Source organism: Balaenoptera musculus, chromosome 6, assembly GCF_009873245.2.
Source record: "Balaenoptera musculus isolate JJ_BM4_2016_0621 chromosome 6, mBalMus1.pri.v3, whole genome shotgun sequence".
In the NCBI taxonomy this organism is placed as follows: Eukaryota; Metazoa; Chordata; class Mammalia; order Artiodactyla; family Balaenopteridae; genus Balaenoptera; species Balaenoptera musculus.
This window is the reverse complement of record NC_045790.1, coordinates 78,624,630-78,768,808: the sequence shown is the minus strand read 5'-3', so window position 1 is coordinate 78,768,808 and position 144,179 is coordinate 78,624,630. Positions and strand designations below refer to the sequence as shown.

The 144,179-nt window shown below is 40.3% G+C and overlaps 1 protein-coding gene and 1 pseudogene across 1 annotated transcript; both read left to right on the top strand.

Moving 5' to 3' along the window:
* Window positions 1–28,822: 28,822 nt before the first annotated feature.
* Window positions 28,823–34,999, top strand: LOC118896385 (protein FAM205A-like). Its single transcript, XM_036854159.1, has 4 exons — window positions 28,823–28,966; window positions 29,635–29,680; window positions 30,223–30,283; window positions 31,243–34,999. The coding sequence occupies exons 1-4, from the start codon at window positions 28,823–28,825 to the stop codon at window positions 34,997–34,999; spliced, it is 4,008 nt and encodes a 1,335-aa protein (XP_036710054.1).
* A 14,555-nt stretch (window positions 35,000–49,554) lies between these two features.
* On the top strand, window positions 49,555–135,365 carry LOC118896384 (annotated as a pseudogene).
* Window positions 135,366–144,179: the final 8,814 nt, after the last annotated feature.

The window sequence follows — 144,179 nt, the reverse complement described above, 5'->3', positions numbered from 1 at the left end:
GTGTAGGAGGGTTCCCTTTTTCTCCACAGCCGCTCCAGCATTTATTGTTTGTAGGCTTTTTGATGATGGCCATTTTGACTGGTATGAGGTGGTATCTCGTAGTTTTGATTTCCATTTCTCTAATAATTAGTAATGTTGAGCATCTTTTCATGTGTCTCTTGGCCATCTGTATGTTTTCTTTGGAGAAATGTCTGTTGAGGTCTTCTACCCATTTTTTGATTGGGTTGTTTGTTTTTTTTGCTATTGAGCTGCATGAGCTGTTTGTAAATTTTGGAGATTAATCCCTTGTTGGTCGCATCATTTGCAAATATTATCCCCCATTCTGTGGGCTGTCTTTTCATTTTGTTTATGGTTTCTTTTGTTGTTCAAAAGCTTTTGAGTTTAATTAGGTCCCATTTGTTAATATTTGTCCTTCTGTGTCTGGCTTATTTCACTTAGCATAGTGCGGTCAAGGTTCATCCATGTTGTAGCAGGTATCAGAATTCAATTACTTTTTAGGCTAAATAATAGTCTGTTGTATGTATATATTGCATTTTGTTTATCTATTTATCCATTGATGGACACCTGTGTTGGTTCCACGTTTTGGCTGTTGCAAAAAATGCTGCTGTTGAACATTGGTGACCAGGTATCTGAGCCCCTGTTTTCAGTTCCTTTAGGTATATGCCTAGGAGTGGAATTGCTGGATCATATGGTAATTCTATGTTTAACTTTCAGAGGAACCGCTGCCAAATTATTTTCCACAGCAGCTGCACCATTTTACATTCCCACCTGCAGTACACAGGGGTTCCAGATTTTCCACATCCTCACCAACAGTTATTTTCTGTTTTTGTTTTTTTTTGATAGTAGCCATCATCATGGGTTTGGAATGGTATCTCATTGTGGTTTGGATTTGCATTTCTCTAATGACTAATGATGTTGAGCATCTTTTCATGTGCTGAATATCTATTTGCATATCTTCTTTGGAGAATTGTCTATTCAAGTCCATTGCCCATTTTTGAATTTTTGTTTGTTGTTTGTTGACCACTGATATTTTTATTGTCTCCATAGTTTTGCCTTTTCCAGACATTATATAGTTGTAGTCATAGTATGTAGCCTTTTCATTTTGCTTCTCTCACTTAGCAATATGTATTTCCTCCACGTCTTAAATGGCTTGATAGCTCATTTCTTTTTAAGGCTGAGTAATATTTCATTGTATAGATTTACCACAGTTTGATTATCCATTCACTTATTGAAGGATATATTTGTTGCTTCTAAGTTTGTGTTGTAAACCTGCTATAAATATTTGTGTGTAGGTTTTTGTATGTACATAAGTTTTCAATTAATTTGGGTAAATAGCAAGAAACACAATTACTGGATCATATGGTAAGAGTATGTTTAGTTTTGCAAGAAACTGCCAAACCGTCTTCCAAACTGGCAGTACCATTTTGCATTCCTACCAGCAATGAACAAGAGTTCCTGTTGCTCTACATCCTCACAAGCATTTGGTGTTGTCAGTGTTCTGGAATTTGGATATTCTAATAGGTGTATAGTGGTATCTTACAGCTGTTTTAATTTTCAGTTCTCTAATGACATATGATATTGAACATTTTTTGATATGCTTACTTGCCATCTGTATATCTTCTTTGGTGAGGTGTTCAGGTCTTGCCTGTTTTAAAATTGGGTTGTTCATTTTCTTTTTAGAATTTATTTATTTTATTTATTTATTTTTGGCTGTATTGGGTCTTCGTTGCTGCACGTGGGCTTTCTCTAGTTGCAGCGAGCAGGGGCCACTCCTCGTTGCGGTGCGCAGGCTTCTCACTGTGGTGGCTTCTCTTGTTGCGGAGCACGGGCTCCAGGTGCACGGGCTTCAGTAGTTGCAGCACGCAGGCTCAGTAGTTGTGGCTTGCGGGCTCTAGAGCACAGGCTTAGCAGTTGTGGCGCACCGGCTTAGTTGCTCCGCGGCATGTGGGATCTTCCCGGACCAGGGAAGTGTCCCCTGCATTGGCAGGCAGATTCTCAACCACTGTGCCACCAGGGAAGCCTGGGTTGTTCATTTTCTTATTGTTGAGTTTTAAGAGTTCTTTGTGTATTTTGGATACCAGTCCTTTACCAGATAATGTGTTTTGCAAAGATTTTCTCCAACTGTGACCTGTATTTTCATTCTGTTAACAGTGTCTTCTGGAGAGCAAATATTTTTAATTTTAAAGAAGTCTAACTTAATTTTTTTTCATGAATTGTGCTTTTGGTGGTATATCTAAAAAGTCACTACCAAACCCAAAGTCATATACATTTCCTCATAATCTCATTTTTGAAAGAACAAAATGTGTATATGTTTTTCATCTTTTTAGTAATCTGTACCTTCTAATTTTCCTACATTGCAAATTAATTATATACTTCATTATATAATTTTTAAAAATCCCAGGGTTGGCAACATAGTGGCTTCTTTTAGTTTTACATATAACATTCTGTGACTCAGAAAACATAGCTTTTATTGCTCTGGGTTCAGTTTCCCTGTCTATCAATGAGTATTGGAACAGAGTCACTGAGTTCCCTTTCTGTCATAAACATCTAGAATGATCATGTTTATTTTCAAATTCTTTTAAAAGTCCACGGACCTAATTGCAGCATCTAGTCATGGGGTATCCAGCCATGGGGCAGGGGAGGAGTCTGTGTGTATGTGTAAACATTTTTTAGACTATTCACCTAGGAATTTCTTGAAGCGAGAGTCTGGGCCTGTAGTCTGCAGACACTGCCCCCATGCCTCATGCACACTGGCTGTGAAAGCCCCCAACTTACAGCGAGAGGAACAGGCACACCACACCAAGAAGGAGAATGCAAAACTAACACCCAGCCCTTCACTGCAAACCTTCCGCAGGATCAATTACTATTTCCAAGGTCACAGTGTTTTCCTCAGAAACCTTCTGAGGTATATTTTTCACATTTTTTTGACTGCGACCCATAGTAAGAAATGTAGTTTATGATGTGATCCTGTACACACATAGTTATAAACACATGTTCATAGATCTATCACTGACCCCAAATTTTATGAAACAATACTAATTTTACTGCACATGATTCTCCCTGATATTTTCTATCCTCTCTAACCTAGTTCATTAAAACAATCCTGATAGTGACTCTCTAAAATGATTTCATGACTTCCTCATGGGTCTGGACTTTCAATTTGAAAAACATAGCCTTAGGATCATTATATATTTTTGATTAGTGAACTATGCTTTTGTCTTTTGATTTAAACATGGTTACGTCTAAAAGACAAGGGCAACATTGTGGGGTATAAGGTAAGCTTTCCCCTTGACTGGAGTGATGCAAGAACAGAATTCTCAAGCTTGTCTTTAGAGTCTGTGTGATTAGAAGGTCTAGCAGATCTGAACTGATACTGATATACCTTTGACTGAAGAAAACTACTGTATACGAGAGGCTGATCCTGTGACCTGTGGACATATGTAAAGGAATACTTATTGGAGCATAGTTTATGGTGATTTAAAGGTAGAAACAACCTCAACAGGAATAGGAAGTGTAGAGCTAAGCTTATTAAATGGTGAACTGGCTGGATCCTAGGCAGGTGGGAAGTGTATGTAAGAAACTCCAAGAGTGGGGGGAAGGGAGGGGAAAATGAGTGGACTGAAAAAGCATATCCATTATAATATACATATTTATGTTTGGAAAACAAATATTAAAAAGCTATTACCTGCTTTTTTCTTTTTTCTTTTTGGTAACAGACTACAAAACAGCAAAGGTTTACAGTATCTTCTTGGTATTTGGGGATACACAGAAGGTACTAGCTCTCTAAATAGTTTGGGAAAGCCCCTTCCCAGAGTTATATCAAAAGTTTTAGGGAGCAGCCAAAAGATTTTTATGTTGAAAAACTGAGAAACACTGTTCAAAGACCTGTAATAAACATACTTGGAAAATTAATTTTTTAAGAATGATTCCTTAGAGGAAAATCAATAAAATATGCATTTGGTCCTTATTGACTTTTTCAGGCAAGACAGTAAGAGTTATTGAACAGCATCCAACTGATTAGGAGGGTTACTCTATAAGTGAACTGACTCATTAATAGTGTATCAGCAAACTAACCACAGGCATCCCCTAATACACCGCAGTCTTGCTACAACAGTTATTCTCTAAGGATAACAAGAATCACTATTAAGCTACTCAATTGTTAATTGGTGGCTTCAGGAGTCTGTCTTTAGAGGAATTTCAGTGAACTAAAGCTGACATCCACCAGTAAAATAAACTACCCTCACACACAAACACACACCCCAAAAAACACCGCAACACTTTCCAGCCTTGACCACAGGCTCTAAGAATACTTCTGTTCCTTTTACTTAAGATGGCTCCATTTTCTTGGCCAATTTTTTTTCCCTCTAAAGGCAGAAAATGTAAAATAGAACCTTAAAAAGAGTACATCAAAATCCAAATAAGAATCCCAAGTCATTTTAAATTGACGTGGCTTTGATTTTGAGAGTAAACTGTGAGGGCACAACAGAATTAGGCTTAATGAATAAGGCCAAAGACTTTAGTGGTTAATGGAGGAGACAAACCTATGTACAAAAGACACCTTGATTAAGGCGTGTGTTCCCAGATATCAGTGCGCATGGAGTGTTTGAGAAATTGACAGAATCAGCTCTAATTTCCAGAGAAAAAAGTGGTAGTGGTAACGGGTAAAAACAAGTGTCTGGGAAGTCTGAGCTAGTGTAATGAGGCACAAAAAGGAAATAAAAGGTTTAAAGACTGGGAGAGAAGATATCAAACTGTCTTTGTTCACAGATGACATGGTTGTCTATGTAGAAAATCCAAAACGACTGACAAACTGGAACCAATAAGTGATTATAGCAAGATTGCAGGATATAAGGTTAATATACAAAAGTTCATTGCTTTCCTGTATACCAGTAATGAACAAGTGGAATTTGAAATTAAAAACTCATTCCCATTTACATTAGCACCTCCCAAAATTACTTAGATATAAATCTAACAGAATATGTATAAGATATATATGAGGAAAACGACAAAACTCTGATGAACGATACCAAATAAAAACCTAATAAATGGAGAGATATTCCATATTCAAGGAAAGGAAGACTCAGTATATCAAGATGTCAGTTCTTGCCAGTTCTATAGATTCAATGCAGTCCCAATCAAAATCCCAGCAAGTTATTTGGTAGAGATCAACAAACTGATTCTAAAGTTTATATGGAGAGACAGAAGACCTAGAATAGCTAACTCAATTTTGAAGGAGAACAAAGTCAGAGAGGCAAAAAGTGGGACAAAAGGTATAATAGGGCCATCTATCTGGCTGTTATGACCTAGAGGAAATCAGATGACTGGCTGTCTAGATGTGTTTGTAAGGTAGTAAGATATATGTGGCAACTTGGGCTGTGTGTCTGTGTATGTGAAAAACATATATTCTCTGCAGAGAACTTGCTTATTTATAAGGGCAAATTGCGGGGGAGGGGGCGGTACTCTGCAGCAGGAAAGGGAAAGAGGGAATCAGAATGCAGTTTAGGAACAGCTCTTTGTAAGGAAAAATTGCTGAGAAAGTCTGAGGAGCAGCCTCCTAATCAGCAGCAACCAAAGGTGTCTCATCCTGCTATGTTAAATGCAATTGTGAAAGATGAGCTTTTGCTTTCATTTGATTCTTGACATGAGAGTGACAACTGTTTGGAAAAGACTCAGAAGTAAGTAACAGTGATCTGAAAAATGAGAAGCCTTCATTAGGCAAAAACAAAGCAAAAGAAACCTCTGAAAGGGAATATGGGTGGAAGCAACCGAAGAGTGTTCCAAAGGTGGGAAAAGAAGCCCTAACTTTTCATTGAGGTCAGGAGGGAGGAAAGCAAATCTAGACAGCTGTCACTGCCTTCTACAGAGCACGTGTTCTGTATACCTTTGTTGAATGAATGCTGCATCAGTGACTCAGCAACAGAAAAGTTTGAGATCATGGCATCAGTGCCTTTTCTTTTCCTCAAAAATGGGCCAGAAGGACTGATCAGACCAAGTCTTCAAAACTCACTTCTAGAAAGTACACAGTCACCAGCTCATCACAGCCACTTTGCTTCCCCAGAGGTAGAGCCTGGATGGTGAGTCAGGCTAGCAGAGAAGGGGCAACACATACAGTAGCTACAGGTGATTTCTCTCACCACAGGGGAGAGCTACAAAATTCTGGAATTTAGCCAGTTACCACAAACCACAATGATAAGAAAAGACCAAAATTACCAAAGTCAAAAGTTTCCTGCATTTATCCTAAGTTCTGGGCATTGTGGCCTGGCCCCCAGGAGGGCAGCTTCCCTAAAGGCATGTGCAGGAAGCTTAAAAAATGCATCTCCTCTGTCCTGGGTTTGAGCTGGGGAAATTTAGCATGAGCACCATCTGCACATAAGGGTGAAAAATTTCAAGGTGGTTGATAATTGGCTCCTGGAAGCATGTGCCTGAAAGATTGTGTGAGAGCCTCAGGGAGAGCCACATACCTAACACAGAGAGTGGAAAACCAGCAGAATTAGGATCTGTAAGAAATGCAGAATGCACATACCAACACCACTGCACGTCTGGGTGTTATCAACCCAGAAGAGACTCTAAGCAAAACCAAAAGAACAAAAGTCTTTTTAACCCCTCGATGAGACTCCAGCTCTTTGAGGAAATCCAAGCCCTAAGTGATCTGCCTATTCTCTAGTGACTGACTGTTGTTTGAGGAATCAAGTGCCTCACCACAGTGCTTTTGGAGCCTATTTCTAGCCAGAGTCATTTGGCAGTAGCCTATGTGCTCCTTTTAGTTTCCACCTCTGTAGGTACAGTGTCTCTCCATTCACTCCTGTTTATATAGTACAGCAGAACTGGCTTCAGTCAGCCCAGGAAAACACGGCCACCCTAAATTAGCTGAATTATTTTGGGGTTTCCAAGGACTGAAACTGAGTCTTCCTGGACTCAGCTCAAGACAATGAGGCGTGAGGGAGGTGCTGCTGTTGTTTAATATTTACTGAAAGTCCGAAAGCTCTAATAAACGTGAGGACAAAATTATGGCATGATCTTTAGCCCCAGGAGGCCTGGGAGGAGTCGTCATGAAAAGCTGTAGGGCTGGCTTCCCACCAAAGCAGAGCAACAGTTAAGGAACATCACACTATCGATGACTGACTGCTATGATTGCACTTAGCAAGCAAAACTTTTCAGCAAGATGGAGAGACACTCCTTGTTCTCTAGTCTGGTCCCCTGAAGCACAGATTCAGCCCCATTTAAGGCACTCATTACACCCCGTTTATCACCATTCACTAGTTTGTTGGTTCTACAGATACTTGCTGAGTGCAGACTAGTATGTGACAGGCACAGATTAGCCTCTCAATAAATGTTGGTAAAAGGAATAAATGCAACCTCACTCAGCCTGTAGAATGCAGTGTGAGTATGTGTGTGTAGGGGGCATTAGTGGAGGGTTTTTTTAAAAAGGTATTGTTGCATAAGTTAAATCTTAAAAGTCAATAAGAGTTCCTACAATGTATAAAGGAAGAGTTATTCCAGAAGGAGGTAAAAGCACAGACAAAGGCAGGCACATAGATCTACAGAGACCCTATTGTGACTCAGAATGAAATCAGACTGAGTGCTGGATAGGAATAGGCAAGGAAACCTCGTTCCACATAGAATTATCAGCCCAAAGAATTGATTGGAAATAATATGCTTAAAGTGAGTAGAAGGAAATATGTCCTTGGATTTCAAGAATTAAAAATAAACTGACCCGGACCTCGCGAAGGACGGCGGGAGCGCCAGAGGTATGGTGTCGCCGGCGCCGTCCTGGAGCCGTCTGGACCGAAGGCAAGAACGCGACGTGCGCGAGCTCGTCCGCCTTGTGGCCGGCGTCCAGGACGAGGCGGACCCCAACTTCCGGCTCGCCTTGCACTTCGGCTGGTCCAACTTCAGATTTCATCATTTCTTAGATGTCAACAGCCACAAAGTAGCAAAGACAATAGAAAGGATTTATGAAAAATTCATCATTCATTCTGATCTCAGCAAAGCTGCTAGTTGGAAGAGATTAACTGAGGAATTTCTAAATGCATCACTTCCAAGCATAAAGGAAATCAAGTACTGTCCACTGACTAGAACCAGAATCTCCTGGAAATTGACTTGTGTTGCCATCAAATCCCGTGTCTCTCAAGCTTGTGATGAAAGAAGTATGTTCTTGTTTAATCATCTTAGCCCCAACCTACTGTGGAAATTGAGATCCGAGATTGGCAGAAATAATAGCACTATCTTGCTATCCTTAAACTTTTAAATGACTTCTCTGCACTTGGCAATAATAATTATCCATATATTGTTCACTAGATGCCAGGTGCTGTTCTAAGGACTTCCATATTCCATCACAGGTCCCCAAGACCACCCTTAGGCTCAGTGATTCACTGGAAGGATTCACAGAACTCCAAAAAAGAAAAAATTGCTATCCTTACTGCTATGGTTTATTACAGTGAAAGGATACAGATTTAAAATGAGCAAAGGGAAAAGGCATGGGGTGAAGTCCAGGAGAAACCAGGCACAAGCTTCCAGATGTTCCTTCCCAGCGAAGTTGCATGGGGATACACTTAACTCTCCCAGTGACAAAATGTTGCAAACCAGGGAAACTCTCCTGAGTCTTGGTGTCCAGGGTTTTCTTGGGGGTCAGTCACATGGATATGCAATGCCCATGTGGCTGATCTTAGCTACTCAATCTCCAGCACTCCCAGAGGTCAAACCAAGGACTTCAGGCCTACAGAATCATTCACTGTAAGTCACATTGTTAGCATAAACTGTCTGGTCAGGCTGATACAGTGTGGCCCAAAGAATGGCATACAAATATACTGTACTAGCAGGATATTCCAAGGGCTCAGAGGATATCTCAGGAGCCAGTCAAGGGCCAGTCCTGAAGATCTCTGAGATGTTCAGGGTTTGGGCATCCCAGGCTTCCTGAATTAACCCTTTAGTGCATACACATATTAGCTCACTTAATCTTCACAATAACCTCTGTGGAGTATTCTGTTACTGATAGGCTTTCCCTTTGTCTGCACTGAGTTGGTGGCCTAAGAAAGAAAGATTTAGGTAATTTTTAAAACTGTCCATAAATTCAAGGAAGGGCTATAAAGGTATTTCTGGAAGAGAGAACTGCAGTCGTATGAACCCATGCCCTAAGGATTAGAAATACACTTCTGTGTATTGTTTCTGCAAGGATCATTTTGAAAGAGATCATTTTCAAATCTTTTTTTATATCTCTTCTTGATTCATTTTGTATAGCTTTCTGGGTAGACAATAGAACTTAATAATTTAGGCACTATGACACCATAATATTAATAATAAACATAATGGCAAGCATTTTTAGAGCATTTACTACATGCCAGGCACTGTTAGTCCAATAAAGACCATCTTCAGTACATACTGCTACTATCATTTTGCCAGGCAAATGCCCTAATCTCAGTTTCATCTGTACCAATGAAAATATCTATGTGGTGCAGAATAATTAAATGAAACAGTGAGTGTCACTTTTGATTCCTACTTTGACCTTTTTGTTGCCATCTTTGGTTATTTTTCTGTACACCCCCAGTCATAGGGCTCACTGAACACAGTGGAACCACATACCCTAGTTCTTCAGTGGCACATCCTACGTCCTGTACCTGCCCTTCCCCTTGTGCCTGAGGAATCTCGTCATTTAATATTAAATTCAAATATTGTCTATACATACTATGCATTTAACTTGTTTATTATATTTGTTATTGTTTATTTCCTATCTCCCCTTTAGCATAGGAGTTTTACAGGTGTAGGCTTTGCTCCTGATTTGTTCTCAGGCACCTAGAACAGAGTAGACAATAGATATTTGTTGAGGAAATAAATTTGTGTATTCCTTTCTGCCTTGCCGTCCCTCTCTGTCCTTGGCTTCTGCCCCACTTACACAGGCAAAGTTGGTTGGTTGCCCTTTTCTCCTTTGCTGTGGCGTCCTTGACACATCTGTTGTAGTACAGCAGTAACTTCACATTTTTTTCAGCTTTATTGATATATAACTTACCATAAAATTCCTCCATTCTGAGTGTACAGTTCACTGATTTTTAGTAGATATGTAGTTATGCAACCACAGTCCAGTTTTAAAACATTTCCGTCACCCCAGAAATTCTCCTCAAGCCCAGTTTTTTTGCAATCAATGCCTGCTCCCACCCCAACCCCAGACAACTACTGATCTACTTAACTGTATGTATAAATTTGCCTTTCTGGACATTTCATATAAATGAGATTATACAATAAAAATAAATAAATAAATAAACTGACCCAGAGAACTGCATTTTCTGAGGCCAGTGTGGTGGGCAGCCTCTGAGATGACTCCCACTGAGCTCTGCCTCCTGATACTCATGGCATCGTATAACCTCCTCCTCTTCAGTACCTTGCTTTTGGCCAATAGATTATGGCAACACTGAGGGGTATCACCTTCCATGATTAGGTTACTTCTATCTTGTTAGCCAACTCTCTATTGCCTTCTTGGTGTGCATGCTTTTATGAAGTAAGCTGCCATGTTGGAGAGGCCCACATGGCAAGGCACTGAGGGTGGCTTGTGACAGACAACCAGTGAGGAAAAGAAGCTCTCAGTCCAGAAGAGTCTGAGGAACTGAATTATGCCAACAACCACTGAGTGAACTTGGAAGCAGATCCCCACTTGAAACTTTGGATGAGATTGCAGAACCTGGGCTGACACTTTGATTTTGGCCATGAAGCAGAAGATCCAGGTAAGCTGTGTCTGGATTCTTGACCCACAGATACCATGAGATGATAAATATGTATTATTGTAACTGGCTAAGTTTTGGGTTAATTTGTTATGAAGCAATTTAATAGAGACAGGAAGTGGGGAAGCTCTGATAAATTCCAGGGCTCTTGATGTATGCACTGCAGTTATGGCAAAGGCCTTGGACACAGCATTCCTGTGCCTCACCAATTCTGTGGTGAAGTGTGTTCACATTTTTTCCTCTTTTTAAAATTGGGTTGTTTGCTTTCTTATTGTTGAGTCTTGAGAGTTCTTTATATATTCTGGATATGAGTCATTTCCCAGGTATATGATATGCAAATATTTTTCTCCCGCTATATAACTTACATTCTCATTCTCTTAACATTGTCCTTCAGAGGGCAGCCGTTTTAAATTTTTGATGAAGTACAGTTTATCCATTTTGTCTTGTATGGGTCATACTTTTGGAGTTATGTCTAAGAAATCTTTGCTTAACTCATGTTCATGGGTTTTCTTCTATAGATTTTATACTTTTAGGCTTTGCATTCAATCTATGATCAATTTTGAATATGTTTTTGTATATATTGTGAAGTGGGGATTGAAATTCATTTTCTTGGATATTGATAACCAATTATTCCAGCACCATTTGTTGAAAAGACTTTACTCCTTTGTTGAAAATCATCTGTCTGTACATGAGTTAGTCTATGTTTAGATTCTCTATTCTGTTCCATTGATCTGTTTGTCTATATTTATGCCAATACCACACTGTCTTGATTGCTGTAGATTTATAATAGGTGACTTAGTATATAATACTTAGTATTAATCCTCAAACTTTGTTCTTTTGTAAAGTTGTTTTGACTATTCTGAGTTCTGTGTATTTCCACATGAATTTTAGAATGAGCTTGTCAATTTCTCAAAAAAAATTGCTGGGATTTTTATTGGGACTGACTTTTATATCTAAATCAATTAGAGAGAGGTGACATCATAATAATATTGAGTCTTATGACTCATGGACAAGTTATATCTATATTTTGAGTTCTTTAATTTCTCTCAGCAGTGTTTTAAAGATGCAGTGCATTGTTCTTACATTTTTGCTAGATTTATCCCTATTTCATGTTTTTATGATATTTTCAATGGTATTGATTTTTTCAAATTTCAATTTCTATCTGTTCATTACCAGTATACAGAAATACAGTTGAATCTGTATATCAGCTTTATATCATACAACCTTGCTAAATTCACTTGTAGTTCTAATAGCTTTTTTTTTTTCAGATTCCACAGGATTTTCTATGTAGACGATCATGTCATTTGTGAATAAAGGCAGTTTTCCTTTTTTCTTTCCAACCTGGATGCCTTTCATTTCTTTCCCTTACTTCATAGCATTTGCTAGGACCTTCAGTACAATGTTGAATAGAAGTTCTAAAAGTAGATATCCTTGTATTGTTACTAATCTTAGAGGATAAGCATCTAGTCCAGGGGAACTGGGAACTGGGCTGTACAGCAGGAGGCGAGCGGTGGGCGAGTGAGCGAAGCTTCATCTGCCGCTCTCCATCGCTCCGCATTGCTCTCATTACCACCTGAACCATTCCCCCCTCCACCCCGTCCGTGGAAAAATTATCTTCCACGAAACCGGTCCCTGCTGCCCAAAAGGTTGGGGACCACTGATCTAGTCTGTCACCATTAAGTATGACCTTAGCAGTGGGATTTTCATAGATGCCCTTTATCAGGTGGAGGAATTCCTTTCCTAGTTTGCTGAGATTTAAAAAATTAGGAATGCATGTTGGATTTTGTCAAACTTTTTTTCTACACTGTTGAAATGATCATATTGTTTCTTTTTAGTTTGTTAATATGATGAATTATATCAGTATGATGGTTTTCAAATGTTAAACCAACCTTGCATTCCTGTGATAACCCCACTTGGTCATGGTTTATTATCTTCTTCATAATTTTTTGTTTCAATTTGCTAAAATTTTGCTTAGAAGTTTTGCATCTATGCTTATGAGGAATATTTGTCTGTACTTTTTTTTTTTTTTCCTTGTAATGTCTCTGTCTGGTTTTGGCATCAAGGTAGTGCTGGCCTTATGGAACAGGTTGGGAAATAGTCCCTCCTCTTCAGTTTTACAAAAGAGTTTGTGGAGAATTGGTATTATTTCTTCCTTAAATGTTTGGTAGAAATAACCAATAAAGACACCTGCGGGGACTTCTCTAGTGGTGCAGTGGTTAGGAATCCACCTGCCAGTGCAGGGGACACGGGTTCAAGCCCTGGTCCAGGGAGATCCCACATGCTGTGGAGCAACTAAGCCCGTGCGCCACAGCTACTGAGCCTGCGTGCCACAAATACTGAAACCCGCACGCCTAGAGCCCGTGCTCCACAACGAGAGAAGCCACCGCAATGAGAAGCCCGCGCACCGCAAGGAAGAGTAGCCCCTGCTTGCCGCAACTAGAGAAAGCCCATGCGCAGCAATGAAGACCCAAAGCAGCCAAAAAATAAATAAATAAAATTAGTTAATTAATTAAAAAAAAAAGACACCTGGGCCTGGATTTTTCTTTGTGGGAAGGTCTTTGACAAAAATTCAATTTTCTTTATAGATATAGGGCTACTAAGGTTGTCTATTTCTTCTTGAATGAGCCTTGGTAGTTTGTGTTTTCAAGGAATTTGTTATTTTCATCTAAGTTGTTGAATTTATTGGCATAAAGTTGTTTATTATAGTCTCTTATTATTCTTTCATTATCTCTAGGGTTGGTGGTGACGTCATCTCTCTCATTCCTTGTATTGGTAATTTCAGTCCTTTCTTTTTTCTGATCAACCTGGCTAGAATTTATCAATTTTATTGATAATCTCAAAGAAACAGCTTTAGAAATTCTGTTTTCTCTGTTCTGTTTTCTATTTCATAGATTTCCCTTCTCATATTTATTATTTCCTTTTTTCTCCTTGCTTTGAAATTTACTTGCTCTTTTTTTCTTGTTTCTTAAGATGGAAACTGAAATTGTTGATTCGAGATTTTTCTTCTTTTTTGAATATACCTGATTAGTACTATATATTTCTCTCTCCCTGCACCCCACAAATTTTATTCTAATTTTCATTCAAAATATATTTTAAAACTCAGTTTAAAATACTTTTAATTTCCTTTTGAGTTTTTCTTTTACTGATGACTTATTTAGAAATGTGTTATTTGGTTTCCAAATACTTGGTGATTTCCAGATGTATTTCTGTAATTGATTTCTAATTTAATTCCACTGTGGTCAGAAGACATATTTTGTATAACTTGAATTATTTTAAATTCATTGAGATTTGTGTTATGATCTAGAATATTTTCTATCTTGGTTAATGTTCCACATGCTCTTGAAAAAGGTGTATTCTGCTGTTATTGGGTGGAATAAAATGTCCTCTAAAATATCATTTATTGGTAGTATTGTTCAAGCTTTTTATATATATATATATTTTTTAAAATAAATTTATTTATTTATTTATTTATTTTTGGCTGTGTTGGGTCTTCGTTTCTGTGCGAGGGCTTTCTCTAGTTGTGGTGAGCGGGGGCCACTCTTCATCGCGGTGCGCGGGCCTCTCACTGTCACAGCCTCCCTTGTTGCGGAGCACAGGCTCCAGACGCGCAGGCTCAGTAGTTGTGGCTCATGGGCCTAGTTGCTCTGCGGCATGTGGGATCTTCCCAGACCAGGGCTCGAACCCGTGTCCCCTGCATTGGCAGGCAGATTCTCAACCACTGCACCACCAGGGAAGCCCCAAGCTTTTTATATTTTACTGATTTTCTTTTACTTGGTCTATCAGTTATTGAGAAAGGGGTTTTGAAACCTCTGAATGCAGTTGTAGATTTATTTCTCCTTCAATCCTATAAGTTATCATTTCATTTATTTTGAAGCTCTGTTATTAAGAGCATAAATGTTTAGGATTGTTGCGTCCTCTTGATTAATTGAAATTTATTATTATGAAATGGTAATAATAATAACCTTTATCGCTGGTCATACTCTTTCCTTTGATATCTTTGTCTGATGTTAATATGGCCCCTGCAGCTTTCTTTTTATTTGGATTAGCATGGTATATATATTTCTATTCTTTTAACCAGTTAGCGTCTATATATTTAAAGTGTGTTTCTTATAGGCAGCATACTGCTGGGTTTTGCTTTTTCAATCAGACAACCTCTGCCTTTTTATTGGGATGTTTAAATCATTTACTTTAATATTATTAATATGGTTGGATTTAAGTCTGTCATCTTGCTATTCATTTTCTGTGTTATTTGTACCATTTTCCTCTTTTTCTGCCTTCTTTTGGATTGACTGTTTCCTATGATTCCATTTTATCTTATTTGTTGGTTTGCTATAAATATTTCTTTTGTTATTTTGATGGTCATGTTAGGGTTTACAGTTTAACTCTTTAACTTATTACCAACTTCAAGTGATTACCTTCAAGTGATACTATACCACTTCATGTATAGTAAGAGAACTTAACAATAGTATATTTCTATTTCTCCATTCCGTGCCTTTATGATATTGTCTTACATTTTGCTTATACATATATTTAAAAACACACAATATGTTATTGTTATTTCTGTTCAGTCAATTATTTTTAAAGAGATATAAATAATAGGAAAAATATATGTTTACCCATGTTCTTACCATTTGTAGTTCATTCCTTTATATAATTCTTATTTCCACCTGGCATCATTTTCCTTCTGCCTAAATGATTTCCTTTAAAATTTTTTGTGATCCCTGATGATGAATTCTTCCAACTTTTGTATGTCTAAAGTCTTTACTTCACATTAAAAAAATAACTTCATTGAGATCTAATTCATATACCATACAATTCACCCATTTAAAATTTATAATTAAATGCTTTTTAGTATATTCAAAGTTGTGTAACCATCACCATATCAATTTCAGAATTTTTTTTATTGCTAGAGTAAGAAACCCTGTAACCATCAGCATACCCCATCCCCATTTCCTGCTTCCCTTCACTGCCTTTAGGCTTAGGAAACTAATACTGTTTATGTATATTTGCCTTTTCTGGACATTTTATATAAATAGAATAATACAATATGTGGTCTTTTGCGACTGGCTTCTTTCACTTAGCATAATGTTTTCATGGTTCATCCATGTTGTAGCATATATTAGTACTTCATTTCTTTTTATTGTCAAATAATATTCCTACTTATAGATACAGCATATTTTATTTATCCATTCATCAATTGATAGACAGCTGGGTTGTTTCCAGTTTTCGTTATTATGACTTCCAGTTCAATGACTAAACTCTTTCACTATCCTACACCTTCATCATATGTTCACTTCCCTTCCTAGCCAGGCTAGAGGCCATGGAGTAGCACTAAAAATGGTCTTTTTTAAACACCTAACCCCTGTTGCTCCTCTTTTTTGTCCATAACTCTTGCTTGGTAAAACTCACACTCTGGCTAACCTAAATCATCTGTTTAGTTCACACAGCTGCTGAACCTTACAGGAGAAAATCATTTAACAGTGCTGACTGGACTCAGCAGTTATTACTGTAATTCTCAAATGGGCACTTGTACTAACAGACATTTTTTCATGCCCAAGCCAGCCATTTCACACCCCCATTTTATTTATAGCTTCACTACCCTCCTCTCTAACACTCAGGTGAGGAACAACTACAATTTTGTATAGAAAATAAGTACAATTGGAAAAGAAATGTTCTCATTTTCCCATCAAATGCTGCCAATATTTCTCCTTCTGTATTCACATAGTATACCTTTTCTCTGAACTAAACTGCATTAAGTATTCCCTCCCTCTTTCCATCAATTTCTTCATATCTAGATCACTCTTACCAACATAGAAACATGTGGTAGTACTACCAAATTTAACACACACACACACACACACACAACCTTGATCCTGTATTCTTTCTAGTTACCAAACAAGTCTTTTGTTCTCCTACACAGCAAAATTTCTTGAAAATGTATATTTATACTCATTTGCCCTATTTTTTCACTTTCCATTTTTTGGTGAACCTCCTCTAACCAGGCTTTTTTCCCACGGCTCCACTGAAACGGACCTTTGTCAGCATCTACAAATGACTCATATCTCACCAGAGCCAACGGTCATTTTCCATCTTCACTTTAATAGACCTTTTATTAGCATTTGACACAGTTGACCATTTCCATTTTCTTGAAACACTTACTTCTTGAAGAACACCACACTCTCCTTTCTCTTCAAACTCACCGTTCATCCCTTCTGATTTCCTTTGCTGGCTCTTCCTCCTCTACCAGACCTCTAAATGTTGGCGTAACCCTGGATTTGATCCTTGGCCTGCTTAATTTTCTTTTCTTCTCTAATTATACTCTCTTAAAGATTTTAACTGGCCACATAGCTTCAATTTTGTGTAGCTAGTGACTCCCAAGTTTGTATTTCTGGCCAAGACCTACACCCTGACGTGTACATCCAACTCCTTATATGATATTTTTGCTCAAAAGTGTAATAGGTACCTCAAACATAATATAGCCAAATACGAAGTATTCATCCCCTACCTCCCCAAGTCCATATTCCCCAAGTCTTCACCTTATCATTAACAGTGCCATCCATCCAATTCCTCAGGCCAATAGTAAATCAGGGATTTTCTTTAATTCTTTATTTTACCTTCACACCCAACATTTATCCACCAGTGGATGTGTTTCCAAATATATCCTAAATTGCACAACTTCTTAACAAATCCACTGTTAAAAACCCAGTCTAACCCCCAACTATGTCTAGCCCGAGCTAGGTATAGCATCCTAATACTCTTGAGCTAGACAATGTCATCCTAATGGTCTCTTTTCTATTCCTGCTCCCCTAAAGTCTGTCCCCCATAAAGCAGCTAAAGTGATCTTTCTAAAGAGTAGAAACTGACAATGTTACTCCTCTAATGTCCTTTTTAGCTAATTTTCCTTCATGCATTTAGTTGTCTTGTCTCTTATTGTTGGAAGAGTATAGGCCAGTTACTTTATAGATTATCCCTCTATTTGTTCAGTGTTTCTTCATGACTAGATTCAAGTCATGCATTTTTGACAGTTATGCAACCAAAGTGATATTGTATTCTTCTCAGGGCATTATATCAGGAGGCAAATGACTTGATTTGTCCCAATATTAATGATGTTAAATTTGATTAAGGTGGTGCCTTAACTTATGTCAAGATACTCTGAGTCTGTGAAAATATTCTGTTCCTCATCAAACTTTCACCCACTAGTTGAAGCATTCATTATAGACTTTCTATCATTATTCCTCCTATATTTATAAGTTGCCGTTCTTCTGGAAGGAAGAGCTTTCCCTCCTTTCATATTTATTTATATCAGTATGGACTAATTGATTCTTAACTTATTCAGTATGTTATAAGCCATTATTATCACTATTGATGCTCAAACTGTCCTATGTTTGGCCAGTGGTAGCTCCGTTAAGTTGTCTGCTGTGTCCTTTTGATACCTCTTCATGATTTTCTGAGAACTTCTATACTTTTTGGCACAAGATGTCTAGGCTAATCTTATACTTTGTCTCAGCCTCACGTTTAGAGAGTATTGATATTTATTCTGGCAGACAGTTAATTTACTGTCAGTAAATCTTTTTTCAAGGGTTTTTCTAACCTTTGTTAGGGTGGGATTAGAGTGGCCTTATCAAGGTCTAGAGTAGTTTACCCTACAGTGTGGACTTTTTGGAAGGCTGTTTGAGTGTCGATGATATTCAGTAAATTCCCTTCGTTTTGACCCATTGGATTCCATTATCTAACAGTACTGTGAAATCTCCAGAAATTCCATTCAGCTCATGGCTCCAGGAGCTGTCCTAAACTAGATCTTACAGAGTCTCATTCTGTACATGTGCAGATTATCATTTGGCCAGAGAATTAATGGGCACACTCTACATATTTCCAGTGCTCCTTTTCTGCACGGCTGCAGAAAGGCTCAAAAACCAGAAATGATGATCCATACTTCAGAAACACAGCAACATAACTGTGCTGTGCCTGGGCCTCACCTTCCTGCGCTATAGTCTGAAATTTGCCCCCAGGCGGAAAGCTGGGGCAATTGTGCAGCTTTCCTCTTGTGTTTCTCCTGTGTAAAGGATCACAGTCCATTGTTGTCCACTGTCCAAACAATTTGTGCATGTATTTTGTCTAATTTTGAGTTTCTTTACAACAGGAGGGCTAATGCAGTTCAATTACTCCATTATTATCTGAAGTGGTTTCAACATCTATTCTTTATAGAAATTGTATATAAAATAGAATCCTTAACATGATAATACACACACATACACACACACACACACACACACACCCCACACACATACATATGCCTATACATAATTTTTAAAAATATCATTGCAAAAGCCATCAATATATATACATTCTCATTGAAGTCAGGAGCATGTCAACTCTGTAGTATCCAATACAAGTAGACAGGAAAACAAATAGGAATAAAAATTAGAAGGAAAGATATAAAAAATTACTATGTTCCAATGATAGAAACCAAAAGAAACTGAAAAATTTAATCCTGTTTATGAAGTTAATAAACAGAATTGAGTAGCATTTATTTCCAATAGCAAAAAATAAAATACATAGGAATAAACCCTAATTAAAATAAAGCAGGAATGATAAAAAGAAAACTTTACAATTCTGTTGAGACTCCCACTTTCAGTCAAGACGGAGCAACAGGGCTGACATTTATCCTACTGTTTATAACAAGTATAGAACTAGACAAAATATACAGTGAATCTTAAGACATTAGACATCAAGTAACAAATGACAGTGATCAGTGAGAGATGGGAAATCAATGAAGTAGTCCTACAATAGTGTCAGCTTACAGCCTAGACAAAGTTCCTAGGCCATGGTATAGGGAGGAAACCCACGTAGAGCTTAGCAGTCTGTGAGTTGAGAAGATGGACCTGGGAGTCAGAGGAGGCCAAGGCAGCTAGAATTCACAGGGCAGATTATCTGAGGAGAGAGGGCTGGACACACAACTCTTGAGATCTGAAGAGGGTTCCCTTCAAATGTTCAGCAGAGGATTGGTCAGAACATGCACCAGAGGTGGGGTTTAAAAAGACACCTGAAAAGATACAAGGGCATAGTATCAGAGGTCACACACAGAGGCAGATAGAGGCCCTATTCTAATAGTCAAAGTAGAAAATCTCTTAATAAATGGGACATTGGGTAGAGTAACAAGAAAGGCTCTGCCTCAGTAGTAAGTAAAAAATTAATCCTGGACTAGAGACTTCTCTGGTGGCACAGTGGTTAAGAATCTGCCTGCTAGTGCAGGGGACATGGGTTCGAGCCCTGGTCCTGGAAGATCCCAGCTGCTGCAGAGCAACTAAGCCCATGCGCAACAACTACTGAGCCCACGTGCCACGACTACTGAAGCCTGCGTGTCTAGAGCCCATGCTCTGCAACAAAGAGAAGCCACCTCAATGAGAAGCCCACACACCACAATGAAGAGTAGCCCTCGCTCGTTGCAACTAGAGAAAGCCCGCATACAGCAACAAAGACCCAATGCAGCCAAAAAAAAATTTGTAAAAAAAAAAAAAAAATCCTGGACTAAATTTTGATGGGATCTGCCTAATAAGGCTTGTAAGGAATACCTGAATCAAACTGTTTCCAAGTAACTTAACTGAATCACAAAACAAAGCTCAAGAATATTTATAGAGAAAAATGGTGGACTAGGAAGCTCCAAGCCCTTGTTCTCCCATGGAAACAGCAAAAAACAAGCAGAAACTGACAGCTTTAATAACCTTATAAAAGCTCTGGAAAATAGTCAAAGGGCTATAGCAACCAAGCAAATATTCAATCAAGAAAAGTCACATTCAAAATGGTAGAATATTTCATGATGTTTTTACTTGCTGCCCCACCTCCCTCCCCAGTGTAGTGTAGTTTTGGTGTAGAGGAAGTGGCAGCCCAATTCCCAGTTCCCTCCCTTGAGACAAAGGGAGAAGAGCAGACCTTATTTGAATGTTCTAACCATCTTGGGGCTGCCTAAGGAGTGGTCTCTGTATCCCCTAATTCAGATCTCAGGCAGAGAGAAGTGGTGGATGCTGCTCATGAAAGCTACAAGGGGACTACAGACCTCCTGGGTAAGAGATTATGGGTGGAGATATAAAATAGACCATAGAAGGCCCAAAGGAGAAACTGAGGTGAGATTCTTTGGGAGACTGAGACATTCAAAAGCTGCCATTGTATATGGGGGAATTGAAAAGGTCCAGCCAAGACAGCTGTTTAGAAGAGACCTGAGAAGACTTTAAACTTTTTCCTTGAGCTGATCCCTAGGCTTAGAGCATGCCCAGATAATTAGAGGACTGCCCCAGCACAGAGCCAGTCTGCAAAGACTGAGAGAGGTGGCTGTTTTTACAAATGCCCAACTTTCAACAAAAAATCACAAGGGATACCAATAAACAGGAGATCATGGCCCATTTAAAGGAAGAAAATAAACTGTCACAAACTGTCCCTGAAGAAGCACAGGCATTAAACTTACTAAATAAAGACCTTAAAACAACTCTCTGAAATATGCAAAAGAAAAACTAAAGGAAAATACAGAACTAAAGGAAATAAGAAATATGTATGAATAAATGAGAATATCAACAAAGAGAAATTATAAGAAGAAACTAAATAGAAATTCTGGAGCTGAAAAATACAGTAAGTGAATGGAAAGATTCACTAGAGGGGTTTAACAGATTTGTGCAGGCAGAAGAAAGGAACAGCAGACTTAAAGATAGGACTTTGAAATGATCAAGTTTGAGGAGCAAAAAAAAGGGAATGCTTTCCCTCTAAGATCAGTAACAAGGCAAATATGTCTGCTCTCACCACTTCTGTTGAGCATTATACTGAATGTTCTAGTCAGTGCAATAATATACAAGAAATAAAAGGCATTCAAACTGGAAAAGAAGACGTAAAATTGTCAGACAACATTATCATCAATTTGGAAAATACTAAAGAATTTACAAAAAATAGCCACTACAACTAATAAGTGAATTTGGCAAGATTGCAGCATAGAAGATAAATATTCAATTTCTGTTTCTGTATACTAGCAACAAATATTAGAAACTGAAATAAAAAATGGTATCATTTACAATAGCATCATAAAATTTGACAGGGATAAATTCACAAAATATGTACAAGACTTGTACAAAAAAACTGTAAAACATTTCTGAGAAAGATACCCTAAAAAAATGGAGAGATGTACTGCATCTGTGGATCAAAGGACAATATTGTTAAGATGTCAGTTCACTCATAGGAATTTTTCTTACATATATACCCATGTGTACAAGGATTTATATATATGAGGTTTTATTCAGTGCAAAAGACTGTACATAACTAAATATCCATGAATAGAGAATTTAAAATGAGTTGTGTTATAGTCATATCAAGGAAGACATGACAGCCATTTTATTATTTATTTATTTAATTTAAAATTATTTATTTTATCTTTGGCTGAATTGGGTCTTCATTGCTGTTCATGGGCTTTCTCCAGTTGCGGTGAGCGGGGGCCATTCTTCGTTGCAGTGCGCGGGCTTCTCACTGCAGTGGCTTCTCTTGCTGTGGAGCACTGGCTCTAGGTGCACGGGCTTCAGTAGTTGTGGCTCATGGGCTCTAGAGCACAGGCTCAGTAGTTGTGGCTTGTGGGCTCTAGAGCGCAGGGTCAGTAGTTGTGGTGCACAGGCTTAGTTGCTCCACGGCATGTGGGATCTTCCCGAACCAGGGCTCAAACCCACGTCCCCTGCATTGGCAGGGGGATTCTCAACCACTGTGCCACCAGGGAAGCCCAACAGCCATTTTATAAAATGACATGCATAAGATATATTTAATTATTAAATGAAATAAGAGAGAGAAAACTGCCTATACTACCATTTGTGAAGAAAGACATAAAATTCCACTTGTTTCTGGCTATGTTAGACTAGTTCGGAAAGATACACAGGAATCTGATAGAAATGACTGTTTCAAGGGAAGAAAAATGAGAGATGAGAGGTTGAGAAGGAGACATATTTACTACATACCTTATTATGCCTGTTGAATTCTGCACTATATATACGTATGTATCTCTGTTAGCAGACAGAATTCTGTAACATGGTTAAAAACAGCTCTAGAAAACCAACCCTTAAAAGAGCTCTGGCTGTGGAACAAAAACCACATTCACAGAAAGATAGACAAGATGAAAAGGCAGAGGGCTATGTACCAGATGAAGGAACAAGATAAAACCCCAGAAAAACAACTAAATGAAGTGGAGATAGACAACCTTCCAGAAAAAGAATTCAGAATAATGATAGTGAAGATGATCCAGGACCTCAGAAAAAGAATGGAGGCAAAGATCGAGAACATGCAAGAAATGTTTAACAAAGTCTTAGAAGAATTAAAGAACAAACAAACAGAGATGAACAATACAATAACTGAAATGAAAACTACATTAGAAGGAATCAGTAGCAGAATAACTGAGGCAGAAGAACGGATAAGTGACCTGGAAGACAGAATGGTGGAATTCACTGCTGCGGAACAGACTAAAGAAAAAAGAATGAAAAGAAATGAAGACAGCCTAAGAGACCTCTGGGACAACATTAAACGCAACAACATTCGCATTATAGGGGTCCCAGAAGGAGAAGAGAGAGAGAAAGGACCAGAGAAAATATTTGAAGAGATTATAGTCGAAAACTTCCCTAACATGGGAAGGGAAATAGCCACCCAAATCCAGGAAGCGCAGTGTGTCCCATATAGGACAAACCCAAGGAGAAACACGCCGAGACACATAGTAATCAAAGTGGCAAAAATTAAAGACAAAGAAAAATTATTGAAAGCAGCAAAGGAAAAACGAAAAATAACATACAAGGGAACTCCCATAAGGTTAACAGCTGATTTCTCAGCAGAACTCTAGAAGCCAGAAGGGAGTGGCATGATATACTTAAAGTGATGAAAGGGAAGAACCTACAACCAAGATTACTCTACCCGGCAAGGATCTCATTCAGATTTGATGGAGAAATCAAAAGCTTTACAGACAAGCAAAAGCTAAGAGAATTCAGCACCACCAAACCAGCTCTACAACAAATGCTAAAGGAACGTCTCTAAGTGGGAAACACAAGAGAAGAAAAGGACCTAAAAAACAAACCCAAAACAATTGAGAAAATGGTCATAGGAACATACATATCGATAATTACCTTAAACGTGAATGGATTAAATGCTGCAACCAAAAGACACAGGCTTGCTGAATGGATACAAAAACAAGACCCATCTATATACTGTCTACAAGAGACCCACTTCAGACCTAGGGACACATACAGACTGAAAGTGAGGGGATGGAAAAAGATATTCCATGCAAATGGAAACCAAAAGAAAGCTGGAGTAACAATACTCATATCAGATAAAATAGACTTTAAAATAAAGAATGTTAAAAGAGACAAGGAAGGATACTACATAATGATAAGGGATCCATCCAAGAAGAAGATATAACAATTATAAATATATATGCACCCAATATAGGAGCACCTCAATACATAAGGCAACTGCTAACAGCTATAAAAGAGGAAATCGACAGTAACACAATAATAGTGGGGGACTTTAACACCTCACTTACACCAATGGACACATCATCCAAAATGAAAATAAATAAGGAAACAGAAGATTTAAATGACACAATAGACCAGATAGATTTAATTGATATTTATAGGACATTCCATCCAAAAACAGCAGATTACACTTTCTTCTCAAGTGCGCATGGAACACTCTCCAGGATAGATCACATCTTGGGTCACAAATCAAGCCTCAGTACATTTAAGAAAATTGAAATCATATCAAGCATCTTTTCTGACCACAACGCTATGAGATTAGAAATGAATTACAGGGAAAAAAACGTAAAATAGACAAACACATGGAGGCTAAACAATACGTTACTAAATAACCAAGAGATCACTGAAGAAATCAAAGAGGAAATCAAAAAATACCTAGAGAGAAATGACAATGAAAACACGATGATCCAAAACCTATGGGATGCAGCAAAAGCAGTTCTAAGAGGGAAGTTTATAGCTATACAAGCCTACCTCAAGAAACAAGAAAAATCTCAAGTAAACAATCTAACCTTACACCTAAAGGAACTAGAGAAAGAAGAACAAACAAAACCCAAATCTAGTAGATGGAAAGATATCATAAAGATCAGAGCAGAAATAAATGAAATAGAAACAAAGAAAACAATAGCAAAGATCAATAAAACTAAAAGCTGGTTCTTTGAGAAGATAAACAAAATTGATAAACCATTAACCAGATTTATCAAGAAAAAGAGGGAGAGGACTCAAATCAATAAAATTAGAAATGAAAAAGGAGAAGTTACAACAGACGCCGCAGAAATACAAAGCATCCTAAGAGACTACTACAAGCAACTCTATGCCAATAAAATGGACAACCTGGAAGAAATGGACAAATTCTTAGAAAGGTATAACCTTCCAAGACTGAACCAGGAAGAAGTAGAAAATATGAACAGACCAATCACAAGTAATGAAATTGAAACTGTGATTAAAAATCTTCCAACAAACAAAAGTCCAGGAGCAGATGGCTTCACAGGTGACTTCTACCAAACATTTAGAGAAGAGCTAACACCCATCCTTCTCAAACTCTTCCAAAAAATTGCAGAGGAAGGAACACTCCCAAACTCATTCTATGAGGCCACCATCACCCTGATACCAAACCCAGACAAAGATACTACAAAAAAAGAAAATTACAGACCAATATCACTGATGAATATAGATGCAAAAATCCTCAACAAAATACTAGCAAACAGAATCCAGCAACACATTAAAAGGATCATACAGCATGATCAAGTGGGATTTATCCCAGGGATGCAAGGATTCTTCAATATACTCAAATCAATCAATGTGATACACCATATTAACAAACTGAAGGAGAAAACCATATGATCATCTCAATAGATGCAGAAAAAGCTTTTGACAAAGTTCAACACCCGTTTATGATAAAAACTCTCCAGAAAGTGGGCATAGAGGGAACCTACCTCAACATAATAAAGGCCATATACGAAAAACCCACAGTCAACATCATTCTCCATGGTGAAAAACTGAAAGCATTTCCTCTAAGGTCAAGAACAAGACAAGGATGTCCGCTCTCGCCACTATTATTCAACATAGTTTTGGAAGTCCTAGCCATGGCAATCAGAGAAGAAAAAGAAATAAAAGGAATACAAATTGGAAAAGAAGTAAAACTGTCACTGTTTGCAGATGACATGATACTATACATAGAGAACCCTAAAGATGCCACCAGAAAACTACTAGAGCTAATCAATGAATTTGGTAAAGTTGCAGGATACAAAATTAATGCACAGAAATCTCTTGCATTCCTATACATTAATGATGAAAAATCTGAAAGAGAAATTAAGGAAACACTCCCATTTACCATTGCAGCAAAAAGAATAAAATACCTAGGAATAAACCTACCTAGGGAGACAAAAGACCTGTATGCAGAAAACTGTAAGACACTGATGAAAGAAATTAAAGATAATACCAACAGATGGAGAGATATACCATGTTCTTGGATTGGAAGAATCAACATTGTGAAAATGACTATACTACCCAAAGCAATCCACAGATTCAATGCAATCCCTAATAAATTACCAATGGCATTTTTTATGGAACTAGAAGAAAAAATCTTAAAATTTGTATGGAAACACAAAAGACCTCGAATAGCCAAAGCAGTCTTGAGGGAAAAAAACGGAGCTGGAGGAATCAGACTCCCTGACTTCAGACTATACTACAAAGCTACACTAATCAAGACAATATGGTACTGGCACAAAAACAGAAACATAGATCAATGGAACAGGATAGAAAGCCCAGAGATAAACCCACATACAAATATGGTCAACTAATCTATGACAAAGGAGGCAAGAATATACAATGGAGAAAGCCAGTCTCTTCAATAAGTGGTGCTGGGAAAACTGGGCAGCTACATGTAAAAGAATGAAATTAGAACATTCCCTAACACCATACACAAAAATAAACTCAAAATGGATTAGAGACCTAAATGTAAGACTGGTCACTGTAAAACTCTTAGAGGAAAACATAGGAAAAACACTCTTTGACATAAATCACAGCAGGATCTTTATTGATCCACCTCCTAGAGTAATGGAAATAAAAACAAAAATAAACAAATGGGACCTAATGAAACTTCAAAGCTTTTGCACAACAAAGGAAACCATAAACAAGACAAAAAGACAACCTTCAGGATGGGAGAAAATATTTGCAAATGAATCAACGGACAAAGGATTAATCTCCAAAATATATAAACAGCTCATGCAACTCAATAGTAAAAAAACAAACAACCCAATCCAAAAATGGGCAGAAGACCTAAATAGACATTTCTCCAAAGAAGACATACAGATGGCCAAGAAACACATGAAAAGCTGCTCAACATCACTAATTATTAGAGAAATGCAAATCAAAACTACAATGAGGTATCACCTCACACCAGTTAGAATGGGCATCATCAGAAAATCTACAAACAACAAATGCTGGAGAGGGTGTGGAGAAAAGGGAACCCTCCTGCACTGTTGGTGGGAATGTAAGTTGATATAGCCACTATGGAGAACAGTATGGAGGTTCCTTAAAAAACTAAAAATAGAATTATCATATGATCCAGCAATCCCACTACTGGGCATATTCCCAGCGAAAACCATAATTCAAAAAGACATATGCACCCCAATGTTCATTGCAGCTCTCTTTACAATAGCCAGGTCATGGAATCAACCTAAATGCCCATCGACAGACGAATGGATAAAGAAGTTGTGGTACATATATACAATGGAATATTACTCAGCCATAAAAAGGAACGAAATTGAGTCATTTGTTGAGATGTGGATGGATCTAGAGACTGTCATACAGAGTGAAGTAATTCAGAAAGAGAAAAACAAATATCGTGTATTAACGCATATATGTGGAACCTAGAAAAATGGTACAGATGAACCGGTTTGCAGGGCAGAAATTGAAACACAGATGTAGAGAACAAATGTATGGACACCAAGGGGGGAAAGCTGCCGGGGTGTGGGGGTGATGGTGGTGTGATGAATTGGGCGATTGGGATTGACATGTATACACTGATGTGTATAAAATTGATGACTAATAAATATCTGCTGGACTTCCCTGGTGGCACAGTGGTTAAGAATCTGCCTGCCATTGCAGGGGACATGGGTTCGAGCCCTGGTCCGGGAAGATCCCACATGCCACGGAGCAACTAAGCCCGTGCGCCACAACTACTGAGCCTGCGCTCTAGAGCCCATGAGGCACAACTACTGAGCCTGCGTGCCACAACTACTGAAGCCTGTGCGCCTAGAGCCCGTGCTCTGCAACAAGAGAAGGCACTGCAATGAGAAGCCTGCGCACCGCAACGAAGAGTAGCCCCTGCTTGCCGCAACTAGAGAAAGCCCGCGAGCATCAATGAAGACCCAATGTAGCCAAAAATAAATATAAATAAATAAATTAAAAAACAAAAAAAGGAATCTGCTGTATAAAAAAATAAATAAAATAAAATTCAAAATAAATAAATAAATAAATTAATTAAAGCCTAAGAAAAAAAGAAAAGAACTCTGTAAGGAAGTCTCATTAGTGTGCCTCAATGGAAGGCAGTGTTTACAGTCTCTTTTCACTCATCTGCAAGCTTGAGGCCACACAGTCTGGGAGGCATTCCTTTCTGACTCCTACAACGTCATTTAAAGATGCTACCACCGTGGCCTTGCCATGGTCCCTTCATGCACCTCTGATTTCCCATTATCCACTGCCTGTAAGATCAAAGCTCTCCATTTCCACGCTATAACCAGACTCTGGCCATCAGGCTGGTGGAGGGTGTGGAGAGTGGAGACAAAGTGGGAGAACAGACACTGACTGTGAGCGGCACCTTCAGTCCTTACAGACAACCAGACACCCGTATCTACAAACGGAATCACCACATTTGCTTCTCTAGACAGGTAAAGGTCTTTGACACCACAGCTGTCTTGTGAAACAGGAGAGCTTTGTGATGCAGTCTGGTGGCCTGGTTCCGTTGTCTGTGAGGCGGAGACGACAAAGTGTAGCATTGGAAGTCACTAGGTGCCAGGACTCTGAATGCCTACATATAGGAATGGTTGGTCTCCTCACGCTAATGAGGTTTAGACCATGTTGAGCCCGACTTTTTTTCTGTGGGATTTGGGGTTTCCCTTATATACCTATGGCTCCATCTTCATTGTTATCCTAATTGTCTGGCAAGTGAAAAAGAGTTACCATGGATTAACATTGGAACATAAAAGGAGCTGCTGCCAGGTAGGGAAACACTATGACCACGACTGAACTGATTAAGCCTCAGATAAGAAGCTTCTAAGCTCTCAGTATCTCTCCTTTTATCCTTCCTTTTCCCCTCCCTCCCCTTGATTTTTGTTTGTTTGTTTGTTTACCATCCATTAGTTACTCTTACAAGGTATTTCCCTTCTCAGAGCCTACAAATAATTTCTTACCAGGCTATCCCTGCAGTGTATTCTAATTGAAAAATCAAAAACGTCTCTATCTGACTTGGGTTGAGACTTGGATGAAATGGAATGTGCCTCACTGGATCTTAGAAGACCTCCCATTATGGGAGATTTTTCTAGTTTGTGGTCCATTAAGGCATTTGTAAATTGAACTCCTTTGGTTATTAGACCTACACACCTTTTATTCTGTTCCACCCTTTCTCTTGTTCCGTCATAAGCCTGATACACAGCTTCTCTTAGGAAAAAAATGGGAGGTATTGAGGATGAAAGAACCTCAAAATGAATCAGAAGTAAGAAGAGAAGGGAAATATTGGGGTGAAAAAATAGAGTATGGAAAGTTAGGAAAGTAAATAAAATACAGATAAATTACAAGGGATTGGGAACTCTATATTAGCTTTGTCTCAGTCTGGACATGAAAAAGAAAATGGTGTCCCAACTTCATACTCAAACTCTTTTGTCTTTAAGCGTCACCGAAAAGTCAGACAAAGGGCTAGAGATGCAACATCAAGAGGTAAAGTCCCAGTCTCTGCTCTGACTTCTCTCTACTGTGGGTGAGGCTCCCATGAACCCTGTCCCTCAATGACCCCTGGTGCCAGGCACCAGGTGCTCTAACCACTGAAGGCCCAATTCCCCAAGTTGACAAATTCTCCCAGAAGACTTTTTTGGGTGGGAAATCAGAGCCTGGGAATGTTCTAGAATTCTCCACCTTATCCCTGGGAGTGAAGAGGAAGTAGGGGAGTGAGGAAGTAAGGGCTCTGTCCTTAACTGTGTCATTTACTAGTTTTATGACCCAGTGGAAGTCATTTCAGCTCTTAGTCTTGTTATCCATAAAATGGGCATGATGATGCTGTCTCACTCACAGTGTGGTTGAGAAGGTCAAAGGAGATTAGGTCCAGGAGAGCACATCATACCTGGTTAAGTTGTAGTCAGACGTGCCTCAGAGCACTGGCTGTTAGGGTTTGCAGTCTCCTGTCATTCAAAGGCCTCCAGCTTCCTGTAGGATGTCCCTGGATCCTCTCCCGTTCCATGTAACACTGTCTCCTGGTTTCTCAGCTAGGAGACTTTCCCGGGAAGAAGCTGAGAAGCCGTGGGAGCTGCTCTCTGTCATGAGAAGGTGATCTCTTGCTTTTTGCCGTCTTGCAACTCCCAGCCTGGCCTGTGATCATTTCTCCGCTTGGCCTGGGGCAGGGTTGGGGAGGAGCATAACGGCTGGGAGGTAGCCAGACACAGTGGAGCCTGGACTGGTTGAGGGTTCCCAGAGGAGAGGGTGGGATCAGACGTCTCAGGAGAGAGGAGTCCTGCAGTTCTGCTCTGGGCTAGGCTCACAAAGGTCCTGGAATTCAGGATTTGACTAGTGCAGGATTTAAAACTACATGGGTTTTCACTCAACCACAAGACAAGTTAGGAGGATGGATAATTAAGTGCATAGATCAGTCATCATTTTCATATTCTCTTTACAGCTAGACCCTTTCAAGGGCAGACCCCTGGACCCTGCTGACATACCTCCTCTGGTTTTGTCTTCAGGGAGGCCAGATCCTGGGACAGCCCTCAGGCAGGAGCTTGTCATATTATCCCCCTCTTAAGATGTCTAGAGAATAGGGATTGGCTTCCAAGAGATGTTGTGTATGCCCTCTAATCCCCAGAATGCAGACTTCCCACAAGGACCTCCGTAGCCCCAAACGAGGCTGACTCCAGCTTCTATCTGGTGATGTTCCTGGTGCTGCGCCATCAGCTAACCATTGGCTCTCCCATCTGCCTGGTTGCCTTCTCCTAGTTCAGCTTCTCAGCACAGGTCAGCAGAGAACTCATCCACCTCCCAGGCTCTCAAGGCCCTGCGTTCCCTTCAATTGCCTGAGACCTTGCCCAACAAGCCCCAGGCTCTCAGCCCAGCACACCATAACTTGCCAAATGACATTTCCCTAGGAAGAAAAGTAGATGAGTAAACACCCAGTGGGTGCAGGCCTCAGAGTTTACAGGGCTAGCGGGGGCAGTGTCAATCTCCAGGCCACACACTTGAAAAGAGGCAGATGTCATTCCATCAGTAACAAACGGTTGCCATGTTTCCCTTCCCAGCCAGGGCTGGCTTCCTCAGGAGGGGAGCGTGCGGCGGCTCCTGTGTGCAGATCCCTGCTGCCAAACCTGCAACGCTGTGGCTCTGGAGATTCAGCAGGTGGTGGTGGGTGAGAACACTCTGATCTCCCCCACTTCAAGGGAGCCATCGCAGGGCTCCTCTTGCCTAGAGGTTTTGTCCACGTCTACTGTGTCTTTTGAACAGACTCTGGAGCATGGCCCACACTCCAAAGACCTTTCACTTCCATCTGCAACCCTCACAGTGTCACAGAAATCCTTAACCCAGTCAGCTGCCCAGTCAACTGGTGCAGCCAGCATCCATGATTTCTGGGCTGAACACCTCATGCTAATGCAGGGATTTCAAGTGCCAGAGGTGCCCAGGGGCCCAGAGACTATGTTTTCTTCAAGGATTGAGGAACCTAGGGTTTCAGTGAAGCTGCAGGAGATGATGCAGAGCCAACTCAACCTTGTCTGTGGGAACCAAGGCCAGCAGCCCTTAAATTCCCAGGTCTCTCTGCTGACGCTGAACCGAGAAATTACTACCCTGACACATCCTGTGGCCTTGCAGATGGTCAGTGTCCTCCCTGCCCACCTGCCGTTCCTGAGTCCTGAAGTCCTGAGGCTTCTTGAGCTACATGTAAAAAAATGGATGCACTTCCAGAGGTGGGGGCTCCCCAGACGTGTGGAAGAGTCTCTGAGGCAGCTTATGCCAAATCCACCATTATTTTACCAACCTGTATATAACCAACCAGTTTCTTTCATTCAGAATGATACTTCTCAGTTCTCTGTTGAGAGATTTGCGACCATTTCATACCAGAACTGGGGTCCATGTATGGCTGGCCAGCCTACCCAGGCCTTCTGGGTTTCTGAATGGTCCATTATGGACCCAGAACAAATACACTGCTACCAGCAAACCCTAAACCATATGGCTCTTGCCTTGCCCTCTTCAGCCCCTAAAGAATTAAGTGGCCTTTATCAAATGCCTGGGCAACAGGCTAATGACTCAGTGGGCCATGTGCAGCCGAAATATAGCCAGCTATTCTGTGGTCTTCCTTCTCTGCACAGTGAGTCCCTGGTTGACGCCTTCTTGGGTTCTCAAGGCCTCTCCATGAATGAGAGCATGTCCAAGCCCCGCTTGAAGGATCCTTTTCTCTTCAAGGAACTCTCCTTCCTCCCTCTGCTGCCTAAAACTCCACCCCAGTCAGCTCCACCCTCTTTTCTGTCTTCTCAAAATTGGGTTGCTCCATCTGACCACCAACAAGCTCAGATCAGTGTCCCATTTCTGACCCTGGATGAGTGTGAAGCCTTGGAGTGGCACCTGCTGCAGAGGCAGCTCCAGCTTCAGTGGGACTGGCCAGATGTTTCCCAGAGAGATCAGCACACCCAGAGCCCCATGCAGTATAAGCCCTGTGACAAAGCCCAGTCGTCTGAGACTGTGAAAACTTCCTGGCCAGGGCATCCCATCTCAGTCCTCAAAAGAGAACTACTCTTCCCGCAGCAGCATGCCAGGAGGCAGCTGGAATTCCACCTCCAGAGACAGTTGATTCACCACCGCTGGGGCCTGCCGCAGAAGATCCAACAGTCCATTCAATTGCTCCTGTCCTCCACTAACCAGCAGACTATGTCCCGGAGCAGCACATCCCTAGACAGTGTGAATGGCCCCTGGCCTACATCTCTAGAGGCCGCTGGGGCTGATGACCCATTCTCACCCATTGTGGACCCAGTGACAGTCCCCATGCCACACTTGTTTGACCAGGCCAAGGCAATATTGCAGAGCCATATCGACTCCAAATGGGGGCAGATTCACCAGGGCAACGTCCCTACCTGTGTATATAGCTCTTGGGAGTGCATAATTCCTGGGGGCCTGGAAGTGGTTCCCTTCACCTGCATCCCAGAAAGCAAGCCCCTGGAACTACAGGCAGCAAGTGACCCGGACCTACAACAGAAAATTATACCCTGGATGCCAACGGCCCTTGATCAGCAGCAACAAACCTCACCAGATGCTGTCATTGAACATCCTAAGCTGCCCCGAGCCCTGTCCAAGGGAGCCATTGAGAAACTGGAGACAACTTTACGGCACAAGTATCTGACCTTCTTGTCAGGGCTGCCGGCTCTTTATTATGTGGCTCTCTCTAGGGTCATGGCCCCAGCAATCACTTCCCAAGCTGTGATCACAGAGAGGGTACCTGGGCCTGTCAAATTCCCAACAGAACCTCTGACTCAGATGACCTCACCTGAAGAGCAGGGTCTAAGTCCTGGGTCAGGCTTTCAAGATGCCAAAAAGGCTTGTGCAGACATTGCAGATGAGTTCCAGGCTGAAGTGCAGGTGGAAGAAGTAGTTGAGATGGTGCCTCTAGAAAGTCAGACAGAGCCTGCGAGGCCCTCCTCACTTGGAGAACACATGTTGGCCAAACTAAATTTCCATCTGAGAAAGAAGATGCTAGAGATACAACTGGGAATTCCCATAAAGGCAAGGAAGTCCAGGAAACAAATTGTAGAAACCTCAGAGAACATACGCACACAGGAGTCTCTTGGGACTCTAAACAACCAAGGAAACACACTGCTCGAGGAACTCCCCATCCCACAAGATATGCCACGTGCCCCAGATCCAGAATGCCTCTACCTCAGAGAACAGCTGGCCACTGAGTTGAAGGCAATGTATCAGAAACAGAAGCAACCCAGTTCCAGGGCAGTATCCCACGGTTCTGTCCACTGGGCCTCCAATATCTCGCAACCCAGTGGGGACCTGACAGAGGCCCAGGAGCTTTGTGGTCAGCTGGAGGCCAGTGTGAACAACCGCAGCCTGGAGGAGCCCTGGAGCCCTGCGCCCCAAAGCCCTGACAGGAGCAAGGACTCAGCCCAAGTACCCACACTGGCAGAAAAGAGAGAGGAGCCAGGCAAACCCAAATTGGCCGGGGACCACGGAGAAGGGGATGCCGGGTTTGCAGTCTCCTCCACAAGAGAGAAAAGCCACCCTGCTGAAGCCCAGAGGCCAGAAGGAATGCTTCTGAATGGGACACCCTGCAGCCCCTGGCGACGGAGACGTCGCTTTCACCCTCATGCTCCCTGTCAGCACAGTCCCCAGCATTGCCCTCAGCTGAAACTCCCAGAACTACCTCGTGGAGTCCCTGGGGGGAAAGACTCTGAGAAGAATGACCTGCAGGACAGTCAGGCCAAGCTCAATGTCATCCTCAAACCAGCAAGGGTTCCTGAGAATGCCCAGCCTGTGGTGCCCCAGGTGTCACAGGGCCAGCCTTTCCTGGGCCAACTCACTCCGGGTAAGCCGTTGCAGGGCCAAACTTTACAAGGTCAGGTTTTTCAGGGGCAGGTGATGCAAGGCCGTACTCACAAGAGGCCCAGCTTTCCAGAATCTGGCTGGAGAAATAAGATGAAATCTTTTCTGGACTTTATTAACCCCAAGACAAAAGGCAAAGGGCATGAAGAATCCATGTCCTCCACATCTGAGAAAGTGGCCAACACCAGAAAAAAAAATGTGGAAAAGAGCCTGGCTTCAGCCAAAAGTCCCAAGGGGCAAACTAAGATGGAGAAGACAAGAGGGCACCGTAAGGCCCAATTTCCGCCCACTGAGAAGCAGGTGGGCTTGGCGTTCTCGGATGTGCCCCACTCCCCAGACAGTAAGCTCCGGCACCGCTCCCGCTCCCATCAACTCCACTCTGCCTCAGTCCTGGGCATCCCCCGCCACTGCCCTCAGCACTGTCCTCGAGTGGCTTGTGTCACCCAACCAGGGAACCCACCCTAATTCCCAACTCTCACCTCGGAGGGAAACACTGGTCTGCTCAAGAAGACCCAGCTCAGTCAAGAGACTTTGTAGTCTCTCCAACGTCTGCATCCCTTGAAGAGGACTGCTACTGTCATTTTCATTGATGTGCAGGTGGACAGAGTGCCACCCAAAATACACTGTATATCTCTAAGTAGAGAGGTGTGCGCCTGCTCCTTCTCTCCACTGCGGTGTGTTCAGGGAAGGCATAAGGGAGGTAAATGTCCTGCCTATCTAGGGAAGGGGCTTTAACCCACACTTAAGCTGGGTAGCATTCCACCCCACCCCCACCCCGGACTACGGATAAAGGGACTTGAACAGAGAAGGAAGGCCCTTGTCTAAGGTACATTGAAGGTAAAGGTCAGGCTTGAATTTTATCATGGTGTCCTTCGGCCCAGAGGAGCAATGTGGACATGAGGCTAGAACTGTCAAGGAGGAGCGGCCAGGAATCTCACAGGCAAAATTCACTGATGACTTCTATATGTGCCCACGCTCCGGAAGGGAGGTTTTTAGGAGAGTGCCAGTGTTCCAACCTTGAGGAGGTGCTTTGTGTTTATCAACAGCATATAGGTAATACGACAACAGTCAAAAGCAAATGATAGACTCTCCCCTCTCTGCTCCCTGTTGGTTATTGGTTAGATCTTTCTGGAGAACTCACTTGGGAGGCTGCTGTAGCTCGCTTGCCTCTATCCCACCTCCACTGTCTATCAGCTGCATGGACTGAATGACACTGGGAATGAAGATCACAGTAGAACATGGAGAGGGGCTGGTCCCCACTCCCAAGTGTAGGCAGGGAGAGAGGCAGGGAGGGAGAGCATGTAGATGGAGGTCTGAATACCTGGGGTAGAAGTTGACATGTTCCTGAAGAGGGCATAAAAAGAGAAAAGGCTGGTTAGCTATGCACTCTAAAGAACCCTGAGCCAGGAAGCCAGCCCAATACCCAAGTGCTTTCAGGGGATGGAGATGAATAAACTGAGTTTTGGTCTGTTGTCCATAGTGTGATGAAGAGCAGTGAGTTGAGCCTTGTTTTCAAAGGCAATGCATGTTAATTTAAAATTTCTGAACACTCACCCTCAATCCCACAAAACTGTTTTCCAGTGTCAGGGATTAGTATAACTATAAATCTGTGTTTTTGCTCAGCTCAAACATGAAGTCAGTGACTGTGTTCTAATCTTGATATATCTCAACTTTGCCCCCTTTTTTCTGTGTTTACTGCCTCTGCTTGTTAGATTACTCATCCATTCTTGCCTAAATAATACAATAGTGTCTCATATCCCCAGGGCTTAGGATAGTGGCGGCATAGTAATACCTTAATAGTACTTGAATTGAAAGTCTGGGCTTGGGAGGCAGACAAATCATTACATTAGTATGATGAGCGCTATGGAATAGGGAATGCTGACACACGATTACTGGGGTACTCAGCTCATGAGGACCTCAGACAGGTCACAATAAAAATAACCTTGATTATGCTGTACACCTTAAACTTATACAGTGCTGTATGTCAATTATATCTCAAAACTGGACAAAAAAAACTTAAAAAATAATTTTGAGAAATATCTTACACTCAGTTAAAATATTTACTTACTATATGCAAGGGACCATAGCTAATATGACAAAGACACAGGGCTTGCACAATGGAGCTCATGATTGCATGGGATAGTCTCACATGCCCAAATTGTCTAATCAACACATATACTTGAATGTCCAATATTCACCTTGAACTATAGAACAATGAACTCCTGATTCCCTGCTCCAAGCCATCATCTAATTACACATATGAAACATTCTCCAGTCACAGTATTCACAACATAACTTAATGGCAGCTCCATCTTTCTAGTTGTTCAGGACAAAAACATTGGTGTCATCCTTGACATTGTTTCCCTAAGTGTCCATATCCAGTCCATCCTGTTGTCTCTACCTTCTGAAATGAATTCGGAACATGACAACGTCTCTCACTCACTCTGCTGCTATGATTACTGTGGTAGCATCATAACTAATCTCCCAGCTTCTGCCTGAGACCATACTTCCAACAGTCTATTCTCAGCACAGAAGTTTGATGGTCCTCAGGGAAGGTCCTGGCTGTAGAAGACTAGATAGAAAGATAGATTAAGACTGAATGATGATGATGATGATGATGACGATGAAGATGAATATGAAGGAGGAAGAGGAGGAGAAGAAAGAATGAAAGAAAGGAAGAAAGAAGGAAAGAAAAAGAAAAAGGAAGGAAGAAAGGAAGGAAGGAAGAAAGAGAAAGAAAGAGGGAGGGAGGGAAGGAAGGAAGGAAGGGAGAAAGATACGTAAAACCATGAGACTGGATAAGATCACCAAGGCAATGATTGTAAATAAAGGGAAGATCTAAAGACAGGCTCTGGGACACCCCAACATTAAGAATTTGGAGGAAAAAGTAGGAACCAATAAGCAGAGACTGAGAAGTAGCAGCCAGTGAGGTAGGAGGAAAACCAGGAGAGTGTGGCATACTGGAAGGCAAGAGAGGAAAGTATTTCAAGGAGAAAGTGATCAACTGCATGAAAAGTTGCCAATCCACCAAGTAAGATGAGGACTCAGAGCTGATCATTAGATTTAACAACACAGAGATCATTCATGGCCTTGAGAAGAACAGACTCAGGTGAGAAGTGGAGGTAAAAGCATGACGGGAGTGGATTTGAGAGAGGGGAAGAGCAACTGGTGATAGCAAGTGTAATCAACTGCTTTAGGGAGCTTTGTTCCACAGAGGTGCAGAAAAATGAGATAGCATCAAGAGGGCTTTTTAAAGGTAGGAGATATAGCATGTTGAATGTTGATGGAAAAGATCCAGTCAAGAGGAATAAACTGATGATGGAGGAGAGAAAGGGAGAACTGCTAGAGCAATGTTATGGTGCAGAAGTAACATAATAGGAGTGAGTCACAGGTTGAGGGGTTGGCCTTGGCTAAAAGCACAGACGTTTCACTGGTGGTAAGTAGAGACAAGGTGACAGTAATGAGGAGGGACTCTGTGTATCATGAGAAGAATGGTTTTTCTACAATTAAGAGAGCAGGGCAGATACCTAAGGGAGTGAATGAGGAACTGGGAAGGATCATGGCTGGGGGGAGGGGCTGATACATAGAGCCAAAGCCGGAGATGAAAAGGAATTCTGGAAGTTGCCATGGCAAGGTTTTTTATTAGGACCTAAGGAGTTGGTAGCAGCATGTGAGCCCAGGTGGGCAGAAAAAAAAGTTGAAGTTGGTGATCACCTGGTAACAGGTATGGCATCCTAGTGTTCAGCCAGGGACCAGGGAGTTTTGGGGTTTGGAGGAGAGAACTGGGAAGCAGAAAGACCAAGAGGCTGCCCTGAGTGGATGGGAGGGAGCTCTGTTTTGGGCACCTCATTTCTCCCAGAAGTTGGCACTTCTGTAGTCCCACTTTCTGACTTACCACAGAGGAGAGAGTAAGGGCAGGAAGTGCTGTGGCTTCCTCATGGTGTGGTATGGGGGACTGTGGGATGGCCCCGCCTCACTGTTTCCTAAGGAAACCCAAGATGGCTCAACATACCATCAAACCAGGAGGTGGGGGTAGGAATCTCTTCCTATGATAGGACTCAGCACTTAGCACAATGTGTCCACTGCTAGCAGGGTGCAGAAAAGCCAGATGGGAAGAAGCATGAATTTGTCCCTCCTCTGAATGGTGATTCTGTGCCTAAGGGTTGGGGGCCCAGCCCCTGGGGGTAGAGAGATGAGCTGGAACCAAGACGTTCAGGATTCTCAAGTCTCAGCAAAGTTAAGAGCTGAGAGAAGACAGGGTCAGAGCCTATGATTCATGCAGGATGTTGTAGAGGGATGAAGACTTGCTCATTCCATCCTATAACCCTAGCACAAGCCCCACCTTCTAGCTCCCCCTAGGCTCAAGAGGTAAAATCAGAATGAAAACTCTCATGGCAGGGCACAAACTCAGGTATTTACTCTTCCAGAATTGGTGGTAGATGCTAGGAGTACATCAATGCTTGCTTGGGAACTTTGGAGTTTCCTCTGCCCTCGGAGATACCATATTGTCATGGCGAAAGGTTTAGACCTTCTGGAGCCCTTCTCCTGGTCTCTGAAGAAAGCATTTCAGAATTCTATAGAGAGAATTTAAGGCAGCTGACTTCCTGCAGTGGAGGAGAATGGCATCTCCACAAAATCACTTCTGTTAAACACTAAGTCCTAGCGGACAGGGAGCGTGGCTGCTTCGTTTTTGTACCTCCTCACTGCAGCCCACACAGAGAGGGCAACGAACGCAGGACGGCACAGGAATAAACCCCACGGAGATGCTGCATCCTGCACCGTGTGAGAGAACAATAAGGATAATCTTATTTTAATAAGCCAAATCCTCTTAAATTTTATAAATATTTATAACACAAAAGTGTACAGATTTTTACACAAAATATCATGGGTTTGATTCTCATCAACATTTCTAGTCTTAATTTCTAGGATTAAAATCTATTAACTGAAAAAGAAAACAATTTAAAATAACAGATTATCCTTGTGATTCTAACTTAAAGTATATAATTATATAAATGTTTTATTCATGTAAGCTAGGATTTACATCCTCACCACTCTGAGGCCTGTTTTTTCTCCTCCTCCATGCAAATACGGTAAGAAAACGACTGATTAGTATAACTCAATTACCAGTAAACAGGTGAATGCCTAATTTCTGGGTGCTGTTTCCTTTTGTGTACCAGCTATCTCACTTTCCCTGGAGTTACTATGTACTTTCACACCTATATGTGTTTCTTCAGGCTTTTCTAGACACCCATTTCTGCTTGGAAAAACTTAACCCATCCTTTAAGGCACAGTGGAAATGTGCCCTTGGCTGACGTCTTCCCCCTCCTCCTCTAGAAGCAGGGTTTTCTATGTCCTCTGTGGTGTTCTGCTTTCCCTGCCCTGAAATAGGTATGTATGACTGCCAATGGTGGGATCATGCATCCATAAAGGCACAGTGTCCGGTCCATAATAATCACTTAATACATGTTAAATTGAGCTAACCTAATGAGGTAAATTGGCATGAGGTAAATATGATGACCAGCTAGATAACAGATTACTTGGCCAACTCTTATTTAGGATCCCATAGAATCATAGATAATTGAAAGATAATCTAGCTCTGGTTCATATTATTGTGTTTTATGGAGAATTTAATTTGAAGAAAGGTTTCTATGGTGTAAAACAGCATGAAAGCCACTGATTCTGGACAAACTATTTTCAGATGAGTAAATTGAAGATTTTTTAATATAAAATCTAGGTAATCTGATTTCTTTAGAAAACTTAAAAGACCCAGCAATTAGGTTTTGTTTTTTCATTCTTGAAAAGTGTCAATCTTCTGGAACTCACTCCAGTTTGCCACAGTCCTCACCATTCCCTAAAGTGTCCCTGATGCAGAAGCTAAGTATGGAGAGTAGCACTAAACTCCCAAAATGATGAGTCTGGCGTACCATGGAAATACACCTGACTTTCTCCCTGCATTTGTGTTACTTGCCTGTCACTGAAGGCAATTGAACTTGAGTCCTCAGATTTGCAATAGATGTGTTTCTATGAAGTATTGGGGAAAAATATTGTTTACAAATTAAACTTCATCTGAAATGTATGCAGTTTGCTATTCAGAGGAATCAACTGTAACTAAAAACTAACTCTTTTGTACATCAAATGAGCACACTTGATTATATTTCTATTCCCTTGACAAGAGCTACATCTTAGCCTGGCATGTAATTCTGAGAGCTCAGTTTGTCCTATTAAAATTCTGTAAAAATTTCTTTCCTTTATTATCATGACATTTACTTTTGCACAGGAGAAGCTTGGGTTCAGTGTGATTATTCTTCCTTTGCAAGTAATCTTTTTGTTTGGCTTTCTTTTCCTGCATGGATAAGATCATAGTTCTTATACAGTTTTTATCACGAAAATAAAACTGTTGCCAAGACAAGTTGAAGACTGAACAACATTAAATTAATTTTTGCCAGGGGCATGGTGAGCTCATTAGAGCTGTAGATTTGGACTTTTTTTTTCACCCTAGCAAGTTTTCCTTTGTATATATAGTTTTAAAAAACTTTTACTGGTGTATCAATTTCGTATGAAGTTTACACATGCTAAGTGGTAAACAGTTCAATGATTTTTGGTTTCAGAACATTTTCATCATCCCCCAAAGTCCCTTTGTCCTCATTTGCAGTTAATCACTGCTCCCACCCACCCCAGCCCTAGCCAAGCCTGAGCCAGAAATATACTTGCCCCAGTTATGACCTCAGCCTTGGGCAGGTAGTGGCCCTCCTTAATCACTCATCACTGAGGTCATCACCTCCACCAGCAACGCCTTTGGACATAGGTGTTGCCAACCACTCCACATGGAGTGAACTCCCTTCCACCAAAGCACAGCCTGCCTGCTGCCCTGGCAGAACCTTACTGAGCTGAAGGGGGTGGGGAGTGATTGGAGCTAGTTCAGAGAGAGTGCTTCAGACTCCCACTGTTGCTACTTAAAGTTCAGCTGTTTTTTAAGCACAAATGTTTCACAGATGATTGTTTGCACCTGTTTTGGGGAAAAGGATTTGCTGACCTCCTCACTCAGCCATTAGCCAGGAGGCTCACTTTTATGTTGTTTTTCTCAATGATAGGAATTGCCAACTGATTGGAACTTTTTAATCTATTGCTATCTCTTTTTTTTTTTTAATTAATTTATTTATTTAATTTTATTTTTGGCTGTGTTGGGTCTTCGTTTCTGTGTGAGGGCTTTCTCTAGTTGCGGCAAGTGGGGGCCACTCTTCATCGCGGTGCACGGGCCTCTCACTATCGCGGCCTCTCTTGTTGCAGAGCACAAGCTCCAGACGCGCAGGCTCAGTAGTTGCGGCTCACGGGCCTAGCCGCTCCGTGGCATGTGGGATCCTCCCAGACCAGGGCTCGAACCCGTGTCCCCTGCGTTGGCAGGCAGACTCTCAACCACTGCGCCACCAGGGAAGCCCTATTGCTATCTCTTTTTATCATATCATCTTTATCTCTGTTCCTTCTGCTCTGCAGTGCCTTTGAGATGGGCTTTAGTTAGCTACTGCAATGTTAGATTTCTTTAAGTTTGTGTTGTGTCCTTGCTTTCTACCTTTTTACATCACTCCGGCATCTCAGTTCTATTTTTATTGTTTTTTTTAAAATTAATTTTATAAAGTTACTTTCTTCTGTGTTTTTGCAAATGTGCTTTAAAATTTTTTATCTGATTTCATAGTATTAATAAGAATAATTTTTCTCTGTATTTTTGGAGCAAGAATATTCTTCTTTGATTTTCAAATGCTGCATGTTATATAATTTTCCTGATTACTCAACTTTGAACAAAGAAGATATATTCTGGTCTGATATTTGCCAGCTGATAGGACCCATATTCTATTTGGATTTTCTCACCATCCACCAATGTACCGTCAGAATTCTCTTTCAGGAAATAAGCTAGAGGCCAAGCAGATGCACACATCCCTAGCATTTAAGTTTTAATATCTAGAAGACATTTATCCAGTTCAACATTACTTTATTGAGGCATGACTTTGTTCCCATTACCTGGTTTTCTAACTATGAGATAGTGTATTTGTTACTGAAAACTTTGAATCAGCATGAAGCTCTTGCTTTGTTGGAAGTAAAGCATGGGGAATCCAGTCTCCAAAGTGGATTGCTTCCTTTTTCTGCCCCCACCTACTCATGCCTTGACACCACAGGGTACGATATTGATGGGCCCTTGAGCTCATGGCCAAGTTCAGTCACTGGGCGTTATAGGACTCCAGAGTGAATCTAGGAATGAAACACTGAAGAATCCTCAGGGAAGACTTTCCTTAGGGAGGAAGATTCCCCTCAGGAACTAGGTCTCTAATATAATGGTTCATGTTTGTGGTTGTGTTGCTGTCTTTCAAAGACACTTATATGAGCTCACTGGCCCAACCACATTACAGTTAGAACTAATTCCTCCCAATGACTAAAAAACATCATTGATATCATTGATTTATATATCTTTAGTTTCCTCTGCTATTGTGTTTTCCTACCACATTGGTATTAAGTCGGAGGGGAAAATTAGCAACCTGCTACCATACACTAAAAATATCCAAATATTGGCTAACTAATGAAATGTTTTCATGTTCGGAGGGAATATTTTTCTATGACCCTTAAGATTTTTAGCTTAAATCCCTGAAAAATACGTTTTCTGCTCTAGTTTATATACCCGGAAATATCTTGGAGGAGTGTGTGCTAGAGCAGCGAATATCAAGTTTTAATATACAGTGCTTCTAAAACTTTAATGTGTGTGTGAATCCCCTGGGGATGCTGTTAAAATGCAGATTCTGCAGTTCTCACAAGCTCCCTGGTGATGTGGATACCGCTCTTAAGAGCACTATGGTGCTAGAAGAGCTGGCATGCGATGTCCATGATTTGGAGCCCAAATCACTCATATTTGAATTACCATTCAGGAAGACACAAACAGGGAAAATTCTGCAACATCTCCATTTCCAGACTCACCAAGGGCCTAGTGCTCTGTGACCCCTGCCTCCAAAGCAGAGACTGTCACCAAAGAATTACTCCATCAGTACTCGTGTGCCATTTCACATTCAGATATGGCCTTTTTATCTGGGAGGAGACAGAGTAAGGAGGTGGCAACTACAGATATGACACATCATTTTCATGACACCAATAATATGTGTTTATTTGTTTATTTTATTAGTTGCACTGGGTCTTAGATGTGGCTCGTGGGCTCCTTAGTTGGGGCTCGCCAGCTCCTTAGTTGTGGCACATAGGCTCCTTAGTTGTGGCATGCAAACTCTTAGTTGCAGCATGCATGTGGGATCTAGTTCCCTGAGCAGGGATTGAGCCCAGGGCCCCTGAATTGGGAGCACAGAGTCTTAACCACAGTGCCACCAGGGAAGTCCCTTGTTTGTTTATTTTAAAAAAGCTTCTAAAAGTTTGCATTTGTTGTATAGCAGGTGATGTCATAAAAATTCAGACAGTCCTTTGAGGCCATGGATACAAGAGGAGGAGATTACAGAGCTCCAAAAAGGATTTCTGAAAAGAATGCAAAAATAGCCAAGGATGTATTTGGAGCCATGGGAAAAGAAACTATGGTTAAAAAGGTTGGCTCTGCTCTAGAAGAGCTGAATTGTTGATGTTTTAACGTTCAATAAAAATAAATACCCTTACTGATTTGGAAGATTTAACAGTCAATAAAAATAAATGCCCCAGGACTTCCCTGGTGGTGTGGTGGTTAAGAATCCACCTGCCAATGCAGGGGACACGGGTTCGAGCCCTGGTCCGGGAAGATCCCACATGCCACGGAGCAACTAAGCCCATGCACCAAAACTACTGAAGCCTGCGCGCCTAGAGCCCATGCTCCGCAACAAGAGAAGCCACCGCAATGAGAAGCCCGCGCACCGCAACAAAGAGTAGTCCTGCCCGCCGCAACTAGAGAAAGCCCGCGTGCAGCAATGAAAACCCAACGCAGCCAAAAACAAATAAATAAATAAATTTTAAATAAATAAATAAATAAATACCCCTATTGATTTGGACAATATGTTGTAGAAGACCCCTCAAAATAGATCCCACTGTAGTCTTTTGTTTGCCAGTTTGGGCATTTGCATGGTGTTAAACTTAAATCAGAGTTAATTTTCAGGATAAGACCGCTTTTATTCCCCTGCCTGCTTGTCATCCACTATTTTCTACACCTCTCCTCCAGCATAATTACTTTCTTAGTCTAATATTTTCTTTGGAGAATCTTCTTCATGATCGACAATTTCAGTTTATGGGTTATGCTGTAGCTCAGAATTACAAGGCATTTAGCTAGAAATGCCTGAAGAGTAAACTTGAGCCCTCACGTAAAACAAAGATAATGGTGTCATTTTCAGGGATAGCACCATCTGAAACTAGCCTGCTGGGATTATTTGGCCAGTGGGTACAGGTAGGAAAGCAACGTGCCCAGGAAGCTTTAAAGGCCTTAGATGTTTGGAAAAAGCAGATTAACACAAGTACCACTGACACCAATTCTATAGCCTTGGACAAATCATTGTAGTTGTTTTGTTTGTTTTTTATTGGAGTATAATTGCTTTACAATGTTGTGTTAGTTTCTGCTGTGTTAGTTTCTTCACGATGAAGTGAATCAGCTATATGTATACATATATCCCTTCCCTCTTGGACCTCCCTTCCCCCCATCTAGATCATCATCTAGATCATCACAGAGCACCGAGCTGAGCTCCCTGTGCTATACAGCAGGTTCCCACTAGCTATTTTACACATGGTAGTGTATTCACGTTAAACCTAATCTCCCAATTCATCCCACCCTCCCGTTTCCCCCCTGTGTCCACATGTCCGTTCTCTACATCTGCATTTCTATTCCTGCCCTACAAATAGGTTCATCTGTATCATTTTTCTAGATTCCACATATATGCGTTAATATACGATATTTTTCTCTTTCTGACTTACTTCACTCTGTATGACAGACTCTAGATCCATCCATATCTCTACAAATGACCCAATTTCATTTCTTTTTATGGCTGAGTAATATTCCATTATATATATGTACCACATCTTTATCCATTCATCTGTCGATGGACATTTAAGTTGCTTCCATGGCTATTGTAAACAGTGCTGCAATGAAATTGGGGTGCATGTGTCTTTTTGAATTATGGTTTTCTCAGGGTATTTGCCCAGTAGTGGGATTGCTGGGTTATATGGTAGTTCTATATTTAGTTTTTTAAGGAAACTCCATACTGTTCTCCATAACTAAAAATTAGATTGCATTTATATCTTAAAATAGGTCAGCTCCTTAGGATAATGTTCAAGTTTTGTATATCCTCTACCAAAACAACAATCTTTTAAGTATCTTTTGTCTTGCTTTTGTCTTACTTCTGTATCATTCTGATAAAGCATCATCCAGTGGACCTTGCCCCAGCTGATCCAACTTCTGACTTCAGTCAGCAAGCTTTTTTTGCTTTTTCTTAAATATTTATTTATTTATTTGGCTGCGTTGGGTCTTGGTTGCGGCATGTGGGATCTTTCATTGTGGTGTAAGTTTCAGCGTGGGCTCTTTGTTGTGGCGCACGGGCTTCTCTCTAGTTGTGGAGCGTGGGTTTTCTCTTCTCTAGTTGTGGCACGGGTTCCAGAGCGCATGGGCTCTGTAGTTTGTGGCATGCAGGCTCTCTAGTTGAGGCACGCAAGATCAGTAGTTGTGGCACGAGGGCTTAGTTGCCCCGCAGCACGTGGGATCTTAGTTCCCTGACCAGGGATTGAACCCTTTGCATTGGGAGTCGGATTCTTTACCACTGGACCACCAGGGAAGTCCTAGTCCGCAAGCTTTTGAATATTTATTTGTACCACTCTCTTTTTCTTATTCCCAGCATGAACCCATCTGTTACTATCATGCTGTCTCTAGCTCTTTGTCCTTCTTTCTCAACATTCATAATTGTCCTTTTTTCTATCTACTAAATTGTGTTCCACTATTATAGGAAACCTTACTATAAGACAGACCTAGCAATACATTTTTCAAGATTAACTTTTAGTACAAATATTTCACAACTCTTAGCTCCCTACTCCAACTTACTCAGTTTTTATGATTATTATTTTTTATTGCATACTTACTAACTTACTCATTTTGCATCTAGTGACTGTGTTCTTTTTTAATGTGTACTATCAGGGTTAGTCCATAAACCTACAATTCCCCAAATAGTATTTGCTACAATAAGGAATACCAATTAATACAACAGACTAGAGAGTACCAACATAGACAATTATATGTATGCAAAACTCTGTATGTATGTTTAAAGAGGTTAAGGAAGTGTTGTTTAAGATAGGGTATTATAGAAACAGGATAACATTTCAGTAATTTAAGGTGAATCCCTGCTTTATCATGTTTCAAAGTCAATCTATATGGAATAAAAATATAAACATTGAATCAAATTATAATAAAAATTGACAAAGATTAAAGCATTTATTCAATATATAGAAGGAGGATAACGTCTTCATTTTAGAAGAAATTAAAAATTGTAAATGGATGATTGATAGCTTCAAGAATATACGTATATAAAATTTCTATACCGTTAAAAAACCCCAAAGGGGCTGATATATACAATATTTTTAAAAATTCATGTTTATAAAGAAGACATTCAAACTTGGAAGGATGAACGAAAAAGAGGGTATCAGTGCATTTCACTAGACTGTAAGCTCTGAGAGGACAGGGACATTTCCTTGTACTTCACACATAATAGGTATGTAATAAATATTCAATAAATAAATGATAATAAATAAATGAAATAAAAGCCAACTTCTAAAAGCTTATTACTGCAAGAATAAATATGTGGAATAAACAACTCTGGACAACTAAAATATGCCAGCTAAAATAGTTTAAAAAATTATACAGTATCAGCAATGTTGTAGTAGAATTGGTACACATTCCTTGTAGTGGCTCTATAAATTGGTTATCTTTTGGAGGTAATATGATAATTTGTAATAAGGGTGCATCATCCCCCATGCAGAAATTTATCCTAATGAAGTAGCCAAGGTTAGATATTTCATCAGATTTGCATCACTGGTGGTGTTTATGTCAGCAAGACAAGGATTACAGATCTACATTTCAATTTTAAGGGTCACCCGAGTTGAAGAACCTTGTAAAATAGTTCTGCAATTTTTTGGATTATCTGCAGGGTTCTACTTGCAGAAGCATTTCCTTTAGTGATAGAAGGCCGGCATAGGCCTTGTATCAGTGAGGAAAAGCTAGATTATGTTGTGGTAACAAACAGCCTTCAGATCTCAGTAGCTTAAAACAATAAAGGTTTTGCTCATGCCCGTCTTGGTTGGGTTGGAGGCTCTACTCCACAGCTTCGTCCTGCTTGGTCCAGGGCCTGGGCTAGGAGAGCAGGCACTGGCTGGAGTACTGGCAACTGTCATGGAAGAAGGTAAAGAGGACATGGTGAAGCATGCACCGCATCCTAAAGCAACTGATTACATTTCATAGTCAGAGCAACAAGCTCCGTGGCATGGGGAATTGGAATCCTACCACATTCCTGGAAGGAAAGAGAAAACCAGACATTTGTGAACAGCCATCCTGATATCACAATCTCTTAGAGTAGAATTGTGGCCAAGGTAGTTTTAGTTTTCCACCTGCCTCTCTAATCAACTAATCTCTAGTTCTGATGAATTTGATGATAATTATTCTGGAAGGAATCAAGGCCTCCATCAGATATTTTAACAGAAACTTTGATGTCAATATATATCAGATGCAGAAGGCAGTGAGTCATTATGGCTTTCCATCCAGAGCAGCAAAATCAGATGTGCTGTCAAGCATCACAAATATACTTTCTGCACACAGGGTCCATAAGAACTGTTTGGAAAATACAGTATCATTTTAAAGTTATCAGTGTCTTTACCAGTTTCCTAAAAGGTGAAAGCAAAACAAGTTCATTGTTGAGGGTGTTGACATGTAAATAAGAGATGAAAACCAGGAAACAGTTTTGATGAAACCAGGAGCGATAGCAATAACTTTCTCCAACTACCTGTGTAATGAAGATGGTGAAACTGCTGGCTCTCCACGGCCTGCTTCAAAATGGCAGATGGCATGCCTGATGGGAAGGGGAAGTCTTCATCTCCAGGGCTAGTGCTTCAGTTTCCTTCCTTTGCTCCAAGCCTTAATGTAGGTTAACCATTTCTATGACATGTGACTTTATCAAGGGTCCTCTGATCATTCTTCTCAATGTAAAAAGCTTCCTTGTAGGATGTTTTAAGATAAAGACTTTATATTAAATCAACTCTATGTTTTAGTAAAGTGCCAACTTTTTAGAGTTGAGCCTCATGTTCAAAAAGAATACATACTGGTGGTGTAAATTTGTGAGTGTCAGGTAAGATGCTCTTTCAGCTTTTCTGATTTTGTGCATCCAGTGGGAAGAAGTATATCATATAAAATCATTGTCACTTTTATGTCCCATTATATTTGGTGATAAATCTAAAAACAAATGTAAGACTCACTATATTTCATTTCTTTGTCAATTTCTGACTGAAGCTTGGCATGGTGGTAAGCAAAGTGAATCTGTATAATGATCATGATGTCACTGTATGTTTTCCTTAATTTATCTCCCTAGGAAACTATTCTTGGCCGAATAACATGGTGGTGATGATGGAAACTATACTTTAAGTGGCCACGCCACTTAAGGAGCATTCCATATCCCTTACACAACCATATTCTTTGGTCACAATCAAAGCCTTGATAAAATAATTTAAAATAAAAATATGTTTTCTACAAAGACAAAATCAAAGCAACAGAAAAGAAATCCAAGAAACAAAGATATATATATCTGTGCCTGACTTACTGAGCCCTCCAAAGTTGATGTAATTAAAGTACATTGTTTACCAAAACAAAATCCTCTTTAGATAATTTTGTGGTTATTTGAGTAACTAATAAACTGAGCTTTTGGTATTAAATCCTTTTTTTAAAATAAAGATGTTATTGAGATATTTCTTTTTTTGGTAGACTTTCAGCCTTCAAGGACTCTCCATTAATGTATGCCATATTACAGACAAAGCCATTAAAGCTTTAGTTGAAAAGCATGGGAACAGGTAAGTAACGATAAATTTCTCATTTACATATACCTTAACATTTATATATCACCTATTAGCTTACAGAGTACATTCTATTGTTGTATTTGTATTTAATTATTTGGTGTTTTCATCAAGCATTCATTGAGGTAGGCATTATCCATATTTGTCAGTTGAGTAAACTGAGGCCCAGAGACATTAAGTGACCTGCTAAGTGGCACAAAGTACGTTATAGAAGCTAGACCTTCCAGTCTCAAGCATAGTGTTCTTTGTGTTATAGCACAACTCAAGGAAACATCTTGAAAACATTTTCCCTCTCTCCTCTTGTTCAGAACTTCAAAGCTAATCACAAAAAACTAGAGACTTTCCCATCGTGATTTGATTTCCACTGTCTTGGGCTGAAAGAGTTGATGCCATGCTTTTCCCCCATCGTTCTGGAAAGATCGTCAAATAGGTGTATTTTCAGTAACTGTCATTCTCCCACATTTTGGGGAAGAAATTCCACCCACTACAAGTAAGATGACCAGTAGCAGATGGCACCTGCAGGAAGGTACTCCAGACTTACCGGATTCCCAAGGGTCTGATGAGGTTTGACTTCTGTAACCTGAAGGCTCATCAAGCGAGAGCGTGTGGAATCCTCAAATAAGGTGGCATCAAAGATCCATGTCTGGTCTCTCAGGGCAGCTGCTGCTGCTCCTACACCTATAGAAACCATCTAGAAAGAAGCTTCATGAACAGCAGTGTGGGCTTCTTCCATATTTGTGAGGTGAAATGATTCGGTGGGTGGCAGATTTTTATTCCTCTAATTTAAGTCTGCTTCTTATTTGAGTCTGCTTCTCCTTTGTTCCAATGGAGCCTGGTGAGTTTTACCCAGTGTGAAAACCAAGGTGTAGGCTCTGTGCACAAGCAAGCCCTGGATAAACAGAATTTTTCTCTTGGTCACTCCCTCTGGAGAAAGGCTACTGCCTTCTCTTCAACTTTTTGTTTGTTTTTTTTAAAAAATAAAATTTCCCAACGCCATCAGCCTGGGAAAGTCTAATTGAATTGTACATTGGATGTGATGACATGTTAAAAACATGGTGTATGATGACCCCAATGCAACCTGGAAGTCTGATGCATTCTCAAGAATCTGTTTGAAACAGCCTCACTTTGATCAATTCACTTCCTTATTTTATAAATCATGAAGCATAAAAATCAGCTTATATTTTGTTTTTGGAAAGAGTAACTGAGAGACTCTAGATATTTGCTTAATCCTGTGGTTATTCTGATGCCTTAGACGTTCTACTTTATAAGCAGAAAAAATATTCTACTAAACTGATGTAAGTAATTGGCCAGCTTGTTATGAGGAGGAAGTATTGGATACATTATAATTTGTTTACAGATTACCTATCCTTTTACCTATTGATATAGTACTCATTTTCCCCCTCAAATTCTTACTTCTCTTTGAAGCCTTCTTCGAGTAGTAGGGGGGAAAAGGTGGGACTCATATAGACCTGTTTATTAGTTACGTGAATTTGGGAAAGTTATATATTTTCTGAGCCCAAGTTATTTATAAAGTGTGGGTCATAATGATTATCGTGGAGAGCTGTTGTGAAAATTTAAAAAGATAATGTGTATAAGACCCTTAGTGACTAGTATTTAGTATGTGCTCAGTAAATGCTACTTTAATTATTTTATTCCAGCCTACATTGATTGTCCCCCTCTCTGAATGCCTGTGGCACACACTGTCCCCTAATATTTCTATAACGATAACCTTGTCTCCTTAACCAGCTTTTAAAGAAATAATACTTTTTACACCTTCAGGATCTGGCACAATGCAGGAAATAATTTGGGGAAACACCATGAATCCTCCCAACGTCAACAGCCTGTGAATTGTGTAATAACTTATTTGATAGAAAAACACACCAAGGAGTGTGGCCCCTATGATAAAGAAAGGCTGGAGCTGGCCAATAAAAACCTAATCAAATCCAATGCTGATTGGCAAAGTATACAAGTAAATTAAGGAGGCCAACATTTCTTACATAAGTTGGCAACAGGTTGTGGTTTCTCTGCATTATCTCAAGTCTTTTGAATCCTAGCCCTTGAACAATTTTGACATAAGTCAACATTAAATGGGAAGATAAAACGAGAAATGAAGTCTTGGCAGGGAATTCCAAAATGGTCCCTGTTGCCACAGTTTCAAATCTCACCTTCATTCACTTTGGAATATTAATACCAATGCTGTGGTTCAGAAAAGTTCCAGTGTATTTTTTCTTGTTTCTTTTTTAAAAGTATTACTATCTGGATATATTTGCTTCTAATTGTTTCTAAGGCATAGGTTAATTTTTTGAATAGTTGTACCTTTTTTTCTCTTTAACATTTTAGCAAATATTTTCCTACATTATTAAAAACTTGCCGTTAGCATCATAAGCTTTGAACAGTTTAGGATGTTTCTGATATTTTGAAGCAAATGCTGCCCCAATGATACAGCTTTTTACACAGAGATTTCCGTCTCCCCTTTAATGACTATTTAGGCTAGATTCTCTAAAGTGGGATTTCTGGGTCTAACTACATGAAAAAAAACCACTTTAAATCTTGATTTACATTTCCAAATGTTCTTAAGGATTGGACTAATGTGTACTCCATCAACAGTGGAAGGGAATGCCTCTTCATCATACCCTTGCCAGTCACTGTTCTTTGAGGCGAGGTGGGGAGTTGAGGCACAGGGACAGAGTGAACTTCACTTATTTGACAGGGAAAAGAAGAAGTTTTTTCTTTTGCAAGATTGCTTTATTATTCTTGTCTTTGGTTATTTGGTTTTATCTTTAAATATGTTTGCCATTTGCATTTCTTCAATTGTAGATTTTCTGTTCAAGTCCTGTTGAAGGCATAGTGGTTTTTGTAACAAAGAAATTTCATTCATTATCTTTAAGATAGCGCAGTTCTTTTCTGTCTAGATCTCAGATTATTATATCCATATTTTATTTTACTTGTTATCTATTTGTTGAAAATTGACTCTTAAATCCATAAGGATTTTTAAGTACCATGCTTATTTTTTAAAAAATAAGGTTTTTAAAAAAAATTTAGGACATACAGAATTAGATAAAGAAAATAAAAATTGCCCTTACTTTTACTACCCAGTGGTGAGCACTGTGTACATCTTATATATTTCCTTTCAGTCTTTATTCTATGTGTGGAAAAAAGTTTTTTAAAACAAAACCATAATCACAAGAATAGTTTTGTGGCATTTATTTTCATTAAGTACACAGAATATTCTCAATCCGTTAAATATCTTTTGAAAACATCATTTAAAAAATTATTTATTTATTTATTTATTTTTGGCTGCGTTGGGTCCTTGTTGCTGCGCTCAGGCGTTTCTCTAGTTGCGGAGAGCGGGGGCTACTCTTTGTTGCAGTGCGCCGGCTTCTCATTGCAGTGGCTTCTCCTGTTGCAGAGCACGGGCTTTAGGCGTGTGGACTTCAATAGTTGTGGCTCGCGGGCTCTAGAGCGCAGACTCAGTAGTTGTGGCACACAAGCTTAGTTGCTCCGCGGCATGTGGGATCTTCCCAGACCAGGGCTCGAACCCGTGTCCCCTGCATCGGCAGGCAGATTCTCAACCACTACGCCACCAGGGAAGCCCTCATTTTTTTTTTTTTTAAGGTAAGTCTTCCTTGATGATACTTTCTTTTTTTAAACAATTTTATTGAATTATAGTTGATTTACAATGTTGTGTTAATTTCTGCTGTATAGCAAAGTGACTCAGTTATACATATATATACATTCTTTTTCGTATTCTTTTCCGTTATGGTTTATCACAGGATATTGAATATAGTTCCCTGTGCTATACAGTAGGACCTTGTTGTTTATCCATCATGTATATACTAATTTGCGTCTGCTAATCCCAAACTCCCGATCCTTTTCTCCCCACCCGCCTTGGCACCCACAAGTCTGTTCTCTATGTCTGTGTGTCTGTTTCTGTTTCGTAGATATGTTCATTTGTGTTGTATTTTAGAATTCACATATAAGTGGTATCATACGGTATTTGTCTTTCTCTTTCTGACTTACTTTGCTTAGTATGATAATCTCTAGGTCCATCCATGTTGCTGCAAATGACATTATTTCAGTCTTATTTATTGCTGAGTAATATTCCACTGTGTATATATATATATATATATATATATATATATATATATATATATATATATATATATATATATCACATCTTCTTTATCCATACATCTGTCGATGGACATTTAGGCTGTTTCCATGTCTTGGCTATTGTGTTCATAGCTAGTGCTGCTATGAACACAGGGGTGCATGTATCTTTTCAAATTATAGTTTTGCCTGGGTATATGCCCAGGAGTGGGATTGCTGGATCATATGGCAACTCTATTTTTAGTTTTTTGAGGAACTTCCGTACTGTTTTCCATAGTGGCTGTATCAGTTTACATTCCCACTAACAATAAAGAGGGTTCCCTTCTCTCCACACACTCTCCAACATTTGTTATTTGTAGACTTTTTAATGATGGCCATTCTGATTGGTGTGAGGTGGTACCTCATTGTAGTGAAAATAATTTTTAATGGTTCCATAAAATGAATGTGCAACTGCACTAACAGATATTTGTATAATTACTAAATATTTGCTGTTATGTGTAATATGATGAAAATTTTAGGATAGAATCTTAGAGGCAGAATTATTGGATCAAAGGGCAGGGACATAAATACTGCAAAATAGCTTTCTATAGAGAGGTAACAATATGCATCCCAATAGAATGTGAAAATGTAATCTAACCTCATTTTGCTAGCATTGAGCACTATCATAACTTTAAATAAAAATATTTGCTTCTTTAATTGGGTCATTTGTAGAGATGTGGATGGACCTAGAGTCTGTCATACAGAGTGAAGTAAGCCAGAAAGAGAAAAACAAATATGGTATATTAACACATACATGTGGAATCTAGAAAAATGGTACAGATGAACTGGTCTGCAGAGCAGAAATAGAGACACAGATATAGAAGACAAACATATGGACACCAAGGGGAGAAAGCGGAGGTGGTGGGGTTGGGGTGGTGGTGCTGGGATGAACTGGGAGATTGGGATTGACATATGTACACTAATATGTATAAAACAGATAACTAATAAGAACCTGCTGTATAAAAAAAAAAAATTTTAAAAACTAAAAAAAAAATTTCTTCTTTGATAGATTTGAGTTATACATCATCATTTTGCTTTGCTGCAAAGTTGAACACTTATTAGAACATTTGTTTATCATGTTTACTGATTATTTGCCTCTATTCTTCTGTGGACTACATGTTTGTATTCTTTCCACACTTAAATATTTATTATTTTTTGGAATATATTATTCATGGATGTTATTGGATATTGTTCTTTGGAAACTAAAAATGTACAAAAAACATAATTATATGTATTCTTAACACCCCCAATTATCTACTATTAATGTTTAATTTTTTTCAATCTTCCTTTTATATTTTCAAGGAAAAGTCATCTACTTATAATTTATATGGTCATTATACATAATTTATTTTGCTTTTCTTCATAATTGGAGGATTGCTGAAAATTCTCAGCATTTTATTGACAGCATGAATTCTGGGGATGTTGGGAAGGGTTAGAAACCAAGTCATACTAATCCTTCTCTGATCCAGAATCTGTTTCTTTCCTTTCAAAAGTTTTTGAAATTTATTACATTCAATGACCCTTGTCTTTGTTGGGTTGCCCTTGAAGAGTTTTAGATATTTTCAATTTTTTTTCTTGTTTCTGTTGTTCATTTTATTGGCTATTGGGGAAAAGAGATTTAATGTTATAGTTAAACATTAGACAACCCAGAAAGTCCCTTCTCACTCTTATTTTTGTCACCAGGGTAAAGTGAGGATTTGGCATAACTTCTGTGAGCTGGGCCAATTTTCTAACACTACCTGCCCCAGATAGTATTAGAAATGTTTCTAAATGGTATCTGGTTGGTTTGGAATGCTTTCTTTAACATATAGTAAGTTTTCCTCCTCATCGGAAAATATTTAATGACTATCCATTCTATTACATTAATTTGTCAATTACTGTGCTAATTTCCTGTTTTTCTATATATTTTTATTAAATATTCTGATATATGAAAGAAGTTCCTTATTTTATTTGTAAACATTTTATTATCATTCTTCCCTGTTTGCTTTTCTAGAAAATATTTATCAATAGAATTATTTTCTCATCAAAAATTCTCTTTGACATTTTCTTATTAAATTCTTTATAAAACTTTAAGCTACTGGTGCTTCCCTGGTGGTGCAGTGGTTAAGAATCCGCCTGCCAATGCAGGGGACATGGGTTCGAGCCCTGGTCCAGGAAGATCCCACATGCCGCGGGGCAACTAAGCCCGTGCGCCACAACTACTGAGCCCACACACCGCAACTACTGAAGCCCATGCACCTAGAGCCCACACGCCACAACTACTGAAACCCGCGCCTAGAGCCCGTGCTCCGCAACAAGGGAAGCCACCGCAACGAGAAGCCTGCACACTGCAACAAAGAGTAGCCCCCGCTCACCACAACTAGAGAAAGCCCGCGCACAGCAACGAAGACCCAACGCAGCAAAAATAAATAAAATAAAATAAATAAATTTATTAAAAAAACAAACAAAAAAACACTTTAAGCTATTTTGGAAGAATTGTTAGCATTTATAAACATTTGCACTATGCATATTGTCTCCAGATCTTTTTCTGGTTCATTAATTCTTCCATCACATGCAATTTGCCATTTAATCCATCAATTGTTTTAAATTTTAATTTTTACATTTCATTCTTAGAAATTTTCTTTTTTTTCAAATCTGCTTAAACAATTTTTATAGTTTCTTGTTATTTGCTCATACTTTCAATGCTGTCTGTTATTTCTTTAGTGTTAATATGCATTCTTATCTTATATTCTGTACCTAAAAACTCCAATATCTGCAGGCTTTGCCCATCTGACTTTGCTACTTGTTTCTGGTAATTCTTGCTCATGGTGCCTTGTTTCCTCTAGTGGTTTGACTTTTTAAATGTCAGCTTATGTTTCAAGTTCCCCTGGAAACACCTGGAGGACTGGGTGAACACACATTTCTCCAGTAAGGATTTGCTTTTTCTTCTTCCTGGCTCCTAGAACACTACTAACCCAGAATCACTTTAAAAGAAATTCTGGACTTAGGGCTTTTCAGACCAAACAGGTGATATAAATTTAGGCCATAAAGCAGTGTGAAGGCCAACTTATGATTACCATAAATGCTCAGGGGAGCTGGGCAATTTCTGTGGTGTCTCCTTTTTTGGGGCAGTCATAGTTTATTCTTTCACTGAAGGTGGAGACATTTAAGATCCTGGCTCTGTGGGCACATTTCTCTTCTGACTTCTCTCTTTGTACACACCCTAGGCTTTAAAATCCCATGTTCTGCGGTGCCCTTAAAATATAAGATTTGAGACAAGTACCCGCATCTTCATTCTAATTCAAGATGGTAGGCCACCCATATAAGACATGCTAAGAGAGTATAATATTAGTTTTGCAGGATGGCAAACACTTAGCCTCAGCCTGTATGAGAAGTGGAGGTTGAAGAGTTGGGGGGGAGGGATTTTTTTGGAATGAGTCATTGGAATACCCTTATGGGGGAGGGAAGTGTCCTTGACCTCAAGTCAAGAGGGAAAGGGTGATGAGAACAACCAGGAGAGTTTGACCCAAGTTCCCTGTGGTTTAGGAGCCCCAGGGCCTACTGTCTTCTTTGTGTTCTTTGAGTCCATTCTGCCTCCTAAATATGGTTGTTCTGATAGTTGTCACCTGTCCACATTGAGATGATGGCCACTTTGCGTAGGCTGATGTGTGCCAATTGCTCCGAGGCCTTAATAATGCTAACTACTAGAAAGGAATACAAACATTTAATTTTCTTTAAAAATATAATTGGTAAGCAACAAAATGCTTTTTTGATAAACTTGTAAGAGTTCAGTGTCCACATAAATCTGTGGATTCTTATCAACTTGATACAAGAAGTAGCAAATATGGACAAAATACGTTCCCTCCACTTTGGAAATTGATTCTTTGGAATTAGAGAGATTTAGCCTCTTGATGAGCCCATAAAATCTTTTCACTGTTAAGAAAAATGCATTGAATCTCATTGAAAGGGGAATATATAACATTGCATCTGGGAAGAAAATTAGATGGGCTAAAGCTTGCATGGAGGTAGAAATGACAATTTTTGATTAACAAATTGTCAGCATGGGGCACATTCTTTCAATTTTCAGCAATTTGAAATCTCAGCATTAATCAGCTTTTGTTGAATGCTACCCACTGTTCATACAGCAGTGAGGAAGGCAGTAATGAAAAATTGAAGAACAAGCATTAGATCAGAGATCATGCTGGCTGCCGTGTCTATTTTGTGTGAAGACTTTTTTTATTATTCTGGAATTGGTCAAAACATGCTTTGTCCTCATCAAATGACTTCTGTGAGTGCTTTCTTTCAGAACTATAAATGGTGCTAATAAGTTGGCCAGCCTCCCATCAACTAGACCTTTGATATATGTTGTGTGAGCACATTAATAAGAAATCAGAATTACAGAAACATAGAGACTGTTCCGCACTCATAATTGTCTTTTTCTGTGATGCAAAATAAATCAAACTATCATATTGCTCCCAGGAAGCCTAAACCATTTATAAAATAATGACTTTGTTTTTATAAATTGGTTTAATTTATCCATTTTAAAATTGCTTATTAGTTTCCTACAATGTGCAAGGCACTGCAGGAACTAAGTAGATGCACAAAAATGGCCCTGCTGTAAAAGAGCACACCGCATCCACGTACACTCCATCATTTAGTCCACAAGTTTTTACTTCCTCTATATTCTTGGTCTGTATTCTTCCTCTACATTTTTGGTCTGTTGAATAAATGCACCAATGTTCTTCATATGTGAATGTGACACTGCTCACTCCTCTGTCTGTAAGCCATTGCTTTGTGCTTTTTTCTAGTATTAAGGCTAGGGACTGCCAGTTTATCACTTCTGGTGTTCTTGGTCTCCCTTGGTACCAAACTATATCACATTTTCAGAAAGACTTCTCAAGGCTAAGTAGCATATAGACTGTCACCTAGAGGGACAACAAAATAAATCGATTGATTCAGGACTGGATATTGTGACCTGGGCAACTTTGTTATTGGCTATAACTATGAGTAGTTCCGTGGAGCAAACAAGAATGTGAAATGGAAGTTCAAACATTTGTGGTTCAAAGAAAAGAGAGCCAACCTGTGGACTGTTCTCAGCAGAGTGGTTTAGTAATTTGTGATGAAAACCTCAGACAGGAAGTCTTAAGTTGGGGTTAGTGACTGCTTCAGAGGGTCTGTGAACTTCCTGAAATTATGAATAACATTTAAAAAAATTTTTACTGAAGTATAGTTGATCTACAATGTTGTGTTAATTTCTGCTGTACAGCAAAGTGACTCAATTATACATATATATATTCTTTTTCCTGAATAACATTTTATATTTAAGAAGCTGTGTGTTTTCTTTTTTTTTTTTTTAAATATTAATTAATTAATTTATTTATTTTTGGCTGAGTTGGGTCTCGGTTGCTGCGCGCAGGCTTTCTCCAGTTGCGGCAAGTGGGGGCTACTCCTCATTGTGGCGCACGGGCTTCTCACTGCAGTGGCTTCTCTTGTTGCAGAGCACGGGCTCCAGAGCGAAGGCTCAGTAGCTATGGCGCACGGGCCCAGATGCTCCGCAGCATGTGGGATCCTCCCGGACCAGGGATCGAACCCATGTCCCCCGCATTGGCAGGTGGATTCCCAACCACTGCGCCACCAGGGAAGTCCCTAGCTGTGTGTTTTCTTGAGTAGATAATCTATAGCTTTCACTGTATTCTTTAAGACAGTCATGAATTCCTAAAACAGTTATGAACTAATGACCTAAGTCAGGAGTTGGTGAATTTTTTCTGAAAACCATGAGATAGTATATATTTTAGGCTTTGAAAAACATAGAGTCTCTGTAAACAAATGAGTGTGGCTGTGTTCCAATGCAACTTTATTTAGAAAAACAAGATGGTCCAGGGGCCGTAGTTCTCCCACCTCTGGTTTAGGCTATGATTTGGTAAGATGGAACTTTCAAAATACTGTGCTGAAGTATATCCAAGTTTTCCCTTTTATATAAATCATATTTAATGTATGAATTTTATTTATTTAATTTTCTTTTTTCTTTCTTATTGAAGTATAACTTACGTGGAGTAAAATGAATAAGTCTTAAGTGTACAACTCAGTGAATTTTTGCATATGTATATACCCATGTAACCACCACCCACATCAAGATATAGAGTATTTCCATCACTCCAGAAAGGGCCTTCATGTTCCTCTTTAGTTATAATCTTCTCCCTCCCCTGGAAGTAACCACTCTTCTCTCTTCTATCATCATAGCTTAGTTTTACCTTTTCTTGAACTTCATTTAAATGAGATTGTAGTTCAACCTTTTAAAAAATTGTGTGTATTTGTAAAACTCCTTGCGTATAGACTGATATTTGTAACACACAGACAATTTAAAAGATAATTGTAAAGTACAGAGACTAATTGGAAATCACTCATATATCTATCACCTATCTTAAGAAATGGAATATCATCTATTGCATAAAACCCCTCTGTGTACGTCACCCTGCCTCTGTAATAGAGACCATCAATGACCTGGCCTTTGTGAGAACCATCACCCTGTTTTTATTTATAGTTTTACCACGTATATATACATCCTTTAAAAATAGCTTAATTTTGTGACTTAAAATTTTTTTTATAACTGGAATCATTCTATTTATATCATTTTGTGATTTGTTTCTTTTGTTTAATATTGTTTGTGAGATGCACTGATGTTAAAGCATATGGTTATTGTGCATTCATTTTAATTAATATATAGTATCCCACTGCATTGATACATCACACTTTTTGTATTTATCAGGTCTACTATTGATGGACATTTAGGTTGTCCAATTTGGCTTATTGCAAATAATGTTTCTATGAACAGATAGAGAAAACTTGGAAGTGAATGTTATTTGAGGAGGAAAATTTGGAGTGTGTTCTTGGCTATACTCAGTTTGAAGTGCTTTGGGATATATCAGTGGAGATGTTGAGTAGGTATAAGGATATAAGACTCTGGAGCTCAGAGCAGGATCTGCCTGGAGATGTAAGTTGGAGAAGCTATGGCCATGGTTGACATCCAGAGAGATGTTATGGTGTAAAGGAGAAGAGGATCTTGCCTTTAGCCTTGAGAAGCTCCAATAGTCAATGGTCAAATAGAAGAAGCTGAGTCTGCAAAAGAGAGCGAGAAGGAATAGCCAAAGAGATATGAGGAAAACCAGAAGAATATGGGGTTTTTTTGTTTTTTGTTTTGTTTTGTTTTTTAGGAATGAAAAGAATAAAACATTTTAAGAAATAGGCAGTGGTTAACAGTCCTGTGCTGCTTAAAGTATATAAAATCCATGTTTGCTGGATTTAGCTACTAGCAATCATTAGTGACCTTCATGAGAATTATTTTGGGGGAGTGACGACAGAGTAAAAAACCACATTGGCATGAAATGATGAAGGAATGGGGAATAAGAAAATGGAGATAGAAAATAGCAATTTTATCTACAAGGGCAGGAAAGAAAGATAAGGTGATGACTGGATAGGAACGTGAGGTCAAAGGAACCTTTTGGTTTTTCATTGATGAAACTTGAACGTGTTCAAATTCTGGTGAGGAGGATCCATTTCAGACAGAATGATTGGATATATAAGATGGAAAAAGTATAGATGACAGCGTATAGTTCTGGAAAAGGCTGGAGTTGATGGGATCCAAAGATTAGGAATTAGCTTTTGAAAGGAAGAGAAATGGTCAACTAATGTAGGAGGAGTGGAGAAAGTTGAAAAAATATGTGGAAGGATATGGTAGTGGAGTGTTGAGCATAAGGTAGGAGGCAAGGTCATTGGCTATGAGGAAAAGGGAAGTTGGAGCTATAAGGACATGTCTAGAGATGAGTGACATAGGTTTGAAAGCCATTTCAGAGAGTGTAGTGTGTTGACCAGACAAATGTAACAGGTTGCTGATCATTTGTTTAAAACGTAAGTATATTGTGTACCTTGCTCCAGTGCAAGGCCAGAGAACATGGATAGCAATTTATGTGGATTCTGACTATGACAGACAAGTGAGACAGGACTTTGGGATACTGGCTAGATTATCGGTGAAATGGTAGGTCATGGGATTTAAGCAATAAGAGAATAAAGTGAGTCTTTTGTATATATGTAGATACTTGCATGATATACTGTAGTCAACATTGATTCCCCAAAAGGTCTTGCTGCTGTCAGGTGTTATCACTACATTCATCATAACTGTGCTAAACACATTTCACATGTAAATAAACATGGGACATCTGGCCTTGGGGAAAAAAAGGATAAAATGAAGACATTAGAAGGCTGATGTTAGGAGTGAAAGCAAAGAAGACAGATATTTGGAGGTCCTGATGACGTGGAAGAAGGTCTCAATGGGAGTAGGTAGAAAAGTAGTTATAAGCTGGAAAGAAAAGGTCCAAGGCCATACTAACGGAGTGGGTGGCTGATGGGGTGCAGAGGACAATGTTCTAAGTTATGGGGTCAAGAACCCAAGGTTAAGGTGTTAGATGGGTCATCGACTTGGCTGCTGAAGTCCCCCAGGATATTGGCAGGACTCAGGGTGAAGAGGAAGCCTGTGATTGTGTACTAAAGTCCTTCATGAAGGGTGGTGATTGATGTGTAACTGCAAGGGTGGTAACTGACAGCCAAGAGGAAGGGGAGAAGCTGTCACGCATGATGTGAGGGGAGGTGATAATTTTTGGCAAGTGATGATGGGGAGCACAGAGGACAAAAACTCCCTGTCCTGATTTTGAGCTACATGACAGTGAGGGAATGAACAGTCTCCACTTGCGAGGGGTGTGGGAAAGTATTTGCAGCAGGGGTCTCCCTTAAGGCAAGGTAGAGGGATTAAGCAAAGAAACAGATAAATTCATAGAGGGTTTGATGTATGGAGCAGTATTCCCATAGAGCTCAGCTCAAGGGTTTAGATGGGGTAGGGTAGGGATGGGCTGGGTCAAGGGTCCAGAAGTACCAAGCAGAAGGGAGGAGAGAATGGATGGCCAGAGATGTGTTCTTTGGGTATTCCTGGTGAAAATGCAAGCTGGGCTTTCAGTTAATCCCTTTGAAAAGAGGGGGCAATGGACTTCTAAGACTTCTCTTAGAAGATGTTGGGCTGAGCGGCTGCAATTTCTGCAGTCACTTGGCCTTGGGTGGTGTTCTTCTAGGCTGCAACCCTGCAGCCAGGGCATTCAACCTTATAACCAAAATTCCTGGCTATGATTGGTTTCAGCTTTTATATCCTATCATCATACTTGCTTGTCATAGTTGGCTGGGTTCTATAATAATGCAGTCATACACTTCCATAACGTTTAAAGCGTTTAGAACAATTTCCAAGGTACTTTCAGTCAAGCACATGATCCCATATAATGCCATGCATTTTACTTTTATAAAAACAAAGCTTTTCTCTTATGGTTTGTTCACAATTAAGGCTGAGAAAAGAGAATTTTATTTTGGGTTTATAATTTCTGTTAGACTAATTGGTTTGTCAAGTGGAAGCAAAAAACACATTGAGGGGGGTTAAGATTTGAAAAATAAGCTTGGGGAGTGAGAGCCAAGGTGTTCCCCTTGTCAGTTTTCCGTGACTCTGAATGGGTGAAGTTGAAACTAATTTAAAGCAGGTGGGTCTTCATGCTGTTCTCTAGACTTGATGATGCCTTCCCTCCATTCTTTATTTTTTCACTTTTAACATAGTGTTCCTCAGTGCAGGAGTCTGTATTCTCTCATTCGGCTTTGTGACACTTTGAGATTGGGTGGAAGTGGCAGATACTGTGAACAGTTAGCTGGTAGTGTGAAGCTCAGTTTTGGCCTCGGAAGTAGAGGCCATATGAGCTACCAAAAAGAGGTAGAAAGAGCATGAAGTGTTGAAACTTAGCATCTTACAGATGCTCAAACTTGAGTAAGCTGCACAGCAGCTCCTAAACCCCATTTTCCTCCCTGTTAACAATGAAAGTTATGATACCCATTTACCTGGAATAAAATAGACATTGAATAAATGTGAGGCTTTTATTTCTTCCTCTTAGCTGAACTGCTGTTTACATTTGGCACTCAAGTGAAGTTTGAAAGTGTAGGAAGGCTATAAAGAGGTCTTTTGCCCAAGGCAAACTAGCCTTGGTAGTGGGCAAGTCTTAAATAATGTGACTTATTTTATTTTACATGTTCTGGATATCCTGATACTAGTTTGGGCAGTTAATGTTTTTAGAGAGCTGACATTTTATATCATTGTAACTGTATTAAAGTATACAGAATTAAATGAGGGGTTTGACAGTTGATGCTGTCTACCAAGAACCGAATCATTGGGAAATGCAGAATTGTTTAGTCAGATGAAGCAAAGAATTTTGGGGGATTTGTCACAGATTTTCTTTTTATGGGAAGAAAAAGGAAATAATTCTTTGTAGTTTGAATGGTCTGATACCACCAGGTATATTTGTGTAGATGCATTCTCTCTCCTTTCCTTGAGCAGACACACTGATTATCAAGTGCTCTGTCGTTGCATACAGCATTTTGATTAAAGGGTCTTTTATATTGTTCATCTCCTTCTATATTGTTCACCTCCTTCTATCTCATAGACTAACTCAGTGTTTCTTACAATCTCTTTAAGAGGTTTTACAGATATCATGAAAAGAAGACTCTCAGGGAATTGCTTCTTTTTAAATTTCCTCTGTTGATTGTTTTATAGTTATGGAGTTATGGTTCACAGCTGTTTGTTTTTTTAATGGATTCTTATTTCTTTAAACAGGAACAATGAATTTGGAGGAAGAGTTTTCTCAAGCAAAAAGTTGGTCACTTTATGGAAACTTTATGGAAATATTTATGTAAATCTCATACCTAGAATGTGCCTAAAGAAAAATCCATTGGTACCATTAAGATCAATGTATTTTCCTTTTCCTTCTGTTGATAAGTCTTACAGGAATTTTCACACAAGATTTCTGAGTGCTGTGTTTGGAGGATTCTTTCATCAACTTGGCACAGATAGAAATGTCATCTTGACCTTGTTTCTGAAGGATGTTTTAACCTCACTAATTAAGCAATCCCCATCACTATTCAGTGAAGCTCTCTTGAGAGTGAAGGGCCTTTGATAGGTAAATTCCCTAATTGGATAGGACCTCTCATCATGAAACAGTCATAATGTGTTGATTATAGTTTTACCATTAGGAATTCCATTGCTTAACACAAATGGATTATAACAAGAATTTGATTAAACTAAGTCAATTTTAGCCTGGAGATATTTGGAACCATCGAAAAAAGATCAAGTAACCTTAGTAATCCAGGAGTCTGTGGAAAGAGGATGAGCTTTTGATTCATGATAGCAAAATATTGTACAATAGAGTTTGGGTTTGAATATAATAGCAGTCCTCCAATGATTGCTAATACTTCTTTTCCCTGTCTCTTAAATTACATTAAATTTTTTTATTATGAAAATATTCATGAATACACAAAAGAAGAACTGTATAATGAATTCCCATGTACCTCACTCAGCTTCAGTAATTACCAGTTTTTCTTTCAATCTTCTGTTATCAATCTCCTCCCTCTTTTTTGTTAGTTTGCTGGGATAATTTAAAGCAGATGACGCATGTATTATTTCACCCATAAACACTTTAGTATTCACCTCTGTTAATCTATTTTTATGCTGTTAAAATAACTATAAATGCTAAAAATTACATACTGCTTTATAGTTCCACCCTGCCTTATTTCATTAGGTTATCACAAAAATTTGATCAATATTATCATCACTGTCAAGCAGATTTAAAAAAACCAGAGGTTTTGAGTGGTTAAATGACATTCTCAGGGGCAGTGGGTTTCAAACCTGGGTCTCATAAATATTTCAGTCAGTCTTACACTCTGGTGCAGATGTGACCATACCAAGTAAAAGCTATTCCTTGGGTATTTGACTTCAACTTCTCTGGGCAGAGGCTCCCTTCTTTTGGTCTTGCGATACCTGTGGACCAACTAAAGAGTGTGAGCATAGCCAGAGGGAAGTGGCCTTTGGAGATGTGTATTAAACATGTCTTTTTATTCTGATGTTTTGACATCTGGGGCTTTGCTGACCCTGGAGAGACTGCCTTTCCCAGGGCTCTAATTCCTAGACATAGTAAAGGACTTACTTACAAGTGCGCCTTTCATAAGCAAACCAACCAATCCAATGCCCACGTTCCCCACCCACCTCCTTTACCTAGCTCTTAAACTCCAGGCCACTATCTGCCAGTCGTAATCTCCCCCGGGCCAGGTACCTGACAACTAGGGGCAGCCCCTATGCCCTAGAATCCACCAAAATTATTCAATCTAGCCAATCCTAAACCTGCTTGCTCTGTCTCACCAGTCCTTCCAATGAAGACCACAACAAAGGCTCTTGCCCACATTTTTCCCTCATTCCTTTGCCTCCTGACACTGGTACATCCCCATGTGGCCCAGTGTGGTGTGGCATGCTACTTCCTCTTGGGAACTGTGAGTATAACAAACTCTTTTCAATGGCAGTCATCTCCTGATCTGCTGGCCTGGCCATACCTGGATAATAATAAAACCTGCACTTTAAAACAAAATGGTTAAAGCTGAGTAAAATCTCTGGGGCTTAATATCAAGGCTTGTTGCTGGAAGATCTGACAAGCTTAGTTGGAAGCAGGTGACAGTCCTGGGTCAGGTAATTGGGTTGGAGATCAAACTCTAAAAGCAATAGGGGACAGGCAATGAGGTCAACAACATGTGAAAGACATCATAATTGAATGGCAATAGGCAATCATTCAGTTATCTTGCTGGCTTCCCAAGGTGGGCTCAATTCCAGGGGGAATTATATTTTTTCTTAGGTATCAATATCATCTCAAATACATTCCCCTAGGACTATAGGAAGGCAGTGTTCCCTCACACCCTGTTGATGCCTCCCCAATATTTCTTCCCTTAGGCCACCATTTCTGCTGGTCCTGCATATCCCATCCAGTCTTGCACTGGTCTACAGTGAAGGGCTATATCTGAGGCTCTCAGTACCTGACTCTACCTCAAGTGTTTCCTCTTCTCTGAGACTCTAGTTTTCAAGCTAACTCTTACATTTCCAGCTCAGTTTCCATCTCAGGTAGAAATTTAGATCAGACACCATAGACCCTTCTAAATCCAACATCCTCATTTTACATATGAGGAAACTGAGCTTCAGAGAGGTAAAGGACTTGTCCTAAGAACATAGGCTGCAAAAAGGTGAAGGCCTTTTGATACTAAGATACACATTATTTTACTATTCTGATAATTTTTGGTAAAATCTGACTTGTATTTAATGTAGATCATATCTCACAATAACAAGTTCTAGTGGACCATGAGTTACTTGGCTGTAGCACAGTCAATATAACAAATATTTATTTAGATAACTGGGAAATTAATTATTTCCTTATGAAAAAAGTTCTTATAGTTTATTTATTTCATTATAATACCTGCACTGTATAATATGTTAGGTTTTTTTTATACAGCAGGTTCTTATTAGTTATCTATTTTATACATATTAGTGTATATATGTCAGTCCCAATCTCCCAATTCATCCCACCACCACCCCCACCAATATGTTAGGTTTTGTCTTTCTTTTTTTTTTTAAGATATTTTTTGATGTGAACCACTTTTAAAGTCTTTATTGAATTTGTTACAATATTGCTTCTATTTTATGTTTTCGTTTTTTGGCCGCGAGGCATGTAGGATCTTAGCTCCCCGAGCCTGCACCCGCTGCATTGAAAGGTGAAGGCTTCACCACTGGACCGCCAGGGAAGTCCCAGGTTTTGTCTTTCTGACTTTTGCTTACATACACACAAATATAGTCATAAACAGCCACAAACGCACAACATACACACACCCCACACCTGAATACTCACTTTCCTATTGCCTTAAAAAAAACCAACAACTCCTTAAATTAACCTATATAGATGGATGGGGCAATAAATAGTTCATGTGTTAAAACACTTCACAATAACTCATTCATTTTAATATGAATTGATTTTGAAATAATGTCCTAAAAGTATGCTGTCAGTTTAAAGAGGTATTTTATTATTTTGTACTGGTTCTGGGAAATATATGATTAAAGCGTCATTATTCAGTAATGAATTCACTTATCCAAGATATAAACATGGACTCAGGGCTCATATGCCTGTGCTAACTACTAAAGTGACCTGGGTGTGATTAGGAAGATTCCTGAGGTCAGTGATTCGCAAACTAAAGGCATGAGAATCACCTGCGGGGGCTTGTTAAACCACAGATGGCTGGGCTCCACCCTCAGAGGGTCTGGGGTGGGCCCCAGGTATTTGTATTTCTAACAAGTTACTGCTGGTTCAGGAACCACATTTGGAAAGATGCTGCCTTAGGTGATCATTCAACTGAAAGTCATACAAGAAGAGGGGCTGGTTTCCTGATTCCTTCAGAACCAACTCATGGACTTGCAGTCTTATACCAGGTAGACAGAGTTATTACTTACTATCTTCCCTGTGCCCTTATTGTGTCCTGAAAGGAGGACGCTCCTAAAACCCATGCAAGTCATAACTCAAGTCACATAAATATGTGTGAAAGATACACCAAACAGTACCTGCTGCTGAAACAGAGACACTAATACCTGCAATCCTTAATGCTTTAAAACAATCAGGTTTTTCATGTCCTGTAAGTTGAGGGTGAGGGGTGGTTCCATATTCTTGTGTACTATCAATTTGTAAGAAATGTGAAAAATTTTTGATAAATCTCCACTGCCATGGATCATGGCTATCCTGTAATTTAGGTATCACTAGCACATACTAAGGTAGTGCTGCTTCTACTGTAAGCTGCCTTTGACCATATATGCTGTTGCTGATTTTAATGTATCGATATTGTTGATCCTTATTATTCATGGATTCCATATTTAAGAACTTGCCTACTTGATGAAATTTACTTATAACCCCAAAATCAATACTCATGATGCTTTCCTGGCCATTTGTGGACATGTGCAGAGCAGAGATAAATTTGAGTAGCCCAAGGTGTCTGTTCTCAGCTGAGATCCAATAGGGTGAGGCTTTGCCTTCTTGTTTCAGCTCTCATACTGTAAAGAAGTGTCCTTTTCTTGGTCCATTTAGTGCCATGTTTTTCACATTTTTTGTGCCCTTTACTAGTGATCTTGCTGTTTAAAATGGCCCCCAAACATAGTACTGAAGTGCTGGGTAGTATTCCTGAGGGCAAGAAGGCTGTGACATGCCTTATAGAGAAAATATGTGTCAAATTAACTTTGTTCAGGCATGGGTTACATTGCTGTTGTCCATGAGTCCAGTGTTAACGAACCAATAATATATATTAAATAAGGTGTCTCTAAACAAAAGCATGCAAAAAACAAGGTTATGTTTTGATCATTTGACAAAAATGTTATGTTCAAACGCTTGCAGAAACCTAACCCTGGTACTTCCCCTAGAGCATGGTTGAGTATTGCTAATCAGTGTTTGGCAGCAGCTTCATATAACATAGGAGGGATCAACTGGCTTGGATTACTGAGGATACCATGCTTAGTGAAATTTTGTTCATCTGTTGAGTTAAATTTACCAGTTTATTTCATGTTAGCAGCACCATAATGTTCACTTCTCATTAATATTAAAAATGCAGACTTTCCAGCCATGAAGTAATGCTGCTGAAGTGTGCATTTAGGAGGGAAAGAATCCCAGAGTACCTGTGGGATAGAAAGGGTTTGGACATTGGGATTCTTTCTTCTACTCAAAGAAGAAATATTGAAACTGTTTTCCCTGAGAAACATCACTATTTAGTTAAGGGAATAGGTAATAGATCTAAAGCCCATTAACTGGATCTTTTGCCACTTTTCTAACTGAGCTAAAATTTACAATAATTCAATAAAACTATTGAACAAATGAGAGATAATGAATAATAGTTATTATTTACTGAGCCCTTCCATGTTCTAGGAACCGTACAAGGCGCTTGTTTACCACGTTATTTCATCAGCTTCCCATCTTCCCCATGCTACTTGTGAGAAGTAACATTGTCCCCAGTTTACAGATAGAGTCATTGAGGCTCTGGAAGTTGAAAGAGAAATGATACAGGTCACAGAGCTAGTAAGCCTGGACCCAAGTTTGCTGTTTTCCCCCCACTGTATCCCCCTTGGCTTCCATCTATGTGGAAGGAGAAGGGAGTCTGACTTCTCCCTCAGATACGATTAGCCAAAAGGTGATATGACAGTGGGACAGGCTGATTTTCACAGACTGAATGTTGATTGAAATTCTGTGAATTTGGAGTGGACAGTACTTCCGGCTGAGAACAGATTGTTATCATGCTTTTTGATACTGGTTGATTGGAAGCCAGTGAAAGGATATTCTGACATAAGCAGTTGAATTAAACATTTTATGTTCTCAGTTTTCTCTTTTACCAGGTTCACCTTGGGGTCTGAAGTGTTCTTGCCTTGAACACTGCTCTGAATGAAGTAATGAGAGAAGAACAATACTTCATTTCTTCTTTTTAATCAAAATGTCATGTCCTTGAAAGGAATTCTCCTTTAAAAGTTGACAGTCCACTCTTAACTTGCTTTGGGATGTATTTAGATATATTTGAAGAAGTCTTGCACAAACTCAAAATTCTGGAAAGAAATAAACTCTCATTCTTAGTCTCTTTTCACTCAAAACAGCAAACTCACACAGCAACAATAGCTTAATCTTACTCAATTTCTAGGCATTTACTTCTAATCCATGAAGAGCACCTAAATTAGCATTATGTGTGCCATGTTAGATTACTTGATATCCTAAATAAGATGATGGATGCCATATAAGGGCAGAGCCTATTGCTTAAATTATTTGAGCCTAGTATAATAAGTGTTGTATTACGATGATATATGAGGTTCCTTAGTTAATCTAGGCACAATATGGGATAAGCACTTCTGTGACTCTCTGATTTATATATTCAAATGGGGATTCTGTAGATTCTGTCACAAAAACAGACATGCAAGAGTACAGATTTGGAGCGCAGCCCCAAAAGGTGTTTGGGGCTCTAGGTATTGATCATGAAGCAAAGCACAGTTCCTTGCATGTGGTCGGTGCTCTGTAAATTTATGTTAACTTAATGACTGGGTTGAGACCAGGCTATGAAGGCTATACCACAGTAAATTATGTGTCAATTGAAATTTTGTGAAGCAAATACCATCTTGAATGTGTAGTCAGAGCTTGTTATATTTAGGAACTTGGCCTGGAATTATCTGTAAAATGAATAGCTACTCCCTAATTTGCTTACTCTGTAAGTTTTACTTTTCAAAAAAATAATTTACTGTATTCCCCACACTATACTCATTTATTTTGCCATTGGAAGTTTGTACCTCTTAATCTCCCTTACCTATTTCTCTCCTCCTCCCACCCCTTCCCCTCTGGCAACCACCTGTTTGTTTTGTGTATCTGTATCTCTGATGATGTTTTGTTATATTTGTTCATTTGCTTTGTTTTTAAGATTCCACATATAAGTGAAATCAAACAGTATTTGTCTTTCTCTATCTGACTTATTTCATTAGCATCATACCCTCTAGGTCTATCCATGTTGCCACAAATGGCAAGATTTCATTCCTTTTTTTTTTTTTATTTTTGAATTTTATTTATTTTTTTATACAGCAGGTTCTTATTAGTTATTTATTTTATACATATTAGTGTATATATGTCAATCCCAACCTCCCAATTCATCACCCCACCCCCTACCGCATCCCCCCACCACTTTCCCTGCTTGGTGTCCATACGTTTGTTCTCTACATCTGTGTATCTGTTTCTGCCCTGCAAACCGGTTCATCTGTACCATTTTTCTATGTTCCACATATATGCGTTAATATACGATATTTGTTTTTCTCTTTCTGACTTACTTCACTCTGTATGACAGTCTCTAGATCCATCCACGTCTCTACAAATGACCCAATTTCGTTCCTTTTTATGGTTGAGTAATATTTCATTGTATATATGTACCACACCTTCTTTATCCATTCGTCTGTCGATGGGCAGTTAGGTTGCTTCCATGACCTGACTATTGTAAATAGTGCTGCAATGAACATTGGGGTGCATATGTCTTTTTGAATTATGGTTTTCTCTGGGTATATGCCCAGTAGTGGGATTGCTGGGTCATATGTTTTTTAAAGGAACTATTTTTAGTTTTTTTAAGGAACCTCCATACTGTTCTCCATAGTGGCTGTATCAATTTACATTCCCACCAACAGTGCAAGAGGGTTCCCTTTTCTCCAAACCCTCTCCAGCATTTGTTGTTTGTAGATTTTCTGATGATGCCCATTCTAACTGGTGTGAGGTGATACCTCATTGTAGTTTTGATTTGCATTTCTCTAATAATTAGTGATGTTGAGCAGCTTTTCATGTGCTTCTTGGCCATCTGTATGTCTTATTGGAGAATGGGTTGTTTGTTTTTTTAATATTGAACTGCATGAGCTGTTTATATATTTTGGAGATTAATCCTTTGTCTGTTGATTCGTTTGCAAATATTTTCTCCCATTCTGAGGGTTGTCTTTTTGTCTTGTTTATGGTTTCCTTTGCTGTGCAAAAGCTTTGAAGTTTCATTAGGTCCCATTTGTTTATTTTTGTTTTTATTTCCATTACTCTAGGAGGTGGATCAAAAAAGATCTTGCTGTGATTTATGTCACAGAGTGTTCTTCCTATGTTTTCCTCTAAGAGTTTTATAGTGTCCGGTCTTACATTTAGGTCTCTAATCCATTTTGAGTTTATTTTTGTGTATGGTGTTAGGGAGTGTTCTAATTTCATTCTTTTACAGGTAGCTCTCCAGTTTTCCCAGCACCACTTATTGAAGAGGCTGTCTCTTCTCCATATGGTCATAGATTAGTTGACCATATGTGCATGGGTTTATCCCTGAGCTTTCTATCCTGTTCATTGATCTATATTTCTGTTTTGTGCCAGTACCATATTGTCCTTGATTACTGTAGCTTTGTATTATAGTCTGAAGTCAGGGAGTCTGATTCCTCCAGCTATGTTTTTTCCCTCAAGTTTGCTTTGGCTATTCGGGTCTTTTGTGTCTCCATACAAATTTTAGATGTTTTGTTCTAGTTCTCTAAAAAAAAAATGCCACTGGTAGTTTGATAAGGATTGTACTGAATCTGTAGATTGCTTTGGGTAGTATAGTCCATTTTCACAATGTTGATTCCTCCAATCCAAGAACATGGTATATCTTTCCATCTGTTTGTGTCATCTTGATTTCTTTCATCAGTGTCTTATAGTTTTCTGAGTACAGGTCTTTTACCTCCTTAGGTAGGTTTATTCCTAGGTATTTTATCTTTTTGTTGCAGTGGTAAATGGGATTGTTTCCTTAATTCTCTTTCTGATCTTCGTTGTTAGTGTATAGGGATGCAAGAGATTTCTGTGCATTAATTTTGTATCCTGTACTTTACCATATTCATTGATTAGCTCTAGTAGTTTTCTGGTGGCATCTTTAGGATTCTCTATGTATAGTATCATGTCATCTGCAAACAGTGACAGTTTTACTTCTTCTTTTCCAATTTGTATTCCTTTTATTTCTTTTTCTTCTCTGATTGCCATGGCTAGGACTTCCAAAACTATGTTGAATAATAGTGGTGAGAGTGCACATCCTTGTCTTGTTCCTGATCTTAGAGGAAATGCTTTCAGTTTTTCACCATTGAGAATGATGTTGGCTGTGGGTTTTTCGTATATGGCCTTTATTATGTTGAGGTAAGTTCCCTCTATGCCCACTTTCTGGAGAGTTTTTATCATAAGTGGGTGTTGAATTTTGTCAAAAGCTTTTTCTGCATCCATTGAGATGATCATATGGTTTTTATTCTTCAGTTTGTTAATATGGTGTATCACATTTATTGATTTGCGTATATTGAAGAGTCCTTGCATCCCTTGGATAAATCCCACTTGATCGTGCTGTATGATCCTTTTAATGTGCTGTTGGATTCTGTTTGCTAGTATTTTGTTGAGGATTTTTGCATCTATATTCATCAGTGATATTGGTCTGTAATTTTCTTTTTTTGTAGTATCTTTGTCTGGGTTTGGTATCAGGGTGACGGTGGCCTCACAGAATGAGTTTGGGAGTGTTCCTTCCTCTGCAATTTTTTGGAAGAGTTTGAGAAGGATGGGTGTTAGCTCTTCTCTAAATGTTTGATAGAATTCACCTGTGAAGCCATCTGGCCCTGGACTTTTATTTGCTGCAAGATTTTTAATCCCAGTTTCAATTTCATTACTTGTGATTGGTCTGTTCATATTTTCTATTTCTTCCTGGTTCAGTCTTGGAAGGTTATACCTTTCTAAGAATTTGTCCATTTCTTCCAGGTTGTCCACTTTATTGGCATAGAGTTGCTTGTAGTAGTCTCTTGTGATGCTTTGTATTTCTGTGGTGTCCATGGTAACTTCTCCTTTTTCATTTCTAATTTTATTGATTTGAGTCCTCTCCCTCTTTTTCTTGATGAGTCTGGCTAAAGGTTTATCAATTTTGTTTATCTTCTCAAAGAACCAGCTTTTAGTTTTATTGATCTTTGCTATTGTTTTCTTTGTTTCTATTTCATTTATTTCTGCTCTGATCTTTATGATTTCTTTCCATCTACTAACTTTGGGTTTTGTTTGTTCTTCTTTTTAGTTCCTTTAGGTGTAAGGTTAGGTTGTTTATTTGAGATGTTTCTTGTTTCTTAAGGTAGGCTTGTATTGCTATAAACTTCCCTCTTAGAACTGCCTTTGCTGCATCCCATAGGTTTTGGGTCATCATCTTTTCATTGTAATTTGTCTCTAGGAATATTTTGATTTCCTCTTTGATTTCTTCAGTGATCTCTTGGTTATTTAATAATGTATTGTTTAGCCTCCATGTGTTTGTGTTTGTTATGTTTTTTTCCCTGTAATTGATTTCTAATCTCATAGTGTTGTGGTCAGAAAAGATGCTTGGTATGATTTCAATTTTCTTAAATTTACCAAGGCTTGATTTGTGACCCAAGATGTGATCTGTCCTGGAGAATGTTCCTTGTGCACTTGAGAAGAAAGTGTAATCTGCTGTTTTTGGATGGACTGTCCTATAAATATCAATTAAGTCCATCTTGTTTAATGTATCATTTAAAGCTTGTGTTTCATTATTTATTTTCATTTTGGATGATCTGTCCATTGGTGAAAGTGGGGTATTAAAGTCCCCTACTATGATAGTGTTACTGTCGATTTCCCCTTTTATGGCTGTTAGCATTTGTCTTATGTATTGAGGTGCTCCTATGTTGGGTGCATAAATATTTACAACTGTTATATCTTCTTCTTGGATTGATCCCTTGATCATTATGTAGTGTCCTTCTTTGCCTCTTGTAATAGTCTTTAGTTTAGAGTCTATTTTGTCTGATATGAGAGTTGCTACTCCAGCTTTCTTTTGATTTCCATTTGCATGGGATATCTTTTCCATCCCCTCACTTTCAGTCTGTATGTGTCCCTAGGTCTGAAGTGGGTCTCTTGTAGACAGCATATATATGGGTCTTCTTTTTGTATCCATTCAGCCAGTCTATGTCTTTTGGTTGGAGCATTTAATCCATTTACATTTAAGGTAGGTATCGATATGTGTGTTCCTATTACCATTTTCTTAATTGTTTTTGGTTTGTTATTGTAGGTCTTTTCCTTCTCTTGTGTTTCCTGCCTAGAGAAGTTCCTCTAGCATTTGTTGTAAAGCTGGTTTGGTGGTGCTGAATCCTCTTAGCTTTTGCTTGTCTGTAAAGGTTTTAATTTCTCCAATAAATCCGAATGAGATCCTTGCTGGGTAGAGTAATCTTGGTTGTAGGTTTTTCCCTTTCATCACTTTAAATATGTCCTGCCACTCCCTTCTGGCTTGCAGAGTTTCTGCTGAAAGGCCAGCTGTTAACATTATGGGAATTCCCTTGTATGTTATTTGTTGCTTTTCCCTTGCTGCTTTTAATATTTTTTCTTTGTATTAAATTTTGATAGTTTGATTAATATGTGTCTTGGCGTGTTTCTCCTTGGTTTTATCCTGTATGGGACTCTCTGTGCTTCCTGGACTTGATTATTTCCTTTCCCGTATTAGGGAAATTTTCAACTATAATCTCTTCAAATATTTTTTCAGTCCCTTTTTTTCTCTTCTTCTTCTGGGACCCCTGTAATTCGAATGTTGGTGCGTTTAATGTTGTCCCAGAGGTCTCTGAGACTGTCCTCAATTCTCTTCATTCTTTTTTCTTTATTCTGGTCTGCAGTAGTTATTTCCACTATTTTATCTTCCTGGTCATTTATCCGTTCTTCTGCCTCATGTAATCTGCTATTGATTCCTTCTAGAGAATTTTTTATTTCATTTATTGTGTTGTTCATCACTGTTTGTTTGCTCTTTAGTTCTTCTAGGTCCTTGTTAAACATTTCTTGTATTTTCTCCATTCTATTTCCAAGATTTTGGATCACCTTTACTATCATTACTCTGAATTCTTTTTTAGGTAGACAGCCTATTTCCTCTTCATTTGTTTGGTCTGGTGGGTTTTTACCTTGCTCCTTCATCTGATGTGTATTTCTCTGTCTTCTCATTTTGCTTAACTCACTGTGTTTGGGGGTCTCCTTTTCACAGGCTGCAGGTTCGCAGTTCCCGTTGTTTTTGTTGTCTGCCCCCAGTGGGTAAGTTTGGTTCAGTGGGTTGTGTAGGCTTCCTGGTAGAGGGCACTGGTGCCTGTATTCTGGTGGATGAGGCTGGATCTTGTCTTTTTGGTGGGCAGGACCACGTCCGGTGTTGTGTTTTGGGGTGTCTGTGAACGTATTATGATTTTAGGCAGCCTCTCTGCTAATGGGTGGGGTTGTGTTCCTTTCTTGTTAGTTGCTTGGCATAGGGTGTCCAACACAGTAGCTTACTGGTTGTTGAGTGGAGCTGGGTCTTCACGCTGAGATGGAGATCTCTGAGAGAGCTTTCACCATTTGTTATTACGTGGGTCCAGCAGGTCTCTCGTGGACCAATGTCCTGAACTTGGCTCTCCCACCTCACAGGCTCAGGCCTGACACCTGTCTGGAGCACCAAGACCTTGTCAGCCACACTGCTCAGAAGAAAGGGAGAGAAGAAAGAAAGAACGAAAGAAAGAAAAATAAAATAAAATAAAGTTATTAAAATAAGAAATTAAAATATATTATTAAAAATAAAAAAATGAAAAGGTAATAAGAAAAAAGAAAGAAGAGTGCAAGCAAAACAAAAAACAAATTCACCAATGACAACAAGCACTAAAAAGTATACTAAAAATAACCCCAAAACCAAAAATGGACAGACAGACCCTAGGACAAATGGTAAAAGCAAAGCTATACAGACAAAATCACACAAAGAAGCATACACATACACACTCAGAAAAGGAGAAAAAGGAAAAAAATATATTAAAAAAAAAAAGGAAGAGAGCAACCAAATCAATAAACAAATCTACCATTGATAATAAGCTCTAAATACTAAACTAAGTTAAGCATAAAACCAGAAACAAATTAGATGCAGAAAGCAAACCCCAAGTGTACAGTTGCTCCCAAAGTCCACAGCGTCAATTTTGGGATGATTCGTTGTCTATTCAGGTATTCCACAGATGCAAAGTACATCAAGTTGATTGTGGAGATTTAATCCTCTGCTACTAAGGCTGCTAGGAGAGATTTCCCTTTCTCTTCTTTGTTCGCACAGCTCCTGGGGTTCAGCTTTGGATTTGGCCCTGCCTCTGTGTGTAGGTCGCCTGAGGGTATCTGTTCCCCGCCCAGACAGGAGGGGGTTAAAATAGCAGCTGATTAGGGGGATCTGGCTCACTCAGGCCAGGGGGAAGGAGGGGTACAGAATGCGGGGTGAGCCTGTGGCAGCAGAGGCTGGCGTGACGTTGCAACAGCCTGAGGCATGACGTGTGTTCTTCCGGGGAAGTTGTCCCTGGATCACGGGACCCTGGCCGTGGCGGGCTGCACAGGCTCCTGGGAGGGGAGGTATGGATCACTATGTGCTTCCATTCAGGCTTCTTGGTGGCAGCAGCAGCAGCCTTAGTGTTTCATGCCCGTCTCTGGGGTCCGCGCTGATATCCGTGGCTCATGCCTGTCTCTGGAGCTTGTTTAGGCAGTGCCCTGAATCCCGTCTCCTTGTGCCCCCTGAAACAATGCTCTTTTGCCTCCTTGGCAGTTCCAGACTTTTTCCTGGACTCTCTCCCGGCCAGCTGTGGCGCACTAACCCCCTTCAGACTGTGTTCACGCAGCCAACCCCAGTCCTCTCCCTGGGATCTGACCTCCGAAGCCCAAGCCTCAGCTCCCAGCCCCCACCCGCCCTGGCGGGTGAGCAGAGAATCCTCTCGGGCTCCTGAGTGCTGGTCGGCACCGATCCTCTGTGTGGGAATCTCTCCGCTTTGCCCTCTGCACCCCTGTTGCTGCGCTCTCCTCTGTGGCCCTGAAGCTCCCCCCAACCCTGCCACCTGCCATCTCCACCAGTGAAGGGGCTTCCTAGTGTATGGGAACTTTTCCTCCTTCACAGCTCCCTCCCGGAGGTGCAGGTCCCATCCCTATTCTTTTGTCTCTGTTTTTTCTTTTGCCCTACCCAGGTACGTGGGGAGTTTCTTGCCTTTTGGGAAGTCTGAGGTCTTCTGCCAGCGTTCAGTAGGTGTTCTGTAGGAGTTGTTCCTCATGTAGATGTAGTTTTGATGTATTTGTGGGGAGGCAGGTGATCTCTACGTCTTACTCCTCCGCCATCTTGAAGCTATGTCTAATAGAGATTTTTGGCGTTTCTGCCTATAGACTTACTTTCGAGAATTTGTTCCTTTGACGTATAATTTGTTTATGTTGGTAGAATCATTGAGAATGATTCTCTGGCATCAGTATTTTTTAATCATCATGTCACAGGTGAAACTAATACATGGCCAAGGCTGTGAATCATTTTTCAGGCCAGTGGTTCTCCGATTTTTTGTGCATCAGGGTCACCTGGAAGACTTGTTAGATTGGTGAGCCTGACCCCTGGAATTTCTGATTTAGTGGGTCGGAGTGAAGCTCCCCAAATTTCTAACAATTTCCCAGGTGATTCTGCTGCTGCTGGTACGGGAGCCATCCTTTGAGAACTTGTGATTTAGGTTATAGAGATCCCTTCTCCTGAAGGAGGCTTTTTGACTCCTGAGATCTAGGTAAACATTTGCTTAGGGTTATCAAAATTCCATGCCCATAATTTTGACAAATTCTGGGGTGGGATTTATGTGCTCATGTGCCCTCCTGTCTTCTCTTGCCTCTTGGGCTCCTGCTCCCTTTCACATGATCAGTGTTAACTCAGCCTCTTCTTCTTGTTCATTTGTGAGCAAAACAGACTTCAGCAGAAATGTTTCAGGTACCCTAGGAAGGGCTTATAGCACTTTCACAAGTTCTTCCACTGGCTCCCCAGTAGCCTTCTCACCTTGCTGGCTCCAGCCTCTCTCCATTTTTCTGTCGTCTCTCTTCTCTCCACTGTCTTCCTTATTCACTTGTCAGGAGGAAGAAAAATCCATCCTTGTCTATGAAAATTGGCAGAACTATTACATGTTATTCTGCAGATTCTTTTCTCTTGTAAGAGTCTATCAAGATATTACCCCAGGGACTTCCCTGGTGGTCCAGTGGTTAAGAATCCACCTTCCAATGCAGGGGATGCGGGTTCGATCCCTGGTCAGGGAACTAAGATCCCACATGCCACGGGGCAACTAAGCCTGTGTGCCACAACTACTGAGCTTGCACGCCTCAACTACAGCCAGCATGCCACAAACTACAGAGCCCATGCGCCACAAACTACAGAGCCCATGCGCTCTAGAGCCCGTGCACCACAACTAGAGAAGAGAAAACCCTCTCGCCACAACTAGAGAGAAGCCCGCACACCACAACGAAGAGCCCGCATGCCACAACTAAGACCCGATGCAGCCAAAAATGAATAAAGATAAATAATAAATAAATAAATCTTTTTTTTTTTTTAATAAAGGTATTATCCCAAACTAAGATGGTTCCCTTCTGGGAGTAATTCTGGTGCCAGATGTTAAGATAATGATTACTTTTACCTCACTATTATTAAATACACATCAAAATGATAACACTGTAACAATTATCTGGATTTATCTACTTTTACCATTTTTCTCAGAATGAAACTCTGACATCTTTAAATCTTTTCCCTTGTCATGTTTACATTTTACTTTATTTTTATGGTCTGGAAATTGTATTAGGTGTCTTCATTGTGTGTGTTTCTGGAAGGTCCATTTGTAGCCTCAGCCTGGTTGGCAAGGCAGGACCAGTAGGTGAGGAGCGACGGGGTGGGGTTAGTGGATATGCAGGGCCAAGGTAAATTTGAGGGTTGAATTTTTGTAAACTTTGTAAAAAGTGTATTTCACAATCTATTCTAATAACTTTTTGTCCTTTCTTCTTTCCAGGGTTTGCTCACAGGCTAATTATTGTCATATTAGTTTGGAATGTGTGAAATTCAGTTTCTGCAAGAATGTCACCCTGGATGTGGTTAAAAAACTTTGTAAAAACTGTCGACGGTAAGAGAATGTTGATTTTGCCCACTTGTGTCTCTTTCAGTCCCAAATGCCATTATGAAGTGAAGAGGAAACGTGATATTAGCTGTGCATTGGTTTGTGCTTTATAAATCCTCGTGGTTGTTTCCATTTTATTAACAGAGTTCTAGCAATCATTAAATATTTCCCAGAAAATAGCTTCTGGTAACTTTATTTAAGACTAAACCAAGGTGACTCATAGCAGACCACTGTGCCTTCCCCTGCCTTGGTCCTAGCTCCCACTTGCCTCCTTCCTGGGCTGCTCATGTTATATGGGGCATGTAGGCTCAGCTGCTGCCCTGGAGGAACCCAGTGGCTAGGATGGGGTTGGGCTTAGTTAATTTTGTAAACAAACAAATAAATGTACCTAGGCCCTGAAAAAAAGATTAAAAAATAAGACGAAACCAAGCTTTCATGACATCTCAAATGTACTTTGGAATTCATAGAAAAGTTCAGAAAAAATATTTGGAAAACTTAAATGAAATACCTTTCAGTTATTTCAGCCTCTGTCCTTGGAACACCATTTACGAGAATTATACAAGCTAAGGAAATAAAAAGATTTCAGGAGTTGCCAGAGTTGAAGCTACCATTTCAAGTGTTCCATATTTCAAGAATTATTTTATTAGTCCTAGTCTACTCTCTGAAATCTGATCTCTTTGAATGAAATCTAAGATTTTTGTAATAATCTTTCATGAAATGGGGGAATCCATGGAACAAACAGGGGAATACATAGAACAAATACTTGTATATGGGGCCCTGGAACTTTTTAGGTTTCAAAACAAACAACATATTGGAATAGTCTGAGGAAATCCCTTTTGCCAACTGTAAATATCTTATAAAAATTAACTAATAATTTGTTTATTACAGGAAGACATGAATTGAGAGCTTAAAAGACAATGAAATATACATTATTTAAAAAAATCATCTCTAAATGTATGGCATTCTCAACAAATGTGTTGGTGGGCAAGAATTCTATCTCATTGTACGGTGCAAATGTGACCTGTTACTTTTTTTTTTAATAAAGCTAACTTTTCATTTTATTCACTCATCTTCTATAACATTAAAGACTTACAAATTAAGGAATACATTAACAACATTAGAAATTCTGATTCTGTATTTCTAATTACTACATTAGTAAAAGATGAGTATCTTAGTTCATTGCTAAGCTGAGGCTCTTGGGTATTGGTGAAAAGAGCCTTATTTGAATATCTCATCCTTTGAATTCTGAATTATATAATGCTTTCCAGAGGAATAGGAATGGTTTTAGAATTTTATAGATCTCTTTCTGACTGATCTTTTGTCTCATTTTGTACTTCTGGGAATAAGAGCTTTAATCTTTTTTGGTCTAAAAAGGATTAATATTTTAACATCTTATATAGAATTGGGAACAACTTTCATGTCACACAGAAATGTACATTTCTCCATTATTTTGCATGAATATAAATGTATCTCTGATCTAACAATGCACACACTGCATTCCCTAGAGCTAAAAGTAATTTTTGAGTATTTGAGATAAAATTCATAGGCTTCCCTAGGAAAAAATTCATTGTGGTCTTAGAACATGATCTGCCTATTGTTAGAATACAAGTTTCGGAAAAAGTTGAGTGTGTCCTGAGCAGCTCTAAAATAATTAGTAAATTGCTAACAAGGAAATATTGACATAATTATCATTCCAATATTACCAATATTAAAATGAACATAGCTGCCTAATAGTTGTTTATAATTATTTATAATTTATAAACCCTGCCTACTGTCAAAAAGGCTTTGGGACTTTTTATGGTTAAACACACACACACACACACACACACACACACACATACATACAGCTGAGCAATTCACCATTATAATAAAAAAAAAATTTGATCAGAAACCAACTAGAGAAAGAGCAGAAATGGAACCGAGGTCAAACTGAGTCCCTCAGTTTAACACTAAACGTAAGCTGAAATCACTGGCAGGGAAATAAGATGGGAAACATCATGAAACCTTGGTCCTTTTTGCCTTCTAAAAGGAGGCTTGGCAATTCTTCATTAAAGGGAAAATTAATACATTCTAAGCAGAATTTATCATAGGCTTCTTCTAAATTGCTGAGGAACCGAAAAACTTAACAACCAGACAAAATTGCACAAGATTCTGGTCGGTTGGTATTTTCTTATTTTAAAAAATGTTAAATAAGTTACCACTAATAAAATTTGTGCATTCTTCCTTTATCCTATCACCATTCCCTTCTGATGACTTTAATTCTTCTCCTGTAAGTTGAATTATTATGTTTTTATTGGGTTTGAAGAATTTTTAGAGGCACCGAAGCTACCTTCAGGGTAGAAGAATGGTTTGAAATTAAGACGATTCTTTGCCAATGCATTACCTTCCTTCACATCTTCAAACAGAGCAGGGTTAGCAAACTTTCTCTGTAAAGGGCCAGGGAATAAATATTTTAGGCTTTTCAGGTCGTATGTATCCGTTGCAGCTACTCAGCTGTGCTCCTGTAGCGTGAAAGTGAATCGGCAAGACCGTGTTCCAAAAAATCTTTATTTATGGGCAGTGATCCTCTCTCACAGCAGGGCCTAATACCCTTTCCTTTGGAACACAGGTGGTCTTTAACTTCAGACATTCTCACTATTCCTTCATTTATGGGACAGATTTTAAAAAATATATCTGTTTTCTCAAGTTTGATGGCATCTCCTTTGAGAAACATAAAGTACAGGTCAAGGTTACTTTAAAGACTTTTCATGCATTTAACATGCTTTGAATCTAGGCTCAACTGTATCTCCTCCACATAATCTATGGCCTTGTCTTTTCTTTTTTTATATTGAAGATTCTCCATCTTTGCAGCTGTACCATCACTTCTGACCTGTGCAAAATAAAAGAAGCTTACGAAAGAGTCAAAGTATTTCACAACACGTCTGCCCTTACCTGCTAATGTTTTCAGGAAAATAGCATTTCTAGCAACAAAGACTTTGAAAATATACTTAGTTAAATATGCCCAGAAATTTTCCCAATTAAAATAAGATATAAGATTTTTTGAAGTAACCTTACTTTATTCAGTATTTTGAGTCATAGATTGATCAATAATACAGACATCACTTTAAGTTCTGCCAGCTGTAGATATAAATTATTTTAAAATTTAGATGGAGATAGGTAAGCAAGAGGTAACTGCACAGGAAATTTTGACATCTCATACAAAAATAATGCATTTTGCATGCCAAACATCTCTGCCCTCTCCACCCATCTAAATAATGATAAAGTAAAAAAGTACAGAATTTTAAGTGTTTGTATTTTCTTGCTTGCTTGTAATGCATTTAAATTTTTACCTGAGATTACTATGGTACATTGCAATCTGCTTTTCTTCAGTCACTCATATATTATGAGACAAGAATAAGTTGGATAACTCTGAAAGGAATATTTTCTCTCTTACAACTCACAAATATTTAATTGTATACACTCTGGTTTTATATGTACTACAGTGTACTACAGCAATGTCAGATGTGTTGATTTCAGCAGGACTTGTGTCAGGGCATTGCAGTGACTTCTAGGTAGCCCATGTATTCCATAGGGCCCTTTCACAAACTGCAGACAATGCCACACCCTTAGACTTACTGTGGAGAATATTTCACGCCAAGGAAGTAGTTGTGCACTGCCTTTAGCTGTTTCTGGATGCTAAAATAGAAAATAAATGCCTCCTATTTCTTTTTTCTCCTCTCTTTCCTCTAATTTTTCAAAATAGTAAAGATAGATTATGTAACATTTGCCTTCCCCTGAGTATATTTCTAGGAATATTCAAAAGCATTCCTTAGTACCTTGTGAGGTACTTTAAACACTTAAAAATACGAAAAGCAACCCAATAGGACTCCTTTACGAATCTTTTTATAAGCTGAAGAGTCCTTTCAAAATGTGAGTGATTCCTTGATAGAACAGACTACAAAGTCCAGAAATAAACTCAAATACGTACAGGAATTTAGTATATGCTAAAGGTGGTATTTAAATCCATGGCGAAGAGATTGTATAAATGGTGTTGAAACAACTAGGCAGAAATTCAGAAAAAAATAAAGTTGAATCTACAACTCACACCTGACCCAAAATAAATTCCAGATGAATCAGCGTTTTAACGTGAAAAATAAAACTGTGAAAAAGACTAAAAAAGAAAAGAAAAAAGCATTCCTGTGGCCTGAGCTGACATAGTACATGCTAAGCAATGTCCTTGTAAGTGACATGTCATAATGAAACTGTGGAAACTTTGGTAGGAAAAGCAGGATCCAACTCTTCCCCTAAGGCTGGGAAATGGTTTGGTTAGGTAGAAGTGAAAAAAGCTAAAGGATGTTTAGTATTTACATTTTGTCATGACAATAAGGAGCTTTCAAATTAGTCATGTAATCAAGTGTGGCATATTTGGGGGACAGGAGGAGCCCTGACGGAGACTAAAGGGAGAAATGTTTGTATATACAGTAAAAGGTGGGACCAGATTGTAGAGGATTTTGGATGCCCAGATGAAGAGCTTACCCTTGGTTCTCTTTTTACTGGGACACCTCTAGGGGTTGATGAGCTTGGGTGCAGGCTTTCTCAACCTCAGGACTACTGACATTTTTGACCAGATAGTTTTTTTGTTATGGGTGGCTGGGCCTGTGCATCATAGGATGTTTAGCTGCATCCCTGACCTCTACCTACTAGATACTAGCATCTCCCCCTTTTCAAATTGTGACAACCAAAAATGTCTCCAGATATTGCCACATGTCTCCCGGGGAACAAAATTACCACTGATTGAGAAACACTAAGCTCCAAAATGACAGAATAATTGGTGTTTAAGAAGGACTGTCCAGCTGTGGTTGTGTAGAACGAACAGGAGGTTGGCAGGACAGGAGCCTGAGAGAATGTGTTAGAGGCTAAGTATGGTATATTATTATAGTAAGGGCCTCCAATAAAGTACATCTCCCTGTTTTCATGACCTTGTATAATCCCCTCCTCCATTGACTTAGAGCTTGGCCATGTGACTTCCTTTGATCCATGGAATAGCAACAAACATGACACAAGCTGAGGCTTGAAAAGCATTTGTGCATTGGTACTAAACTTCTTGGAACACTGCCACCATGTGACAAAGCTAGTGTGAGCCTCCTGAAGACACATGTCCAGCTAACAGCCAGCACCAGCTTCCAGACGTATGAGTGAGGCACTCTTAAGGCCACGCAGCCAGAGTAAAGCTACCATGACTATATGATCCCAGGCAAGCCAGCAGAAAAACCATCTACCTGAGCCCTGCCCAAGTTGATGGCAGTGAGATTATGCAAATAAAATGGTTGCTATTTTATTTTATTTTATTTTTTTAATTTTTTTTTATTTTTTATTTTTTTAAATAAATTTATTTATTTATTTATTTATTTATTTTTTAAAATTTTTGGCTGCGTTGGGTCTTTTTTGCTGCGCGCGGGCTTTCTCTAGTTGTGGCGAGCGGGGGCTACTCTTCGTTGTGGTGTGTGGGCTTCTCATTGTGGTGGCTTCTCTTGTAGTGGAACATGGGCTCTAGGTGCACGGGCTTCAGAAGTTACAGCACGCGGGCTCAGTAGTTGTGGCTTGAAGGCTCTAGAGCGCAGGCTCAGTAGTTGTGGCGCACGGGCTTAGTTGCTCCGCAGCATGTGGTATCTTCCTGGACCAGGGCTCGAACCCGTATACCCTGCATTGGCAGGCAGATTCTTAACCACTGAGCCACCAGGGAAGTCCCAATGGTTGCTATTTTAAATCACTAGGTGTTTGTTGTGTTGTTATGATAACTGTTGTGATAACTGTCTGGAGTAGAGTAAAATCAGTGGGAATGAGAAGGCGTGTACACAGACGTTTGGAATAATCCATGTTTCTTGATGACTCCTCAGTGAAGGGGCTTATTGAAAGGACAAAGCAGGTCAAAGAATATAAGAATTTAGAATTGAGTGCAAAGGTCAGTGTGAGTTAAGGAAGGAAGTTGCAAGAGCAGTCTTCAAGAAAGCATTTCTGGCAAAGCAGTTAAAAATATTAACTTATCTATTTTGAAAAATACAGATATTTATTAATTGCTAACAGAATGATAATATTTCAAAGATTCAGTTTAATAAGTATATTTGAAAAGCTTTAAAGGCATTACCGAGGTAATAAGTGGCATTACCGAGGCCACTTTTTACTTTATATGGAAAAATCAGTCTTTAGAATAAACAGGAAAGCACATAAACTCAAAATCAATAACAATTTATATTGCACTAATAATAAAATTCATTCCAATGTATTAGCTATCTACTTGTACAGAACTATATTCATTTAGCAATTAGATTGCTAAGACCAGGGCTTCTTAATAGAATGCCTCTCATAATTTACCAGTTAAATTTACAGATGGCGAATATCAGTGGCATTTACAGCTTGACAGATGCTGTGAGTGTTGACCTTATTTATTGTACTATTCAAGAAGAAACAGTTCTTCAGATGTTTAGCATTTAGCTTTCTGTTTAAGAACATCAGCTTGAAGAAATGTGTCAGTCAAATCCTCTATTTTTATGACACTGAAAACAATCAAAGTAGTAAGCAATAGAGAGAATCCAGAATGAGAATAAATGGAATACAGAGTCATTACTAAAAGAAATGGAAATAAATAAAAAAGTCTAAAAAGTGGAGGGAACTGATGTGATAAAGTAAAAATAACTCAAATGCATTTTCACAAGCTATGAGAATCACCAAAGGGAACATATACATAAGTCATACGACAAAGTGAGGGTCTCTTGAAAATAAGATGAGATTTTTAAAAAAAGGATAAAAATGGATGAATTTTAAAGATCTTATACCCATTAAGCAGCCAGTATTAAAGAAACAATAGCACTGTTGAAATTAAGATCAAAGGGTAACATACATCTGCACATATAATTTCCATAAGCTTTGTTTAAAAGCTATCTCAGTCCTTGTTTAAATATTGCTGCCTGTCAAGGATTTTGGTTATTAATTTTCTCGGGTTTTGGAGACAAGAACAGAAAAATTATTTGGATTTGAGGATCTGGAAGATCTATGTGATTCCTAATGTGCATTAACTAGTTGGATCTTAATGTTGGACGGACATGCATTAAAGAAAGCCAGTAAAATCAGAGAATGGGGGTCTTCTGGTAAATCTTGTATATACAGAAGTTTACCAATTTTCCGGAATCAGAAAATAATAAAATACACATAACGTTAACCAATTTGGAATCCTACCCGTACTTTCCTTTCCTCTTTCTGTCCAGTTAGTTAGCTCCCTACGCTCCTGCCAGCTCTTGATTGACCCGAGTAAACACTGTTTACGCCGAAGAGCCTACTGCCTCACTCCCAGCTCCGGCCGGGCCCCCCAACTCCAAGAGCCGCAAACCCAGGCTCCAGAGTTCTGCACGGAAAGCACAGCCGGGATCCCGGAGGCGTGGGAACCAGTGCTGGGCGCTCCTCCTCCCAGGCTGGGCAGAGCCAGGCCCCGCCGGGCACTCAGTCGCGGGCGGGCATTTTTGCGCGGGGCCAGGGGCGCGCTGGCACCACTCCAGGGCTGGCAGAACCCTAAGCCGCGTCGGAGCGCGCCGTCCCGACCCACCCAGGCGCCTCGCCTCGCCCGGAGGTTCCCGCCAGTGGCCAAATCAGCCCGACGCGCCGAACTTGCCGCGGCTCCCCGGGGACAGCAGGTGGCCCCGGACTCCCCGCTGTCGCCACAGCCGGGGCGGACCGCGTGCCCCGTCGCGCCGCGGAGCCCTTTCGGTTGGCCCCACCAGGCGGGACGGGGACTTGGAGGAGCTGGCCGTGCTACGCTCCGCCTTCGTTGCCTGCGAACCACTCAGGGCACCTGGAGCGCAAGAAGTTCACGCGCTGTGGGCGGAGCTGCGCGTGCTGCCGGCCGACGCCGAGGCCGGCTCCGGAGGCTCGAAGCCGACCGCGACTGCGCCTCACCTTCCAGGAGTTTGCGCTCGGCTTCCGCTGGGCCGGCCGCGGGGGACGGCGCCTTGCCTGGGGGCCGCGAGAACCAGGCGGGGTCCGACCCCGGGGACAGCGAGGAGGACGAGGGCGACAAGGACGCGGCGGCGGCTCTGGCCGTCTCCTGGGACGCGGCGAGGCCTGGCTAGGCGTAGCAGGACTTCCAGGCACGACTCTGGGACGAGGCCAAGTTCATCCCCAGGTGCGTGTGTGGTTTGGAGGGCGGGAGGTGGTGGTGGTGTTTCCTGTCCTCCCAGGGGCGCTGCCATCTCTCCCTCTTACACTGTGGAGTGTGCAGACCTCCTAGTCTCTCTCTGAGTTCCTTTTTCTCCATTCACCGACTCGCTTTAACTTCCCCAAGATGAGATGCCCTAGTGTTAAGGAAAGGGAATGCGTTCAGACGCAGAGTTTGGGGAGAAGGTTTTACTTGCTCATATCTGAGCCCTGCAAAGGGCACTTTGTTAGTTATACAGGCCGAAGTGAAATCCGCAGCGTCCGGAGAATCTTCCCAGACACTGATTTAGGAGCGCTCCCACTTCTCAGCGACTTGATTACGTCACCTTCTACTCCAGGCCTCCTGGCTGCACCTGAGCGGCACCTGAGCCGCGACCCGAGCTGTTAGCCAGTTTGGCTTTCTCTATAGCAGTTATTGTACTCCCTGTTTTCCTGCTACTACATAGAAAACAAGACATTGTTGTGCATTTATATTGCTACACACAAATATTCATTGATGCCTACTATTTTACAAGCTCATTTGTTTGATTTTCAGAATTAAACAGGGTCGTAGACTCTCTTATCTCTGATTGATGGAGAAATTTAGACCTAAAGACGTTAAGGGACTTGCCCAGTTAATAAAAGAGCAGCATTTGATCCCATATGTTGTAAACTGAGAGTGAAAACACTCGCTTTTTATATCACAGAATAAAATAATAAAATCATGAAAAATAAACTCTCTCCTCTTGTGGCTCTGACAGAAATAACATAACATCAAGTTACGGAATTCTCAGGCGAAAGGGGATGGCTGCAGGTTCAGGGCATAGAGGGAAAGATAGTCGGGTTTTACTGAGATTAATTTGCATCTATCTGCCAGGAGTCATGGTATGTCTTGAGCTATTTTCACTTCTTCCTCAGGCGCTACAGGCATGTTAATACTATAAAATGGTTTTCTGCTCTCTGGATTTCCGTTGAAATTTTATGGATCTCTGGCTGTCATTATTAGGAAGATCTGAAAGGTATCATTTTGGTTGGCAATTCACATATTTGAGACATATGACTCAGAAAAGGAAATAGCCCTGGAAGGCAGCAGTGGCCTGGCTCACCCATTCACCGCTTAGACCTGCAGGGCTGGAAGTCCTCACTTCCTCCTCCGGACAGCCTCTCCCTGCAGTTTGGAGAGTTCGAGAATACTGGGCATGGAAAGTGAATCGTTGCAGTATAAGATGGATTGTGTGGAGAAAGTGTGTGTGATACCCATCTTTTCTATTATTTACAAATGAGTGAAAATGCAGTGTCTCCACCAGGGAAGTAGAAAAATTTAAACTTTGCTATAAGCCATATACTTCGAATTATCTTTCATGTGTAACTTGGTTTGGGTCCAGCTAGTTAAAAAAGGTAACAATATTAAGAATAAGGAAAGGTAAGCCCACACCACGTTTTACACACACACACACACACACACACAGAACTACTTTTCAGAGTTGTCAAGTCTCAGCAGCAAATATATGACACAACCTTTAAATGATCAAAATGACCTTCTTAGGATCAGCATACAAACCAGGACTTAATATCATTGGTGACATTATTATTATCACAACGCTTTTCCAACTCTTCAGAAGTTATTAAATTTAATGGCACCAATGTCATCTGGTAGACTTGTGTCCTAAGCCCCACCCCCATCTTCTGTGAGATTAACAGGTACAATATTTGCCTTCCTGTACTTGTTCAAGTGGAAAAGAAATAAACTGAGTTGCTTCGTCTGATTGTTCACATGGCAGCCATCAGCTGTTTTGGTAAATTGGGTTGCTTCTATTCCATGTCCTCATACAGCTGTTCACCTTCCCTTCCTCCCATTCAAATGTGGTAAAAAATCTTTTGTTATTGACAGTGCTGTTGCCATTATTTCAGCCAAATTAATCCTGCAAACATCAGAGTGCCTGTTTTGTGCCAGGCACTGTCTTATGTACTGTCCTAGGTCCCTGGAGACAAAGAGAAAGAGGAGATGTAGTTCATGCCCTCAGGAAGTTCATAGTGTGGGTTAAACATTTCTCAAAAATTTCATCGAAGAACTTATAAAGGCAAGGAGTTATTTGCAGGAAACACCATGTATTGTGGGCATAGTCTGACAGACTGCCCACAAGCAGGAGCTTTCTTTGAAGTCTTGAGTTTTTATCTTAAAAAAATCATGTATTTGTTCATTTTACTCTATAATATATTGGGGCTTGTTTTAATCTAAAATGTTGTATTTCCTTTCAAGGGGAAAATTGTCTCTCTGGGAAGGTGTGCCATTTCATCTGGTGGCTTAGTTTCCCGCCTGGCACTCCATCTTCCCCCAGGTGACCCTGTCCCATGCCTATCCTAGGAGGATTCATGTACAGTTTGAGGAGAACAGATATCAGATAGTATAAGAATGTTTGGTTCCTGTAGAGGCAAAACGTGGTGGCGATTTCCATTTCAAAGATCATTCAAGCTCTTAGATCAAAATATTAAGCAAATTTGGGTTAAATTCCTCAGTTATCAATAATTGCGATATTAGAGAGAAAATAACATTGCATTGGGAAAGAATAAAAATGATCTCTGGGATGTGTTAACACATTCTTAAGTTCGTTTTCTCTTAGAATACTGAGGGACTCCTTTCCTTAAAGGCTGGGGACGGGAGTGTCCGAGTGACCTGTTGAGTTGGGCAGGTGTGAATGGTCCAGAGGGTCAGGATGGGCCGTCACCACTTCCTAGTAAGCTAGAACTAGGTCAGCCAGCAGGTGAAATCAGAATGGGCAAGGCAATGTAGTTATGTAAGAGAATTCTGGAAGGAGGATTGTGTCAGGCCAAGAAAAATCCATAAAGTGGGGAGAGGATGTCTGGGGAGAAACAGAGAGCAGACTTGTAATAACCTAGTCTAGCCAGTTTCTGGTGCCAGGGGCATTCTCTTGGTGAAAGCAAGGTTTGTACCCAGTACAATAAGTGTACTCAATAAATATTTGCTGAATGAATCAAATAAGCCCGTGTTCTTTGATTCCTTGCTTCATATACTGACAATGCAGTTAGTTCATGCTGCGTGTGATCTCTTCATTTCTTTTGTTGGTTCCCTCCCTATACTTTCAAGTTCCTAGTGAACGCTGGTGTGTTCTGAGATTGGCAAGGAGAAAAGGATATAGGGTGTGTGTGTGTGTGTGTGTGTGTGCGCGCGTGCGTGTGTGCACGCGCGCATTGAGCATTTGACTGAGGCAAGGGCATAACAGGAATTCATCTCTCTCCTCTAATCAGAGCTGAAGCTTTTCAGAGTTTTCTCAGTTCCATTTGTAGTGATAGCGAGTGTCATTTGTGGACTGATTCATGTTGATAAATTAACTTAGAACCCTGCATTCTTAGAAACAGAAACACAGGGTCCAGCTGGCACCGGAACCACAATTGGTTTGTGCATGGGCACTGGTTGTGCCACAATAGCCAGACCAGGGACAGACCCAGGGTGGGTGCATCTAGTGTAACAGGGGTTAGTGTGATTGGTGACCTGCCAGACAGGGCTAGGGTGGGATTCGTTCAGGTGCCAAAATTGGACCCATGCGGTCAGCTGTTTCACGTGATTTGCACCTTTTCTACACACACAATGTTGAAGAGGACTCTTTTGTTGAATAATTTAGAAGCAAGAAATTTAATGGAGAAGGAACCAAAATTACCCATGTGTGACCTGTATATGGGTTGTCAAAATGGTTTACTTCAGCATGTCTGTACAACTATAAAGATGATGACTAAGAGAGGAAAAGAGCAACAGTTGAACACCAATCCCACTTCACTAGATTTTTTAAAACACATAGCTACAAGTACGCAGAGGCATGGTTTCAGCATTGGTCAGGGTTTCCTTTACATTTCCCTTTCTTGGGTTCCACTTTAGGGCTTTTCCCTCTGATCATCTTCTTTTGTAATAGTGCAGTTACTTCGTAAACCCACTTCACCTACATGATACGGTGCTTTGCAAGATGGGAACGGAAGAGAGGAGAGGTGGACGCAAAGAGAGAAATAAACAGAGAGTGTGATCTGGAGACAGAGAGAGAGGGACAGGGTGAGAGGGGGCAGAAGACGAGCAGACGGATGGAGAGACACTGATTGATTAGATAGTGCCTCAGTTTCCCTTCTCTTCCCACTCAATGAGAACAGCCCCGAGGCAGCTTGAGATGCGAGAGTTAAATCAGCTCTTCTCTGGTTGATCTCAGCTCTTGAGTATCTTCCAAATGTGAGCATCTGGGTGCTTTGGACTGTGTTTGTAGTGTTTGAAGATAAATGTGTTTTTTTTCACTCATATGGCCAGTAATATCTTGTGCTCTCCAAGGAGATAAAGATTTGTTTCAGCCTTGAGGCATGATGGTGGGTTGAGCCTCGGTCCTGGAAGAGTGTTTTTTTTTTTTTTAACACAGTATTTATTTATTTATTTTAAAAATGTATTTATTTTTATTATTTATTTTTGACTGCATTGCATCTTCGTTGCTGCACTCGGGCTTTCTCTAGTTGCGGCAAGAGGGAGCTAATCTTCGTTGTGGTGCACGGGCTTCTGCTCGCAGTGGCTTCTCATTGTGGTGGCTTCTGTTGTTGCAGAGCACAGGCTCTAGAGCACAGGCTCAGTAGTTGTGGCACACGGGCTCAGTAGTTGTGGCACGTGGGCTCAGTAGTTGTGGCTCACGGGCTCTAGAGCACAGGCTCAGTAGTTGTGGTGCTCTGCGGCATGTGGGATCTTCCCGGACCAGGGCTTGAACCCCTCCCTGTTCCCTGCATTGGCAGGCGGATTCTTAACCACTGCGCCACCGAGTGTTTTTGACTGTGTGCACTGCTTTCCTTTGGCACTGGCTTTGGGGCCTATCAGTGTGCTAGCCACAGGCTTTCCAGAGATTCTCTGCCTTTTATGCATTCAGAACTGGAGATATGTAGAGATAGATGCATAAAGATCTATCTATCTATCTCTCTATATCTTTATCTGTGTATCTCTCTCTATACCTTTATTTTCTAATTGTTGCTGGCTTGTTGCTTTTTGTTTTTTCCCTTCAGTATATCCTCTGTCACAATTATGTTTGTCATTACTGCTGAGTGGGAGAAGCCTACCTGTCTTTTAAAACCGCAGCCTACCTTGAACCTTCCAAACCTTGCGCCTGGGCCTGGCAGGAATCTGTGTGTGGCTTAGTTTTTCTGAGCTCTGCTTGCTGGTGGTGACCCCTTCTGGTTCTGATATTTGAGTTTCGTCTCAAGATAGTAATTTCTTTTTGGCCTCCGGGCCCCAGAAAGGTATTCTGGCTTTCCCATCCTTAGAGGACTACCAGTGTTGGCCACTGGGACAGTGGCCTGCTCTGACCCTCAGATCTCACTGTTTGTTCCGAGCTTTGCTGTCAGATTTTGATGAGAGCTTGTTTACTCTGCCTTATGGTGTGGACAAAAAGAGAAAGGCTTAAAGTGAGGTATCATTGGAAGACTACGCTCTAAGAGCCGCAGACTCTTCTCTGGCTTGTCTTTTAACCTGAAGTTTTCATTTACTCCTATCTTGAATCGCTGTTCAAATTCACAGTCATACTACTCCTGTCACTTTGAGCGTGTAAACATCTTTACCTGTTTCTCAGTTTCTTCCCAGGTTACATGATCTTATTTCATTTGTAAAATGGAAGTAGTTGAAACAGGCTAATGTGCCGTGAATGGAAGCTTAGAGGCTGACGGCAGAGAGAGCTTTTAGATGATGGGGAAGGTTAGGATGCTGTAGTGATTCAGATGTCTGCTTTCTTCCCCTAAGAGGGTATATACAATATACCTTCTTGCTTCATGTGTAGCTTGGTAAAGCTTAGGTAGGGCCTGACTGCAGTATATTGTTGGAAGGAAGAAATGGGAAGAGATTATTTATCATGGTACTCGGGCTTCTCCTATCTGACTATTAGTCTCATACCAAGTTGTAAAATGGGAAGTAAACACTATTTCCCAGAGGAAAGTTGTAATGGTGGAATGACACATATGATTTCATTGAAATTAGTTCCTCAAAAAAACAGTTTCATGGGACTTCCCTGGTGGTCCAGTGGTTAAGACTCCGTGCTTCCAATGCAGGGGGCAGGGTTCAATTCCTGGTTGGGGAACTAAGATCCGACATGCCGCACGGCCCGGCCAAAAATTTAAAAAACAAACAAACAAACAAGAAAAACAGTTTCATTGCTTCAACTGGTAAGTGTTTGGGGTCTTCCAAATTATAATTGCTTTTGTCAGAGTAATTATAAAAAGAGGAAAGTGAATTTTAAACCTTAAGGCCTTCGTTTGTATGTCTTATAAAGATATACAGATGCAGTAGCTCAGACATGTTTCTTTAATTCCCTCAGTGTTCATGTGCCTTCCTGGTCCCGAGGTGGAGGGTCAGGGGGGTTGAGGCAGCAGGCGCTGGCTTGTTGCCCATCTCCTTAGGCGTGGTGGCCGCACAGTTCATCCCCTGATGTGACACAATCACCTTGTAATTCTTGCTCCTGTAGAACAGAGTTACGGTCTGCTCTGGCTGAGGCGGAAGAATTTCTGAGGAGTCAACTGACACTTGCTTAGAAAATCCGTGTTTTAGGACATTTGTATGTCATGTTTTCTGACAGACATGCCATAAACATGTTAGTGTTTGTGATGCAAATACTTTTTCTTTTCCTCCTTGGGGCTCTGTTGGCATAGCCTGTACTTCAGTCTGGCAGATATGAGTAGCTTGGGGATGTTAATGAATGAATTATAGCGCATGCATTTCTGCTCTAACGTAGTATGTGCATTCCAGAAAAACCTAATATTCTGCAAACACACACAAGACATATATAAAAAAAAAAGTAGGAATGGGGCCGGCCTCTCCGTATCTGTACAGCTTCGCAACCAGAATACTCAAAAACAGTAACAATCCTAATAAGATATTAGCACAGTAAAAAAAAAACCCACGTTACATTCTTAATAGACAGAGACATGCAGCAGTCCAGAATACCAGTCCAGGATAAACTGTAGATGTTTTAAACAGTGAAAATATAGGATTTTGCAGTTTATTTATTTATTTTTTTATGGTGAAGGTAACTTGATGGATGGAGGTATATGGGTTGTGGCTGCCAAGTTACGGGAACAGGGACAAAATGAACAAACACAAAGCATGTGGAATGTCTGTGCCAGGAAGAAGTCCCCGGGGAGTGGGCCCCGTGCCTAGCACTGGGTTCACTTGCAGCCGGCTGCCTTCAGTGGCGGTAATAGGCTTGCGTTTGGTGGCTGTAACTTGGGCGCAGAGCACTGACATGCTGGGAAATGCAACCTCCACTTCTGCATCTCTCACCTGTTGACCTAGGGGACGAGCTAATTGACGCTCTAGGAACATGCACTGTGTCTGAGCAGTCCTAGTCTTGAGTACAAATTCATGGGAGGCTAAAGGAAGGCACCGAGCCAGAAATGAGCGTTAGATTGATTCCATGTGTACAGATCTGGAGGTTTTATATTGGTCTAAAAAGATAATGTATTGCCTCTCTCTTAAAAGATTACAGTGAATAAGCTGTCTTCGGGCTAATAAAATCTGTCCACAGAAGTCCTCCTATCTATTAGACAGGCTGTTACAATCTTAATGAGCCCTGTGAGAATTAAAATGTTACATTATGTGAGCATTTGGGCCCTTAAAAAGTGACCTATTCTGTTGAATGATATTTAAAATTAAAGTTCTCATTCTGCAGCTGAATAAGAATTCAGTTCTTCTTGAGTTCAACTTATTCAACCAAGTAAGCTGAATAATCTTACTCAACTCTTTTAAGCAGTGCTAACATATATTCACTGTGAAGCTGGTGTATTTGTTTATGTGATTAACTCCAATGAAAGTACAATGACATAACCCATTATGTTAGTTAGGGTTCTCCAGAGAAACAGAACCAGTAAGATGTGAGTGAGTGTGTGTGTGTGTGTGTGTGTGTGTGTGTGTGTGTGTGAGTGTATAGAGGTGGGGGCTAGGGGTGGATTTATTTTAAGGAATTAGCTCACACAATTGTGGAGGCTGGCAAGTCTGAAATCTGCAGGCTGGGCCGGTAGGCTGGAGACTCAGGGAAGGCAGTAGGCTGGCAAAATTCCCTCTTCCTTGGGGATGATCAGTTTTCATTGAAAGGTCTTCAACTCACTGGAAGAGGCCTGCCCACATTATGGAGGGTAATCTGCTTTATTAATCTCATGTACAAAAGACCTTCACAGCACCGTCCAGACATGTACAACCAAATACGTAAGCACTGCAGCCTAGCCAAGTTGACACATAAAATTAACCATTGCAGCTACTAAATAAAATGTTTTTCAGATACTCTGTTTTTGAGATTCCTTATGTTATGGGAATCAGTTTTGGAGAGATCAGAGAGCATTTCTTTTTTTTTTATTGCTTCCATCTTATAAAATACACACCAGAAAATTTTCAAATATTTATTTGAATCTGGGAAAAATCTCTATACATATGTTATATTCCCCTTGTATCCCTTCCAAATGCCTAAACACTTCAAAACCACATACCAAGTTTCTGGGGAGGCTTTAAAGTTATTAACATTTTTCTATCTGCCAGGAAAAGGCTTGCCCTACCTGTGTTCATGGCTCTGAGATGCCCTGGGAGAAGAGGGCTTACTCACCCTGGTGTCTACCCCTCCATTCTCACCCTACAACCTCACTCTTGATGAAAATATTCGTAACTGCAAACTGAGCCCCTCACGGAAGAGACATCTTGGATTTAAGCAGCCTCTCAGCCATCTGGCAAGTCACACCAGCACTTTACATTGCTGCACTTCCCCAGGCAAACTAACTGCTTGCTTGCTCACTTCCTTTCTTTCTTTGCCGCCTTCTCCCTCCCTCGCTCCCTCCTGTAAGTGCTATGGGAAAGGCACTATGCTAACAAGTCCAAAGGTGAAGTTTTAATGAGAAACAGAGCAAACCTCCCTAGAGTAGGAGCAGGTTTTTACTTTACTGTCCCCAACTACTAGTTTTTGTCCCTGAGTTGGTAGAGCTAATAGGGATGCAATTTGAGAGGCATTGGGAAGCCAAGAATGTTCCACCAGATATGGGTCCTAAAACTTCCATGCTCATATTCCCAGGATGAGGCATTCCTCAGCACCCAGGAGCTTGGCAGGCACTGGTTTTAAATCACGTCTTTTCTCAGGCTCTGCAGCTCGAGGCCTCACTCAAGCAGCATTGGCCACACCTGGGAGTTTTTCTAGAAATGCAGGCTCTAGGTCCCACCACAGACCTACTGAGGCATCTGCATTTTAACGGGATCCCTGGGAGATTTGTGTGTGTATTAAACTCTGCTGAGGAAATGAGAAACGGGGAGGGCGTGGTGTGTGACCACGCTTGGTGGGGAGTTGCTTTTCAAAAGATAGAAAAGCCCCAGAAAGAGAATGTGGAACTGAGGGAGGAAAGATAAACATCATGTGCTTCAAATTTTGCCTGGGGTTGCCTCTGGTTACTTGAAATCTGAATTGTGAAGTGTTCATGATTGGATTTACCACGAAGATAAGAAATTTATACTTCATCAAGTATATTGTGCAATATTTTGTGAATGTGTTCTTCAGAGACAAATACACATACAGAAAAGGGCACAGAGCTTCGTGTACAGCTTGCTGAATCTTTACAGATGGAATGCTCGCCTATTCAGCATCCAGATCAGGAAACAGCAGGTTACTTAGAAGCTCCCGTGCTCCCTTCCAACCAATCACTAGAGCCCCTCCCTGACCCCCAGGCATGATCTCTTGCCTGTTCTTTTCCTTACTACATGGGTTTGGCTTCTTGCACTCAACATTATGCTTGTGAGCTTGTTGTTGTAGATCTGTCATTTCCATTGCTGTAGAGTATTCATCGTGTGAAGATATCACAATTCATTTATCCATTTTACTATTAATGGCCATTTGGGTACTTTCTACTTTGTGGCTGTCACGTAGAGTGCTGCCATGGGCAGCCTGTCACATGTCTTTTGGTAAGCATATGGAGTCACCCAATGCCTTGCTTTTAGTAACTCTTTGCAAAATAACTTCAGCTTTCCTTGCTAACTCAGGGTCATCATTATGAAGCCGAGTTTCATCCTGGCCTGTAGTATAGTGATATCCTCAGGATTTGGGGGATGGTAGTTCAGCTTGGCTTTTTGAGTTCCTGTGTGCATTTTCTGTTTTTGCTGTCAGGCTGCCAGGGTACAGATTTACTATTGTTGGTTCTTTCTTCCTTCCTTCCTGAGTACCTTCATTTGCTGAAGACTCAGAAAGCAAAATGATCAGATGTACTAGAATTGCATTTTAAACGCCCTTGAATGCGGGTAGTCCTGTGCCAAGGAGGGGTGTCTCACAGGGTGAACAGTTCATCCTTTCCTGACTTCCAGTCTTCTTTTGGATTCTTCATGGCGCCAGATATGTGAGTTTCAGATGACTGGAGTGCTGCCATCATTTTGAAATTGTTATTTTTTGCAGTTTTATTCCTTTTCTGTTTTTATGTATATTTTAACTCCTTTCCCCCTTTTGTTCATTTTGAAAGTTCCCCAAAGCAGACACTGTAGTTCTAAATTATCTTTGTAGAAATTATGTCATTTAGAAAGGTAAACACAAAACATGGATTTATAATATTATGAATACATGTGAGAAGTAGGCGTCTAGCCAAGAGTGGGCATAGTCTTATGCTGATATGAAGCCATAAGCAAGATATGGGCTTGCACCTGTGTCTTGGGCCCCCAGCCCAATGGTTGGTCATTGAGATTATCTTTAATGCTCTTTTTTTTTTGAGTCTTGGGAAAATGCTACAAAAACTGTACATGGAGGTAAACAGATACTACTGCTTTGTGGGTTCTCCTTGTCCACTCAAGCAGATTATTGTAATAACTTTACTATGGCTCCTTCTTTAGTACCACTTGCATTTAAAGAAACCATTCAGCATTTATTTCTGTTTTGTTTAGTAGCTTTTAAGCCAGTTGTACTGCCCAAAAGGGATGTTATCTACACAGGTGAGAGAGGGTAGCTCATACCTCAGGGAACCAGAACTGGAAACCAGTAAAGTTTGGGGATGAAAAATGTAAATTGAGATAAATGTAAATACACAGCTGACTGAAATTGCTTTTTCCTTATCTGATGAACCAGTGAGTTAAGTGGTGACTCAATTAAGAGAAGACTGACTTTTTTTTTATTAATTAATTAATTTATGTATTTGGTTGCGCCGGGTCTTGGTTGTGGCGTACAAACTCTTAGTTGCGGCATGCGTGTGGGATCTAGTTCCCCGACCAGGGATCAAACCTGGGCCCTGCTGCACTGGAAGCACGGAGTCTTAACCACTGAGCAACCAGGGAAGTCCCAAAGACTGACTTTTCTTTTCTTGGATCTCCTGAGGGGTTGAGGTCAGATTCCTTCAGGAGGTAGTGTTTGCAGATCTGAAGGTTGTTTGCTCTTTTAGCGGGCTGTAGCTCTGGGAGCACAAAAGTGGGCTAGTTTTCAGGGCAAATGATCCTGGTAGTGTGAAAAAGATTTTAATAGGATTTTTGGCTACCTTCTTTTTTAAAATCACATGCCAGAAAATCACGCTTCGGTTCTTTAGAAAATCAAATGAAAAAGTAATTAAAATTTCCTGCAGGTTTCTGGGGAAGCAATGAAGTGCAAAGTTGATAAGCAGTGGAGAGTATCTCAGGAAACTTCTACCTTGTGGAAAATACACCCCAGGCATCATTGAATGAGATGATGTCTCAAAGGGTTTTAACTGTTGAAATGTTGAAATTGAAGATGTCAACAACATTTTGTTTTAAAGGGGAAATGTGTTGAAGAAAATTTGTAAGAAAATCTCTGTAATTTTGCTTCAGTTTGATATTGTTGGTCTATCTGCATAAAACAGAGAGACTGGAAAACGATTATTGGTTTACCTTTGTGTTTGAAGGTGAGGTAGCAGGGTAGGTAGGTAAAAATCAACGATTCTTAAAATTAAAAGTAGATTAAAGACTTCTTTTTGTGATTTTTTTTGTATAGTAACTAAACAAACTCTATGTGTGTACAGATAGTTTTAAGATAGTTCAAAGACATCATAGAAAAGAAATTCTCATTTAATTAGATGATTTTTCAGAGCAAACTCTTGTAACCTTTGAGAAAGGCTTTTAAGAAGGCCAGAGCAGGTTGTACACAATCTCCAACAGATTTTCTTGCCAGTATCATATATACTCAAGTGTAAGGTCAAGATTTAACTGTTGAAGAAAATTCGGCTATAGCTTATGCACCCAACAGTTATTCTTCCACAATATCAATAATAATATAGTTAAATGCCAATCATTCAATAGTTAGTAGTAGGTGTTCAATATATATTAAATATGAATTCAAGAAATACATTTGCTGCTGAGTGAACAGATAGAATGCACTTATATCCCAGAATATGCTAATTTTAGGAGAGGAAATGAGCTCTTTACTGGTACTCGTGATTCTATAGTACGTTAAGAAGTCATTGGGAGATTTAGAAAGACAAGCAAGTCCTTACCTTCTGTAGAAGCTGGTGGTGGGTAATCTATGTTACGCAGGATTTTAAGTCCGTTTTCATCTACATAATCATGTGACTTAATTTGTGGGGACTTATAATGTTTATAAACTTAAACATAAATATTCTTTTATTAAAAATGCATCCTAGTTTGTTATTGAAATATATTTAAGATTCACAACATTGTTTTAGCCATTCAGCCAGAGTTCCAATTTCAGTAACCTCGACCCATAAAAACACAAATCTGAGGTGGAAGAAAACCAAGGGACTTCTGCATATCAGAAATATTAGTTACAAATCCCTGCAGGACAGACAGTTTCTCCAGCTGATAATTTTTGAGTCTTTTCAGCTTTCTTAGTGTAGGTTATATAGGAAATATTGGGCACCTCCCCCATTCGAAACAACGTAAAAGGAGAAGAAGGAAAAATAAAGGAAGGAGAAGGCAACCAGCAGGTTGAAGAGGAGCGTATGCTCTTGCCTGTAGATTTCAGATGCAATCTGTTGTGCTTTCTAGAATCTCTCCTTTCTCACTGTGTTCAGAAGGGGATTGACCCTTTTCAGCTTGTCAATCAGATTTCCCATCGTTTGTCTCCTTCCTGACCCTGTGCCTGGCAAGGGTCCCCTGCGCCTTCCTCACCACTGTGTTCTTTACCCGCCCTGCGGCAGAGTCCTTCACCTGCCTCAGATCCAGTACAAAGCGCCGCCTTCTTCACTTCACCTCCCACTGTGTCCTTCTTCCCTGGGCCCCGACCTCCTTTATTCATTAATGCAGGATCTGTTGCCAGTCAGATCTCTGGGTGCTGCGGGGGGTATGGAGACTGTTAGGGTAACTGGGAAGATAAACAGCCACAGAAAACTCAGTACACAGAGCTTCAGATAAAATGTGGCCGGGGAAGGGATTTCCTGTGGTTGAATCAGTCAGGGCAGGCAGGCAGGCCTCATGGAACAGGTGACATTCGGGAGAGCCTTGACTGATGTGCAGGGTTTGATTTCTAGATAGGAAATGCAAAAAAGTTTTGGTTTTGATCAGAGACTGATATTAAAATATACTTTGACTCGGGAGGGATAAAGCTATTTCCCAACTCTTCAGTCTCCAAAATTGAAAAAAAAAATAGTTAAGGGATGGGATGATGTGAAGTCAACCAAGATAACATATTTGTCTCCTCTGTTGAAAATTTATGTATTGTGTGTTGGGTGCTGTGCAAAATATTTGAGGACAGTGAGCACCTAAGAGTGTTTAGAAGATGGGACGTTTGAAGGAAATGAGATAGGAGAGTAGAGTGGCCATAGAAATGGTTCTCCAAACCAAAATTTTCTTGTGAATAAAATGAGCGGAACTAATTTGACTGTGTCTTTGAAGAGTAGAAATGTTTTATTTTGATGAAGTCCAATTTGTCAGTTTTTTCTTTCACAGATCATGCTTTTGGTGTTTAAGAAATCTTTGCCTACCCCAAGTTTGCAAAGGTTTTCTCCTGTGTTTCTTCTATAAGTTTTATTGTTTTAGGTTTCACGTTTAGGATCCATTTTGCAAGGTATGGATCAAAGTTCATTTTTTTGCACGTGCATATCTAATTGTTCCAGCCCAATTGTTGAAAAGACTATCTCTGCTGGATTGCTTTTGCACTTTGTCCAAAATCAGTTTTCTGCATTCGTGTTGGGTTTATTTCTGAGCTCTCTGCTCTGTTACGTTGATTGAGTTGTCTATCTTTATGCCAGTGTTACATTGTCTTGATGACCATTGCTTTATGATAAGTCTTAAAATCAGGTAGTATTAGTTCTTCAACTTTTTTATTTCTCAAAGTTGTCCTGGCTATTTTAAGTCCTCTAATTTCCATAGTCACCTTGTCAATTTCTAAAAAAAAAAAAAAAAAAAAACCAAAAAACAACAACCCCCAAAACAAAAAAACAAAACCTGTTGGGTTGGTTTTTTTTTTAGTATTTATTTATTTATTATTTATTTATTTAGGCTGTGCTGGGTCTTAGTTGCGGCATGCATGTGGAATCTAGTCCCCTGGCCAGGGATCAAACCTGGGCCCCCTGTATTGGGAGCTTGGAGTCCTACCCACTGGACCAGCAGGGAAGTCCCCTGCTGGGGGTTTGCTTGAACTTCAATTGCATCTAAAGATCAACTGGGGAAGAATTGGCATCTTAATAATTATAAATAATGAACAAACCTGGTATATTCTCCATTTATTTAGGTCTTGTTACACTCAATTCCAGTAGTTATAAACTTAAAACTTTATTTGAATACTGAACATAGGATATAAATTTCCATAATGTGTTAAGAGAAAAAAATTCCAAGATATCTGGACTCATGAGAGCTTCAGCCCCTGACCTCCTGGGGTGCCCTTCTGCCATTCTCTGCACCAGGGGTGACACATATGAGAAATACCAGCCTAAGGGGCAGCACTTTTCATAGAAATTTGCAGGTGATGTGATTTGAATTTAGATAAGGTGTAAGCTCTTGGAAAAGCAGTAAACCCACCAGGACTTCCTGAGTCCTGATGACATGATAGGATTCAGGCAAGCACTGGGGCCCTTGGCTGTGCCAGTAGCTTTTAATTAAACACAGCAGTAATTAATTAGCTAGTTAATTGATGTGTTACAGCCCTCTATCACAATTGAGTAGTGGTCGTAGAGGTGTCACCCCCAGGTGATGTGTATAAGCAGGTCGGGAGATTCCTCAATTCTTTCACTGTTATAGGTTTCCGTTCTGGAAGTGCTGGGCATCTAAAGTTTGGTTACTTCCCTTATCCCTTCTCACCATCTCTGTAGGAGACTTGGGATCAGCCTTTTTGACACAAAATGTTTCTCACCCACAGGGTTTTGAAGAACCTATTTAAGTGAACAAAATCTTTCTTTTTTTTTTTTCTTTCAGGAAAAATGCAAAGCTGAGGAAGCCCTCAGTGACCTCAGACTTAAGCGTGAAACAGAAGTGGGAGATCTACAGTGACAGTAAAGAAACTCAGAAAGGTAGGTATGTGGCAGCTGGACTTTGAGGGATAGCTTCAGTATCTCAGTGTGTCTAAATTATTAGCAACTAAAAATATATGGAATCATATTGAAGCAGCAGATGGATCAGATTTCAGATCAAATTGGACTCCTTGGCAAAAAAAAAAATTGTTAAGTCCCCTAATTTCTTTTTCTGTTTCTAAGGGCAGCTTATCTTTTGCATAGATCTAGTAAAGATTTCTGATCCCTGAACACTTGTCCATCAAACCTCAGTTTTCTTTCCTTGGTCTTTACCAACCAAGGGCCCTCAGGTCCCGGGGCTGCTTATGACAGTAGGGAAATGGTCTTTCCTTGTCATGCAGCCCTACACCCAGCTTACTACAAGGTACATGTATTCAGTGAATGTTTATTAAATGAGATGAATATTTCTCTTCTCTGTGGAAAGTTCCAGATCTAGAGGATCCCTGATGAGCAAGAAGTAGGAGGGAACCTGCTGAAGTGAAAGCAAAGGTGTGATTGGTTTTGGCCTTTGCTCTATTTGGTTTCTAATGAGTAGGGTCTGTTTCACTCTGCTGTGCTGGTAGGTGTTTAATAACAGCAGGCTCTGGAGAGGGGAGGAAGGGAAGGAGGGATTTGTAGCATTTGACGATTTCCATGGTATAAATACTCCCGCCCATTACCGATTTCAAGCTCCCAAGTTGACATCACTGAATACAGGGTTTGGGAAGAGATGCTTAAAATAAATAGCCTCTCACCTGCTGGTACACATTGTCTCCAGCACAGTACTGGATTCACTTCCTGCATGTGGATGGTCTCCATAACTAATGGAATTATCTTAGCTAAAATGAAAATGGGTGCTTAAAAAATAATCATCCATGAAAGTGGCATTGTGCAATTTAGGCACATCACTTTGCTTTTCTGGTTGTTCATATGGTAACCTTTAATGCTCCTTCCAGTATTTATACTGAATGAGATGGACAATTAACTGCATTTTGTGGATTATTGCTATTTAAACCTCTGGAATTATTAAGAATTCTCCCCATATCCTTCTTGGAAAATTATTGTCAATGTCAACCTTATATCTGATTTCCACAGGTCATTAGACCATACATACTAAGCTTTTATTACAGAATTTGAATGGACCAATCCTTTGCTTTATGCTAGAGTCACAGATTCTCCTAGCCACTGTTTTTACTTATTTCCATGTCATCCCAAATCTTTAGACTAAGAGAATGTTTGCAAAAGGAGACACAGAGTTTCTTGCCCTGATACAGCATATGATGAAGACCAAACAGGCCCTAAACGGTGAGAGTCAGTAGTGACGAGACCTGAGTCCATATCAAGACCTGCCAATTCTGCCTGTAATACGTGGGACAATTGACTTCCTCATTTTGATCATTAGCTTTTCATCTGTAAAAGGGGATTAATAATAAACTGTCCTGTCTAACCCTAATAACTAACATTTTATTGACTTTGTAGTTTATGAAGCTCTTTTTCATAATTAAAAAAAATTCAATTCTCAAACTTTCTCTGAGGAAAGTGCAAATTCCCCACTTTTATGGATGGGAACAATGAGTTCCAGGTTTAATAACTTGTTCAAAGTCACTCAGCTAATAAGCAACGGGTTGTCTTTCTGTCTTTACACAGGTGGTGCTTTCACATTCATACCAGACTTCCTGCCTGCCTCTTAGGGTTGTCCTGTAAGAGAGTAGGAGATGATTTATGGGAGAGCATGTTAAAGGCTGTAAAGAACTATACAGAAGTTTACCAATTTAGTATAATTGTCAACACCTTATGCCACTGGTTCTGAGAAACTCATTTCTTTCTCTCCAGTCATTATTCCTATGCCACTCAAAAGAGAAGGTTCCCAGCTTTGTGGTCAGATGAATCCCCTTTATGTACTGCCAGTTCCAAGTTTTGCTACCTCTTAATTGGTTTTGTGTTTGGTTCATGACTTTCTTGTAAAGTTGCTTATTTCTCTTGGATTCTCTGGTTGAGTTTTTGGTTTCTTGTAAAAAGAAACTCTGCCATCTTCATGATATCACTGACACCTTGCAACTTACTTATTCTTTGCAGTGCATGGAATTTGTTTTTTTCTCCTTGAAAGTACTAATTTTGGAGTCCAGGAAATTTCTATTCTTATTGGACTGATTGCTTTTTAAACTTGCTACCCAGATGTCATCTTGGAATTTCAGATCATTTTAGGTAGCTGATGTAGCAAGTAGACCTGTTTACCTCAAGGCATCTCCTCTGAAAGATGGTCTTCCTTGGAGCTCTGTGTGTGAAGCTGGCTGTCAGACAGGGGACCCCGATTACTAGGTGCATGGGGTATGGATGTTTAGAGAGAAGCCTTAGCTTTCCTTTTGGGAATCATTCAGTTATTTTTAAAAAGACAAACCCTGTCTTGTTGCATTTGGAATCAGCTCTGGCTTATCTGCTCTTCTTTCCTAGAGTAAGAGCAGGTATGGGCTTGAGAGGCAGTGTGCCTTAGTATACAATTTTAATCTCTATTTTCAGCCCCCCTTCTCACTCTCTGGGGTTCTGCATGACCGTTGTCTCTTCTTTGTTCTATAGTAGGACCTTCAACACACATCTTCTGGACCTCCTTTTCCCCAACTCTCTTCCCTTTGTCAGTCAGCACATTACCATCCAGTTTCCTTTTTCCAGCAGTGTGTTTAAATCACTTTACTGCTGATGGGCCCCTCTTCCATTCTTTTAACTTTTTTTTTTTAATAGATCTTTATTGGAGTATAATTGCTTCACAGTACTGTTAGTTTCTGTTGTACACCAAAGTGAATCAGCTATATGTATACATATATCCCCATATCCCCTCCCTTTTGAGCCTCCTTTCCATCCTCCCTATCCCACCCCTCTAGGTCATCACAAAGCATCAAGCTGATCTCCCTGTGCTATGCTGCTGCTTCCCACTAGCTAACTATTTTACATTCAGTAGTGTATATATGTCCATGCTACTCTCTCACTTCGCCCCAGCTTCCCCTTCCCACACCATGTCTTTTAACTTTTATTGGCTTATTTCCTTTGGAATTTCATATTAATGAGGTCTCAAAAGGGAAAGAAGACAAATTCATGTGTTCTGTCCACCATATTGAACTGCAAGCCTCTAATGATTATTTTCTTCCTTCCTTTTTGTTTTTAAGAAACAATTAAACTTAAAAGCTTTTGCACAGCAAAGGAAACCATAAACAAAATGAAAAGACAACTTACTAAATGGGAGAAAATATTTGCAAGTAGTATGACTCATAAAGGGTTAATATCCAACATATATAAACAGCTCATATAACTCAACATCAAAAAAACAAACAACCTGAGTAAAAAATGGGCAGAAGAACTGAATAGACATTTTTCCAAAGAGGAAATGTAGATGGGCAACAGGCCCATGAAAAGATGCTCAACATTGGTAATCATCAGGGAAATGCAAATCAAAACCACAATGAGATATCACCTGTCAGAATGGCTATCATCAAAAAGACCACAAATAACAAATGTTGGTGAGGATGTACAGAAAAGGGAACCCTCTTACACTGTTGGTGGGAATGTAAATTGGTGCAGCCATTCTGGAAAACTGTATGGAGGTTTCTCAAAAAACTAAAACTACCATATGACCCAGCAATTCCACTCCTGGGTATATATCAGAAAAAAACAAAAACACTAATTCGAAAAGATACATGCACCCAGTGTTCACAGCAGCATTACTTAACAATTGCCAAGATATGGAAACAACCTAAGTGTCCATCAAAGAAGGAAGGATAAAGAAGATGTGGTCTATATATACAATGGAATACTACTCAGCCGTAAAAAAGAATAAAATTTTGCTATTTGTGGCAGCATGGATGGACTTGGAGGGCATTATGCTAAGTGAAAAAAGTCATACAGAGAAAGACAAATACTATATGATATCACTTATGTGTAGAATCCAAAAAATACAACAAACTAGTGGGTATAACAAAAAAGAAGCAGACTCACAGATATAAAGAACAAACTAGTGGTTACCACTGGGGAGAAGGAAGTGGGGAGGGGCAATATAGGGGTAGGAGATTAAAAGGTACAAACTATTAGGTATAAAATAAGCTATAAGGATATATTGTACAACATGGAGAATATGACCAGTATTTTACAATAACTATAAATGGAGTATAACCTTTAAAAATTGTGAATCACTGTATTGCATACCTGTCATTTATATAATATATATCAACTACACTTCAATAAAAATTTTTTAAAAAAACTTAAAATCATCTTGTAAATTTAATTTTATTGCTTTTGTGGCCTTACTGGATTTTATCTTGTATATTTGTTTTAGTTTCGTCTTTTTTCTAAGAACTCTAGCAAAAATATAACTTATTTTATATTTTTACATATTTAATTGTAATGAAAATACTCTTTGGGCAGATAAGAATAGTTTACTTTTATTTTATTATTTTTTTTCATAAATTTATTTACTTATTTATTTTTGGCTGCGTTGGGTCTTCATTGCTGCACATAGGCTTTCTCTAGTTGTGGCAAGCAGGGACCACTCTTCGTTGCAGTGTGTGGGCTTCTCATTGCGGTGGCTTCTCTTGTTGCGGAGCACGGGCTGTAGGTGCTCAGGCTTCAGTAGCCGTGGCACACGGGCTCAGCAGTTGTGGCTCACAGGCTGTAGAGCACAGGCTCAGTAGCTGTGGCACACGGGCTTAGTTGCTCTGCGGCATGTGGGATCTTCCTGGACCAGGGCTCGAACCCGCATCCCCTGCATTGGCCACTGTGCCACCAGGGAAGCCCTTGTTTTTTCTTTTTTAACATCTTTATTGGAGTATAATTGCTTTACAATTTTGTGTTAGTTTCTGCTGTATAACAAAGTGAATCAGCTATATGTATACATATATCCCCATATCCCCTCCCTCTTGCGTCTCCCTCCCACCCTCCCTATCCCACCCTTCTAGGCAGTCACAAAGCACCGAGCTGATCTCCCTGTGCTATGCAGCTGCTTCCCACTAGCTATCTATTTTACATTTGGTAGTGTATATAAGTCAGTGCTACTCTCTCACTTCATCCCAGCTTCCCATTTCCCCTCCCTGTGTCCTCAAGTCCATTCTCTACTTCTGCGTCTTTATTCCTGCCACATCTTCTTTATCCATTCATCTGTCGATGGACACTTCGGTTGCTTCCATGTCCTGGCTATTGTAAATAGTGCTGCAATGAACATTGTGGTACATGTGTCTTTTTGAATTATGGTTTTCTCAGGGTATATGCCCAGTAGTGGGATTGCTGGGTCGTATGGTGGTTCTATTTTTAGTTTTTTAAGGAACCTCCATACTGTTCTCCATAGTGGCTGTAGCAATTTACACTCCCACCAACAGTGCAAGAGGGTTCCCTTTTCTCCACACCCTCTCCAGCATGTATTGTTTGTAGATTTTTTGATGATGGCCACAGGGCCACACATTTCTAATTACCTGTCATTTCTCACCATGTTGATTAGATATTTGACTCCCAGAAAAATTCAGTTGGCCTTTATTTTGTCTTGTGCAACCTGAGGGAATGTATTCTTCCTGTGTCAGTTCTTCAAGTATTTGAAGAGAGAAACCATTACAGCTTAAGCCGAGTGCACTGACCTGAATGTTTTAAGTCTCACGTCATCAGTTGCCTTTCTCATCCAGGTTCTTGGCATCCCTTTTTTTTTTAAAAATTATTTTATTTATTTATTTATTTATGGCTGTTTTGGGTCTTCATTGCTGCATGCGGGCTTTCTCTAGTTGCAGCGAGCGGGGGGCTACTCTTCGTTGCGGTGCACAGGCTTCTCATTGCGGTGGCTTCTCTTGTTGCAGAGGTTGGGCTCTAGGCACATGGGCTTCAGTAGTTGTGGCACGCGGGCTCAGTAGTTGTGGCTTGTGGGCTCCAAAGCGCAGGCTCAGTAGTTGTGGTGAACGGGCTTAGTTGCTTCGTGGCATGTGGGATCTTCCCGGACCAGGGTTCGAACCCATGTCCCCTGCATTGGCAGGCGGATTCTTTTTTTTTTTTTTTAACATCTTTATTGGAGTATAATTGCTTTACAATGGTGTGTTAGTTTCTGCTTTATAACGAAGTGAATCAGTTATACATATACATATGTTCCCATATCTCTTCGCTCTTGCATCTCCCTCCCTCCCACCCTCCCTATCCCACCTCTCTAGGTGGTCACGAAACACAGAGCTGATCTCCCTGTGCTATGCGGTTGCTTCCCACTAGCTATCTATTTTACGTTTGGTAGTGTATATATGTCCATGCCACTCTCTCACTTTGTCACATCTTACCCTTCCCCCTCCCCATATCCTCAAGTCCATTCTCTAGTAGGTCTGTGTCTTTATTCCCGTCTTGCCACTAGGTTCTTCATGACCTTTTTTTTTTTCCTTAGATTCCATATATATGTGTTAGCATACTGTATTTGTTTTTCTCCTCCTGACTTACTTCACTCTGTATGACAGACTCTAACTCCATCCACCTCACTACAAATAACTCCATTTCGTTTCTTTTTATGGCTGAGTAATATTCCATTGTATATATGTGCCACATCTTCCTTATCCATTCATCCGATGATGGACACTTAGGTTGCTTCCATGTCCTGGCTATTGTAAATAGAGCTGCAATGAACATTTTGGTACATGACTCTTTTTGAATTATGGTTTTCTCAGGGTATATGTGGCAGGCGGATTCTTAACCACTGAGCCACCAGGGAAGCCCTTGGCATCCCTCTTCAGTAGAGATATTATCCAGAAATGGATACGCTGTTCAGAATATGGTCTGACCACATTAGAGTAGAAAGGTTCACATGTTTTGTGTACGTTTTCTTAATACAACTTGAGATTGCATTTGCATCCTGGGCGTTCTAATTCTTTTTGTATCAGGAAATAAAGATGGTGATTTTTAGAAGATAGCTTAATTTATTAAACGTTTGATTTAAATGTCTTTATCTTAATTGATTGTTGCATAGAATGAACTGATATTGCTCTGAGGATTTTATTTCCCCTGATGCTTAATCATGGAATACACTGTGGCTCTTGGGAAGAATGAGATTATCGGTCTTCTTGATTCTCTTGCTGTCTGATTCCACTGCTGTGTCATCTTGAGTATCGCCAGCCCTTAGGTAGTGGTCCTCTCCTTTGTCACCGGGTCATCCCACTCTCCCTACATGGGTGAGGACTGCGACTCGCTGGCCCTCTGTGATCCCATGCGGAGGATGAATTGTGATGTTGACAGCCTGCCCGAGAACAGCTCGTCTACCCTGAAAGATTCCGAGTATGACTCGGAGGTGGAGTACAAGCACCAGAGGGGATTCTGGAGGTTGCACAGCTCGCAGGAGAGCTTTGGGGGTGATGCTTCAGACACAGATGTGAGCCCCGAAATCACTGCTGTCCTAGGCCTGATCTTCAGTAGAAATACATATATCACCCCATTTGACCTTTATCTGTCATGGGCATTGTTTTAAAGGTCATACTTGTGAAACATAGGAGAATGTTTTTCTCTACTAAGTTAGGGAAAACTCTCACAGATTTCCTTTTGAGGCCACTTTGTTCCATAACAGCGTTGACTGTAGATTCAGGTGCATATTTTTCTTCTTTTTACTTCATGATGTATATATGTAATGAAAGACTTTGCTTTATAATGGCTGACTTTTTAATAAAAAACAGGTTCCTGATATAAGGGATGAAGGTGGCTCAGAAGGTGTGGCTTCCATCCTTGACTAGAAGCCCGAGGGGTCTGCTAGTGAAGACCATGTCGTTATTAGCTCCTCAGGAAAGCCCATCTCGGCCCTTTCACCACAGGCAGGTGGCTTCGGGGGCACTTTTATTCATGAACACTTCATTTTTGTGCCATATAACTTACTAGGAAGAAAGCTGGCACTACCCTTGTCATCCACTGTGGCTTTCTCTCCCTAGACGGACATGGTGGATGGTAACCATAAATGCTATGGCTTGCGGAAGGCTTACAAGATTGTGCTGGCCGGGGGTGCTGCAGTGGGGAAGCCAAGTTTCCTCATGAGACTTTGCAAGGATGAATTTTGAGGAAGTATAAGTGCCACCCTGGGTATGGTTCCTTTTTCAGTGGATAATGGGAAAAAGACCTTCTTTAGCTTGATCCTATTTTCTTTGGGGATTATATACACAGATACATGGATCTCTCCCTTTCTCTCTCTCTGTATAATACATATATATATATATAGGTAGGTGTGTGTGTGTGTCCTTGTCCGTAGAAGTCCTCCTCTGTTTTGGCTAAGGCCTAAATTTGGGAAAGGAAGACTAACAAAGGACTTAGGTATTTACTTACCCAGTGAAATCAACCAAACCAAGTTTAGAGCCAGAGACAACAGATTCATTTATGCAGCAAGCATTTCCTGAGTCCTGCTGTAAGTCACATACTGTTGTAGGACTACGGGCACGCAACAAAGTCGATTAAGTCCCAGCCTGAAAGGAACTTACATCCAAAGGAAGGAAATGGATGAAAAGCAAATTGAAAAAATGAGGTTTGGGAGAGGTGCACTTTTACACAGGGTGCCCAGGGAAAGCCTTTCTGATCAGGTGTCATTGGATGTTGATAAAGTGATCTTACTGATGGCCTTTTTGCCATTATGTTCAAAATCATAGCTGGCTGTATGTTCCTTCCCCTCCTTCACAACAGAATATATGAATAATACCTCTCAGAACAAGGAAAAAGAAGTGTCATGATTTCTCAAATTTGCATAATAATCAGAAAAAGGACTTGAAAATATGCAAATTATCATTTATTTTTCTTCATCTAAAGAGTTCTTATTTTGATAACCAGAAACGTTAGAGCAGATTGACTACCCTCTTCACAATGGGTGTCTTTTTTTTTTTTTTAAACATCTTTATGGAGTATAATTGCTTTACTATGATGTGTTAGTTTCTGCTGTATAACAAAGTGAATCAGCTATACATATACATATATCCCCATATCTCCTCCCTCTTGCGTCTCCCTCCCCCCCTCCCTATCCCACCCCTCTAGGTGGTCACAAAGCACCGAGCTGATCTCCTTGTGCTATGCGGCTGCTTCCCACTAGCTATCTGTTTTACATTTGGTAGTGTATATATGTCCATGCCACTCTCTTCGTCCCAGCTTACCCTTCCCCCTCCGTGTGTCCTCAAGTCCATTCTCTACGTCTGCATCTTTATTCCTGTCCTGCCCCTAGGTTCTTCAGAACCTTTTTTTTTTTTTTTTTTTAGATTCCATATATATGTGTTAGCATATGGTATTTGTTTTTCTCTTTCTTACTTACTTCACTCTGTATGACAGACTCTGGGTCCATCCACTTCACTACAAATAACTCAATTTCATTTCTTTTCATGGCTGAGTAATTTTCCATTGTATATATGTGCCACATCTTCCTTATCCATTCATCTGTTGATAGACACTTAGGTTACTTCCATGTCCTAGCTATTGTAAATAGAGCTGCAATGAACATTGTGGTACATGACTCTTTCTCAATTATGGATTTCTCAGGGTATATGCCCAGTAGTGGAATTGCTGGGTCGTATGGTAGTTCTACTTTTAGTTTTTTAAGGAACCTCCATACTGTTCTCCATAATGGCTGTATCAATTTACATTCCCACCAACAGTGCAAGAGGGTTCCCTTTTCTCCACACCCTCTCCAGCATTTATTGTTTCTAGATTTTTTTTTTTTTTTTTTTAAATTTGGGCTTTTTTTTTTTTTTTTTTTTTTAGCTACTTTATTTATTTATTTATTTATTTTTGGCTGTGTTGGGTCTTCGGTTCGTGCGAGGGCTTTCTCTAGTTAACGGCAAGTGGGGGCCACTCTTCATCGCGGTGCGGGGACCGCTCTTCATCGCGGTGCGCGGGCCTTTCACTATCGCGGCCCCTCCCATTGCGGGGCACAGGCTCCAGACGCGCAGGCTCAGTAGTTGTGGCTCACGGGCCCAGCTGCTCCGTGGCATGTGGGATCTTCCCAGACCAGGGCTCGAACCCGTGTCCCCTGCATTAGCAGGCAGATTCTCAACCACTGCGCCACCAGGGAAGCCCTGTTTCTAGATTTTTTGATGATGGCCATTCTAACTGGTGTGAGGTGATACCTCATTGTAGTTTTGATTTGCATTTCTCTAATGATTAGTGATGTTGAGCATCGTTTCATGTGTCTGTTGGCAATCTGTATATCTTCTTTGGAGAAATGTCTATTTAGGTCTTCTGCCCATTTTTGGATTGGGTTATTTGTTTTTTTGATATTGAGCTGCATGAGCTGCTTGTATATTTTGGAGATTAATCCTTTGTCAGTTGCTTCATTTGCAAATATTTTCTCCCATTCTGAGGGTTGTCTTTTTGTCTTGTTTATGGTTTCCTTTGTTGTGCAAAAGCTATTAAGTTTCATTAGGTCCCATTTGTTTATTTTTGTTTTTATTTTCATTTCTCTAGGAGGTGGGTCAAAAAGGATCTTTCTGTGATTTATGTCATCGAGTGTTCTGACTTGTTTTCCTCTAGCAGTTTTATAGTGTCTGGCCTTAAATTTAGGTCTGTAATCCATTTTGAGTTTATTTTTGTGTATGGTGTTAGGGAGTGGTCTAATTTCATTCTTTTACATGTAGCTGTCCAGTTTTCCCAGCACCACTTATTGAAGAGGCTGTCTTTTCTCCATTGTATATTCTTGCCTCCCTTATAAAAATAAGGTGACCATATGTGTGTGGGTTTATCTCTGGGCTTTCTATCCTGTTCCATTGATCTGTATTTCTGTTTTTGTGCCAGTACTATACTGTCTTGATTACTGTAGCTTTGTAGTATCGTCTGAAATCCAGGAGCCTGATTCCTCCAGCTCTGTTTTTCTTTCTCAAGATTGCTTTGGCTGTTCGGGGTCTTTTGTGTTTCCATACAGATTGTGAAATTTTTTGTTCTAGTTCTGTGAAATATGCCATTGGTAGTTTGATAGAGATTGCATTGAATCTGTAAGTTGCTTTGGGTAGTATAGTCATTTTCACAATGTTGATTCTTCCAATCCAAGAGCATGGTATATCTCTCCATCTGTTTGTATCATCTTTAATTTCTTTCATCAGTGTCTTACAGTTTTCTGCATACAGGTCTTTTGTCTCCTTAGGTAGGTTTATTCCTAGGTATTTTATTTTTTTTGTTGCAATGGTAAATGGGAGTGTTTGCTTAATTTCTCTTTCAGATTTTTCATCATTAGTGTATAGGAATGCAAGAAATTTCTGTGCATTAATTTTGTATCCTGCTGCTTTACCAAATTCATTGATTAGCTCCAGTAGTTTTCTGGTATAGCATCTTTAGGATTCTCTATGTGTAGTATCATGTCATCTGCAAACAGTGACAGCTTTACTTCTTCTTTTCCGATTTGGATTATTTTATTTCTTTTTCTTCTCTGATTGCTGTGGCTAAAACTTCCAAAACTGTGTTGAATAATAGTGGTGAGAGTGGGCAACCTTCTCTTGTTCCTGATCTTAGAGGAAATGGTTTCAGTTTTTCACCATTGAGAACGATGTTGGCTGTGGGTTTGTCATATATGGCCTTTATTATGTTGAGGTAAGTTCCCTCTATGCCTGCTTTCTGGAGAATTTTTATCATAAATGGGTGTTGAATTTTGTCAAACGCTTTTTCTGCATCTATTGAGATGATCATATGATTTTTCTCCTTCAATTTGTTAATATGGTGTATCACATTGATTGATTTATGTACATTGAAGAATCCTTGCATTCCTGGGATAAACCCCACTTGATCATGGTGTATGATCCTTTTAATGTGCTGTTGGATTCTGTTTGCTAGTATTTTGTTAAGGATTTTTGCATCTATGTTCATCAGTGATATTGGCCTGTAGTTTTCTTTCTTTGTGACATCTTTGTCTGGTTTTGGTATCAGGTTGATGGTGGTCTCGTAGAATGAGTTTGGGAGTGTTCCTCCCTCTGCTATATTTTGGAAAAGTTTGAGAAGGATCGGTGTTAGCTCTTCTCTAAATGTTTGATAGAAGTCACCTGTGAAGCCATCTGGTCCTGGGCTTTTGTTTTTTGGAAGATTTTTAATCACAGTTTCAATTTCAATGCTTGTGATTGGTCTGTTTATATTTTCTATTTCTTCCTGGTTCAGTCTCGGAAGGTTGTGCTTTTCTAAGAATTTGTCCATTTCTTCCAGTTTGTCCATTTTATTGGTATATAGTTGCTTGTAGTAATCTCTCATGATCCTTTGTATTTCTGCAGTGTCAGTTGTTACTTCTCCTTTTTCATTTCTAATTTTTTTTTTGAATTTTTGAATTGTATTTAATTTATTTTTTTATACAGCAGGTTCTTATTAGTTATCCATTTTATACATATTAGTATATATATGTCAATCCCAATCTCCCAATTCATCATTTATGATTTCTTTTCTTCTGTTAACTTTGGGGAGTTTTTGTTCTTCTTTCTCTAATTGCTTTAGGTGTAAAGTTAGGTTGTTTATTTGAGATGTTTCTTGTTTCTTGAGGTAGGATTGTATTGCTATAAACTTCCCTTTAGAACTGCTTTTGCTGCATCCCGTAGTTTTTGGGTCATCGTGTTTTCATTGTCATTTGTTTCTAGGTATTTTTTGATTTCCTGTTGATTTCTTCAGTGATCTCTTGGTTTTTTAGTAATGTATTGTTTAGCCTCCATGTGTTTGTATTTTTTTTTACAGATTTTTCCCTGTAATTGATATCTAAGCACATCAAAGTCTCATAGTGTTGTGGTCGAAAGAGATACTTGATATGATTTCAATTTTCTTAAATTTACCAAGGCTTGATTTGTGACCCAAGATGTGATCTGTCCTGGAGAGTGTTCTTTGAGCACTTGAGAAGAAAGTGTATTCTGTTGTTTTAGAATGCAATGTCCTATAAATGTCAATTAAGTCCATCTTGTTTAATGTATCATTTAAAGCTTGTGTTTCCTTATTTATTTTCATTTTGGATGATCTGTCCATTGGTGAAAGTGGGGTGTTAATTTCCCCTACTATGATTGTGTTACTGTCGATTTCCCCTTTTATGGCTGTTAGCATTTGCCTTATGTATTGAGGTGCTCCTTTGTTGGGTGTGTAAATATTTACAATTGTTGTATCTTCTTCTTGGATTGATCCCTTGATCATTATGTAGTGTCCTTCTTTGTCTCTTGTAATAGTCTTTATTTTAAAGTCTATTTTGTCTGATATGAGAATTGCTACTCCAGCTTTCTTTTGATTTCCATTTGCATGGAATATCTTTTTCCATCCCGTCACTTTCAGTCTGTATGTGTCCCTAGGTCTGAAGGGGGTCTCTTGTAGACAGCATATATATGGGTCTTGTTTTTGTATCCATTCAGCCAGTCTATGTCTTTTGGTTGGAGCATTTAGTCAATTACATTTAAGGTAATTATCAATATGTATGTTCTTTTTACCATTTTCTTAATTGATTTGGGTTTGTTATTGTAGGTCTTTTCCTTCTCTTGTGTTTCCTGCCTAGACGTTGCTTTAGTATTTGTTGTAAAGCTGGTTTGGTGGTGCTGAAATCTCTTAGGTTTTGCTTGTCTGTAAAGGTTTTAATTTCTCCGTCGAATTTTATGAGATCCTTGTTGGGTAGAGTAATCTTGGTTGTAGGTTTTCCCCTTTCATCACTTTAACTATGTCCTGCCACTGCCTTCTGGCTTGCAGAGTTTCTGCTGAAAGATCGGCTGTTAACTTCATGGGGATTCCCTTGTATGTTATTTGTTGCTTTTCCCTTGCTGCTTTTAGTATTTTTATTTTGTATTTAATTTTTGATAGTTTGATTGATATGTGTCTTGGCGTGTTTCTCCTTGGATTTATCCTGTATGGAACTCTGTGCTTCCTGGACTTGATTGACTATTTCCTTTCCTGTATTAGGGAAGTCTTCAAGTATAATCTCTTCAAATATTTTCTCATTCCCTTTCTTTTTCTTTTCTTCTTCTGGGACCCCTATAATTCGAATGTTGGTGAGTTTAATGTTATCCCGGAGGTCTCTGAGACTATCCTCAATTCTTTTCATTCTTTTTTCTTCTTTCTGCTCTGTGGTAGTTATTTCCACTATTTTATCTTCCAGGTCACTTATCCATTCTTCTGCCTCAGTTATTCTGCTATTGATTCCTTCTAGAGGATTTTTAATTTATTTATTGTGTTGTTCATCATTGTTTGTTTGCTCTTTAGTTCTTCTAGGTCCTTGTTATATGTTTCATGTCTCTTCTCCATTCTATTTCCAAGATTTTGGGTCATCTTTACTATCAGTACTCTGAATTCTTTTTCAGGTATACTGCCTTTTTCCTCTTCATTTGTTTGGTCTGGTGGGTTTTTACCTTGCTCCTTCATCTGCTGTGTATTTCTCTGTCTTCTCATTTTGCTTAACTTACTGTGTTTGGGGTCTCCTTTTCGCAGGCTGCAGGTTTGCAGTTCCTGTTGTTTTTGTTGTCTGCCCCCAGTGGCTAAGGTTGTTTCAGTGGGTTGTGTAGGCCTCCTTGTGGAGGAGACTAGTGTCTGTGTTCTGGTGGATGAGGCTGGATCTTGTCTTTTTGGTGGGCAGGACCATGTCCGATGTTGTGTTTTGGGGTGTCTGTGACCTTATTATGATTTTATGGAGCCTCTCTGCTAATCGGTGGGGTTGTGTTTCTGTCTTGCTAGTTGTTTGGCATAGGGTGTCCAGCACTGGAGCTTGCTGGTCTTTGAGTGGAGCTGGGTCTTAGCTCCACTTAGCTCTTAGATGGAGATCTCTGGGAGAGCTTTTGCCATTTGATATTACATGGAGCCAGGAGGTCTCTGGTGGACCAATGTCCTGAACTCAGCTGTCCCACCTCATAGGCACAGCCCTGACACCTGGCCGGAGCACCAAGACCCTGTCAGCCACACGGGTCGGTCAGCCGTCCTGTCACGGAGTTGCCTGAGGGCCGGGCATCCTCTCGGGGGCTCCTCTCCTCGGGTCCCGGAGACACTTGTGGGACGGCCTCCTGTCAGGGGCTTCCAGGTCAGTTGCAGTCGCCTGCGGTCCTGGCTCGGGTGTGAGTCACGTGGGGCATTGGGCGCTTGCCTTCTCTGCTCCTGTGCACAGCATCGGGGGGTTTGGCCGGCGTCTGAGCAGGTTATGGCTTCCACCCAGGTTTACATCTGGGCCCCATGTTTACGACTGGGGGGGTTTACGTCTGAGGGTTTACTACTGGAACCCAGTTTTACATCTGGGCCCAGTTTACCACTTGGGGGGTTTACACAGTGGGTGTCTTTGTAAATTTGTGGTTCTCTGTTATACCCTTCAAGATAACAAATTTGAAAGTTCACTTCAGTTTGATTCATAAAAATACCACAATATTTGGTTCGGTTGCTAGAGAGTGTACCATATATACATACACAGAATATACCTGCATATATACATATATACATAGACATATTTATGTACATGCACACACACAGGTATAACTGAGTCCATCTAATTATGTGGGCAAATAGAACATAGATGTTCCTTTTGTCCATAGATCTTCTTTTGTCCATAGATCAAATCCTTCCAGGGCTTCCCTGGTGGCGCAGTGGTTGGGAGTCTGCCTGCCAATGCAGGGGACACGGGTTCGAGCCCTGGTCTGGGAAGATCCCACATGCCGCGGAGCAACTAGGCCCGTGAGCCACAACTGCTGAGCCTGCGCGTCTGGAGCCTGTGCTCCGCAACAAGAGAGGCCACGATAATGAGAGACCCGCGCACCGCGGTGAGGAGTGGCCCTCACTTGCCGCAGCTGGAGAGGGCCCTCGCACAGAAACGAAGACCCAGCACAGCCAAAAATAAATAAATATAAATTAAAAAAAAAAAATCCTTCCCAAGTCAGCCAACCTGCGGATGTGCATCTGTGCACATGTCTGTGGTCTGACTTATAATTAGTTTGTGAAGGTTACTTTTCATGAAGGCCAGGTTTGTTTCTCTCTACCTCGCTGAACTTTGGCTTACAGGCCCTTGTCTCATCCAAATAGGGCTTGAAAGTAAAAACCGATGGAATTATTTACATCGTGTTCTCCATGTCCTTTTATATTTTTTTCAGAAGTTGATTTTCAAATGAAAACTCTCATCGTAGATGGAGAGCTAACAGCCCTGCAGCAGTGGGATATGGCTGGGCAGGAGAGGCAAGTGCTTTCCATAATGCTTTGAATTCTGCTGAGGTTTGCACAGACAAGCCATTTAAAAAATATGTGTGGTTGACATGGCCCTATTTAAGGTCCTGTAAAGTGCTGCACCTGGTTTAGAGTTAGGACGTGTGGGTGGAGGTGTGCTCTTCCTCTGGTGAGTGCCCCGTACCCTGTGTGTGTGCCCTGTGGTGTTGCACATGGGTAGTTCTTCTCCCACCCACCCACCCACAGTACTCCCTACCCACCACCCCCAAAATAATTTTTCTCTGATGTGCCTCTTCTTCCATCCTTCTCTGTACCTCCACATGGGATCTGGTAGCTTGCTGCTGAGGCTGAAATTTTTAGAACTTATGCTCTCAAGCTATGCTCTGAGGCTTGTAGACATTCTTGGGATTGTTTGGTGGAGAAAATGATTTGCTTTTCTAAATCAGCAGCCCAGATTCTTATGCTATTACCGTTCAACAAGTCATTCTAGGCCTCGGGGATGGCTATTTCACAGTAATAGGCTGCTATTAGAGTCTTCTCAATTGGGGCTTATTTTAGAAGATGAGAAGAAAGTGAGCATCAAAGAGATGAAGAAGGAGGCAGCCTCAAACTGACTGAGTGATTAGAACCGTTACTTACGTGCTTTTCTCTCTTCCAGATTCAGAAGTATTGCCAAGTCTTACTTCAGAAGAGCAGGTGGTGTTTTTCTGCTGTATGACGTTACGTGTGAGACAAGCTTTCTCAATGTACGAGAATGGGAAGATATGGTTGAGGTAAGAAGTCCAAACAGAGAAACAAAAAAATTACACAGGAGAGTCACAGGCTGTCTTGGAAAATGCACTTTCCTCTTCTTTGTCAAAACGAACTTGATTAGAAGCCACTGATGCAGGCCATCAGGAAGAACTGGATATGAGATGTGGGGTTCCCAGCGGCATCTGGCAGTACTGGTCTCTTCCTCAGTAGCTGGGCAAGTTCCCACAGAGCCAAGGACGCTACTAAAGTGAGCTTCTGGGGAAAAAAAGATAACTTCTGGGTTTTCTTATAGATAAAATCAGAATCCCATGGGCAGCGAATGAAAATTCAGGCAGCCCAAGAACGAGCAGCAGCTGTCACAAACAAGGGGGTGATGGGGCTGGGTGTGTAGTGTGATTGGAGGTATAATAGGGCCTCCATGTGCGCTAGAGGCATAGGTGAGACACCACCTGGGTGTGAGCTTGTGCCAGGTCCAAATTCTATAGCACAGAGAACCGTGTTCTCGACCTTATTCTTTCTGGCAGTGGTTTGGGTGATTTACACATCTCCAAGTACCACTGAAATAACCAGTTGGTATTTTAAACATGCGTGGTAACTATCTGTGCTTTGTTTTGCTCCAGTAAGATGGTGTCTTTCATCTGAGGAGCTTTCATCTCCTTTGGTTTCATGGTAAATACTTTTTAAAGTAGGAAATGATTTTGACCACAGTTAGTGTGCTACCAACAGTCATTAATAACCATGAAACTACAGTTCAAGCCGTGGTTTGGCACGCTCTCCTGGAGAAAAACAAAACAAAACTGGTGGCTAATACAATTTTTCAAGTAAGTCTGTTATCTATAATTTTTAACAGGCTTTAAGTGCAGTGGTGGCTGAACAGAGAACTGATTGCTGTCTGATCTCAGGTTAGCCTCTAGATTCTTCAGTTGGGCCTATTTCATACCCTGTAAATCACCAGAATGAGTGTTTTCTTTCTAACTAGAGAAGTGATTTAAGAAATGACTGGTTGAAATTGCAATAAGACTTAGACAATGATAAATAAACATGCATTTTGTTCAACTGAAATATCAATGACTTAAAATTATTATAAACACAATGAAAGTGTGTTGACATTTATATAGTATTTTATTTCACAAAATTTCCCACATGTTATATTCATCTCTATAACATATCTGAGAAAGGAAGTAAGAAATGTAATGTTATTCTCACTTTTTATGAGAAACCTAAGGCATAGAAAGTGTATGACACTGGTTTTTGGTTATTTAGGGGTTAGGAGTAGAAGGGGAAATGGGACCTCCTGATTCAACATTGGTTGCTCCTTTGATTAAGCACCAGAGTGTGCAACAAATTAAGAAAAAAAAAAATCTTTTGATGTCAAGAAAGGATCTCCAAGGTAGTTAGTGCATAGAGGAGAGGCATCTACTCAAGGGAACAGATGACCTCCCTGGGATAGACCAGTGAGTTTGGAGAATCTGGTGAGAATGGATAATCCCAGCTCACTCATACCTACAGATATTTAAGATCTATAGCAAAACATTTTATTGTTGGAACTGTTGGATTTGGTCTTCATTTTAAGACTTTGGATTATATTCAAGAAAAGGAGGCACAAAAGGCAGGGTCGGCCATAGGGTTGAAATAGCCCTTAGTGACAAGCTGTGGCCTGTGCCAGGGGCTCCATGGCCATAATTTGCTAAATAAGCACCTACATATGATAAGTGACCTTTTTAGCTATTCGTATTACATTTCATATGGTCTAAAAAGGAAGAAAACTGTAAAGATGAATTCTTGAATTTGTTACGGAGAAAAAATTAGATGCCACTTGGCGTTTGACTTTTCACTTATCACAATGAACCTTTGCCATGGCTTACCTTTTCTAATTTGAGGAAATTGTATTGGGATGATTTATATGGCCGCTATAAATATGGGTAGAAACTAATGGTGAGATCGTTGGGATAAGCCAGAGGGTTGAGAAGCAGTAGAATGTCAGTGGTGCATGGACCCTCTGAATTAATAATTAATACATTTTGATTGAAAACCACTGGGTTACAAAATCTTATAATAAAGTGAAGACCATTTACTTACCTGTCATGAATCATTTATTGTTTGAATATTTACAATATTCAAACAATATTGATCTCTTTTACACATTCAAAAATATTTTTGAAATACCTGCTTTGTGTGTGTACTGGGCTAGTGCTTGCAATATATCCATTAATAAAACACAGAGCCCTACCCTTATGGAGCTTGTGCTCCAGTGGGGGAGACATAACACACAACAAACTTAAATAAACTAAGTAGAATGATAGAAAGTGATAAATGTTATGAAAACAAAAAGAGGGCTGGATAACGGGTGTTACGGTGAGGCAGGGGCTGCAGGTAGTGTGGTCAGGGTAGCCACACCAGAAGGTGATATGTGAGTCAGGACTTGAAGGAGGTGCCAGTATGTTCCTTATGACTTTGGGAAGTCATTTAGACGCTCAGACCCTTGGTTTACTTAAGCGAATATTTGATTCATGGCTTCCACGTGATGCCCCCTTGGATCCTGAGCAGTTCCCCACCGAACGCAATTACTTAACACCTTAATGGCTGGGGTGTCCAGTTTTAGGGAAGGCCTTTCATTTCCTTCTCCCCTTAGTTTTTTTTTTTTTAATGGAGAAGTATCTTTATTTATTTATTTTTGGCTGTGTTGGGTCTTCGTTTCTGTGCGAGGGCTTTCTCTAGTTGCGGCAAGCGGGGGGCCACTCTTCATCGCGGTGCGCGGGCCTCTCGCTATCGTGGCCTCTCTTGTTGCGGAGCACAGGCTCCAGACGCGTAGGCTCAGTAGTTGTGGCTCACGGGCCTAGTTGCTCCGCGGCCTGTGGGATCTTCCCAGACCAGGGCTCGAACCCGTGTCCCCTGCATTAGCAGGCAGATTCTCAACCACTGCGCCACCAGGGAAGCCCTCCCCTTCGCTTTTACTTCACTCTGGTACGTTCATTTGGAGGAAAATGGTCTGAAGAGAAAGGACGTCGAATACAGTTTCCTTGTTCCTGCGGCTCATTTCTTGATGCTGTATCAGGTGTGGCACTGAAGTGGATGAGCACCTGGAGGTCTTTAGGCACCGCAAAGGGTCATTCCCCGCGTCTCAGTCAGGGCTGCTGTCTCTCTTGTTCGGGATCCAGAGCAAGGGTTGTCTGCTTGTCCTCCCGTCTCATCCCGCCTGCTGAAGGGGGATGTGCCCTTGCTGATCCCTTCATTTTACAGATAGGGAAGGTGAGGCAGAAACAGGAAGAGACTCGCCTGACTTCACGCAGCCAGTGAGCGGCCACGTGGTGGGATTGGTGGGGTCTCAAGCTTAACCCTGCCTCTCACCGCTTCCGCTGCGCTCGCCAGCTCCCCCGTGAGTGTCGGGGCTGTGTGACAGCGTGCTGTGCTGATTTGGGGGCATTAATCCTAAGTCTGTTACTTTGAGTGATCGCTCAGTGACTCCTCACAAGAAAAATGTTGACCTTTAGGGCCCTTGTATTTTGCTTTTGTTATAAACCAGAGAGCAGTGAGTGTGGAACTTTCAGACTCCATTTTTGTCCTGTTGTAGCTGAGGGAATTCTTGTGTGTTTTATACCTGGGGTAATGAAGTTGATTTGTAATCACCACTGTTTGGAGTGAAAGTTGTGGAAAATTATGTGGGCACCACAGCCGAGTAGAGTTTTGTGGTCACACCTCTTGAGTTTTATTGGTTTGTATAGTGGCAAGGGTGATGGAATCAGTTTGGACCACCCTGGCCCTGGTCCTTACAAGGTCTTATTTAACCTCTCTGAATTTCAGTTTTCTCACCTGGCAATGGGAGAAAATTTGGCTCCTTTTAGAGATAGTTTGAGGTTTGAAGATATTGTGTATACATCACGCGGCACATAAGGGGCATTTGGAAATGGTAGCTGTTGTCGACATCATCCTCATAACTTGTCCAGTGTGTGACGTGTGCACAGTTTTTTTCTTTTCTTCATGGTAGGCTGCAGCCCATGAGAGCATTCCTATTGTGTTGGTAGGAAACAAGGCTGATCTTCATGATGCTGCTGAAGCAGAGGGACAAAAACATGTCTCAGGGTACCTTGGAGAAAAACTGGCCATGGTAAGAGTGGGAGTGGGTCCAAGCAGGAAGCTGTCTTCCACTTTTGTCAACCTTAGCTGAAGAGGTTGTTTGACGGACCTCCACTCAGTTTGATGGGTCTTCTGTCCTTATACAGGCAGAACTCCCAGTGCCCCCCTACGCCTGTCTGCCCCACAACTGTTAGTAATTGCACCAAGAATTAAATCCCTTAGAGAGGTAAAACCATCACGTGATCATTTTCCCCCACTGAGTGTCAGTGACAAAGAGGAGGCAAAATTATCTTGTCTTCCTCCTCACTCTTCCCCAGTTCCTGGAACCCTTCTCTAGTCCTGGAATTTGGGTAAAGGGAAAAGAATGGGTGTCCTATTTTGAAAACATGGGCTTGGTTCCAGAGGGTCCCTGTGCCAAGGGGCAGCAGGTGGTGCTGTGTGTCACCTGGGTGAAGGGGTGAAGGGAATTGGAAGATTTGTTCTTTTCTCTAAGGTTTGTATTCAGTTGGAATAGTGTAAAATTATTTTTGGTTATGCATTTGTATAGTGGTTGGACCCTGTTTCTGTCCAGATTGTTATTGTGGGTAATGTTTATTCTCTCGTTATTATCATTGTATCAGAAGGCTGCATGGCCCTCTTATGACTTGTCTTACCCAAACAAGGAACCAGATGCTCCTTGGGTCAAATAAGAGGTTCTTACCGTAACAGTCTGACCTGATGTTGCTATCATTGCTGTCTGTTCTCAGCACCATGAAAGGACTGCTCTGTAGCATACACATGTTAACTTTAAAAAGAAGTTTCAAGCTCACTATTTTTAAAAAATATTATTTATTTATTTATTTGGCTGCATCAGGTCTTCGTCGTGGCACACGGGATCTTTAGTTGCGGCATGCAGGATCTTTTAGTTGTGGCATGCGGGGTCTTTAGTTGCGGCTTGCAAGCTCTTAGTTGTGGCATGTGGGATCTAGTTCCCTGACCAGGGATCGAAACTGGACCCCCTGCATTGGGAGCTCGGAGTCTTAGCCACTGGACCACCAGGGAAGTCCCAACCTCACTATTTTAAGTTGGAATTATTACTTGTTTTAAATTTTAGAACTTTGAACCAAATATGGTAAACATCAAAACTAGGCAATGAAATACAGAAGAGATTGATTCAACACATATTTAATTGTATCCACCATGTGAAAAGCACTTCATTGTGAGCTGAGCAAAGGGTAGAGAACAAAGCAGACTGTCCTTGCCCTCACGTAGTTTACTGTCTGGGGCAGATAGATATTGAACTCATGTAATCCACGTGTCCCTCTAGAGATTTCAGAATTCCTGGCTGCAGGCCAGTTTTATTCCCTCTCCACGATTTCTCAGATTTCCCAAGGTTTGCTTCCTTATTATGCATCTCTTGACCTCCACCCTCCTGCATCCTCAAAGGCAGTCTCTGTTTCACCCCATAACCTGGCTGTGCCGGGTAGCAGCACTAGCCATTTCTACTAGAAATACATTCATGTTTGTTTTTTCTTTTAAGCTTTTCTGTGGATTTGGGGGCTCATGGGTAAAGGTTTCACGGTAATCTTTGCCCGTTGTTCGGTTCTTCCCTTTCTCTCTGCTCCGGAACACCCATCACATCCTGCCCGTATCCCACACAGGACTGTGTCGCCCACACCCAGCCCCACAACACACACAGTTCTCCTTTCCTAAGGGAAATTGTCTCCACCTTGTTAGACAAAGACACACAAAAATAACTTGGTCAATTACAGCTGTGGCAAGTGCTATACTGGGAAAATACATATGTCAAGAGGTTTTATAATAGGAAAACCTAATATCGACTTTTCAGAGTTAGAAAACACTTAAATTCAAGGGAGGATTACCTAGAAATCTAGAAGGGAGGTAAAAGTCAGCCTGGTGAAGGGGGTTAGTGGGGTAGGGGATGACTTAGTAGTGGGAACAGTTGGTGCACAGGTCCTGAGGTGGGAGGGAATTTGCAGCATTGGGGAAATAGAGGGACGGCCAGGGTAACTTGAGCGTCGTGAGTGAGGGAGAGTGGCGACAGGTAAACCTGGGAGGTTGGCTGGGGCCACATACAAGTTAAGCCTTGTTGGCCAGGTAAGCATTTCAGTATTACTTGAGAGGGACGGGGGAAGCATTAAAGGGTTTGAAGAAGGAGAGTGGTATGATCGATGATTGTATGCGTAACCACTGGGGGGGGGGTTGAAAAATAGAGGACTAGAAAATGTCCATTGGTTTTAGTGACAAAGAGGCTGTTGAATCTTGATAGGAAAAGATGTTAGGGGGAATGTGTGTTAGCTTCTGGCCAAAAGGAGACATACTTTATTTATTTATTTATTTATTTATTATACAGCAGGTTCTTATTAGTTATCCATTTTATACATATTAGCGTATATATGTCAACCCCAACCTCCCAATTCATCACATACTTTAGATGGACATTTAATTCCTGAGTGGTTACCTTAAGCTATCATTTTTCTCTCTCTCAAATTATTTGATAGAGAACACTTGGTAGCACGTGTGACTCTTGGAAATAAGAACCTTAAAACATGAAATTTTGTATTACGGGATTTTTTTTTTTTTTGGATGCAAAATAAAAATCCTCTGACTAGGAGTTGTTCCTGGAATAACTAGGCTCAAACCTGTTTTTTTTAAAGTATTGAAACTTTGAATTCAATTTCTTAGCTATTAGTTTTAGCATACTCAAAAGGGGAGTATTTTTATTTTATTTATTGGTTTTAAAAGCTAACATTCCAGGAAACCTAATTAAAGCCTTCATTTAATGGTGTATTTATATTTTTTACAGACCTATGGGGCATTATTTTGTAAAACAAACGCCAAAGATGGTTCGAATATAGTGGAAGCTGCTTTCCATCTCTCCCGGTAAAGTTTTGCCTTACATTTAGAAAGCTGGATGCAGGATTGAATTTTCACTTAGCTGTTGTGTGTGCCAGATTTGTTGACCATAACATGAATCTACATTGGAAAACACTGTCTTGTCTTTCAGTAGTGGTTGAAGAAACAAACATGGTTTTTATAAAAACTGGTAATGCTGCTTGTTCACTGTGAACTTTAGCAGAATACCTTTACTGCCAAACAAAGGAGGTGCATCCGAGGTGTCGTTGACATTTCTGCAAGATGTCACCACAAAGCTAATAGTTGATGTGTATGAATCACTTCCAGGAGCCAGATTTTAAACACAGGAGACTATTATGAATATAGCTGTCTATTATGACATTTTCCAAGGTAAAGGGAAAAAAAAACTCAACAAAGCAAATTGTATATCATGCCCGTTGGAAGCACTTTGTTTAAATTATTACCCAGGTAATTATTAAGCTAAGTCAATGGTGTTAGCAATAAATAATATTTGGGGATGTGGATTAGAATGAAAATTGCATCATTGAAGAACTTGGATTTAACTGTACTTTAATCCTTGCAGCATTCTTAGGAAATAAGAATGTTTTCTGTTAGATTTATTTTTTCTGCCTAGTTTTCTGCCACAAATGAAGAGATGATTCTTTGCTGGTCTAAAGGGATTAAGTATCCAAAAAAAAAAAAAAAGAAAAAAAAAACGTGCATTAACAAAATCCAGGCCAATGATACTTTAATTGCTGACAAAGCAAAAACATAACTTAAGGCGTGTAGTTCTTTTCGTGATCATTTGTGAGATTCTGGTTTCATAAGAATCTTAACTTTAGTACAATAAGGGGCTCGGTGCTACCTTAGCTTCAGGCAGGGGGTGCTGCACTGCTGTCCTGGATGAGCAGGAAAGGATGCTGCAGGTCAGGCCCTCCGCGTGGCTGCTGGCTTCTGCCCAGCACGTTGGAGGACTGTAGTGTCAGGAGGCTCAAAGTCTGATCTTAAATCTACCCCGAACAGCTGAAGAGTCTTGACTAAGTCCCTGTCTTCCTTTAGGCATCTCTAATCTGTACAGCGAGGGAGGGGGCTGAAGAAAATGATCCCTGAGGCCCTTTCTAGTCCTGACAGTCTGTGATTCTATGTATAACAGCCTGGACTCCACGGAATAACATAATCACTGTTTAACACTGGATTGTCTTGTGGGGTCATATTACAGTTAAATGACTCCAAAGTGCCCCCGTCGCACCCAGATTGCAGAATTGATTCTCTTTTTATAATCGATTCTCTATGTTGCAAAGACAGGCGAGCTGGAGGCTGCTTGTGCCCTTCCCCCGTGTGCTCCTGCCCGTGAGTCGGGTCAGCCCGGCAGCCACCTTGTTTACAGTGTAGCTTCCACTCAGGTTTGTGTTTCTTTGGGAACACAAAACACCTGCGTGCAGAAGCGTTTGATAACAAGGTCACTTCTTGTGAACCACTTATCAAGGAGTTTTTTAAATGGTTGTTATTGCATTGTGGCCTGGCTTGAGTCCTCTGAGTTATGTTAACAATGTGTTAAATATGAAAATTAGAAATAAACAAACATGTAAAGACTTTAATTTGCTTTATACTGTGCCATCAGATTTGCTTGTCAAAGTACCCAAGTCTTAAGTGAAAGCGGCGTAGTTTCCACAGGTAAAAACTACCATTTAAAAAAGTGTTACACACCATACACAAAAATAAACTCAAAATGGATTAAAGACCTAAATGTAAGGCCAGACACTATCAAACTCTTAGAGGAAAACATAGGCAGAATACTCTATAACATAAATCACAGCAAGATCCTTCTTGACCCCCCTCCTAGAGAAATGGAAATAAAAACAAAAATAAACAAATGGGACCTAATGAAACTTAAAAACTTTTGCACAGCAAAGGAAACCATAAACAACACGAAAAGACAACCCTCAGAATGGGAGAAAGTATTTGCAAACGAAGCAACTGACAAAGGATTAATCTCAAAAATATACAAGCAGCTCATGCAGCTCAATATCAAAAAAACAAATAACCCAATCCAAAAATGGGCAGAAGACCTAAATAGACATTTCTCCAAAGAAGGCATACAGATTGCCAACAAACACATGAAGAGATGCTCAACATCACTAATCATTAGAGAAATGCAAATCAAAACCACAATGAAGTATCAACCTCACACCAGTCTGGCCATCATCAAAAAATCTAGAAACAATAAATGCTGGAGAGGGTGTGGAGAAAAGGGAACCCTCTTGCGCTGTTGGTGGGAATGTAAATTGATACAGCCACTATGGAGAACTGTATGGAGGTTCCTTAAAAAACTAAAAATAGAACTACCATACAACCCAGCAATCCCACTACTGGGCATATACCCTGAGAAAACCATAATTCAAAAAGAGACATGCACCACAATGTCCACTGCAGCAGTATTTACAATAGCCAGGACATGGAAGCAACCTAAGTGTCCAGCGACAGACGAATGGATAAAGAAGATGTGGCACATATATACGATGGAATATTATTCAGCCATTAAAAAAGAAATTGAGTTATTTGTAGTGAGCTGGATGGACCTAGAGTCTGTCATACAGAGTGAAGTCAGAAAGAGAAAAACAAATACCGTATGCTAACACGTATATATGGAATCTAAAAAAATGGTACTGCTGAACCTAGTGGCAGGGCAGGAATAAAGTTGCAGATGTAGAGAATGGACTTGAGGACATGGGGAGAGGGAAGGGTAAGCTGGGACGAAGTGAGAGAGTGGCATGGACATATATACACTACCAAATGTAAAATAGATAGCTAGTGGGAAGCAGCCACATAGCACAGGGAGATCAGCTCGGTGCTTTGTGACCACCTAGAGGGGTGGGATGGGGAGGGTGGGAGGGAGGCTCAAGAGGGAGGGGATATGGGAATATATGTATACATACAGCTGATTCACTTTGTTGTACAGCAGAAACTAACACAACATTGTAAAGCAATTATACTCCAATAAAGATGTGAAAAAAAAATAAAGTGTTACAGCCTTTAGAATGTTATATATAATGCAAAACATGTAAGTTCTTTTTTTTTTATATACACACACTGTATTTTATTTTTACAAGAGATAAATAGACTGACACCAAGCATTGTACATGGATGACCACAACAAAAGCAACAATGATTGCAATTACCAAACATGAAACGCACTCATACTATGTCATAATATTGACATTCAGTCCGGTAATCCTCCACTGTAACAGCTCCTTTACTTTGCAGTGAAAATTGATTTGTATATTCTTTGCCTCTGAGTCCTTGTGGGATTTTTTTTTTTAAATTCAGACAGAAAGTCACAAAAATTATACTCATCCTCATCAGTTCACTCAGTCCCATGTAATTAATTTTTTTTTTCATCTTGATCTTTTGTTAGCACTTTTATGAGTTCATCAGTTTTTCATTAGAGTTCTGAAAATGCTTATTCATTCAGTTCAGCAGTACAGTCAGTTAGCAGAAACCTGTACTTGTCAGAGTCTTTTCCATGCATTTCTTGAAGATGAAACCCTTTTATAGGAACATATTTGCAAAAGCATCAGAGTACACCCAGAACTGTCTGTAAATGATTAGATTGATTTAGATTTCATAAGATATTTCCCGGCGTGGTCCCTTTCATTCCATGTCACGTCATAAAACTTGAACTAGAAGAGTTTATGGATTTGCACTGTCTGAAACAAAATTTGTTTTCGGAAGGAGGCCATAAATGTTTGGTTAACAACCTGAACTCCTCTGCTTTTTCTTGGAAAACCTCTCAACCCCAGGAAAAGTTTCTCCTAGAAATGCGCTTTCCCTGTAGGGCTGATAGGACATTCATCCCAACCATTGTCCATTGGTAAATACATTTGCCGTCACTAGAACCACAGGCTTTAAACATTCAAGTTCAACAGGCATTAAATCGATCAACGGCCTGAAATTTGAGAAAAACACAAAAGTTCAGGCTGATGTATCAGCGCCACTGCTGAGCCCACTGGGTGTAAACCTGTCCATAAGATTGAGTCATTCAAAATGCAGTTGTGAAGCACATGGTAGTTTTTGGTGAGGTAATTTAATTTTCCCAGCCTTAAACCTGTTTGAGTTGTATGAAATTGTATCTTCCTGATTTCCTTAAAGTAGGATGTGCCTGCATTTTTGGTAGATTAAAGAAACTGAAGGCCAGGTGAACAATATGGGTACCTATTTTTTTTTCCCTTAATATTTGCTTTCAGGTTCAATAATATCTGTATAATTATGAGTGCTCAGCATCAAAGCCGTGTAGGGATATCAGGGTATGTAAGATAGGCCATACAATTTAATATTAGAGAAAAAAAAGAAAACAAAATATATGACCAGGCAGCCATATGATATGTAGCTAATAGAGGCTGTTGGACCTCCCAGAAGGGAGCGATGTGAGTTGTCTTGTGAGGATGCCGTGAGTACTATACCCATTGTACAGATAAGAAAATTGGGAATTAGAATGCTTAATCAGCTTGCTCCAAGTGACACAGCTACTAAGAGCAAAATTGGGACTTTTCACTACGCTGAATCTCTGGCTTGCCTTTTGAATGTTGGAAATCTCAGGATTCTATTCTGCACTCTCTTCCTCTTTCCTTTCTCTCTCTGCCTAATGTCTTCCACCCCCATGGTTTCTAGAACTATGTCTAGCTGATGACTTCCAATTTCTGTATTTTTAATTTCCATCTTTTAAAAAAATTCCATGACCATATTCCCATCCACTAACAAATGGGAATTCCATAGGCATGACCGCCCCAACATGTCCAAATTCTAATGTGTTAATTTTTCTTTAAAATTGTTCCTCATTCTACATGTCCTATCTCAGGAAGCTACCGACCAGAATCAGTCTTGACTCCTTCTTCTCTTTCTCCATCACCTACCTCTAGTGGGTTCAGGGGCCCTATTGATTAGGTGACCTCTCTGTAATCTTTCTTGAATCTGTCCATTCTCTCTCTCTCTCTTTTGCTTCAGGCCTCAGAATTTCCTACTCCAGGTAGTGCAGGAGGCACCTCAGTTTCTGCCTCAGAGTTTCTCCAGCATCAGTTCATCCCCAACCCTGTAAACAGGGTGATCTTTATAAATAAAAATCCAATTAAGACTTTCTGTCTTGCACTTTCTTTCTTGCTGTAGGTAGGTGTCCTACCTACAGCACAGAGTCCAAGCTCCTTAACAAGTGGATAATAGTCCCTCAGAGCCCAACCTCACCTACCTTTGTTTGCGTCTCTTATCTTGCTTCCCAAACGAAAGATAATCTATCCACACAGCAAACTTTGCTTCCAGTTGTGGCCAAGTTCTTTTATGCCTCTTCGCCTCATGCATGCTGTTTCCTGCACCTGGGATCTCCCTTCCTCGTTACATGAAGGTGAATTCCTATCCCATCAAGAGGTCGCTCCACTGTCAGTCTCCCTGAAGCTCAGTCTCCACAAAGCCTGCCTTCCCCTCGCCCCAGCACAACTGTGGTGCACCTTTTGTGTTCCTGCAAACGCTGTGCTTGTGTGTTAGCAGTTCTCTCGGGACCTGGTAACAATTTATTTAGAAGACATCTGTCTCTCTCTCAAAGCTCACTAGTTGAGGATCCCAGAGCTTGGCATAAATCAGACATTTATTGAATGACCAAATGGTCGAGGTTTTGCATTTGGAAGTTGTACTAGTTTTCTGTCATCACCGTAACAAATTCCCACTAGCCTAGTGGTTTAAACAATAAAAATGTATTATCTTACAGTTCTGGAGGTTAGAAGTCTGAACTGAGTCTTATCAGGTTTATGGGTTGAACTGTGTATCTTGCTTCTTTTCCTGAGTCCTGGATTCCTTATCTGTGAGGTGAGGACAGTGATACTCACCTGTCACCTGTCGGGATTTTGTGCGAGCGGGTGTGAGTGTTATTTGTATTAAATAAGGAATATGTGAAGACATGTAACATAGCATTTATTAACTGGCCTTCAGCAAGAACTAGTTTCCCTTTTGTTTCCTACTCACAGTGCAGTGGTTTTCAAAGGTTAGCAGGTATCAGCTCCTTCTGGGGCTGTGCTGACCGGTTTGGTGGCCACTAGCTGCCTGAAGTATGGTTGATCCAAGCTGAGATGTGCCGGATATATTAAATAAACACTGGGTTTGAAGATAGTATAAACATTGTAAAATACCTTATTAATATTTTTATTGGTTACATGCTGAAATGATAGTATTTTTGCAATACTGAGTTAAATAAAATATATTAATACAATTAATTTCACTTGTCTCTCTCTTTACATTTTTTTTAATGTGGCTGCTAAAAATTTTAAATGACATATGTGGATTCCATTCCATTCCATTCCTATTGAACAGCATCTCTGTGCTGGGAATATGCCAGTTCCCAGGATCTACCGCTCTGTAACAAACCACCCAAAATGTAATTGCCTAGAACAGCACCACTTTTTATTTTCTGAAATTACCAGAATTGACTGGATCTCACTTGGAGGGTCCTCAGCTCCTCTCCCTTGGGTGTCTCATGTGTTCGCAGTCAGATGGACACGGGCTGTGGTGCGTCTGCACGTCTGCGGCCAGGATGCTCTGTGGATCTCAGCCCCCGGGACCTCTCTGACCTCACTCCAGCGAAGAACCCTGGGCTGCTTAAATTACAGCTCAGAGCGGCCAGGCCTGATTAATGTCTGGCTTGGAAATCTCAGCACACCATTTCCTCGCCATTCTACTGGTCTGAGCAGTCACAGAGCCGGTGCTGACCACGGGGGAGCCGCACAAGCTTCACCACTTGATGGGGGAGCGCCAGACACTGACAGGGAGGCAGAATTCTTTGGGACCATCTTGGGGACGAGCTGTCACACTCTCCTCACCCACAGAGACTGCCATTCAGCTTGCCTAAGGGTGTATTTCCCAAGCATCCCCAGGGATAGGAGACTTCCTACGGGGCTTTCATAAGATCATGGAGATCTTTGGTCCAGTGCTGCCTCCAGAAGTTAATTCTAAAAGAAATTTAGGAAGAGGCAAAAGGAAGACTTTTTTTTCCTGGATTTTAACCATCTGTTGTTATCTCCATGATCGTGTATAATTACAGAATGGTTGTAAAGTCATCATTGCTTTTGTACATTAGCTGGGGACGGGAGCCAGGTTCCAGAGTCCTAAGGAGTGAGCCGTGCGTGTGGCAGACTGTAAGCCATGTGAAACCACAGGAGAGAGCAAGAGTAGTCTGTGTGTGCATGTGAGTGTGTGCACACGTGTGTATGCACCTGGGCATGTGTGTCTGTGCACATGTGTGTATGCTCCTGGGCATGTGTGTGTGTTCATGCAGGAGTGTGTGGCCTGGTGCTTAGAACGCAGGCGCTGGAGCCCAACTGCTGTGCCACTTCTCCAGCTGTGTGAGCGAAGGGAAATTTCTTAACTTTTTTTTTTGCCTTCGTTTCCTCACATATAAAATGGGGCACAGGGCATCCCTGGTGGTGCAGTGGTTAAGAATCCGCCTGCCTATGCAGGGGACATGGGTTCGAGCCCTGGTCCGGGAAGATCCCACATGCCGCGGAGCAACCAAGCCCATGCTCCGCAACAAGAGAAGCCACGGCAATGAGAAGCCTGCGCACCGCAAACGAAGAGTAGCCCCCACTTGCTGCAATGAAGACCCAGCACAGCCAAAAATCATTAAAAAAAATAAAATGGGGCACAATAAAATCACATAGTTGTTGTGAGAATTAAATAAGTCAACAGCTACAAAGCATTTAGAACACTGTCTGGATGGTGCATAGCAAGTGCTCAGTAGTGCTGTTTTATTTCTATAGAGCTGTTTACGGTTCAGTTTTATACCTCAGTTATCTCCTTTCTCTCTCTGTCTATATGTCTCTCTCTCTTTCTCTCTCCAGGGAAGTGAAGAAAAGAACTGGTGAGGATGACAGCAAATCCATTACCAGTCTGAGTGGGACCAGATCCAAAAAGTCAGCCCAGATGAATTGTTGCAATGGTTAAATCCCAAACATTCTTGGCCCATGAGGCCTTCATTTCCAGAGTACTGAATGTATGTGACTTGTTTGCTTCTTACATAGCATAGTGGTGCATCCTACGGACACTGTCGTGTGGAGAGTTACAGTGTGTGGAATCTGAGAGGTGCTCTGGGGTCCCTCCAGAATCTCTGCTCTTTTTTGCTATGTTTCAACGAATGATTTGGGCCCCCTGGTTAAATGTACCTGTCTTGTCCTCACAAAGTCTTACCAGATAACATATAGATGTTTTTAAAGTGGTAAAAAAAAATCACATGCTCAGATCAAAGCTATAGAAGAAATACACTGACATAATTAGATTCATATGGTAGCTGACTTTGTAGATAACCTATAACATTTACTTCCAATATTCAATACTAGAAAACTAGGAAAAGGGGGTTACCGTCCTAGCTGTGCTGTAAACTAGCCTTGTGGTCTCGGACGTGTCACCCGCCCACATTAGATCCGTTTCCTTGTCTGTAAACAAGCAGCTTTGCCTTTCAGGCCTGGGCCCTCTCAGCTCTGTAGCCCTTTAAGCAGTGGGAAGGAGAGCGTGATGGCCCACAGTTAATAAGGACTCGGGTCATTCATGCTTTTTAAATATTGGAGTATTGATTCTTCTCACTTCATCTACAAGAACAGAATTTAATTGAGGAAAAAAATGGTAATGTTTTAAGCTCCAGTGGAGACAGAAAAATCTATTTTTTTATGTATAAAAAAAGAAAACATTTTTGCAACAGAAATAGTTTGTATATAGAAGAGGGTATTTTATAACCTCAGAATACTTATGAAGTCCATTGTTTGAATTAAGTGTTAAAAGTTCTAATGAAGGGCTTCCCTGGTGGCGTAGTGGTTAAGAATCTGCCTGCCAATGCAGGGGACACGGGTTTGAGCCCTGGTCCGGGAAGATCCCACATGCCGCGGAGCAGCTAAGCCCTTGCGCCACGACTACTGAGCCTGTGCTCTAGAGCCTGCGAGCCACAACTACTAAAGCCCATGCGCCTAGAGCCCATGCTCCGCAACAAGAGAAGCTACCGCAATGAGAAGCCCGCGCACTGCAACGAAGAGTAGCCCCTGCTCGCCGCAATTAGAGAAAGCCCGCGTGCAGCAATGAAGACCCAACACAGCCAAAAATAAATAAATTAAAAAATAATTCTAATGAAAACGTATAAAGCCACACGCTACTGAAAATACAAAGTACAGGAAAGTTGTCATGTTTCACTTAAAAAAAACAACAACAACAGCAAGTGACTGCCAGGGGCTGGTGAAGGGAGGAACAGGGAGTGAGTTCTAATGGGTGTGTGGTTTCTTCGGGGGATGATGAGAACGTTGTGGAATTGTGATAATGTTGCACAACTTTGTGAATATACTAAAACCCACTACATTGTGTATTTTAAATGGTGAAGTTTTTGGTATGTGAATTATGTCTCGTTAAAAAAGCACACTAGTACTTAGAACGATTTACCATTTTGCCAAGTGAAAATACCCATGCTTGAACCTCCCTGTGATTTAAAAGCATAATCTCCAGTATAACTCAAATCCCCTAACTCCCTGGTTGCCAGCATTCAGTTTCTTAAATAATGAACGGTGAAAGAAACGTTACGTGTGGTTTTGGAAAATCATCTCTTTTGAAGCGGATTGTGGTTACGGGACAGGTAAGTCAGAGTCCTTTGTCTGAGGAGACTAGTGAGTTACTCTCACCCACATCCTGGTGGGTCTTGCCCTCCTAGAAGCTGTGCTGCCACCCAGACTCCCCAGTGAAATGTCTCCAACAGCTAAATGAGTCAACACCTGACCCCAGGCTGGCTCAGTGAGGCCTGGTTTTTAGGTTTGGCTTTTGAGTTTCAGTGGCCTGCGCCAAGTTATTCCCAACCAGAGACTTGAACTTACCTTGTGATAGGGCTAGGCCCCAAGTAGCTTGCTGAAAAAACTGAAATAATAGCTCTTATTTATTGTACTACATCATCTAAAAACATCCCTTTTTGTTGAATTAAAACAATTCCATGTAGCAGTTTTTCTCCTGTTTATGATGTTTATGATCAGACCTTAAATTCCCCAAGTTTTATTGTTATTATTTTTAATATATATTGACCAGATATGTTACACACATAGATTATAAATAGCCACAATGTTGTTTAGCTTTTCAAAGTGTGCCTTCTCTCTACCAACTAGATCTATTGTTTGTTTTTTAAACCGGAAAGTTGGTTGTATCTTCAGCAACTCTACCGTGGATTCCTGTTTCCTGTTTTTTGGTCCCAGAAAAAAAAGTTTACATTTTTGACCAAAAAGAATGCCTTGCTGGTGGGGAATGTCAAACTGAACCGGGGAGGGAGTGGTGGTTATTTTTGTGCCATGGTCAGATGAAAGTTCTGCCACTGCTGTTTGCCTAGGTGGCATGTACAGAGCCCAGGTTAGAATGGACCCGACACCAATGTGTTGACTTAACGGTACTCATGTTTAGGTGTTTGGTGCAATTGCACAAAACTGTGTTAGTATACATGTTATTGTGTTGTCTTTATTTTCCCCCAAAGTGTCTATATTTGTCTTACAATCTGTATATAAGAATGTACCTTGGATATAGAAGTATCATCTTGATCTTTGCTTCTGGGTTGTACGGCCAGTACACCCAAATTGATTAGATTACATAGGTGCCTCTGGTAGACAAAGCCATCATCTGTAGCTCTTTGAACCTGGATAAATATTTTTGCAACAAAATCCAAATTAGAAACTTAAAGCTCCAGTTAGCAATCTTGTTTAAAGAAAAGCTACTTAAATCTCTTTCCGTTGCCTTGCTGGGAAATCAAGATTATTATCAACATTTGGTTTCGTGAAGGTGTTCTCAAATTTAAAGAATATTTTTGGTAAGAAAAAAGTATCTAATTTTTTTTAACAGATTTAATTTGATACATTTGCATAGTTCTGTGCAAGTAACTCATCTTGGCTCAATTTTTCCTTTGAGAGCTTTTAAAATCAGTTATACTACACTCTTTTTTATGTATCCTGACACACTGGATAATATTTTAGTTTCATCATGAAAAAGAAAGTTGGATATGGAGACATCTTTCACTGTTAACTTTAGCCTCATGCATTTTCATAATTTATTTTTTCTACTTGCTGCTTTATATGACATATGTGACATTTGATTATTTAATACTAAATGTGATTTGCATAAAGCCAAACTGCACAATCCCCTTGCTGAAGATAAAATCGAGGTTAAAGATAAAGATTTATTTTCATATTTGTACAATGAATGGCTTCAGAGTGAGGGTTTTTGTGGGCTTTTATAGTATATGTGTGTAAGAAATTTCATATGTATATAGTAAGTAGGCCTCTGAGTATTGAATAATTATTTTATGATTTTGATTTACATGGTTTTCATTTTCATAGTATCAGCTCTATTTCGCTTATACTGTTTATTTCTCTTCAAACCATTAATAATTATCCCATAAAGTATAATTTTTATAGCAATACAAATGTCTAAGGAACTACAAATATTTTCTGCATTGTAAATTCAATAAAGCATGCTTTCTTTGGCCTTCTGGGTGTTCCCTTCAGCTTTGCTGCAGGCATCCCTGAAGTAGTTTTAGCTCTAGGATGTGCCTACATGAAACTGTGCAGCTGGCAGCTGGCTGGGGGGAGAAAAGAATGAACACATGGTGTGAGGTCTGTGGCACAGCCTTGTCATCTCGGCCAGTTGACCAGCTTGGGGTGTTATGGCCAGGAATACTGAGGCTTTCATAGGATGCGCTCTGGCCATCCTTATGACCTCAGGGATTAGTTCCTTTCTCTGACCACCCCCCCTTCCCCCCGCCATACACATCTAGCTAACTCCTGCTCATCCTTCTGCCTTAGCTTAAGCATCACTTCCTTCAGGAGGTTTCCCTTCTCGACCTCAAACCAGGATGAGGCTGTCTGCTCTCACTTATGTAGCATCCTTTCTAACTGGTCAGCATTCCTATTGCCCTCATACTTGTTCAACTAGATATATGCCCTGAGCTTTAGCCCTATTGTCTGCTGCTGCTTCCCCTCTGCTGTATACAGTGCTTCAATAATTAACTAAGGCAGGATTTGTGGAATTTCTGCAGGCACACATTGACAGAGATACATACATACACAATGGTCAAGGACAGTATAAATAAGAGGCAGCATGTATTAGTGGCCGCTGGTCTGAGCTCTGCAGCCAGCCTGCCTGGTTTGAACCTGGCCTCATGTATCTACTAGTAGGTAACTGTGAGCAAGGAGTGTAACCTCTGTGTACCCCAGCTTCTTCATTGGTAAAATAGGGGTGATAACAGTACCTTTCTCGTGGAGTTGTTATGAGGACTAAATGAGTTACTATATGGAATAGTACCTGGCACTTTGATCACTCAATTAAAAATGAAAAAGTTTTGAGGCACCATTGATTACATTGGTCTTACTCAGGATCCTGTGTACTACCATCAGTGTGTGATAAAATGCCCAAAATTTACCAGATTACCTGGGGGGTGGGGCATTGTAGAGGATTCACTTTGACATAAGTTCACTGACCTCCCACATTTCTTGGTATTTTGATGGATACATAGTTGGGGTATCATATAGGCTAGAACATTGTGTAGAGTGGATTAAAAGACAAGGAAATCATTGAGAAAAAAATGAGGGCCTGGAAGTTAGAATGGAAAGTTGTGAATGGAGTCCTTATAAGTGTAGGATCTCCATTTATTAAGGGCTGATTAGATGAGGTAGTTGAAGGGGTTAAGAAAATACCAGAGCTCTGACTGGGATTATTGAATCTAAATGACAGCAAAAGTGGTGGTGGCTATTTCTAACTGAATTGAAACTAACCTTTATAGTAGGACAAGTAGCCTGTTGACAAGGATTTCCAGTGAATATATGCAAAAATCCTCAAGATGGGAATGAATCCCCAGCAAAGCATATTGTTTTGCAAGCCTTAAAATAAAAATAACATCTCTTCTTTCCAGATCTAGACATTAAGATATGTCTTTGTAGATGAAAATGGAAAATAGGCACAAATGCTTCAACTTGAAATTACAGGGTAAGATAAATTTTCAAGTGCAAATTCTAGGAATAATTACCCAGTTTAAAATTTTCTTTTCTGCATCTGTGTATCAGATTTATTTGTGAATTTATACCTCTTAAATTTCCGCAGAGTGGGAATTTAGTTGTAAGGCCCTTTAACTTGTGACCTTGCAGGCTGGCAGTGCACAAACCACGTTTCATGGCATTTGACATACATTTTTGTAGATTCCCACACTGTTCTTAGGATTTTGGACTTATGAACATTTTTCAATCCCAGTTTTCTGGCACATCTCCCACTTGCTGTGCAGCAGGGTAGAACTCAGGAACTGGATTAAGATCTCTTCACGGGGAGTCATGAGTAGTTCCAGTGTGGTTTTAGGAGTGAAGTTAATGTTCTTTAATTCACCACAAATATCATCTCTTCTTGATCAGTCATTCTAGAAATAGATACTTTATCTCTTAGATAAAACCCCCAAACTTCTTACCATGATCTCTCAGCCCCTTGGTGATCTCCCTCCTAATTGTTCCCTCACTAATTCAGTTGCATTTATTGAGCCTGATCATGTCCTGGGTATGATTCTAGACACTGGGGATGTGGAGTGGGTAAGACAGACTCTCAAACATATTACATTTTAGTAGGGGTTGACCACAAACATGTAATTTTTTTCCCATCCAAGATAGAAATGTGGATTTTTATCCATAGACCCAATGAGTCCATGGCCCCAAATAAGAACCCCTACCCTGGGTGAGAAGTTGCAAACATAGTATATTCAGAGGAGAATTCCAATGTAGTAACCAAAACTCCAAGCTTGATTTAGAGATGTTAGTCCTTTCTGTGCTCCAATTCAGTCTGGAAGCCTACTGTGGGAAGGGGAGCTTGGTCCCCCTGCTCTGTCCTGCACCCCTGATCTACACTTACTGCTAATACATGCCCCTTGAGGCTCCAAGCAAGGGGAGCCTGGTGCTAAAACCATAGATGCTGTTTTATATGCTGGCAAGCTAAATCTCACAGAAGAAAAAGAGGTATGTGGCCAATAGTTCAAGACCATCAAGTGTGCTGAAGTTTAAGAATAAAATGTGGCCTTTGCAGGAATATGTTGTAGTCCATCTCCTGTCATAACTGCAGCTTTGAAACTAGCCTGATTTAATCATCCCTCTTATAGTCATGAACATGGGCTGAGGAAGTAAGGAAGGTACAAAGATTGAGGATAATTGGGTTAAGAATCAGAAATATTGAATGTTTTCTGGGATGAGACAGTATATCATTTTTCTTCTATCTAAAACTCCATTGAAACTAGAGTCAAATGGATATTTCTTTTAAAGTTACAAACCCACAAAGGAAGAAGACAATAGCAACAAAATTATGAAACTGGAGAACTGATGGAAAATTTGGAAATGACTTAACAACCTAAGAAAGCTGAATCCTAAGCCAGTAGTGGGGGAAAGCTGAGAGGAATCTAGATTGGCATTGCAGATTTTCCAAGAGGCTCAGGAATTGGTGGAAGCAGGTACCTCTGGAACTGGGGATATAAGGGAAGGTGGGGGAAAAGCATTTTGAGAAACAGCTCTATCCTTAAGTATTGTTCTCCATGCTGTGCCACTATTACTCTGACCAAAGTCTGGAGATGTATTTTCTGGAGTGAAAGAGAGGGATGCTAGATTGGGGGCTCTGCTGGGCACAGTTGAGTATACTGGTACTATTCAAAAAGCAGGGGAGTTAAGTGACAACATCTGAGTGCTCAGTGCTAAAAGCTAATAATACCCACTCAGCTCTCAGGACACTGTTGCCTTTATCATCCAGAGATTGAAAGACTTTTCTCTGGAGTACTGACCAGCTAAGAGGTAAGACCTCTTTCCAAGAAATGCACCCTGCCCCCATCACCCTACAGTAAAGTTGGCAAGTTGCTCCCATCACTCAGAGCTTTCAATCAGGATTTTAGCTCTCCTGAACAATTGAAGGATCACTGGATTTTTGTGGAAGGTTCTAACATGGAAAATGGAGACCAAATAAACAGAAAAATATCAACTTGGGGGGAATAGAAAAAAAAAAGCTATCAATATTTTTTTTCTGCAGGAAAAAAAATTTTTTTCTACAGGAAGAAAAAAGCTATCAATATATTTAGAGAGATAGACAAAACTATCGCAGCCATGAAACAAGAACAAGGTACTATCAATAAGGAACATTCATAGAGCAAAAATAAGCTCTTACAAATTAAAAACAGGGGGCAGAGTCAAGATGGTGGTGTGGAAAGACACCGAGTTAACGTCTCCCTACAACTAGGGTGCCTGCTGGCCACTGGTGAGGGACCCTGACGCCCAAGGAGATGGGAGGAGCCCCCAAGTGAACCGCCGGGGGTTGGGCCAAAGCTCCTGCGGTGGGGGCTCTCTGTCGGAACCACTGGACCTAACAGAGAACCTCAGACCCCAGGGAATATTCATCGGAGTGAGGTCTCACGGAGGTCCTCATCTCAGCATCAAGACCAGCTCTACCAAACAGCCCACAAACTCCAGTGTTGGAAGCCTCAGGCCAAACAACCAGTAAGACAGGAACACAATACCACTCATTAAAAAAATAAATAAATAAATAACACGGCAAGAAAATATGTCACAGATGAAGGAGCAAGGTAAAAACCTACAATACCAAATAAATGAAGAGGAAATAGGCAATCTACCTGAAAAAGAATTCAGCATAATGATAGTAAAGATGATCCAGAATCTCGGAAATAGAATGGAGGCACGGATTGAGAAAATACAAGAAATGTTTAAAAAAGATCTAGAAGAACTAAAGAACAAACAAACAGAGATGAACAACACAATAACTGAAATGAAAAATACACTAGAAGGAATCAATAACAGAATAACTGAGGCAGAAGAACGAATAAGTGAGCTGGAAGACAAAATGATGGAAATAACTGCTGAGGAGCAGAATAAAGAAAAAAGAATGAAAAGAATTGAAGACAATCTCAGAGACCTCTGGGATAACACTAAACACAGCAACATTTGAATTATAGGGGTCCCAGAAGAAGAAGAGAAAAAGAAAGGGTCTGAGAAAATATTTGAAGAGATTATAGTGGAAAAGTTCCCTAACATGGGAAAGGAAATAGTCACCCAAGTCCAGGAAGCACAGAGAGTCCATACAGGATAAGCCCTAGGAATAACACACCAAGACACATATTAATCAAACTAACAAAAATGAAATTCAAAGAAAAAAAAGCAGCAAGGGAAAAACAAAAAATAACATATAAAGGAATCCCCATAAGGTTATCAGCTGATTTTTCAGCAGAAACTCTGCAGACCAGAAGGGAGTGGCAGGATATACTTGAAGTGATGAAAGAGAAAAACCTACAACCAAGATTACCCAGCAAGGATCTCATTCAGATTCGACGGAAAAATCAAAAGCTTTTCAGACAAGCAAAAGCTAAGAGAATTCAGCACCACCAAACCAGCTTTACAACAAATGCTAAAGAAACTTCTCTAGGTGGGAAACACAAGAGAAGAAAAAGACCCACAAAAACAAACGCAAAACAATTAAGAAAATGGTAATAGGAACATACATATCAATAATAACCTTGAATGTAAATGGATTAAATGCCCCAACCAAAAGACACAGACTGGCTGAATGGATACAAAAACAAGACCCATATATATGCTGTCTACAAGAGGCCCACTTCAGACCTAGGGACACATACAGACTGAAGGTGAAGGGATAGAAAGAGATATTCCATGCAAATGGAAATCAAAAGAAAGTGGGAGTAGCAATACTCATATCTGATAAAATAGACTTTAA

Bases quoted from the DNA above. Each gene is read 5' to 3' on its own strand.
- LOC118896385 (XM_036854159.1), top strand. From the start codon at position 28,823: ATGTTGAGCCCGACTTTTTTTCTGTGGGATTTGGGGTTTCCCTTATAT. The intron at 28,967-29,634 runs GTAGGGAAACAC...TTTGTCTTTAAG, and splicing joins ATAAAAGGAGCTGCTGCCAG to CGTCACCGAAAAGTCAGACA. The intron at 29,681-30,222 runs GTAAAGTCCCAG...CTGGTTTCTCAG, and splicing joins TAGAGATGCAACATCAAGAG to CTAGGAGACTTTCCCGGGAA.